Below are 144179 nucleotides of genomic sequence, written 5' to 3'. Positions count from 1 at the left end.
TTGTCATTGCATGTATAGCATAAAGTAGAAGTGCTGCCTTGCTTCCTTTTTTATATATGCTATGAGAGAAGTGGCTCCCTCCCACCTGATGCGTTAACTGCATGTGAAGTGTGACCTGTACATGACACACGCTCCCTCACACTGGTACAGAGGGAACAGTATATGATTAGAGAAGATATGGGAGCCTGAGGTATGGAGATGAGAAAATTGAGGGGGCGAAAAAGCTCGAGTGGGAGTGACAGAACCTGCAATGACACGATGTAGGGGGTTAAACACACCGGGAAATGGAGAGATGACGAGAGAGGGATGGTGGGTGGGCATATGAATATTTGATTTAGTGGTGAGAAGAGGTTGACGGGAAAGGGGGGGCAGGTCCCAGAAGTCCTTGTGATGAGTGGTGCTGTAAAAATATTTACCTTAAACACAGCACAGTGGGACACGAGGAGAGGAAGAGGAGGAGGCTGTGATGTCCTCTTCCTCCTTTTCTTCCATCTTTCTTAGTTGTAGCTTCCTTCTTCCTGTCAACTAAAGTGGGTCAGCATTACACATCAGTACAACACAGCGGAGGAGGGGAAGGGGGAGGATTTAAGCTGGAGCAGATAGATATGGAAGATGAGGAAGAAAGGAGAGGGGGCTGCAGAAAGCAAAAAGTGGATTGTAATGTCTACATAAAGAGGACAAAGAGGAAGAGGTGAGAGAAAGAGTGGGACTGGAGTAGAGGAGTGTGACAGAGTGAAGAAGAACACGGCAGAAAAAGGCAATGATTAATTTATCCTTATGTTTCCTGGCTCTTCAGTAATGCAGGTCTGGCGGCTACAGGCCCTATGAGGCCGCACATGATGGAGAGTCGGCCATTATCATGTTCAGAGAGCGGCCTCCCAGCACTCTCCTCATCATCCTCCCATCGCCTCTTACTCGTTCCTCATTTAGATCCTTGGCTTTGTGCAGTTTTGTTTGGGAGATGATGGAGTGATGAGGAGGGATAGTCAGCAGAGAGAAGAGAGAGGTCGATTGAGAGATCAGGAGCTGGACTGGCTTGGTCATGAGTCAGCTGGTGCCTGTGGGTGTAGTTACCTGGTTTCTGAATGTATCTTAACGCACCTTACAGACATCCTATCCCGACCTTGTCATACTTCTCATTCCCCTCAGCATGCCTCACAGGCTGGAGTGACATCAGAGAGGGCAACACGCTTACCGACTCCTTCTTAGTGTTAGCAGGTGGGTCGTTATACAAAAAATTAGTCACCATGATGTCATCAGTTTGGATTTTAAGTCATCAGTTCAACATTTTAACGTTGACAACACAAGCAATATCACTACCTTCTGCTGGTTACCATTCGACACAGTGTCATCAGATAGAAGACTACAAGATGATACTGTCTAATTGAATATAATATGATAGGATCAGTGTTATGGATGAATCATTATTTTCCAAGATTGAATATTCAATCAATAATGAAAAATTAGCAGCAGGCGGGTGTGCAGAAGAGTGAGTGTTGCATCTTCACAGAGAAGGCGCTGGGAGATGTGGTGATTTTCCCAGCTCTCTGTCCCCTATACAGAATATGCTTGTCTGTGTGTGTGTGTGTGTGTGTGTGTGTGTGTGTGTGTGTGTGTGTGTGTGTGTGTGTGTGTGTGTGTGTGTGTGTGTGTGTGTGTGTGTGTGTGTGTGTGTGTGTGCGCACATGTTGTGGCATTGGGACAGAACTTCACCATGCACGTAAGAACACAAGGAGAAACATGACGTAACGATGTGCAGACATCCCGACATGTAAATCAGATAAAAAACATAAGGCTATTTAGTCTGTTAAAAAAAAAACAAGGTATAAACCTGGTTTATGAGAGAGGTAACTAATATGGAAAATAATATTAACTTGACTTCCAGGGGGGCTGGTGCCACTGTTTGGGGGTGGGGGGTGGGGGGTGCCCCACCCTACTTAATGGTAGGGGAAACACTGGTGATTGTAGGGCATCTAAAAAAGCAGATCAGTTATTTGAATTAAACAGGAAAAACATTGTAAAGCATGTGCATTACTGAGATTCACAATAAAAAAAACATTGAGACTTTTGTAACACCTGGCTCTAGGGGGTATATCTACCAAAATATAAACAAAAAATAAATACATAAAAAAGAAGAAGTTAAGTGGGATAACTATAATTGGTCATATCCTTTTTATGTCTTATGGTGTACTTTCTGAATGTTCAGCAAATAACCAGCAGCAACTTTTATAGAATTATTGCTTGAAATGCAGATCCCTGGTAGGATGTTACATTATACATTCCTGTCTGATTTCAAAGGATACCATACAATATGATTCAAGGCATAACTTACTGATTGAATTAAGTACCAGCTCAAGACCAGACTCTCTGATTCAGTACAAACCATATCATGTCTTTTAATACAATACAAAACTAGATGTTACCTACTGATCTAATATGATGTAATACGACATGATGCTGTCTGATCTAATATGATACAAGGTTATCTGATTTACTATGATGACACAATTTGATGTGATTTAATGTAAAACCAGATGATACTTCCTGTTATGAGACAACAAGATATGAAGCAAGGCTTTGAAATGAAAAAGTCCATTAGAAGATGATATCCATGAATTCAATACAAAATAAAGGGGCAAGATTTTCTGGTTCAAGAAAACACAGAACATTATGGAACACATAACATATGATATAAGACTATTCTATCTGATTTGGTGTTCTTGGTGACTTACTTTAAATATTTTTTGATGGGGGTAGTTTACTCAAAAAAGAACAGTTTTCAGTGAAACTACTTTCACTGATCTAAATAAACCTGAACACCATGTTCTCACTCAGTAACAGGGCCATGTTTTCTTAAAGGAATAAGCTGTCACTGCTAAATTTTTAAAATGTAAGTTTTCACTACAAACATGAACCCACTCACCTCTAGTATCAGGGCTAAGGCTATGGAAGCAAAGGAGAGACATAATTATTTGAATTTAAAAGTCACTGAATGTTCAATACTATAATAAAAATACCACCTGATTCATGGCATTGGATTATTTTGCTGTAAAAATCATGTATCTGAGTTTTATGTGACCTGAATTCACCTATTGAAAATTCAGATCCCAAAAGATCAACTTATTAAAAATTCACATGCAAAGATTAAAGTTTTATAACTTCACAACAAAAAGATTAGGGTTGCTCAAATTCAATTGGTCAAATTCAGTACTAAATTTAACTCAGAAATCATTGGGGCTACCCAAGACAGGAAAGGCAAAGTACCATACGACACGAATATAAGAAATGAGCACACCAACTGGAATGGATGGAATGAATTACTAGACCTGGATTTGATGAGACTGGATATTTAAAGTTAGAAGTTTCTGAGCAACTTTAAATGCTTCTGTAACATTAAGCACCAACAGTTGTCTGGTGTGACAATAGTTTGAATTCACTGTCAGCAGAAAATGGCACACTACAGTTAACGTTTCTCAGTAATGATGTAAACACGTTCAAGGTGTACTTCTGGACACCTGTTTCAAAGTGCACTTAAGATTACAGAGACAGGATTTGTTTTTGTCAGGTCAGTTTGACCTTTTCTTTAAACATAAGAATAAAAGTGAGATCATTTTTATTGAAATATCGACAGGAAACCCTCTCCATTGATGTTCTGATGGCATGAGACGTCCAGATGAAGTCGCCCCAGCCTCTGCAGACTCCAGTTTGTTCCATTTAAAACCCACTTAAAAGTCTGTTTCTAATCAGACTTATTACACCCTAAAAATACCAAAAAGATTCCCGACATGATCTCACTTTTCTTAATGGCAAGAGAAAACACAACGACCCAGAGTTAAACTCACACCAGACTTTAATTCTGCACATATGTAAAAGTATCTACTCATGTCCTGCAGTTATTCCAGGCTGTTTGAATTATTCATCAACTTTCATCAAACCTCAACGTTGATCTGGACAAGTTATGAAAGATTTTAAGATGTTGATTTTTCAAACTAGGCTGCATCCAAGAAACAGGAAGACATTTTGTACTTTCAGCCTGCATCCCCCACCTCCCTGTTTACCACGACATCACCTCTTCCTCTTTCTCTTTAAGCATCTGCCAAGACAAATCCAGCACATCTAAGGCAGCTGAAACTGTGCAAACACTCAGAGAAGTACCTGTGCCTGATGCCATCCAAACCCACCTAGGTCCCCTTTAAGCTTGCCAGCTGAGATGAAAACACCAGGACTTTCCTCCGGCTTCCCAAAAAAAGAAGGGAGGGAAAAAAAACTACAAAGCAAAGAGGTCTTTTTAAGTCTGGCTTTGGGACGCCGTCGAGCGCACGTCGCCGAGCTTCTTCGTCGACATCAAACGGTTGGCAGAGGGTTTGTGAACCAGCTGGTGCAGATGGCCGGACTCAAACGGGACATGCTAATGAGAAGCAGGTAGAGCATTAGTAGTCTGGGCAGGGTGGCAGAGCCCAGGAGATGGCAGCAATGCACACATACATGCAGCTCCAACCAGCGGTATGCAAAGAGGAGGAGAGTGAAATCTTAAAGACGTGAGGAGGGGGGAAAGGAGTCCAAGATGCTCCATTTGACGACTTTATCCTACAGACATGTTAAAATATTCACACGCACATGCATTTATAGATACATTACATCCCTGAGCTCAGTCAGGCAGCATCTCGTGTCAGAGTGAGAGCAGCACAGACAGGCTCAGATCTCTGTTTCAGTGCTGGGAGGTTGAGGATTCTCTGCCTCTGGGGGGAAATGTTGGGGTTAACCGGTTCATCAGATTCAGGCAACAGCAGGATACCACTGCCACCTGGTGGGCTTACCAGGTATAACTCACCCTGCTCAAAAAGGCGCTGAGGACTGTTGGCAGTAGGTAGAGAAAGGATCCTATTTTCCCTCTGGGTGGTCAGGTTGTGGAATATGATGCTAAATCTTAAAAATAACTTAGATAAGGAGCACTAAAGCTGTCATGTTGACAGAAAACTGAAATAAGATATAACATATTTAGTACAGTGCTAAGTGTTCAGGCTTTTTTAAGCCCATATAAAGAGTAATCCATACCTGTTTCTTAATTGAGGAATTACATGAACAGAATACAAAGAAATGTATAATTGTGTCTTTAGATCTATTATTCTGATAAATGCTTTACGGCTGCACCAGACTGGTCTAAACCCATGAATTATAGATTATAGACAGATTCAAAGTATGCAGTCTTTGAAAATATTGTTTATCTATGACGTAAAGGAGTGCAAAATCCAGTCAGTGTCATTGGAGTGTGCAGTTTTCCACAAGAACTATGATTTTTCTCCAGCATCCAGAGATTCCTGGTTTATTTAATAGTATTCCACTTTTCAGCAGCTGTGGTTTGTTTCCTTTTTCTTGTTCTGTATTTGTGAAACTAGTGTCCCCTGCAACTACAAGCTACCTGAGTATTCACGACATACCAGTCTAAAAAGAATCCCCTTAGCCCCCAGTCCTCTGCAGTGCTGACTGGTTTGTAGGCAGTTACCACAGATCAAGCAAAGGCTATGGTTCACTTTTTTTTTTTTTACTATTTTGTTTTATCCATGGGTCTGTGGTGATCCAAACACTAAAGAAAGATTCTGCTGACTTTTGTGATGTAATTACTCGCTGACAAAACTCGGGTTAGCTGCACCTGTATACTTAGCTTATAGCTGAAGCTCTAAATATATGAGTGATATTTGAGATCTGTTTGGCAAATCGTGCTCATCACTGTTACCTTTTTAACTGAGCCACATGGGAATTTTTTAAAGTGAGACATGCCAGTCAAACACACTGGCACATTCCCATCATAGATTAATGATGCTGTGTGAAGAGAGGCAAAATAGTGTTATGTCTCGTCTCATATGTTAACTCACATCCTTAGTTCAGTGTGATATTTTGTTGTCCTGTCTGGTTTTTATGTTGTAGTAATGGCTCTCCTCTTGTTTCAGATTACTTCACTTCCTGTCCTGGTGTGTTTCCCGCTCTTGTGATTGTTGACCCCGCCCTCATTGTCTCCACCTGTGGCTCATTACCTCTTGTATATATAGTCTGCGTCTCCCTTTGTCCTGTGTCTGTTTGTCTTGTCATGCCAGATAACTTTTGCTGTTGTATCAAGTTGAGAATTTTGTTTCCAAGTGTGTTTAGGCCAGGCTCTCCTGTGATTTTCAGTTTTGTGGTTTTCCAGCACCTGCTGAGGTTTTTGTTCATTTTTTTGTAATAAAACCCTTCAAAGCTCATACAAGTCGTGCGCCTCGGTCCTTGTAGATGAGCCTTGTCAAATAGCAATTTAAAAAAATGTAATTCCTCAATTTTCTACAATTCCACAGTTTAATTTAGCAGACGCTTTTGTCCAAAGTGCAACCAAAACAAGCAAGAATTTAGACAGAAGGGAAAATCTTAGTAAGTGCGACAAAGTGCTACAAGTTATTTGGCTGCAGGTGCTGCCATAAAGTGTAAGAAGATTTTTTTTTTTTCTCATGTAGAATAATGTAGCCATAACTAACCACATTTACCGCAACAAAATTATTCAACCTTCAACAGCATTCTGTAATCAGTGCTAAACATTGACTAAGAGCTGGGTCTTAGACCTTTTGACTCATTCAACCCCTGAGGACAAAGAGGAGAAGGGTCAGATTAAGGCCATAAGTGTTCCCTCAACAGATGAGGTTTCAGACATCTCCTTAAGTAGAAAAGGACTCTGTGGATCGTATAGAGTCAGGTAATTCATTCCAATGTTTGGGAACAACAGAGGAGAAGAGTCTGGCTAGAGATTTGGAGCTACGCTGGCAGCAGAGTGTAGTGGGCAAGGAGGAGTGTAGACCTGGATGAGGGACCCCAGGTAGGCAGGGGCCGTTCTTGTCTATGTTTTGTAAGTCAGAAGTAGAGCTTTGATTTTGGTAGGAGCTGCCACTGGAAGCCAGTGAAGTGAGATTAACAGTGAGGTGATGTGCGGTTTTGGGCTGGTTAAAGACCAGATGTGCTGCTGCATTTTAGATCTGAATTGCAAAACAATTTACACATAAATGCTAACATTCTCAACAGCAAGGACAGTCTAACAACAAAAGAAAAAAAATCAAATTTCTCTCTTATAACAGTGAAATCTTTAGGTTGTACGAGTCTTTTTAGTGAATGTTATCCACTGAGACAGGGAGACAATCAACAGTTTTCCAAATACATGAATTACAAGTTCACTTAAATTATCACACCTAACAAGTTAGAATTCTTTAGTGATACTGCGATGTCAAAGAAAAAGTCACAGTTTTTACACTTAAAGAGTAGTTTAATCACTATGGGATACACTTATCACTGTACTACCAACATTTTGATTTGACAAATTTTTCACACCATTTGAGGAACTTACACTGCTCATTTTTTAACATGCCTGGAAAATATATTCCCTTGTTGGACTGGAAGCACGTCATCATTATGGCATGGGTGTTCATTATGAATGGCTTGATGAAAGATACTGAGTCTATTAATGTGACCCAGTGAGTTTATAGAGCCTGACCTGTATATACTGACAGGTTTTGTACAGCTTCTGCCTCAATTCGAAGCAATATGTGTCTATATTATTTGAAAGCAGTATTACGTCACAAATAGCATCCCCTAGCTGGGGATGAGATTTGATCCAAAGTCAGAGGGACATATTTTTCCTTGACTGTATCACATTTTAGCACTTCATCCATACATTAATATGATTTCATGTGCACCATTCACAGGTTAATGGTGTAAAATCTGTTGAATCATGCATTCATCATAAATTAATTATTAGAGGTGGATAACTCCTGTGAATTCAGAGGTTGTTGCATCATTCAGGCAGCAGAGTTCAGTGTTGAGCAGAGAATGTTTTTTAGAGCCACCTCAGCAGGAAACACGGGGCTGTAAATAACGATGCCTTCATGGTCTCAATGTAATTTTTAACTCTAAGGTAAAGGAGAATAATAAATGTTTTTAGTTTAAGGAGTTAAAAAAATTGAAATACACTTTTGAATAAACATTTTGAAGCTTTGGGATTCAAGATGACAAAAATGTACTTAACTGGCATTATATTCCAGTTAAAGTGGAATTAATTGGACATTTCTGCTCTCATCTAGTCTTGTATTACCCTTAATCTTCTTTACTTATGTGGACTATGATTATTATTATTTATGTGGACTATGATTATTAGGATCATTATGTGATAAATTACAACAACAAATATATCACAATGGGTTTTGTAGCTCTCCTTCCAGTCGGTGTAGTGGGAGAGCAATAGTAAAAGTGCATGAATCACTCAAAGCTTAAAGCCCCTGAGTAGTTTTTGATAAGGCATGAAACAGACTGATATCAACAGTGATGAAAATAAGTCCATCATCAACAGTTTTCAATTCCTTTACACTTCATACATTTACAGGACAAAGTCAGTGAAAATGTATGAAGTATTACTTTGTAAACAGGAGGTGCCAAAAATTGTCAAACAGAAAGTTACTCATAGGGGCTTTAAAATGAAAATTAGACACATCAGTATAAAAAATAACTACAGGAGGATAAATGCACTTCTACTTCGAGTTTTATATTGACTCTACCTCACAACAAATATTATTCACACAGTCTTGATTCATTTTGTTGTGTTTCTGTGTGAATAAATTCCTAAATTTTACTTTTCCCAGCTGTACTTGAAGTAAGCACAGGTGTGGAAATCCTTCAGTAAAGACAGAAAGAGATGAGAACTTTAGGATGACTAGTAGCGATGATTTGTATACTTTTTGTTTTTTAAAGGTTTGTTATAATAAAACATATTGTCCAACATGTCTGAGCTGCACTAAAAACTCACTGTTCATCTGTTGATTTCCGGACACTGAACCCAATTCCAATGTTTATGTAGTTTACTGAGCACACACTTAGTTCCAAGATTTTAACTTTAAGTGACTCCACCTCTTCTATCTAAAAGCTTCAATTTCTATTCACTTATAATTAGCATCATCTGCTTCCTCATAACAAGGCTGACTCTTATTGAGCTACATGAGACCACACAATCCAAATCCTGCCAGACATTTGTAGAGCTGTAAATGAGTCAGTGTTTAAAACTGTTGCACACAAAATGTAATGAGCCAGAATCAATGGACTGTGTTATGCAACTTTTGGCGATGTTGTTTTGGTTCATGTCATAAAAGAAAACACAAAGAATGCTTTCAAAACCACCACTGAAAATGACCTAAAATTACCAATTCATCTCTAACATGCATTTCTTATTACTATTTATTATCATCATAGCCTAATCAATGAAACTCGAGTTACCCTTTTCCCTCCTCCAACCCACCATTTTTCCTTTTTTTTTTTTTTGCACAGACAAAACAGTTATGAACTTGTAAAAATAAACATGTATTTAAGTGTGTATATTTTCTAGGAGCAGCACCATCACACACAGCCTGATAATGATCTGAGTCCACACAGTGCGGCTCTCTTCCCTGGGCCCATCTCTAGTGTTGGCTGTAAACTGGGATCATATGGGTTCTCTATGGGCTGAAATCAGTCACAGTCTGTCTAACTTAAGTCAAGCAGACAGGGATGATGGGCTTTAGGAAACCATTCATTGCAGCAGACGTGCACTTTTCAGGCCCCATTGAAACACTGAGCTGCTCAGATGATCTGAGGGCAGAGCCACACCGTGGCTGTTTTTCTTTTTTTTCTCAAGGTTTCTGTCTAGTGCTTTACAAATTGCATCGATACAACAATAAAGTTCTTGTGGGTTAGTCATGAAGTTGTCTTTGACTTATAAATGCAGAAAGATGGTCAAGCAGTCTGAAATAATTGATATCCACTTCTCTGTCTCCACATTGTTTATATCCTCAATTACCAGTCTGAGAGTGAACCAACTTGACATTTATTTACACTTTTTTTTTACCATTTGTTTTGTTGTCACACTGCCCTCACAGGCAGACCACATGAATGTTTGAAATCACACATTTCACTCGCAAAAAGTATGTTCCAGCTGTGCCAACACATAAACATGCATTAAGTTTTTAATCTCATGGATTTAGCTCTCCTGGGGAGGTTTTTTCAAGCATGCTCATCCGGGAGGAGAGCCTGATGTAGACCTAAGACATGATAGAGAGATTATACTATATCATATCTCTCAGCTGGACAGGAAACACCTTTTTTTCCCCCAGAGAAGATGAGGAAGTAGTTGGGGACAGACCACACTGGTTTAATGATGACATTGCTGTCCGTGACCTTGACTTAGATAAGCAGAGGAAGATAGGAAGGTGGATGGATGGATGGATGGATGGATGGATGGATTTAGCTTCATTATGCAAACAATAAATAACAGAGAAATACATTTGAGTTGCTTAGCTTTATCATTTATAACCAGATTAAGGAAAATATAACACATTTGGGTGCTCAATTTAGTTATTTAACTTCCATGGGAAAGCATGATGTCATCAGTTTCTTTGGTCTCTGATAATCTGATTAGGTTAAACACTAGGGCTGAACAATTAATCAAATTTAAACTGACATATCAATATAACAGAGTGCAATTTTCAAATCGCAGAGTCTGCGATTAAAAAAGAAAATTTTTTTTTTAAAGTTTCATTTACACAGAACTGGAAGGGATTTAGTCACTTGTGCTCCTTCTTCCTGAAAACCAGCAAAAGTCAAAATGCTGTTTTTTCTGGGAAAAATATAACACATCTACAAGGCTTGTAGTTAAATCAATCAGTCAATATTCTTCTGTCAACATGATAGTTAAATAAAGATACATTATTTGTATCAATTCATGCTTCAATCTATTTCATTTCATCATAACATGTAGGTCTGGCCTTCATACTATAGAATGATCCGCAATGATTTATTAATTGCTTTTAGTAAATGCAAAAGATCCCCCCCAATAAATAAATAAATAAATAAATAAAATAAAATAAAATAAAATAAATAAATAAAAACTAAATAAAATAAAATAAATTGCATGCTAAATCACAATCGCAGTATTGGTTAAAAAAAATCGCAATTAGATTATTTTTACAAAATCATTCAGCCCTATGATACACACTAAAAACAGCTGGGTTAAAAACAACCCAACCTGGGCAGTTATAAAACCCAACCACTGGGTCATTTTAGCATCAGCTCAGCAGTAATTAATTGGACCCAGCAGGATGGGTTGGTCTGTTTTAACCCAACAGATAAGTTAAATACTCAACCCAAATTCTGGGTCAAATAAATGACAATTCTGGGTTCTTTCAGCTTCATGTTTTTGTTCCGTAAACCATCCAGATGCTTGGTTAAATTAGCCAATACATGAATAGGTTTTTTTTTTTTTTTTTTAAAAAAGGGGTTGGTCCAGCTCATCTTTATTTCAAACATATTTTGTAAAGCTGTGGAGCACCGACCGCCTGTTTTGGAAAATAGACAACCTGAGCACAGACAGTTTGTCTTTGCTGTGGAGCAGACAACAAGTTCGTGCTGTGGTGCACAGATAGTTCATGGCATAAGGGGCACTGACAGTCTGTGATCCCCTGTAAAGCCAGGTCTCATATCCACTAGGCTCCCTTTTCACTCACAGTTACAAAACGTCACAACAAAAATTACTTTGCTAAAGCCATTGTCCTAAGATGTAAAGGAGCAGTTATTTGAAGTTTGGTTACAGTGAATATTGTATTGAACATTGAATGTTGTAAATTGAATTGCGTAAGTGCTCAGTGCATAAAGCCTGGCGGGGTGTCTGGTCGGTGAAGCATGTCTGTCGATGTCACCACATGTAATATTCGAATCTCAAACAACCCAGGTACTGAGTCAACCCATGTATGTTTGGTTGAGGGATTTTTAACTCAGTGCTTGACTTGTACAAAAATATTAAAAATCTAATTTAATAATCCATAAATGGTTAAACGTTTCATAACCCAGCAGCTGAGTTAATGAAACATCCCAGCTGTTTTTAGTGTGTACTGGCCTGTGTGCCATATTTATTAAAATGTGCTTTATTTCCTATTTCCAGACTTGTGTATCTGAAATCTGTGTTGGAGTCAAGTCACTGAGTTCAGTGCTCAGCAGTCAAGATCCAGTTAAGTCCAGGACAACAGAGAATAACTAGAAAAGCAATTTCTGAAGAAATTGCGATGTGAATGCAGAATGCTGAAGCAGCTTGCGCTGAACTGCTAATGCAGAATGCTGAACATGATTGACTGAAGGTATGTCTGAAAATGGCTGAATGAAGTGTTAAAAAGCTTGCACTGAAATGCTAATGCAGAGTACTGAACATGAATGACTGAAGATTTGTCTTGAAATGGTTGAATGAAGTCTTGAAAAGCTTGTGCTCAACTGCTGATGCAGAATGCTGATCATGAATGACTGAGGATATGTCTGAAAATTGTTTAAAGAACTCCTGAAAAGCTTGCGTTCAACTGCTAATGCAGAATGCTGAATTAGCCTGCCATGAACTCTTGGATGAAAGGAAATGAATGGACGAATAAATGGAAAGGATGAATGAATTTAAAGTTGAAATGGTTGCGTCTATTCAAAAATTAAAGGAATGAAATCAAATTTTAAAGAACATTTATGGAAATAATGACCTGACTGAGGGTAAATGTAAGTCTGCTATCTTAAACCCTGTTAAAATGTGATCCTGTGTGTCCTGTGTGTGAGTTTTTTAACCATGTAAGCCTGTAGACTGAGGCCCATCTGAAGCCAGATGTTCCCATGGTGATCATTGTTCACCAACTGCCATCAGAGAGCTGGTGGAGTCTGTTGATTCCCAACACATTCCCTTTGAAATCAGGGTGTAAAGGTGCTTGCAATTCTGACAAAAAGAATGATCATAAAGCATGAATCAGTGTAATCGTAAATTGGATTTAAAAGTTTGAATGGCTGAATCAATTCAAGAATTAAAGGAAGGAATTTAAATTCAAAGAAAAAAATCTAGGAAAATAAAGAGCTGAATTAGGGAAATGGAAGTCAAATGCTGTTAAAATGTGATACTTTCTGCCCTGTGTGTGTGTGTGTGTGTGTGTGTGTGTGTGTGTGTGTGTGTGTGTGTGTGTGTGTGTGTGTGTGTGTGTGTGTGTGTGTGTGTGTGTGTGTGTGTTCAGTCATGTAAACCTGTCTGCTGAGGCTTATCTGAAGCCAGATTTTGCATTGGTGATCAATGATAAATTAACACACACATGCTTGTCTTTGTTCCTGGATGTTTTGATGAGTTACTATAAACAGCTGCATGAGATGAAAGGTTTCCGCGGAGACCAGCTCGTTAAAGGCAGCAGGTGCAGGTGCAGATCTTTGCCCTTGTTACTGTAATCTTCTGAAGATTTTGTGGCAAAGCAAGAGTCCGAATCTCCTGTCACCTTGCCAAAACCGTGAGGGCTAGAATAAAAATGAACACATCGTAGGAATCCTGAGACCCAGAGGAAGCTGTCCGTCTAAATTTCATGCATGAAGGTCAAGAACTGGACCCATGAGAGCGATAGATAGATGAGGGAAATTTGACTGATCTCTGAGAAAACCCCTCAGGAATGAACATGGAGGTATATTGTTTTTTTTTAAATTTCTCATGACAGTTGGCCATTTTGTGAAAAAGTGCTCCATCCTTTTGCTTTAAAAACCACTTTGTCAGAAGCAGGACAAGCCTCCCTACATTTTGACATATAATATGCCTATGTGGGGCAAAAATTATGACCAAGAGAGCAGTTTACCCAGAATTTTTCCAGGTCTTGTTTCCCCCTCTCCCCACTCTAAGCCGAAACATTCCGTCCAATACACACCAATTTTAAACGGCTCTAAGAGCTGAAATGCATCATGACCTTTGAAAGGTCATTGTGAAGAAACTATGAATGCTAGGAAACATTTGAAACCCACTGAATGAAGCCAAAAGATAGCTGAATATTTTGAAGTTTGAATGGAGTTGGTAGCTGAATGAATGACTGAATGAGGAGGGTTTGAAGCAGGCTGAAAAAATGTGCTGAAGAGAGGAAATTTAGAAAATTTCGCATTCATCTCTATGGGACCGAAATTTCGTAAATTGTTGAATATCTCGGAAAGTATTTGTGAAGAGTTTCTGAAGAGTCATAGCCCCCTTGTCCCCACTGAAACATACATTTTGAAGTTTGAACGGTGAAAATCGGTTGAAGTTTGTAGGAGTTTTAGCGGTCCAAAAAAGCGGGCGGAAAAATGAAGAAGAAGAAGAAGAAGAAGAAGAAGAAGAAGAAGAAGAATTTTTTTTGTCACAAAAGAACATATGCTGTGAATGCATTGCTGCATTCACAGTATATGTTCTTCTGTGACAAAAAAAATTCTTTCCTGTGAATGCATTGCTGCATTCACAGCAATAAGAGCTGAGCTGAAATCGTGTGGATGCCATAGTGTTTTTTTTTACTTCACTGTATGAGCCTGGACTGACTGTGTGACATCTTTTAGATGCATAGAAGATGATGCATCTTTTAGATGATAGAAGATTTTGAGCTTGTCCCTGTCTCGATAGTAATCTTGGATATCACTCATTCTGCACTGCTCTTTTTCAAAGTAGCAGGAACATCTTAAAACTGAAATGCAGGATTTGTGTGTTGTTTCTTTGGCTACCCTGGTAGGAACTGTTGCTGAAAACACAGTAGGTGAATGTGCAGACAAACGTGCAAGCAGTGCTTATAACTAAATCAATTATAGCCTACATAATATGACATAGACAAGAAGAAGTGAGTTTTGCTCTCAGTCTACAGTCCTCATACAGTCCATGCCCAAGTGTGAGTAAAACTCTGAGTCATCAGGGTTTGAGTCCTGAGTCAAAGTCCTGGACTGGAGTACTACAACACTGTCTGCAGTGAATGTAAGACCTCGTTTGTTCCCATAGAGCTGCTGCTGTCTGTGTGTGAGAGAGTCTGTGTGTGTGATCCTCCAGCTCGGCCATTTAGAGCCAAGAGCCCATCTGGCTCCTATGAGGGCCGATCTTCACGGTGCCTCAGCCTGATTCATGGGCGCTGGACAGCCTCAGCTGCTATCCCACTTCCATCGTTTTACATCGCATACCTCTCCAGAAAACCCTCAGCATACCTCCCAGCCCTGACGGCTCCACCATCCATCTGAAAGCTCCGCAGAGAAGCTGCACAGTCCTCTGTTTACACCAGTGTCCGTCCAACTGCTGAACAAAATCTCTGATTGTTCTCCATCCGGAAGTTCCTCTGCACGTCCGTCTTCATCTCCTCTTCACCCTCTTTCCTCTCCAAGAGATTATCAGTTTCACCTCAAATGCCACAAACCCTTTATGGAGGAATGTGTGTCTAAATTACAACCGACTTTCCCCTGGGTGTTTTTCCTTCCTTTTCTCAGTAATTAACTCTGATCTTCATCATTCATTCATCCATTCATTCATTTCTGTTCCGTGTCGTTTCAATTTTCACACTCAGCAAAATGACACAACCACACATTCAGGGAAGCTAGTTTGTCCTCAGACTTCTGGCCAAACCTCACTGCTCAGGCTGTAACTCCTGGGTGATTCTGTTGCACAATCTGCAGCCACGAGGAGCAAATAAAGTCCAAAGTATGCAGACATAGGCACTCTCCTGTCAATCACAGAGCAATAGTACTGAGCTGATGAAAAGAAAAAGGCAAATAAAGAACATGGATCATGGATGGATATTGACAACTGCGTCTGATTCATGACATAGAGCGATATAAGAGAACCACAGAGGGCCGGTGCAGAGAGGCCGTATGTGCAATAGCTTTACGATATGTAACGTCTGAATGTTGAAAAAGGATGAAGCAACATCTCATTTTCTCCCCTAAGTTAAGCCAAAGTGTGCTTTTTCTTCTATTTTTTTTCCAGAGTGAACAACTGCCTCATTTTATAATTCAGGAAAAGAGATAACAGTAAATAAGTAATCAAAAAAGTTTTCTTTTTGCAGTTTTCATCAATCAAATCTGTATTTGTCATCAGCAGCAAAGGGATATTTCTTACTTTCTTTTATGTGGGCTTCTACCAAATCTACTTTGAGACCTGACTCCATAATAACTTCATTATAAAGTCCTCCCTGCAGTAAATGACATTAGTTACATCAAATATCATCAAATTATCAAGTTTTTGTAATATGATAAGTTTGCAAGCTCAGTTATACAACTTCAAATGAATTGATGAGAACAACTTATCTCTAATTCATCACTCACTTCTTGTAATATTATCTTCCCAGAATGTATTTGAGATTAAATGAAAGTCATCTTCTTTTCAGAGATGAACATGATGAAAGTTCATTATGAGTCTCAGATGGCTCACATGGTCTTCTCCTACTAAATTACAACAAGACAAACTCTGACGTAGAGTTTGATCCACTTCAAGGACTGCCCCACAGTCTTTCTGCATTAGAGCCATGTTGTCGTGTTTAAAGGGACAGACACTGGTCTGAATCCGCCAGGCAGCAATTCAACAAAAACAGATACTGTTTCAAACTGTAACGCATTAGCCAACTGATTGGTGCTGCTTTAATACCACCCAATACAGCCGGCAGCTGAAAGTGAAACTCATCCAAAATCATGGAAACCAAAAACTCAGAGTGAGGGAAAAAAAGGAAGCTATATCATTAGGACTCAAAGTTTTAAAAGGACCAAATAGAAAAGAAAAGGTTTTCATTTTTTCTTAAAATAATTACAAAATAAGGCAGAAAATACATCAGGTCTAAGTTTATCTCACATCTTCGCAAAAGAGGAGTTGTCCTCCTTAAAGTGATACTCCGGGATGGAACAAGTTGGGTCCTATCACAAGGTTTAGGGCAGAAATTACCCCTACAGCAGTGTTTTTGTACAGCAGAAGTCCAGGGCGCTTAGACCAAACACCCTTTCCCTGCTCGTCTGCCGGTTTCCTCTGCACTCAGACGGGGCCATTTTTTACTTGACCAAAAACACAAATAAACAGACTCCCACCAAAAAATCTGATATTGCTCTGCATTCACACATTATTTAGATCATTTTCAGCACGTTACTTTCACACAAAAACACCGCTAAATAAGGCTTTAGTTCTCATCGTGTCTCTTCGTCCTGGCAGACTACCTGCATTTGTTTATATCTGGCACGCCGCACGCGCGGACTGATACACTAAGCGGCAAGCGTCTCGTAGCCAGCTGTGGCTCTGCAGCAGAGGTAGCGCCGTTTTACGACACGATGAGAACTAGAGCCTTATTTAGCTGTGTTTTTGTGTGAAAGTAACGCGCTGAAAATTCTCTAAATAAAGCGTGAATGCAGACCGATATCAGATTTTAAATTGCACAGCTCCAGTTGCACCTTGTATCCTCTGTTTCTCATTATAATGAATATTATTTTGTTTTTCTGTATATATTTTAAATTCTATTCTTACTTTATTTTATTCTATTTTTTCCTATTATTACTATTTTTCCTATACATATTTTTGTATATTTTGTATCTTTACTTCTTCTTTACTCTATCTTGCATTTCCATTATTTTCTTGTCAGTTGTTAGCGCCAACACACCAAGACAAATTCCTTGTATGTGCAAATGTACTTGGCAATAAAACTTGATTCTGATTCTGATGAGTCATCAGTTACAGATAGAGAGACACAATATTGGGATTAAAGGGTATAAATGAAGCTATTTAATGGGTGTAATACGTATACCATGTATCGAAAGATGGATGGCATAATTGACACTCAAAAGTAAAGTCAAAACCTTAGTGGGTCTCCTTGCTGGCTGCAGGATAGGTCATAAAGTCGCCTATCTCAGTAAAACACATGGGAGATAGTTAAACTTACCAAAATCAAAATACTTGCAAAACACATGGTCTATGTGTTTCTTCAGCAAATTTGTGCCCATGTGTTTTTTTTTTTTTTTTTTAATTAAGCTTTAATTGGTTATTTGATGCTATAACAGGTGTGTACACCATGAATGCAAGCGTTGCAGGCTAATGCAGTTCCAAAGCAGATAACAGAAAGAGCAGGAGAGCAGGAGAGGGACAGAGGAGATGAAACAAAGATTAACGCTATCATCACTGAACTTCTTAATACTGCGAGTGTTCACTCCAAACAGGCTCAAAACAACAACAAAAAATTCTGCTTCAGTCAGTACTGACTTGAGGGCCATTTTTAACGTCATTGGTAGTTACATGTGTTTTAGACAGTGTCGGGCAGATTACTTTTAGTAAGTAACTAGTTGTAGTTACTTCCCCTCAAAAAAAGTAATTGAATCAGTAACTGAATTGCTAAATGTTGTTAGTTCTCAAGGAAAGTTAATTTTTTGAAAAACAGTCAAATATGTATAAGAATTCCAACTTTTGAGCAGGTTTTGCTCTGGGACAAAATGTACATATCATTTTTGTCTTTTATGTCTATAGTATTGATATTGTGCCTGTATGTCCATCCTGAAAACGCCAGGTTTAACCCAATAAACCTTTCAGGACTCGCCAGTAATGCATCTAGTTCTCTTGTGTCACTCTTTGCAGCTCGTTGAGGTTTGTAATAACACCTTTCTGATTGGCTTACCATGAAATTGTACTCAAACTTTCGCCAGTCATCATTACTAATGTGTCTGTCATCTCTCTCACCTCACCAAAGAACTATCTGAAAATAAAAATTAAATTAAAACAAAAAAAATGTTTTAATTTGCAGTTTCTGTCTTGTGCCTGACTGAGCAAGCCACTTCAGATAACAGATGCAGGATATCAGTGTTTAATAATGCACCACATTTCACTGTTGGTAACCATAAAGATAATTGTGCATTGATGTTTTAAATAGTTATCAATTGGATTACCTGTTACTCGAAAACGATATAATGCAGTTATTTCAAATGCTGGTTTTGGACCACAGCTACAGCTGCTATTGCAGAGACTCCAGATATGTCAGTGGTCAAAGACACTGGTAAATGTTGTTTCTTCTTTGAACAATGACAGGCATATCAGACACAGTGTCCATCTTTTTAGGGTTAAAGTACCACTCCTATTAAATTCATCAACAGAAAACATTCAGACATCAGGACTAAAACGGCCAAAACTAACTTTGTCATGTCCAAACAAGCTATCCAACTGATTTCATTATTTCTGTTACGCTAAGCTAACTTCCTGACAGCCCAGCTTATCTTTGAGATTTGAACCTCTCAACATCATGTTTCCAAAAAAAAGTCGGCGTATTCCTTTGACAAACCCTGCAGCAACAGAGCTCATAGGTCTGTAAATTTGATTTTTATTATTTCTCTGAAAACATTTTATACTTTCTGGAAATTCTTAATGTTCGTGGAATCCCAACAAATCCCCAAAAATAGAATTATCATTTCCTGTGGCTAAGAGGATTCTTTTCCAGGAAAAATAAAAACACACTACTGTCTTCAATTGTTATTACTTATGGGAGTAAAGGAGAAAGTCCTGCGAAGGAATCTGTTGTAAGGTTGTCAGTTATTTGCCGTCCATACCTGTGGCATGTCTGTATCATACTTTTAACATTTCTCCTAAAGGTCAAATGTACTGATACCCCCCTGAGGCCCCAAAGTCGCAGTTTTACTGCCACCAAAACACAGACACACACACTTCATACCGTTGATTATTTTAAAACCAGACGTTGTCAATGTTCTGCTGCAAAGCTGTTTTACTCCCATTGATGCAGTCACTTGCTCATCTTGTTTATCGTTTCATAAAAGTTCCTGTCTGATTGAATTCCCACACCCTCCTTCCCCTAATCTGCTTCACTGTTACAAAAAGCTGTAGCTCACATAGATCACCTTCACAGACACACACAGTCACCAATGCCTGCTATACCTCCCTCGCGTCACCTCCCACTCATCTTCTTCTGTTCAGTTTTGCTTGGCCACTCTGCTGTCTTTTGGCTGTACTGGAGGACCTTTTATTTGGATGCATATCCAGTGGAAAATATGTAATTTGAGCATCAAACACTCATTAGTGTTGGCTTGAGCATGGCTGTAAATGGTCTGTAGTTTCCTGTTTTACGTAGAACATCAGCAGTGGCCAGTTTGAACTCGAGTGCAGGCGATTCTTTCCAACAATGACAAGCTTTCATAAAGAAAAAATGGTAACAAAACATCTTCAGAAAATTTCACCCATATTTCAACATCACAAAGTCATTCTGAAGTGGCCAGGCTACCTGATCTCTGTTTCCAAAGTGTATGATTAAAACTTTTTGTCCAGGCTAAAGCGTAACGGAAAGATTCAAGCGTTTTAAACACCGCACGTTCAAGACGGGACTGTTCAGCCTCTGTTACGCTTTGTTGTCGATGTAAAATGAGGAGTTGAAAGGCAGGACAAAGTTGCTGCTTCTATTAGCGTCAAACAAACAAAGCCGGTGCAAAAGTGCAATAAACTGCTGATTCTCAAGTGTCATCGTTGAACAGGCTCTAAAAGCTAAGAAATCCCATTTACACATTTTAGTTACAATTGTTTAAAGCACAAACTGAGGGTTCAGGGGAGGGAGGTGAGCTTTTCTTTCTATTAATTTGGAATACAGGCGTCCTGAAAGTCTGCATTAAAAGCACTAAGGCTGAACTGACACAAGAGCATGTTATCACTGTTCAACAGGAGGCTTAGGGTTTGCCCCAACTTCACCTCTATTGTTATATATTTCTCTGGGTTTAGTCCATTTATTAGTCAGGTTGACATGGCCAGATTTCATAACGCTGCTTTGAAGTGGATGTACTGAGACTACATTAATGTGTCATAGGTCTATGGCACGGTCTATTGAGGAACATTATGGGTCTGATTGTAAGACCAGGATAACCTGATAACTGCCTTTGATCCATCCCGTTTCAACAGCAGACAAACAAAATGAGGATTATCATTTAATGTTAGGGGGGAAATATATAATATTAATTATTATTATTTCAAGGGATAGATCGATTATCTGCTGGGCCAATATTTGGCATTTTGAGGCATATCCGCATCAACCCCTTTTTTAGTCCGACGGCCGAGAAGAAACAAATTTAAAACTGCGTTGTTGCAGCTCTGATGCAACAGCTCCGCCGTCTGCAGTCACTACTCAGTCCCCAGCACTGTCCCACCCACAGTACCATGGCTCGGGTAACAGCCAATCAGCAGTGCAGTTTTAACAGTTATTGCAGTTTCACTGATATTTTGGAAAACTTATACACTGTAGAAAATTTTAGCTATTTATATTAGGTTTTTATTTAACTTTATAAAACGTGCTGCTGAACCTGGGAGCCATTTAATGAACTCATGCTTAAAGGTATTTGAATGAAGTTAAGTGTTGGAGTATGTATTGTTCAAAATTTTGACATTCAATATATTCACTTTGACTGCAAATTAATATTGTCTTCAAATATTGGTTATTGGCCTCCTTGACTACAAATAATTGGTACCAGTATCGGCCCCAAAAAATCCATATCGGTCCATCTCTGATTATTATTATTATTAATCATTTGTTTTTGTTTTTTTTATTTATTTATTTATTTATTTATTTATTTATTTATTTATTTATTTATTCATCTATTTAATGTCAGAAAAATGCCTCAGAATTTAGAGGAAAAAAAATAGCAAAGAGATAAAGTGGAAACATTTGTCCACAGGTGTCATCATAAAACAAACAAATAACCTTTAATATACCCTTTAAGATAAGATAATCCTTAAATTGTCTCACAACGGGGCATTCTACATCATCACAGCAGAAACAATACAAAAGAATATATCAAACACGTGAATCCCATTAACAGTATGAACAGAACCATTAATACAAGAAGAAGTAAGTACAGACTAATAAAACCAAAAAATCATATGTAGAGAACCAAGAAGAAGGGTCAGAGCAGTGCGGGGGATACGGGGGGTCTGGGACCCCTTAATTAACACAAGAAACCCCCTCAGCAGCAAAACTTGTGGGGGTCTCTTGAGAAGTATTTATAATATTTTTTGACTTGCTATTGTTACTGATAAAAAAAAATCTCTGATAAAGCTCATAACACGCGTGTGTGTGTCTGTGAGTGCAGGCCTGCACGAGAGGGAAGCAGGAGTGTCCTGTTTGGTTGCAGAACAGAGTTGTTCCTGTGGCTGTTTGCAGCTTTGTTGATATTGACGATAACCTGGGTGATGTGTGTTTAAAGTGCATATGCATTACTTGTAATCTTGTGTACTGCATGCTGGGTAAGACTTCAGCCTAATACTGGAGCACCTGTTACGGTGGACCCCTCAATTGCAGCTGGGTATTTTGCACACTGGGTAAGAGGTAATATGTATCAAGGACAGATGAACTAAAGGGATAATTACACTAATGAATAAAAATAGTTATTGCACACATAGATTACAGATGCCCTGTACTGTTATCAGCAGCATGGTTGAAAAAAACACACTCCTCACACAGGATTACTGACAGCATAGAAACCATTTGTACCACGGCTGAAAGTTGATATCTGCTGAGTACTGTCAGGTTTGATAGCATGTTAACATGGAAATCTAGCTTTACCTCATCATTACACTGTGGCACAGAGGTGAATAAATTTAACACCTTCAGTCGCTCTTAATTCACCATCCCACACAATTGAAATGACATCTTTAAGACTGCTGCACACAGACGCTCAACACACACCTGCACAGTTATACTTTAGTGTTTGATGGGATGAATTAATCACACGCTATCACAACCTGCTGGCCCAGCAGTATTTTACACAGTCTCCTCATTATGGGGACAGAGAATTATTCATGAATACCTCTGCTGTGGACTGGCATCTTTTGAGACTAAGAGAAAACAGTCTGTTTCTGATAATATCTGTGTACATGTGGACCAGGCCTCAGCCTCAGTCAAGCCGAAAGAAGCCCGGGAAACTGAGACAAAATCCTATTCTTGGAATATTTGGCACATAAGGTTTCAAGTCAATGTACATTTGTGTATCATGTGTAGGCTGTGTTCATTAGTCTCATCCACACACTCTGCCTGTCCCTGTACACTCCTTCTCCTCCTCCTCCTCCTCCTCCTCCTCCTCCTCCTCCCTCCTCCCTCCCCCTCCCAGCTCTGATGTCCTTCCTATCCTCCATCAATGTGTTTTTCCGTCTGGGGGTCCAGAGGTTAAGTTGTCCCCAGCATGTGTTTGTGCTCAGGTCAGCAGCAGCCAGGACCTGTGATGACAGAGTGTGTGAGCACTGGGGAGAGTCAGGGGTAAAGTGTGTGTACAGGGGTTGTATGGCAGAATGGGTATGTGGGAGACACCTCAAAAAAAATAAAAATAAAAAGCTTTCCACCTGGTTTTAGCTCATTGAAAAAAAAGACACATCCTCTTTTAGTTTGCCTTAAAGCTCATGAACTCGGTGTTAAGTTGAAACATCTATTCATTACCTGTTATTAACTGCTTATTTTCTAAGAGCCATGGGAAAAAAAACATTAAAATGAATATGTCAATAAATGTCTCTGATGTTTCTCTTAATATTATTCCTTTTCTGTTCTCTTTTGGGCAGTAAAACAAAACCAGAACATCTGTGGCAGCGGGAGAGCATGCAAACATCCTCCAGCTGCTCCTCACATTCAAACTGAAAACGTTCTGTACAAACCCCCGAGTCCAACAGGTTTCTATCTGACAACACCGTAAGAGTTCAGATTTTCATCCTGTGTGTGCAAACTGAGGACGATAGCACACACGGTAGAGACAGACAATCATGCAAGTGCACACACACTCACAGAAACACATAAAACCCTCACACACACAAAGATTGAACACAGAATGACAGAAGCAGCTGCCGGCGTGATCTGGGGGTCATGTTAGATCACAACACAGAGGAAAAAAACAAATTCTTCAACCTGGGGGGGTGTCCAAGATGTGAGTTACTGGATCACATGAGTGTGTGTGTGTGTGTGTGTGTGTGTGTGTGTGTGTGTGTGTGTGTGTGTGTGTGTGTGTGTGTGTGTGTGTGTGTGTGTGTGTGTGATGACTGTTAACATCAGATATGTTTTGCGCCTTTCTCTTTTTGTGTTAACTCCTCTCTGGAGTGTGAAGGAGAGCAGCAGGAGCATATTTTTCTCAACAGTCTCACACCAAGCTCAACATGAGATGAAGAAACACCTTAAAGATTCATTGTTCTGTAGCACAGAGCCAACAAGCCCACTCCACAGTAAAACATGTAACTATGAACGAAGCCTACAAAGGGAGATGTCACATACTCTATGTTACTTTACAAGAAATTATTCAAAACAAGGAGCATTTAATACAAATTTTCCCTTTACATCCCTGAAACTACGAACAGAACCAGGAAATATGCACCTCTGCAACTGATAAGTCAAGAATAAAAGTGCCCTTTAGGACGAATATGGATGATAATTTGTGTTTGTTACTTTGTTGTGATTGCATTGTATGTCATGTGACTGTTCTTTGTACAAAAATAAATTAAACTACACTCTTTAAGCTTGAAGTTTAAGCTCAGGGCTCCAAACTAACATTTTGCATTGGTTGCACCAGTGTGCCTGACTTTTTTTTATGGTGCACCAGCACAAAATTTAGGTGCACCCAAATTTTTAATTACAACACCCTAAATGTCATCAGTTCATCTTTACATGGCTTTGACCTTCATATAATGTTTACATTTTTTTAAACAAGAATAAGGTGTAAAAAAAAATTTTTTGTCTGTATTTGAACGACAAATATTTTTTTAAAAAAAGGAATAAAGTGCTTCACTGAGCTGAAATTGAACATATTAAACCCAAACATGAAGAAAATTAAAATATTTCCAAAAGAAAGTGCCTGTTCCAAAGTGTTTCACTGAACTGAATTGATATTAATCCATTCCTCTTCATTAGAAGAATTTCTGATTTAAATTTGGTGAACGGCAACTACTCTTTGGTAGTGTTGTAAACAACATCAGTGTTTTCCTGAGGCCTCGCCTATTTTTGATTTAATTTAAAGGTTTATCTTTTTTATCTGGGCTTAGAAACTGCTTTAAATTTATAAGACTGGCTGATGCACATTTATATTTAATACATTATACGCTGAAATCATTATTGAATAAATATCTATAAATTCATATTTACTTTTAGATGTTAAAGTAGAGAGTGAAGTTAGAGAGGAGAAATGGTAATAACATGTATTGTGCACACCCTGGTCACCCCTACCCATGTCACTGTCCTCATTGAGCCCCCCCAGTCTGTAAGCCTGGACACGCCCCTGCACAGAGGCATATAGTGACAGTGGGATGAAGCTAACAGGCTTTCAGGTTTGATCACTAAAAGCTGGAGGAAAACTACTGTTGGTTTTTAAAGAATGAGAGGAAAGAGAATGAAAACTACTGTTTTACTACAAACTACAAACAGGGAGCAGAAAGGTGACTCCTGTATGAGCGCGAGGAGGATTAATGACAAGTTGGTGTACAAGTTAATTCACAGCGCGAGCACCGCACCAATCATCATGACAATCTCCACCAACTGATAAGGATGTAGTTTAAAGTAAATACAAACCACACAGAGTGACAGGGGGTACCTCTGCTGGTGCTGACTTAATATGTGGATATAAACTTGAAAATAGAGACGAAAGTTTTCTGTGTCTCACGGGTTATTTGCTTTGTGACGTGTGCATCATTACAGGGTATAAAACCAAGAGTTAGATGAAAATATGTCTCTAAACACTGGTAAATGATCATAGTAAGAGTGGAATCAATTTTCTCCAGTAGCTGTGTGTCTTATGTGCATTCTACTCCGCTGTGCGCCATGCAGAGCTGGGAAATGTAAATGCACATACAACAAGATAGTGAGTGAACAGGACCACAACTAATCAAAGGAAAAGATACGCCTGAGCTCTGTCTCTCATTGGTTTAGACCACGATATGACCCCTCCTTATGACTGAGCACAGTCACATGGAACATAGAAAGATGATGCACATGTGGGACAAAAACAAAAAACAAAACTTTTACCCAGCAGCATCAGCATCAGTGTAACCAAGAAAAATATTAGTCATACTCAATTTTTGGTCACATATGTTTGCTCGCACACTGGAGCCCTGAAGCTGCTATTACATTGATATGAAAAAATAACCACATGCTTTTTATCAAGAATGACGGTTGAATACAAACAACATAGACAGTGAGATGTCTGGCTGTGTTTATAATTACTACCCGTCTGTTTTTACAGGTCAAAACCCCACTGATATTCTCATTTATTCCCAGCTACAGAAGTGACACTAAGACAACCAGATTACACATAAAAAATCAGAGAGGAAGTCCAGCACCAACCATCTCTGACAAGGAAAAGTGGAGCCTCTACTGTCCTGCAATCCAGGCAGCATCAGTAGAGCTGGTAAGAGCATCTTTGAGCAACTAATTGCTACACTGCAACTACAACCATCATCCAAATTTATGATCAACTCAATGTTAAAAGTTTTGACATTGACCTCATTCATGTTCAAAGATGTTCTTCAGTTTGATATAAGTTACAACAAATAAACAAATAAACAGGCTATTGTTGACATTTGACTATGATTTTTTTAGAGGGTTATTTCACTATTTTAAGTTGGGTTGGATGAGTAATATCGCACCACTATTCCAGTTCACTTTATTGTGAAATTGGAAAAACAGCACAAAAGATAGGCCACAGTTTTCTGCAGAGTATTTTAAAAAGGTAAACACATCCTCTGGACCATGGGATGTATCATAATGATATTTTTTAAAAAAAAACAGGGCCAAACACTTACTTTGAAGACGAACTTCATTCAGCTTCTGTGGTTTCCTGACTGAAGTCCTGAGTACTGGATAAAAGTTGGTGCGTTCTTCTGTGTTCGGTGCATCAGTGGACTCTGGTCGGTAAGCGTCACAAACTGCAGCATTTTGTTGGTTTGTCTTTGATCCTAAATGGCCAGGAATAAAGCTGGTCACACAAATCCATCTTGACAGTAAGTTACGTTCTCGGTTTGTCGACATTAGCTTACAGTTGACACACCTGCACCTTCAGGTAACTTAATTGGGATCCCTCCGGCTCTCCAGCATAGTAAGGGTTCCACTTTCTCCTCCAGTGCCCCGGTCACCTTATCCTCCACAAACTACGGCCACAGAGGTGTTCATATGTCTGCTGAAAACAGAATATCGTTTGCGCTGTTAGAATCACTCTTTTTTTAAGTTTGGGTGTTTTTGTCTCTTTGTGCCCCGCTGAGCCGAACAGCTGATGAGTGTGCGGCGGGCGGAAGAACAAGTTTGCGCTGCGTCCGCAAATAGAGCAAAGAGAAAAGGTCTGTGATGGCAAGGTGAAGTGGTGATTCTGAGCAGGATGCACATTTCAACCAAGATGAGTGTTTTAGTTTTTTGAAATTAGTGAAGTTGTGTGTCAGAATCACTCTGTCTACAGTGACCTTTAGTCTCACTTGAGGCCTATTTTCAAGACGGTATGAGTGGCATGTAAATTATAATCCTGCCTCAAAAAATAAATAAATCAATACAACTAAAATGTCAGTACATCCTGCAGTGATGCCATAATCAGAGGGACTTGTTCTTGTAGCTGTAGAGAAAATTAATACATAGATCCATAAACATGTTTTTGAATAAATAATTTTTCGTTTTCATTTCATTTCATAGGTGGAGTGTCATGTCTTGGTGGCTTTTCAGATGATGGATTGAACAGGGCTCTGTGAGAAATTTATAGCTTGGGAAATGACTTGATAACCTAACCCTGGTTCAAACAGGGATTAACAGGAGTCTACAGGGATTTAGGAATTGATATAAATTGCATTTACCGGGTCATATACAAGTACAAATTTTTTTTCTTTTCTTTATAAGCAGAAAAATTGAATTGAAATGACATTATCAATGACTTTATAGGATTTTTTCCTAATTGAGCCAAACTGTAATGATTGTAGGCATAGCCAGACCATAAAATATATTTACTTTTTGATGAGCATTTGTTTGTGTAATTAAATGTTTCCATTACTTAAAGTTAAACCATACCATCAAATATATTTACCTCAGTGCTATCATCAAACCTTACTTTGACAGAACCTTCAGACTCAGTCGTGGTCCCAGTGGAAATGCTGAAGGCTTGTAAAGAAGTGACTGATGACCAAACGTGCTTGGAAGGGTTTGCACATGATCCATGGTATACAGTTAAATTTGCATTCAGTCATGTTGTTTCAACCAAGATCATTTTGAAAACCGAGAAAAAAAAAATCAGAGCCAAAATTTGCATCAAAGTTAAAAAAAAAATTCAATTTAGATGACTGTAACGGTAAATTTCCCACACCTTTGCACCCCTGGTTTGAACTTTATTCCTGACCTGTCTGCTGTGTTCCTGGGTCTTCAAGATGCTGTTTGTTTGCTAATGTTTTTGAACAGACCTCTGAGGCCTTCACAGCTGTGTTTATACAGAGATTAAAGCACATATGCATGGACTCAATGTACTAAATAAGGTGACCTCTGAAGGCAGCTGGATTTTATTCAGGGGTGACAGAATAAAGGGGGCTAAATACGTGTGCATGTCACACTTTTTAAGTTTTTAAATCCTAAACACCTAACTTCATCATCCTTCCATTTCACAATTACACCTTTCTTTGTGTTGGTCTATTAGATAGAACCACAACAAAATATTTAAGTTTGTAACTGTAACTTAAAAAATGTGGAAAAGTTTAGGGGTATAAATACTTTTGAGATGGCATGCAAAAAAATAATTTAAGTTTGTTTTACATCATTGTAATGGGACGTGTAGATCCTGTATTTTTTAGATAATACAATGAAAAAAGATTCACATTTTTTGGTTGTTAGTGTAGGACTGGGGTCACTTGGCGTGAAATTTTCTGGCTTCCCCGTACGCTCCTTTGATTTGTTATAAGGCTAACGAGGACACATGACCAAAGGCAGTTGTGTGTATTTGTGGTTTTTGGAAAATTTTACCCAATTAGAGAAAAATAATAAATTAGGGACAAAAATCAGCTTATTTTATTTGGATTATTTTGAATGTAGCTTTGTGTGTGGAGCAAAAGAACCTGTTGGCAGTTCTGCTGCCAGCCAAAGCTGTGCGATCCAAAAGTCTGTCATTATCTGGCCGAATGAAATACCATTAAAATAGTTCCTTTAACGACACTCTGGGGCGTATTAAAGAAATAATAGGCTTTTCAGTTCAGGGCAGGGTTCATTAATAAAAGCGATGCTTAAGCTTTACTATTTCACAGGTGTGATTTGTCTTCATCTTTAATGGTATGGACTGATTAAGAAAGCAAACAGTGTGTGTGTGTGAGTGTGTATGCTGAGATTGTGTACTGCAGGTGATTAGAGAGCCACTTCTTGTACTTTTTCCAGAATGTGTGTGTGTGTCTACGTGTCCTGTCATTGGTTGAATTATTCAGGCTTAGCAAACAGAGCTGACAAGACTACGAGTGATCCTTCACGTTGTTATTGACTTAGACTTTATTTATAGAGTGTGTGGTCTCGCTGCACAAGCTGCACACAGCCTCGGCCCTCCGAGGCCCGAGAGCAGACACGATTAATCAGAAGAATGTTATAATTAGGCTCAATACCCTCAGGCTGCATGAACACACACACACACACACACACACACACACAGAAAAACTAAATGTGTGAGCTTGAACATAATGTATGAATGCATGTGGTGCACAAACACAGACTCGGGCCTCTGTGTGTGATAGTGTGTGTGTGTAAGCAGGGTGGATGGGTTGCAGAGTTTTTCGGAGGGGGTGTTTGTCCAAAACGCTTGAAGGCTTGTAGAGGTTGTTAAACAAAAGTCAGTTTGTTACAGTAGCAGAGGCCAGCAAGGGTATTAATACTCACCAATGCAGATGTCCGGGCGTTTACAACCATCCGTGAGAAAGCCTGTTGTGTTTGGTGTCAAATAATGTCTGGTGATCTCCATTTGGCTCGGACTATTTTGGGTGGAGGCTTCACATGAGTGTCTTCAAAAGTACACATTTGTCTCTGAATTGGATTCTTCTCCAGAGTGAATCACAGTCACTCGTTTTCTGTTTCTTCTTGTGTTGTGACAAAAAATAAACACAAAGAGTTCTTTTAAAGATAACCAGCAGCTGAAAGGACACAACACAAACAGCAACTATTTTCAGTTTATTTTATTATAAATAGTAGAGATAATGCGCTCATACACATGACGTTACGTCATATTGCTTCGTCCAATAATACAAAAAATATACCAAAGGAATGAAAAGGACTGCTTTTTCTAACATAAACAGATATACAGAACAGAAGAGCTTCTGATGACTCTCTGTTACGCTAAGACGTGATGGATAAGGTATCCTCACTTGTACACGGAGGGGAATTTAAGAAATGAACCAATGCAGAACATTTGTGACAATAAATATGTCCAAAATGTGTAAAATCATTATTTTCTGCAAACTGGTCCCAAGCAACATAGAAAAATAAAATAAAATCACTTTTGGCTTTATCATTCCTGCTCTCTGTTTACATTGGCATTCCCTCCCTTGATTAATACTTCTCCTCATGACTTGCAAATGTGGTCCCCTCAGTGTCTTGCAGCGATATTAACAATGTTTCTTATTTGTTTTGGACCTGAAAGCCTTCAAAGGCACATGTGTTGCTCCTTTGCAAACCTTCCAATAAGATCCAGAGAGGATCCAGAGCGTTTCATAAGACTTTGAAGAGGCACGTTTCGTTCTTTTATTGTTTTTGAAGGAGGCTCTGAGATATGTGATATTGCACTTCTGGTCAGCTGGGAGAAAGTCTGTCTCTGCTCTCTTGGACTCTTGCTTTCTCGAGTGTCTCTCGGTCGTGACTTGTGACCCAGTGGCTTTTTCTCGCTGGGAGAGGATCTTTAAAGGTTTTTTTAAACCCTGTGATCGATCTTGCCTATCCCGCCCCCACCCCCTCCCTTTTAAAGCCACTTCTCTCCTCGACTACTCTCTCATCTGTCACTTTCCCTAAAGTCACCCTCTGACCTCTTCTGAGTTCCTCTTTAAAAAACTACAAAAGGCCGGGGTCCCTGCCTCTCCTTCCCAAAACATCAATGAGACAGAGAGAGTGAGACGAAGGGAAGGAGACGGGGAGGGGAGGAGGAATGTTTGAAGAGCTCTCTCTGCAGTACAGCTGGGTTGTACATCAGAGTTTTGGATACAATAAAACCCAGAGTTGTTTGTTCGGGTTTGTTTGCTCTGTCTGAGGAATTTCTCTCCAAATAAATGAAAAGAGATCAACGAAGCCCTCTTCTCCTCCTCAGTCTGCAGATACAGTTCAGGGACTCATTTGGAGATTCTACATGTTCTCCTGTGGCCCTTGGATATGTAAACAGGCTGCTTCAAGCACCATCTCAAAGGCTTGAAGTCTGTGACGGCAGATGATGCTGTAGATGATCTAAACTCCTCTGTAGCGACTGCACAAAGCCCCGATATCTCTCATCATCTTCATCACCGATGTTTAATGATCAAAGTCACACAGTTTTTGGTCTGATAGTCCTTCTCCTGGTCCCTTCTTTTTTTCATTTTCATTCCAAAAAGAATTAATAAAATGTCAGTCCACATTGAGAACATTTCCTGGTAAACTGGGGCAAAATTTTGGTCCAAATAATGGAGGATTTCCATGGCTGTACACACTAACATCCCTCTGTGGAGTCTAAGGATCAGGTGATCTCAGGCCTCAGATAAGAAAGGGCACCTGTGCAGAAGAAGAAGAGGAAACATTAAAAACATCGCCTGAAAAAAATGTGGAAGGATGATAAAAGAGATGTATAGCTGTGGTAAATCAAAGGCACATGTTTTAGCCTTGGTCTGCTAACACATGGCTATTGTTAACACAGCATATGCTAACAACGGTTGCAGTATAAAGACAGTGGATGGAGACATGAGTCAAGTGAAGTCCCCAGTTTAGAAAGTTAAGACCATGAAGAAGATTGTTCTGCACTTCCTAAACCTGTTCAGTGTCATCATAAAACTTTTTTGGTGATTTGTAAAAATTAGAACTGGTTGAATCATGGGCTAATCTAATGTGTTTGATAAGTTGCTCCTTTTTGATTGCAAAGTTTAATCCTTTGCTTCATCTACTCAGATTAACAAAAGAGATTCTGAAGACAAGTATTTTTCATCAAGTCGTCCTAGCAGAAGTAAATATTGAACAAATGAAGTCTAAAAAATTGCAGATTAAGCCAATAAAATGTAGACCATGTGATATTTTGAAGTTGTAAAATCAAGCCCTGAAAAACGATCAAAAACAAAAAACAATTTCAGAAATAACATAACAGACGTAATGAAATTTTCTTTTATTAATGTCTCTCAGTTGATTTTTTTCAAGGCATGTTTGTCTTTATCAGCTAAGGGACAGCGTGTCATGGTCTTGAGTAAAACCAGGGTCTGCTGCAATGAGGGGCATGGCCTCTGTTCCACTGAGCTGAACTGTTGCCCCTTTAATGGGAATTTGTTGCATTAATTGACACTTATTGTTGACATTTAGTCTTTCTTTCTAAATTTAATCAAATCATTTGCTATTTTCTCAACTATATTTAATCTCAATTTGTATTTATCAAAACTAAACTAAAACTAATTTTGATTAACTGATTAAGAATTCTGCTTTTGAAAAAGGTAGATCCAGTACCAATCACAGAGAGCAAAAGAGCATAGAATAGAAAACATCTACTGGAAGAAACTTCTTCAACATATCAAAGTCACTTGAATTTACTTAATGTTATGTTTTGGCACTCTCTATTGACCTCTAAGGATTACAGTTTGCTCTTCAACTTATATATTTATTTAGATGAAAATTGTTGGTGTTGAAGAACAAAGTTGACATGAAAGTGCAAAAAGTAATGCAGTCCCTTTAAAAACAAACAAACAAACAAACAAAATCAGTGAAATGACTGCAGCATGGTAATTATTAAAACAATATAATTATAAAAAAAATGAGTTGTGGTTATGTATGATATTAGAGTCATAGGGTTAAATCAAGGGGCAACATCCGGTTAGTAAAACTGAAGCCTATGCTGAAGTGCTAAAAGTCGCTGTTCGTTGAGAATCCGCTTGAGGCTGGCTGCAGAAAGACCAGAAGCCATGTACACACCCAGCCAAAAAAACAGACTTTATGGCATTAAAAACATACTTACAGCCTGGTTAAAAAAACAGCTTGGGTCTAAAACACTGATTTTACTATCAGCACACACTCTACAGTGGGTGAAATTTTTTTCTAACTTGACAGTTTAGAGGTCATTAGGGTCGTTTGATTGTCCAATCAAAGACACAGCTCAGGTCACGTGACTGGTAGGCACCCTATAGCTGTTCCGACAGGGCCTCGCAACAAGCGTCATAACCAATGTGGCTGCGTCCGCAGATTAGCTTCATTTCACTGTTTCAGGAACAGACGGGTGACGTCACAGGCTACGTCCATGTTTTATACAGTCTGTGGTTTTGATTTGACAAAACAGGAGGTGTAGCTGATTTGATTGACAGGTAGGAGCATTTTTGTTGTTCGCCGGATGACATGAGACCCAACTCCACCGCTCTGCCCACCCAGATTGGTTAAAGTCAGCATTTCTAATTTGGCAACTGTCATTATTTGGTCACAGTGCTTCTTCAGAAACTTTTCAGTCGCGTCACTGAAGTTGAATTCATATTTTATACAGTCGATGGTTTTATGCCTCTGGTTCTTGGAAGACTTGTGCTGTCAGTGGAAGTTTTGACTGCAGCCGTGGCTCAAAGACACTCCACAACAGAGTTTCCAAAAGGATTGACAGCACTTGATTGAGAGCTTAACGTACTTGTTGGCAGGTGAGCTCTGTGTATAAACACCTCTGTGACGTGTGCTAAGCAACACAGACATGACCTAAAAAACAAAAGGGTACTTCATGGATTATCAACGTAGTTTCCAGACCTGACGTGTCATCAGCAGAACTTGTAGCTCACCACCTCTTAAACAGGAACCTGGAGCAGCTCTATCCAGCCCTGCTTCCCCAGCTGACCTCAGAGCCAGCACCTGTTTCTAATAGCTGCCCTGCCAGAGGCTATTAGGATCCATCCACCCCCAGAAAGGACCTTTCCTCTGCCGCTCCAAACCCAACCGCACACCGGCTATCCAGTCGCACTGATTAATCACATCAAGATGGACTGCACGGGTCTGTAGCATTATAGAGGTGTGTGTGGGTCCATGTGCTGTCCTTGTGGGTACATTTTTAGCTTGTGTGTATGCACATGCACAAAGTCATATGCCCAAGGTTTTGTGTCTGCACCGCCCTAATTCTTAATTCTGTTCAGTCTGAGATATTTCACCGAGATATTTCATTAGACATTTGCTTCTCTCGCATATTGAGCTGATATTCATTTGATACTTGCCGCTGTCAGACTCACTGGATTGCTGCCATGCTCCTCGAAGGGTTGTCTAGAGGTTGCCACAAGGTCACTGGATGAACCTGATTGGTCAACCCCCTAAAGACCAAAAATTGGAAACGGCGGCCGCTGTAATCATGCGGTGACTGAGAACGACGCTGTTTCCAACGTTTTGTTAGAGGCTTCTTTGATGTTGATTTTAACCCTTAAAGTAACAATAATGTGAAGTGAAAAGAGCCTCTCACTGATACACAGGTAGGTAATCTCTGACAGCACACGGAGGACTAGACGGGCGCTGCTTTCCCCTGATGGAAGCTGACTCTTCAGAGCACCAAACCGCAGATCTCAGTATCAGTTCCCGGCTGATCGCTTCATCGAAGGAATCAGATCTGCACAATTAAACCCAACACTTGAGATGGCATGATTGGACCCAGAAAAAGAAGTCGCACAACTGCTTTTTTTTTCCATTTGTGGAATCAAAGCTAGGAATGTGCGGTCACATGTTAAGCGTGTCAGGGCACTGGACTACCAGAATCGGTTGACTCAGTTCAGATGGTTTCTTCTTTATTCCTCCACTGAAAACAAATGAAAGGTCAGCAGTCAGCGGTTTCTACCAAGAAGCAGGATGGGCCAGCGGGTTGTTTGTGGTCAAAGATTAAAAAGTACAACCAGTGGCTGTGGTGGTTTATGGTCTGAGAATTTTTTTTATTCTGTTGGTCATAACTCTCCTCAGAGAGTTGTTTCAGTCGAGTAAGCAAGTGTGAGAGCCACAAAAGCAATGGAAGGCTTAAGAATAGGTCATTTATATTAAATTCTGGATTAGGTATTAAGTCTTTGTTTTATTTACAAATAAAACTTGATCTAAACATTAATTCTGCCAAGAGCAACGTGACAAATGACAACAGGTGCTGATGAGTGTAAAACTGAGGCGTATGTGTCCTTCACTTTAAACCCTCAGCTGCAGTGTTGTCTGAATGTCTGATTATTTGTAAGGGTGCACGGATCACAGTTTTCTGGCCAATCACAGATCCTTAAAAGTACTGTTATGGGTTGATACAGATTTTTATTTTTTATAACTGACAGCATATACCTTCTATGTTCCAATCTTGTTTTATTGAAAATCATTGAATAATTTCTGTGAAACAATAAAGCCTTTATGTTTTAACTAAAACAACCAATAAAGTGTCCTGAGTTTTGTGTCTCAGAGCAAAAAGTAACAATGGCTGGCTGTCGGACCTTCTCAGAGGTATATAAGATCAGTTTCACATGTAAGGATAGGCCGATCCTTGATCCCCCCAAATTAAGGAAATCAATCTAGTTTTTAATGACAGCAACTCTACAGATTAATGTAGAGGCATGTTGAAAGGCTGCAGAAGCATGTGGCGCTGCAAGCTGCCTGGGATGTTGACAACATGAAGATCTTTAAAACAAGCTCAAGTGCTATTAGTTTAATGAAGCCTGTGATACAGCGTACAGTGAAAATTGTTGGATGCAGGGTTTCTGTTGTGAACACCGTCACAAAAGTTGTGTCATTTTGTTTTTCTGTTTCTCAGATTCCACTGAATCAGAAGTAGTTTGTTTAAAAAAAAAGTTAGTATGAAGAATGATCAATCTGCAGGAGAATACACCGTTATTCTGACACAAAAAGAGTTCAGCTAGAGAAGAGTCACTGTTACTTCCTGATTCACACGTAGGTTTCACTTCTTGCTGAACAAGTGAAGAAATTGAATGTCCACAGGCTAACACAATAAACATCACCTAAAGATAACACATTAGCTCCAGCCATTACTAATGCAGTCATATGATGTATTATGGAAGCTGTGGTATCTAATGGCTCTTTATATTTTAGTTCAGATTTGTAGTTTATTGATATGCGACTTTATGATATTTGATACTTCTGCTCCCCCACACTTTTGGCTCATATACTGAAGCCACCATGTGTATTTACCAGCTACTGTTTTTGTTTCTGTGAAGATTAAGATTTCAATCTCGTAGCTCAAGATAAATGAACAACATTCTTTCTTGGCGGTGTAGATTGAAACACCCAGAGTATGTTTCAGTAAGCTCTACCAGGAGTATACCTGTGTTTACATTAGGAATGAAACGGTAGATCATACGTCCTTATTGTTACCTCAATTTAAGAGTAGGCAATTGTCAAGTGTGGCACTTTTCAGCTTAACAGAGTCTTAAAATAAATATGGATGGAGATTTTTTTTTTGTGATAAGAAAGAACAGATTTAAAAATGTTTATTTACATATTCTTGGAATTATAAACTAAATATTTTTCTCTAAATCTCTTTGTTTTCAACTTACTTGCTTCTTGAGTTCAACCGGCTTTCCCTGTTTTGCAAACTTCCTCTCATGCTGTTTTTTCATGTGTTAGTAACGTAGAGTTATCTGTTATTTCATTATTTGTTATTGTTTTATTTTTTCATGCATGTCTGGTGTGGTGCTTGGATAAAAACGTGAGGTTTATTGACCTTACTTTGTCCGTACTGGCCGTACTGGTAGGACGCCACGTGGTCTACAGTGTACCCCGGCGAGCTGTAGGAAGGGGGGCAGTAGGACTGGGAGCTGGGCAGGGAGGGCAGTGCTGACATGGAGGGAACACTGGTGAGACCCTCCAGGCCCTTGATGTGGTCCATACGCTGGCTGCAGCTGGCGGCCATGCCGGCAGGGGGCTCGAGGCCACCTGTGAGGGGGGAGATGGCGTAGTCGCTTTGGGGCTGATGTGGGACGCCGCCTGGGTTGAGAAGACCCATCACCTGATGGAGTTAATGAAAGAATTCAAAGTTTAATAAGTCTTACACAACAAGTTTTATTTTATCAAAGTGCGGATATTTTTATGTTCTTGAAACTGCATCTGTTTCACACTCATGCAGACTCAGTATAGTTGTGATAAACAGGCAGAAGGTCATCACAGTAATTTGTGATGTTTAATTAAGCTAATCAGACTAAATCTTAAACGTAAACTCAGTTGGTACAAAGTGGGAGTTTTATTCTTTTTTTGTAGCAAGTTTTTTACTGTTACAGTTATGCAATGTCAGGATAAAACCATGACATAAGCGCAACAATTTTTTGTATATTTTAAATCCAGGAGGGTTTAAAATGTTGCCAGACGTCTCCAAAGTGAGACTTTTTGTTGTCTTGTTGTGACGATAAAACAAAACCTCACAAATGCTTTAACTTTAAAGACTTCTCTCAAATAAATTCTTTGAAATGATTAAGAGGGAAGCTAAGGACACTTTGGGCATTCACATATCAGGAAGACACGATGTTAGCACTGAAACAGTTAGCTCCAGGTGAGTGGTGAAAGTTGAAGTAGAAAAAAGGGAAACTCTTTGCTTAGAGCCTTTTACTTTGTAACTATGACCAAAAACAACAAAAACAAAAAATAATAATAAAGAAAACCCCTGCACATTAAACACAGCAGCTGTGTGGAATGAAATACTGATTCTCTGCTAATCTTTTCCAAAGAATTGAAATGTCTTTCAGTGTCTGAGGATCTTAAACTGGAGTCTTTTCAAAGTTTTTTGAGTCTTTAAGTGACAGACATGTTTTCTATTGTGCTTTAAGTTTCCAACAAGGATTAATAACACATTAAGTATCACTTAGTTTAAGTGTACAAGCACAGGGTTGTGTGTAATACGTGAACAAAGACACACTCTCAGACACACATAGGAAATCCCCCTGTCGCGGACATCAAAAGGCTCCCTGCAAGCCGGTCCTAGACAGAGATAGCACCAGAGAGGAAGAATTAAGCAATTTGTCTCAGATCCACGGCTCCACTTATTCTTAAATTCCTTTTTGACACTGCTCCAAAAAACCCATGGCACATGATAAGTTATCTCAGAGAAAGATATGCTGACAAAGATAACACAGAAAGGAAGGTCTGTGTGAGCTGGGCTCTGTTCGACTACAGAATAGATTTGCAGTTTGAGGAAGCCGTTAGCTCTTGACCTGTTCTTTATTAGCGACCAGATAATCAAATTTGGGGGGAGAATATTCTTTGGCCAGCTAAAGGACGGAAAAGAGCCGTGGGGCACTGCGTTTCAACTGGTTTCAAAACAGAGCCGATACCATCGACCCCCTCCTTCAGCGCTGGCTGGATTTACCTGTCCATCATCAAAGTGCTCAGTTAACCATTAACAAGAAATCGAGGCTGCTCTTATCACTTAGAAAAGTAACTCCAACTCGACCTGCTACCTCTAAAATGTATCACATCCCGCCTCCTTCCACACAGAGCAAAGGCCCTTGGGCTCCTCAGTTGTTCTAATAAGAAGCAGGTACGCTGCTCTTTTGGTCCTCTCGGCCCTCTAAGTGACATATTATTCTACATCCACACACACACATGGTCCTGCTTAAATCATTTCCCAAGTAAGGGAGGTGAACGGAGGAGTCCATGTTGATTTGGAGAGGGGAGTTGTGTTTCCTCTCATGCCCGGTAACATTTTCCCTCAGAATTAACCTGCACACAGGGTTTGGTTTGAAAGAGAGTCAGGATACGCTTAAACAAACCACAGAGAGCAGGGAAACATGCTCATGAAACGACCATTTTGAGCTTGTCCACTTTCTTGCTTCTGTTTTTCAGCTTATCTCTCGAACCCAAACTCTACCCATCATCCCTCTCTTTCCCCTGAGCTTCCTGAAATGCCTGCTGGCCAGGACATCCAGAATGTTTCATATCGGAGCGCTGTTGTCGCCAGAGGCCTTAATCGGAGCGTCAAGGAGTTAGCGAGGAAGAATGTCGGGATTTAGAGGAAAACATATGAGACAGAACATTCCTCTGCTGCTGTAAGAAATATACACAAATAAATTAGAAAGTTTGCTTTCAGATGTAGGACTGTTGAAGCAAACATTTGAAGAATGCAATCATGAGGAAACTCCCCTTATGGCTGTAATATAATCAAACAGTGTGTGTGTGTGTGTGTGTGCATGCACATGTGTGTATTTGTGCACTTAAACCTGACCATGAATCTAGCTGCACCTATGGTTGTAAAGTGTGTTCACTTAGTTTGTTCATGTTTTATGCATGCAGCTCAGTGTCTGTGTTTAAAAGCATGTAAAAGAGAAAAGGACACACTTTACGGGCTTCTCTCAGAAAACATGTATTAATACAGCTTAAAGTAAAATAAGTATGAACCTGTTTGCAAATCAGAACTGCTCCTTAGCCCTCTGCAGTGTAAAAAATAAAAGAAAGTGCAGTATTCAATCTTCTAATCTAAACAGAAGGTTGAGAAGTTGACTTAGCTATGCTGCTCAACCATGTCGTGTAATATTTGTGCAAAAGATGTTGCAAAATCCTTAACTGATCCTCCAAACGTCATGCAGTTGATCAATTTTCTACACTTCTATACGTGTGCGTGTCTCTGTAATTATGCTGAGCTACGAGCATTCGTGCAAATGTGTTTCTGTCTTCACACGGCTGCGGCCCGCTCTCTAAGGAGTCCGCCTGCGCCAAGCTGAAATCTCATTTTCTGCCTGTTAGGGTCTCTCTCCCTCTTTCTTTCTTTCCTCCATCTCCTCTCTTGTGTGTCTCTTGTACCCTCCATGTAGGTGCAGAGACCTTGGGACTTCATGCCTGGATAATTGGCTGTAATTGTCTTTTCTCCTCTCATTTGTCACACACTCAATTGTCCTGTGTCCTTGTGGAGTCTCCTCACTTTTCTCCTCCAGCAGTGCACAGGAGTGTGTGACTGCAGAGGGTAGAGCTGGTGGATCGTGAGGATGTAAGTGTGCACATTGTTATACTTCACACCTGAGAGTCTGACTTTGTAAAGCTGCTGATGTATTCATCTGGAGCTGTGTGTCAGACCAGGTAAATATTTTGTATCTAAACTCTTTGAAATTAAGTTGAACTCTGCTTCTTGCCCTGGCTTTGGCATGGCACATTACCGGTGTTATCTAGCGAGTAAAATTATCTTTGTCTCTAGAGGCTTGAACTGTCAAACACACAAGTGTTAAAGCTTTCAAAATAAAACACTGTTTTCAAAAAAATAAAACAGCTTGTAGTTTCATACTTTAAAATCACAGTTAGAAGGATTGCAGATATGTTTCCCCCTTCTCCATCTGATATATTTCACCTTCTTCTTGGAGAAAAATCTTTAAATGAGAGACTTTTATTTTGGCAGAACTATCAGCTGTTTTTTAATGTCTTTTTTCCATCACTGGGTTTCTTTTTTTTTTCACATTGTCTTTAAGCAGCTTAAAAACATCTTTTCCGCAGTCGTCACACCTGTGGGGAGAGTCCGTTTCCGATGGCCGGGTTCATGGGATTGGCGGGTCCTCCGGGGCTCACAAAGCTGTCCGAGTAGCCTGAGAAGGAGTGACGTCCAGAGGCAAGGCAGTAAGCGGAGCCTCCTTCTCCCTGCCCACCTCCACCTGAAGCTTGGTGGCCTGAGGAAGGAGGGAGAGGCTGTGGTCGATGCACTGTGCTGGGGGGGTCCGACACTTTCAAAACATACAGGGAAAAGTTATTAGACAAGAGTGAAAAATGTAACAATTCAATCAAAACAAAATGCACTTACGACTAAATTACTGGCAAAATATATTTCACTTTTTGAAAACCTGTGTGTCAAATTAATTATTCCATACATCATCCTCATGCAATGTTTAAGGTATTTTAAAAACTATCTAAATTGTTAAAGATCAGCCTGAAATGGCGTTTTAATGTTTTTTGTAACACCATTTAATATCCCTCACTTTTCAAACTAAAGTTGCTGCATGTTTTGATTTTTTTAAACTTCATAATTCAGAATCTTAGTTGATTTTTTTAAACCACATTTAGCATTAGTTAAACGAGGGTCCATGGCTATAAAGGTCCATCTTTTTACCTGTATCCATGTAAATTCTTTGTTTACATTCTGGCTATCAATATATTTTCATTAACTGCACAACATTGTTTTTTGTTGTTGTTGTTGTTTTTTTCTTATGCTAGCTGTAGACTGGATCACCAAGTATTTGCCCGTTGCTGGCATCTCTACCTCTCTACACCTCTACCTAACCTGAGAACCTACTGCTGCATAGCAATTTTTCTGCATGATATAAATTAATAATGAGAGAGTGTGTTTTTTTCTGATTTTATTTACAAAAAAGCTGAATAGTTTCAGAAAAGATCTAGCTGCCTTTAACAGAGGTCCTATGCCCAGTTAAGCTACTGTCACTATGAAAACCGCAACAAACAGCCTGAATCACTGCTGAGCCTAGTCAGCACCAGACAGGCCCAATATTTATTTTGTTGTTTTGCGTTCTGGCAGTGAATGTCTGGATGAGGCATGAGTAAACAATACAAGGCTGTTTTGTTCATTTCTGAACATAAATGTACCTTCTTGTCTGACTTTGGAACCCAGTAAAACTCACTCTGGTCTGGTCACTCTGACACACACTGGGCGACTTTAGTAGCAGCAGAAAATTAATGAAGTCCCTGACAAAATTTCATACCCTGTTTCCTTTTCCTGTGCTTATCCAGACCTGCAAATTAGTTAAACCACATTGACTAATTTTCCCTGAGTTACTGCAGTTGTAAAATGTAATCAATGAATATTAGCTAAATGATAATATCTCTCTGTGATAACCACACATAATTGGACCAAGCAAAAATCACGAACCAAACTTCAATCTTATTCTTCTTAAGATATTTATTTGCAATGATGAACAAATCCTAGGCTCACAAAACTGATATTGCAGAATAAAATTTGATCTTTCCTCTGGCTGTTTTTCTCTCTTACCTTGCGCTATAGAAGAGGGCGGATAGGTGGTGTCAGAGAGCTGGTAAGGGGGGATGCTGGACATGGCTGAGGGAGGGAAACCGCCTGGGATCAGGTGATTAAATGCCATCAGTTGATTTGCCCCTGCTTGTTTCCTCCACCTCGCTCGCCTGTTGCTGAACCAAACCTGAGACAGAAACGATGCAGATGGTTAAGACATGTGAACACAGAAATCTCACACGACCTCACTGTTGGATTAGGAGAGTTTTTACCCCAGAGCAACAACTCAAGGATATCTTTTGATTTTGCATGTTTTAACACAAAAACACATTAAAATCAGCTGAAGAGCTCAAAGTCTTGTCACGGTGTGAGGCTGAAGAGGACGGTGAGAGATAATGTGAGAAAAAAAAAGTGTGTCCATGTGTGTGTGAAGTGTATCATGGCTCGTTGCACTGTGTGTGTGTGTGACATGCAGTGTCCATATGGAGGGGCCTCATGCTGGGCTTGCTTCCACTTCCCATATGGAGCCTGTGGAGGAGAATTTACTGGACTCTGGATCAGAAACAGGGAAAGTCCAGATTGTGCCCTTGGGAGTGAGGGTGAGAAGTGTGTATGAGTGTGCCTATGTGTGTTTCAGTGTGTATAGAGCAAGCAGGGATCTACAGGTTGCCTTTAAATGGTCCGGGTGTATAAAGCCACAGGGTGTGAGGGATGTTCACTGTGAGGACGGGTCATCTGTGCACATTCTGTGTGTTAAGTCAAGCAGAGGTGAGAGTGTGAGCAGAGTGTTAAATATTTTCTAGTTTGTACTTCTGTTGAAGGATTTTATTGTTCCCTGTAAGGTCAGAGTAAAATTTACAACCCTGGATCTTATGAAACCCTTTGATGAATCAATCATATGAATTCCAGTGTTTAACAAGCTAAAACCTGTTTTCATCTCTCTACAGTTCCTGGCATTTTCCAGATAGATGATGAGAGATATACAGCATTCACATCTGCACTCTGGTACCTGGACTCTAGCCTCGGTAAGTTTAGCCCTCTGTGCGAGCTCCTCCCGGGTGTAGATGTCTGGGTAGTGGGTCCTCTCAAAGGCCCGCTCCAGCTCCTCCAGCTGCTCTGCTGTGAAGGTGGTCCGACTGCGACGCTGCTTCCTCTTCAGAGGCAGATCAGGTTCTGACTCCACGTCCGATCCCTCGTCAGAGTGACTTGCTGTTGAGACACATAGAGAGGAAAATAAGAATGGTAGGATGATATTTCTTTTTCTACGAACAAATGGTTACAAAACAGTTCCACAGTTTCATTTAGCAGACGCTTTTGTCCACAGCGACGAACAACACAAGCAAGAATTTAGACAGAAGGGTTTGGCTGCAGGTGCTGCCATTAAGTGCAGGAAGATTGTTTTTTTCCCCATGTAGAATAATGCATCCATAACTAACCACAGTTAATCGCTACAACAAAATAGTTCAATCTTCAACAACATTCAATGATCAGGGCTGAGTTGTGTGTTAAATATTGTAAATCAGTGACATGATCCATTTTCTTTCTCAAGCCTGCTCATACACACATCAATCACCAGTAAGCATTGCTCTTCCTCCTGGTCTCCTGGACAAACAGACCTCCATTCAGAAATAAAAATATTCTGAGCCTCTGGAATAATCCCACTAGACCGGATTCCCAGTGCACCACAGGGGGACTGGTGGACTAAAAGCCACACAAAAGGCTAATTTGGATCCAGAGGCCATTCTTTGAGTGTGTGTTGGTGTGTTTGAGTGTGTGTGAGTGAATAGAGATGGTATCCGTGAGGTAAAAGATGAACTGTTTGGCCCTGTGGACGCAGCTATAATTAGTTCTCTGATAATCAGGTATCGTACTGAGTCAGCTTTAAGTCTTCAAACACCAGTTGATGGAGTTTGAAGTCTTAACGGAGCAAAAACATTTTCAGGAGATGATGAAAGATACAATTCAACCAATCAGACCTCACCATTATCCTGATAAATAAAGTTAAATGTCAGCCTGAGAACTACCAGAAGAAAGATCTCACCACTGAGAAATAAAGGGAGGCTGTTCAGGATGGTTTTATGAATACTTCAGTGACTTATGAGGCGCACTGGTTTAGCTTGAGGTTACATTTGAGATCATTACACAGTTTGAGTCATAACTCAAAACCTGTCAGCCATGATGTGTGCAGGACTGAAAAAATAACTTCAAGGCAAAAACAGGGCCCTGAACCAAACTCAGTCTTCCAGAGTGGAAAGTTTTTAAAAATTTTGATTTTTTTATTACATCATTCAGATACTTTTTAATTCCAAATTTGTACATTTTTGTGTGTTTTTTTTTCCAATAATGAAAAAGTCCCCAAAAGGTTTAATGCTATTAAAGTTTTAATTGTTTGACTAAATATTTTGTTGATTGATTTTTAGTATGTTATTTAATGACACTTCTTTTGGCAAACCTAATGATTGTTTTTTCATTGTTGTTGTTTTGTGTTTTATTTGACAAAAATACAAAATACTTATTCTAGAACTATGATCCAAAAAGTTGGAAAGTGATATAAAACATTGATAATTACACATTTATACCGATGTTATATTTGGTTGAGAATGGTGCAAAGACAAAATATAAAATATTTTACTTGAAAATATATAACTGTTTCATGGAAAAATAAGTCTAGTGCAAGCATTATGAAAGTTGATACAGGGCCAAATGAAAAAAGAAAAAAAACAACTGAAAAAATAAAATAAAGTAAAAATTTAAAAAAATGTATACAAACATTAAAAGGGTATATTGTGCTACAAAAATGCCTCAGAGGTCGTCTTTCAATTAATTAGGTTAACTTTCAACAGGTTTTTTACATGACTGGGTAAAAGGTCCTTTCAAACACACTGAGTCTTTTACACCATCCTGTGAGTCACTGTGTGAGCAAATAGTTCAACAACCTCAGATCAATGTTCCCCATCAAAATACAGCTTGTTATTGTTATTTATTATCTACAGTACATAACATCATTGAAAGATGATAAGAATCTAGAGAAATCTCTGTGCTGAAGAGACAAGACTAAAACCAACACTGGATTGCTGGGATTTTTGGGTCATTTGGCAGCACTGCTTTAAAAGACTGACATGGTTCATCCTTTTTATCAGACAAGTGGAGATCACTACATGGACATAAAATCACAACAACTTTTTCATGGAGAGGCTCTGCATGTGTAAGGACGACAATGACAAACTACATTCTGCACATATACAACAGCATGGCGCAGTAGTAGAAGAGTCCAGGTGCTTAAGTGGCTTAACGATAAGCGTCACAACTTTTTTAAACTTGATGCTGGCTTCAAAGTTCTCAAGAATTTGTATTTTCATGAAAAGAAAAAAATAGTGTCAACATTTTATTTGCTGCCTTTGCACTATTTCAATTAAATATCAAGAATTATCAACATTGAAATCTGTCTGTTAACATTCCATACCATGTTCTATCTTTTTTGGAATCAGAGCTGTATATCTATACTTTGATAGATTATTGATTGTAATGTTCAGCCTGAGTGAGCTGCAGTGATGTTAAACGTCCTGACAGCTTTTGTGTCTCTACTCTTCATCTCTGTCTCAGATCAGTTTAATACTATTGTGACTATGTTCAATAAACCAGCAGCTTGGGTTTTAACTCACTGCTTCAAACACTCCATTGGCCCCCTTCTAAGGTTCACCACAGTCAAGGCGCCCACTTTTTGTGTTACACTTAATTAATTCCCCCTCAGTGCTGGGGAAGTTTTGTGTGCAACACTGTATTAGTTCCCCCTCAGAAGCAACAATAAAATACAAGAGAATCCAAATAGCTCAGGGCCCCTCATGTGAAACTGATCCTCTCTGCCCCTTTGGCGATTTTCTACTCGCAACACCAATAGCAGTGGGAGTCAACTTAACATGCATTAGCAGCAAATTGGTAAAGAAACATCCAAGCATGGGGAGGCAATAAGTAAAATATTTTCAAAGGGGGAGCCGGAGAAATGGAGACGTTGCACTAAGCTTTTGCTGAATATACTGCATCGGGCACTGGTAGATAACGAGTGTTCAGCATTTTTTTAAAGAACTGTAGGAATAAAAGTTTGCATAAGTCTTCATGTTTGTAGAGAAATGCTGAATATTTCAATCATACAAACTGTTTTGAGACTTTCTCAAGCGATTTCTTGAAAACAAAAACTAGTTCAGGCCCCTCAACCTATCAACAAACCCAGCAACATGTCAAACGATGTTGGAGTTACAGGATTGGTGAGTGGAAGGAATTTGGGGTGTGGAGTTGTGGAGGCTTTGGAGTTTTGGACAGGATGGGTGAAAAACAAGAGATGAGGCCTTTTGTAGCCTCCCCCTCCAGTTCCTGCATGGAGGAGGGCTGCTAGGAATGCTTTTTCTCTCCCCCCCATCTCAGACTTTAGCAGCATGCACGTTCCTCAGCATTTCACAGGGATTTGTGCCCTGGGAAAGCTGAGGAGGACGGGAAAATCCTTAATCACTTTGGAATTACCTATCGGTTATGACTGCTACCGGGGTCTAGAGAACTTTTCAAAAGAAGCGACAGAGTGGCACCTCTGGACTCTCAGGAGTCTGGTCCTGATACAATCAGATCTTGAAAGTCGTCACGGTTGTTAGTTTGTTGAGTTGTTAGTTTGATAAGTTCCAACACGATAAGCTAATTTGACTAACAGGAGTCATAAATGGACACAATTAAAAATGAAAACAGTGAGAATTAAAATCAGAGCTGCAGATTCTTCGAGCCAAACAACAGCAGACTCTTGACTTGCCCTGAAAATCGCACTTTTTGCACTCCACCCTCCTTAAACAAGTACAACCTTCTCCTCCCTCTCCTCTCTCCCTCCTCCTCACCCTCTCTTTGTCTCCCTTCTCCCCATCACTCTCCTTCTCCCTCTTTTCCAGCCATATTTCTCTCTGTGACTCTCAGGCTCTTTGTTGCTCCACAGAGCCGAAGGTCTTTGCCGGCGATTTCCACGCTCCATCTGTGGAATCCGTCATGGCTCCCTCGGCCCTTCACAGCAGAGGGCTGTCACCTGCCCCACGGGGGAGCTGGAGGGGGGGGACATAAAGAGGCTCTGCAGAGGGCTTTGGCTGAGAATGGGGAGGGGTTGGAGGAGATGGGGGCACAGCCGGGGGCATTCATGCCCTTCCCCCTGAAAAAAATACACCCTCATCCTCCGGCGGGAACAGTAAGAGCACCTGAGGGGGTGAGAGGGGCAGCAGAGAGGCGTACAGAGGCTGTTGTAACTGATGTAAACGTACCCGTGGGGATACACGGTCTGGATCCTGTTGTTGTTGTTAGACACGCAGTAAATACAGCGTTTGTAGTCCCACGACAAGGCAGGAACACTTGTCGAGGTCAGGAGAAGCCCCACCACACAATGTCTCCCAAACGTCTCTCTGTCCTCAATCAAAGAAACTGAAGTCTCCAGTTTCCTACACTATGTCTAGAAAAGTCATCTTTGAGATTATTGTGGAGTCTCTGCAAGTTTTCCTGCAGAACTTTGAGAAGTTGAAAAGATGAACTTATTATGTACTGTTACTAACAACAAAAAGACAAAATCTAAAGAAAAGTTGTCAGAAACTAACAAAAATGATCCTCATCGTAAAGGGGATTTTCTTTGTCATTTCTGAACACAAGTCTAAAACACTCTAACATGCATTTATGAACATAAAGCAACAAAGTGCTCACCAGCTTATCCACACTATAAATAAACTTCTATTGATGTTTTTAGGTGGTACATAGTCTGGAATACAGATTGGCTGTTAGAGATTTTTAACTTTAAATCAAATAAAAACTTTTGTATTCTGTTTCTGGCTTTATCAATCCATGTATTGTGTTTGGCTGTTTGCGACTGTGTATTGTTCATGTTTTAATTTGTGCTCTATAATAACACAAGAGGTCCAAACTCTGCCAGTTTTTCTAACTCCAGGCAAAAACAGACAGAAAACCCATAAAACAACAGGCCTACCAAGACAACAACAGCAACAAATATGATCCAAAATTCCCCCCAGCTGCCCTTTTGACTGGCTAAATGAACTGCCACAGTACAGTATATTTACTTCATTACAACAACAAGATAGTAGCACAGCAGATAAAGTAGAGGCAGAAGACAAGCAAAAAAAGATTACTGACCACACATCTTCACCTCATTCTGAAGGTAAAACAGATTTTTAGAGAACAAAAGTTTGCAACGTTTACTCTCTATTTTTCAGGACTTATGAAAAACATCAGTTCCCTCAGTAAGAAAAAATGACTGACTTCATTTTTAGTGCTGTGCACTTAAAGCTGCAGTGCACAGTTTCTTAAGTGCTGTGCACTTAAAGCTGCAGTGCACAGTTTTTAGCAGCATTTCCCGGCAGACTTGGCAGAAAAGGAACATGGTGTTAATAATTTTTAAATCAAAATTTAATTACCTCAACAAAAATAATCTTGTACTTTCTTTGTTTTTTTTTCTAGAGGAAATTGGCTGTTTTCCAAACCACTTACTACATACTACATGTGAATGTAGTATGTAGTAGGCACTACGTACTACCTATTGCTTTTGCTTGTAGTATGTAGTATGACTGATCTTTTGGGTCTGTTTTGTAGTATACTACTCTGGTTTCCAGTTTCAGAAGCAGAGCTACAGATGATGTTTTTTTGCCTTTATTATAAATGTACAAAACAATCCATGGGCAGATCTCGGCCTTTTAGTTATTTTGTTAATCATATCACAGCAGAATCATCCTTTTTGATTTCTAATCTTACACCAAAAGTTATATCATTTGATGAATTAGTTGTTTATATGGGCAAATGTATTTGTAAAAGCAAAAACCTCTTTTACGACTGGAAGTGAGAAGATTTACCAGTGTTTTTTCGCATCACTTCACCTCTATCTCACAGACTGGCTAACATTAGTGTTGTGTTGTAGTTATAATGCTGACTCATTCCAGTAGATGGCAGTTATTCACCAAAACCTGCCACCTGCATAGACAAACGGCGTTAGCGCAGTGCATTGTGGGAAACAGTATGCCAGGTAAACTGGTCCGTTGCATACTGAGAAATTTTCCTGGATCAGTAGGACATCCGGGGATTTTTAGTATACTGCAGATTTTGCAAGTTTTCGAATACTGACTACTACAGACTGAATTTCAGCCAAAATAGTAGGCACTGCTAGTGAAGTAGGCGGTTTCGAAAACAGCCAGCCACTATCTTCTATAAAGCCACCATTTTGGACTGACATGTTTCTACAGGAGCCCAGAGCAGACAAACTGGTTGTTTTTAAATTTAGTAAGTAAATAACAAAGAGGTGAAGGAGGGGAGTAGTTTGTTCTTGTTGTGAGCTAGCAATATGTATATAGATGCTTTTGTCTTAAAAAAAAAAAAAAAAAAGAAAAAGATCATACTCAGCATTCATCATAGCTGCTTCTTTGTCTAGACAATACAAGTCTTTTATGGAGCTCCCAAAAAAGGGAGGGTTAGCAAAAAAGCATTTCAATAAAGAGTCTGACCGCTAGGCATGGTTCAGTATTAATACACTCTGCGTATGATAAAGAACACAGCCACAGACAAAGCTAGAGGTCTTCTTCACAACATGTATATATGCAAACATCCCCAAAAATGATATTAAGTTTTATTCATTTGATAACTTTATACTTAAACTACTAATACAAGGAAGTTATTAGAATAATTTTAATTTGATGGATGTTTGAGACTGTCTTTTATCTCAGGCCCCTTAAAGCTCATGTATGATAAGCATGCATGAAGCAATAATTGATTTAAAAAAAACTTAACTTGTTGTAAGTGATGTGAATTCACAGGGTGACACATTGGTGTCTTAAAAGGGTGTTTTGGTGGCTGTCTTGTGCCGACATGAAGTGCATCCACCCTTGAAGCTCCTCACAGTTTGGCTCATGAGCTCTTCAACACAAAGAGAGCTGAACTGGGAGCACATGACTTGAACACACAGCGCTGGGCTTCCCCTGATCCTACATGCACTCACAGGCTACATTAATTGAAGTTGTCAGCCCTGAGGCGTCCCCACTTTAGCATCCATTAACTGTGCCGTACCCTCTGTCACATGGTTTGAAGTGTTGTCAAGAATAAACACACACACACACACTCATACACAATGCTTTTCAAACTTATCTTTGCAGTGAGGGAACAGGGAGCTAAATCAGCGCTGGTCTATGTATTTTTGGAGACAAAGAGAAAGACAGGGAGGAGTGAATGTGGAGGGCGAAACCTTTCCCCCTGCTCCCGGATCTTTTCCAACCTTGTGAAAACCTGTGGTTTCAGAGTGCCCCTTTTGCCGTCATCGCCTTGCTATCTTTAAGATCTGATCACATCGATTTGGCACCGTCAAATAGCCTCGGCCAATCAAATTATCCACTCTAACCCTCATATCTTTCCCTGCCGGTACACTTATGCTATATCTTAAAACACTATATTTATAGCTCTAGTAAACACTTGACTGTATACTTTCGCTTCACCTCAGCTTAAAGGAGCCAGGGGTGGCTCTCTTGTCAGTGGATCGAAATATGAGGAAAATAAGAGCCTGGAAAGGGTAAAATTATCTGAGTGGGAGAAGGCCTCGACGAGATTGCCCAGGAGCTGAGGAGCATTAAGCCGCAAAATAAGAGAGGAGCAGTTGGAGGGGTGGAGGAAAGGGGGTTAGTGGAGAAAAGAAAACTGTTTAATTTAACCAAACTGAAACCCCTGAGAGGCGCACAGTGCACGGGACTCTGAGCCAAAACAACCGTCTCCAGAGCCAAGAAAGCCCAAAATGGATCCCGCCGTGCAACGCCATCCCAGGGAAGAGAGAAAAACAAGGAGGAGAGAGGAGGAGAATGGAGGATTTAGCTTAAAAACAGACTGTTGGAAAGATTTGCTGATTTCTTTCAGGGGAGGGGGGTTCGAGTGGGGACACAAAGGCTTAAATATGTCCACAGAGACATTGGACAGTATGTGTTGAGTACGTATGCGTGTGTGTGTGTGTGTGACGGAGATAGAGGGGGAGTGAATGGGGATGTGTCAAACTTGGATTTCAGAGACTTGTGGGAATTGACTGACCATATGTGCACTATTTACACCCCTCCTTGGACATCCCAGTAACTCTTCTGGGGTCTTTGGTTAATAGTGAAGGTTAAATTGAGCCTGTGACATGTAGCCCCCCCTCATTCACTCCACCTACCCCTCTCGAAAAAAAACAAAACAAAAGGCAGAGGAGACAAACGCAGCATTTATTTGGGCGGGCCGACCATGCTGCTCCCATTCAGCAGTCGGGGGACTAAGTGACTGGCCGACTGCATTAAACAGTATATAGAAGTCAAGACAGGCAGATGCTGGGCTGGATAATGGCTTTACTGACAGCTTATGGACCCATCTGTGGCTCTTTCTGCTGTGTTAAGAGGAAAAGATGGTGTGCGAGTGCATGTTGCATGTGTGTGTGCGTGTTAGAGGAGGGGTTTGGAGGGCAAACTCACTTGACATGCTAAGGAGGAGTTTGAACCTTCACAGCTGCTCGTGAGTCCTGCTCAGGTTGTGACTATGCAAAAAAAAAAAATACCATGAGCACTAACAGTCTTTTAATTCAAGAAAACAATAACATGTCTGGGTTTTTAAGCCGTCAGAAAGAATTAGGATTAATGTAGAGTACGTGGGAGGGTTGCAAGGAAATGGTTACCTGTCACTTGTAGCTAAATGTGTTTCTAACCCTGTTTCCTGTGCAGCGCTGGGGGAGAGTGACCTACAGCGGCCCATTGACCCTGCACTTCTTCCCTGTCTTTAAACTCACAGTTTCAGTCAGTGGGGAACTTGTTGGAGTCTAACAAGGTAGGTTATTAGAAGGTTAACTGTCAGTTTCTCTTTTTTTCTCTTTTCCGTGTTTGACAGTTCTGTCTCGCTCTTAAAAGCTTAGTTTATGATTTCTGCCACTAGGGGGCACTTAATCAACGAAGTATCAAAATAAATAGTTTGATGCGGTACTAGAGAAGCTAAATATAATGGGAGTCTTCATACTTATTGACATAACAGCAGCACGTAAAATCTATTAGCCGTGTCTTGTGGAAAGAAACTATATACATGGTAATGGTGAAAATTTTACTGAAGCTTCATTATCTTGTCTTGGAAGCAGGGAGACCCTGTGAGGGCGTAATGTGGGATCTTAAAGTAGTCTCACTTTTATGTATTTTCTTTTTCATAATCCACAATTTGAAATTGATATTATTGTCTCCAAAACATTTTTTTTGTAGATGCTATTTCTTACTATCTGTGGTTGGGTCACACTTTACCAGGTACACAAATCCATTTACAGCATGTAGACTGAAAGTCCCTACGATGACAAAGCCAGAGGCAAAGTTTAGCACTTTGAAGCAAGATCTGTCCTTTTTCTTAATGAAAACAATATCTTAAATTTATTTTGTAGAAACAGTGGACACTGGAGCTGGACTGACAACGAGAAAACAAACCGGAGAGCAGAAGAAAGCTCTAGAAGAGAGTGATATAACTGAAGAGTCTTTCAATAAAATGAAGAGTGGGATTACGTTAGCTCTGCTTGGTGAGGTTTGAGTTGGTAGATGAGCTGTGGTAGGACATAACCAGGGTTCACTAATGTTACACGTTATGGACATGTCTCAGGCCCTGTTTACACAACGTTCACCCAAAAATACAAAAAATACAGTGAGAAAAATCTGTGTTTACAAAAAAACACTGAGGGACTGATGCTGTAGTGTGCATGCCAGGCCTGTAGTTGGCGATATGACTGTAGTGACACAGCCCCCCACAAACTTGAAGAAGTTTAGGTAGCTGCTAATAAACAAAACAGAATAAGTCCAGAAGTGATGCAACAGATGCACATTTTGTTAGAAGGAAGTTAGAAAACTCAGCAGCACAGACATGACACAGTAGTCTGCCTTTGTTACTGTTGTCGTCCGGTTTGCGCATGGCAATTTCAGTTGCCATAATGAAAGTGTAATGCAGAAAGTGAAACATGACGAAAGTGTTACCACCGAAAATTTCAGCTTACTGTTTACACAGCTACAGTGGCGGCAGTGTTTCAGAAAAATTCTGCTCGGGAGTCTGTTTTTGAAAGTTTCAAAACACTTTTTTTTTTTTGTAAACAAGCGGCAATACATTTAAATTTTATCCCAATACTATAAACTGTCTCTCAGGGCACTTTGCTGTGAGTCACAATTAACAGTCAGATACTCTGGACACTAAACTACTCTACAAACTGAGTTTACAAAGTTTGCTTGCTGTCACATTTCAAACAATAGTGATGCATAATAACAAATAAATACATCACCTGGCTGGGTAATAAGTGTTATAATAAGGTGTAACACCTGTGATTTGATGACCCTCATGTTCTCATGTGGTGCCTGTGTAAAACACTTTGTTAGTTGTTTTTTTTTTTTTTTTTAAGTGCTTTATAAAGTTATCATTATAACATAATATTACTGTTGCTGGCACGATGACGTACAGATAACAGCAGCCTCTAATCATTGTATGAACTATTATTACTGTGAAGGAAAAGTAAAGCTGTTGTGAAAAGCACTGACAGCCATTGAGCAGATTCAACTGCAGCTGTGTGTCAGGTATATTCCCCTAATAAAGTATTTCCATCTAAAGAATAAGGATTATGATCTAGTGTAATTTGATTCATGATTTTTTTTGCTCAAATGTAAGTCCTATAAAATCCAGTGAGACATTCAGGGCTGCTGTAATGTTCTGAATAATGCTGCATTCATGAAGTGGGTGGATCTGAGTTTCCTACCTTTCACATGGTAAATATTACCACGAAACTCTGGGTTTGGCAGAGGATTTCTATTTGAACAAGGAAACACCTGTGATCATGTTCTACAAGGCTGTGCATTCATTCAAGAAAGCCTGAAGAAAATTGATTATTTTTATCGCACACTGCGTTTAGCAGCTTTAATGCTGTAAAGCTTAAAGATCAGAGTGATCATGTGTGAAATCAAATCTATCAAAAGCCACAAACCTGCAAGATGTATTCAAGTTGGGTCACTATGGAAGACTTTCTCAGATTAAAACACATTTTTGAGCATCTTTTCCCGACGCAGCACAAAAGCGACTTGGCTAATTAGTTAACAAAGCTGTGAATGAAAGTCAGGCTTCATCAGTCAGGTGATTGACAGCTGCCTGTCCCCCCATCAGCAGCACAGACGCTGCATTTACTGGCCTCTGACTGGCCTCTGCAAACTTTGACACCCAACCCTAACCCTGATACACACACACACACGCACACACGCACACATACACACATGAGAAACAAGCCTGCTCACAAACACAGATAGTTTCATGAGAGGAAAAACACATGCACTCACATTCTTCTTGCTCCTTCAGAAACACACACACAAACACACTCATGCACATTTAAAAAACAACCTCACCCCCTCCCCCTCCTCCCCCCAGCTGTTGTGCCTATAGTGCATACTCAGAGCAGATAAAGAGGGGCCTTATTCTAAGGCGAGCCATTCTACTTGACCTTCGCTGGGCCTTTTCACTCTTTCACTCCCTTCAAACCGTCTTTTGGGGCTCACTCGCTCTCGGCTCAATGTGGCTAGTCCATCACGGGTGAAGGCTGGGTCTTGAAGGGGGAATACCCCAAATACCCCCTGCCCCTTCCCAACCTACACACACACACATACACACACACACACACACGCTCGAGCTCCCCTCCTCTCTCTGAAATCACCCTGACTTCAAAGTTGGTGTGCATTCATTAATTGCCCTTTGAATTGATATCAGAGGGTCACAATAAGAGTGTGAAAGGAAAAAGAGGCTTTAATGAAGCATAGAGCAGCCATTCATTTGCAGATAACTATGTTTTCATGCTTGAATAGTCATCATGCATGGGCTTATTAGAAAAAACTCACGAGAGAGGGAGGAGAGCTGGATGAGGAGAGGGGACAGAGAGCCCCGGGGTAGAGGAGAGTGATTTGGAGCTCGCCACTTGCACCCTGGTGCCCCCCTTTGCCCTCATGCCCAGGGACTCACTGAGTGACACATTCATTCTTCCAGTGGACACACAGAGCCCTCTTCAGCAGACACTTGGCTCAGACCAGTTTTAGCCAATAGCTATTATAAAATCCACTGAGAGCTTGTTGGTTCTGATGACATCTGAAAACAACAGCTGGCATCTTTTTGGATACTTGTCATAATTAAAAATTTGTCAGCCCGTTAAAGTCCTGATGTTTTGGTGAAATCCTGAGCATGAGGAGCTTTTGAAGGGATGTGACACAGTTTTGTACGAAAAATAAAAGCAAACAGATCATTTGCATGACGCTCCTGCTCTAACTGGTTCCCAACAAGCTGCTGCAGCATGCAGACCAAAGAGCCTGTGTTTGCAAATTTCCAGAAAACTTGCATGTGAAAGAAGCAGGAGCAGAGCGTAAAATTTAGAATACTGAGCACAAACATACAGGACAACCAGAGAAACATGATGTACAGTTTTGTCAAAAGTGTTGATTAAGTCAAGAGTTCCTCAAAGCCACAGCCATGATTCAGTTCATACATGTCAGACAATGTTCCTTAATTTTACTGCGTTGTTGTTGTTGGTGTTGTTATTGTTGTTGTTGTCCTTTTTAATGTCAGTTTTCTTTCTTTTCCAGATAAAATAAAAACAGAATCTGAGTTTATGGATCAATATACTACTCAAAACTTAGAGTTATTGTTCCCTTCATGAATCATTATGTTCAAAAGATGCAGACTTCAAGTGGTCACAATCCAACAACTAACTTTTAAAGCCAGACTTTTCTGGTGGATCAGGCCTATTCATGATAAAATAATATTTGTCTAGTGATTGGATACAGAAAGAAAATGTCAAAACTCACTATTTTTTCCTCTCTTGTATGAATGTTTTGCAGTTAACCTTTAAAATCTGTGTGTTTGTCATTAATGTGCCAAATGAAACTTCAAGATGAAGAACAAAAGTTGAAGCAAAAAGTCAGTCTCTGCAAACACACTTGAATGCACCAAACTTATTCTCCACCTCTGCTCTTCCTGTCACCTCTCTCAATTCCTCATTTTTTTCCCTCTCCTCTCCTCTGACCTGGCACTGGTCCAGTGTGTGCCCACATATCACATTTGCAGCACGCCATCCCTCACCCCGAGTGGCAGAGGAGCCCAAGTTCTCCTTTCATTCACATTATTTATACAAACAAAGTCCTACTTGGTTTCTGTGACAAAGCAGGCTAAATCTTTATGGCTCTTTCATGTATTGTCTGCTCGAGGTTCCCCCTTTGTCCCTCGGCCATTGGCCTGGGCCTCGGATACAATGAGCCTGGGGGAATGGAGGCAGATTGAAGGAATGCGCCTCAATAAACCTAATTATGACATGATGACTGCACTCACCATGGTAGGGGTTTTTCAAAGATCCCGGGCTTATTCAATTAGCCCTTTCCAGGATCCCCTTTCACCAAATAAAGTTATCCCTTTGACTGTTTGCATTGCAGAGTGGAATGTGTGTGTATGCATGCGCTGTGTGTATTAGTATGTGTGTACGCACACACTGCCAGCCTAAATGGAAATGTATCAGCCCCCAACAAGGCTCCTCTGTATTATCTGGCTAATTTCACCTAACGAAGTGGGGACTCAGAAAGATACACTGTGAAAATGTGAAGCAGGAGGAGGGAGGAGGCGGGACAGCGTGACTGTTTTAATCATTAACTTTGTCTGCAGGGTTAATGACTGTGATGCTGGGAGTGTGGTATAGCCCAGCAACAGGCCTGCAGGGCAAATGTTACTGCCAAATATGAAAATATTTGATTAAAAAATGAAGAGGGGATTTCTGTGTATGAATTCCTTTCTGTATTAACTTGTTTACTTTTTACAAAAGGGCTTGGAAGAAATTCTAGTTCAATTTAATTTTATGTAACAACCAAGTACAGTTCATGGTGCTATTAGATGTTTAATGAATAGAGAAACAGAATGCACACATGTGTTGGAGAGCTTTTTTGGACACTGAAAACATTAATTATATTCATATTAAAGTTCGGAAGAACTTGCAGTGAAACTTAAGGGTTTTACAGATACTGAGAACAACTGCTCTGTTTGGGGAACAGTTTTCAGTTATTTTTTTTTTTATTTCTGTATTTTTCATTTCTTTAGATGAGCTAATTCGAGCTCCATCTAAAGAAATAGTCTATGTTATCAAAACTTTGTTGCTCTTCTTCTATTGTTAAAACTAGCAATTTTAAAAAATAAAAGTGTCAGAAAAGACAAATGTACGACATGTTTTCAGTCCACAGACTGAAAATGAGGAACTGAACCAGGAACTTGACGAAGCTGCTCTGACTTTGTTTTGTGCGCCCCGGAGGATGGAGCTGAGATATGAAGCGCGCTGTGCGCCGCAGGCTGAGACACACAGAGGAAGAGTAGGAAACAGAGGGAGAGGGGCGGTGTTGCTCTCCAGATGAAAGTGAGATGAAATAAAGGAGTCGATTTAATCTGCTTGAAGAGATTTGGGGAGCAAGTGGCGAAGGAGAAGAAGAAGAGGAGGGAGGAGGAGGTGGTGAAGGGGGGTAGGTTGAGTTTTTCGGAGTTGTGCGCAGCGCTGGACGGGTGGCCGGGCCCCCATTGTGAGGCTGCGCTCCGGGCCAGACCGGGGCTCTCCGGGGAGAACATTAGTCCCCATTCACCGAAAACACTCTTTAATACACTCCCTCCGTCATTAAATGTGACATAGCACAATATCGACATCATTTAGAGGACGTTATTAATGTTCGTGGGGGCAAAGCGGCCACTCATCAAAGAATCAATAATAGATCATGAGTTACAGCCGCTCAGTGTTACAAGCGCAGTGTTTCAGGGCAGAAAACTACATTTTGTTTTGTTGGACAGTAAAAATCTGAATATTATCACAGACAGCAATTAAGATTCACTTAAAGATGCTGGAACTGACAAGGTCTGACTTCTCTGTTTGGAAGAAAAATAAATTGGACAGCAAGAAGGTTATTCAAAGTTTCGACGTCGAAAAATAAGCAAATAAGCTATAACGTTTTTATTTGACAATTCAATAAAGATTGCTTGTAAAGGTTGGAATTTATCTCACTGATCGTTTGAACTTTTTCCTATCATTTTATCCTACATTCTGTGTGCGTGTTCTCAAAAGTTTTACCGGTGCATAGGCTACATGTACCTCAACTTTTTTAATTGCTTTGAATTTTGAGTTAAGTGTTCAGTGGTGCGTATTTGTGCGCGTACACATGTGTGACCGCGTGCTACTCTAGTTTTGGGAGCGAGCACGCATCCTCAGGCAATACGTGAGTGGATTTTAGAGGCCTCAATTGTCCCTCTGAATGGCTGTGAGCTGCTTTAGCCGACCCCAAAAGGAAACATTTTGTAGGTGAAAACGGCCATTTTCTCTCTTTAAACCGTGCCGGAGCTTTCCTGAATAATTCATCCTTCATTGCGGCCTCATAGTGTGTTTAGTCGGGGTTTTTCTGTGGAGGAGTTCTCCTCTCCCCTTTCTTTTTCTTCCCTCTGACTGAATTATAAACAGGTTGCCTTCTTCTTTAGCGCCGGCCCAAAGCTGTTTCCAAGCTGGCCTTTTGTCCGCGCGCAGCCCAAGCGTGAGCCCCAAATAGACTCTCGCGCCTTTGTCTATCAAGTTCATCCGTGAGCGTCCTGTTGTGCGCGCGAGGCGTGTCTTTGTGAAGAGTTGGAAACCGTTGAACAAATGTTTGATCAACTCATCTGGGGGACATTTTGTCTCTTCGGATGGGAGTCCCTTCTCTGCTCTCTTAGTTTTTAACTGATACTGAAACGAAGAACGTGCAAGCAGGAAAATGGAGGATTAAATTCTGACATTTTGCTTCTTTTTCTTTTTTAAAAACACAAACAGAAGGAATGGAAATTATTTAAAAAATATATTAATGAGGTAGCGTTCAGTTTCGGGTGCTGTGAGTGTAAACTGACAGATTATTCTCACCAAATTAGGGTGAAATCATTAAGTAATGTGAGGCACTTTTTAACTTTAGGTCATTATCACCAGCTCAAAAGTTAAACTCGGAGTGAGTTATGACACAAACTTCACCCTCTGTTTTTCCAGGAATTAGCCTTCCCCTTTTTCACTTAAGCTGTCACACTGACCCCGTAAGCTAAAGTGAAAGGAAATCCATTTGGGTTTTCATCGAGTTGGACTACAAACACATTATTCGCATAGTTTCTGCAGAGCGACGGAAAACTGCTAGACAAACTTTTTGAGGCGACACCTGCCCGGCATGGAAAAATTTGGATTTAATTTGAACAAATGGTAAAGTAACGACTTTCCTCAGTAATGATGCAGGTGGGGTTATTAATGCGTGACTGTAAAAAAAGGCTATATGAATTCACATGTGCAAAGCAGAGATGATTTAACACGATAAAGTCTTGCAATGCTGTGAAATGAGTTAATGGGGAAACTTGTTATACCCTACCTTCAATTTTACATAAAAAATATTTGATATACGAAGGGAAAAAAACAACCTTGATCTGCACTGTATGTGGTTGATGTTATAATGTGTACAATTTCAGGGTGCTAAGCGCTATGGAGGGGTGAGACTCTTGTTTTATGCATTAAAAAAAACTTGTGTTTTTTTTCCAAGCGCATTTTAAGCCCGAAGTCAAAGCCCAATCTTGGAAATGAAACAATTTGATTATTCAATTGGAATTATAATAAAAAACATTTTCCTCTGATTGTAGTTTACAGGTAGTCACTTTTTTACAGCGGATGCAGCCGTTTGAAACACTAATAAAAATCGATTTGTTGCATAAAATAAATAAATAAACATCCTCTTGAGCTCTAGCCAAGAGAAATGCGATCTATGTTTCCATAATTTATTAAGTAAAATACTTTAAAGTGAGGAGGAAATTAAAGCGTAATGCTGCGGACAGCTTCATCCGTTCAAGCCTTATCAATCCACAGGTTGAATTCGTAAAATTTGCAGTATGCAGACTTACTGTAACATAGCTATTCATCCTCAATGCTTTTAAACCAAGGCTAAACACACACACACACACACACACACACACACACACACACACACACACACACACACACACACACACACACACACACACACACACACTTTTCCCGCACAGAGCCATCACCTGCTGTTTGATTTACGGTATGGCCTCATGGGAAAAACATTAGCCGGAGAGATATGGTCGATAAAGAATTCCTAACAAAGGAAGACACACACTCTCCACCCCCAGGTAACAACTTTACAGCATGCTAAAATTTCACATGGAGCCCAGTTTCACATAAAAAAGTTTATCTTTTGCCCACAGCTCAAAGTGATCAACAGGTTGAGAGCAATTATTTCACACTTTCAGAAGACATGTTCCTACAAGATGGATTTTTGATTTTAATATGCTATGGAGATTATTCCAAAGAAAGTTAAATTTCATCTACTATTTTCATCTACAGTACAGCCAAATAAAAAAAAGTTTACCACACACAAGATAGTATCTGATCTAACCAAACTGATCCAAGTGTGTGCAGCCACTTACATGAAAAAAAGATAACAGCAGTTATACTTTGAGCGCCAACTCAATTTTCCCACACCTTTATCAGAATATCACAGGAACAGTTTACTCACATCTGTCTCCTAAGATGCCTTCAATGCTGTGTTTGGCCCTCCGGTCGCTCTCCTCCAGCTCCTTCTTTTCTAGCTCATCCTCATCATCATCTTCGTCGCCTTTGCCCCCAAATTTACTCCGCATGATGCGACTGATGGAGCTCACTGTAAGAAAAGTCACCCAAAGAGGGAAAATTGAGACATTTGAAGAAAAAAGGTAAAACTATGGAGATTAGAGTAGTTACAAAGACGAAACACAGTAAAGTTAGTAATGTTTTTCAAACAAAGGGAGAGTTAAGAAATCAAATTTATTAAATTTTCAGAGATTTTAGCTACACAAAAGCCGATTGACTTGTCAGATATTTTATGGGTAATTGGTTAAACTTTATAATTTGATTTAGATATCTAACTGGATGTTCCTCTGTTGATTAAGAGAGCTATAATTTATCTTAAAATGGATGACGTCCGTTTGGAGGGAAAATCAAATGAAATGAAGCCTGTTAAAGTGTAATTTAAGTTTATTTCTGCCCTTTTTACCTGTAGGGACGTTGTTGCGGTCACAAATCCCATCCTTCAGTAATTTATCCCGAATCTCCCAGCTAAACATACCCGGGTTTTCCCGCTTGTATTCTTCTATTCTCTTCTCCACATCCGGCGTTGTTCCCTGCTTCAAAAGCCAGAAAAGTCACAGAGTTTACTCACTTTGCTTTTGCCACTCGGGCGCTTATACAAACTTTGATTTTATAACAAAACTTTTAATTTGAAAAGCCACATAACAATTGACTTGTTTGATCTGCTCTCCGTGGTCCATACCTTAGGTTTGCTGCCACCGATGGCTCCGGGTCTGATGGAGCCTGTCTCCTGGTACCGGCACAGGATCTTGGACACGCAGCCGTGGGACACCCGGAGCTGCCGGGAGATGACGCACGGCCTGATGCCGTGGTGGGCCATCTCCACGATTTTATGTCGAATGTGGTTGGGTAAAGGTCTCCCGTTTATGAAAACCCCTCCGAGCTGATTCACCCGGCCTTGACCCAACGGGGTGGACACTGCGTTCAATGAAAATACGAGGGGAACTAGTAAATAAAGTTATCCCAGTGCATACTGTAATGGCTACATGGCGACACGGGAAAAATGCACTTAAACTGACCCTAAAAGCAAATATAAAGAACAAAATACTATCTTATAAACTTCAGCTACAGGTAACAAACTTTTACTAATTTGCTTATAATTATCCAAACAAAAAATGTATTGACATTTAAAAAGTTTAAAGGGTGGCCTGCTATAAAGTAAGCAGGCAGTATTGAAAGTTATGGCGAAATATGTGAGACACCAAAGAAGGAAAAACATGGCCAAAAGTTAGACTGCATATGGGCTATAAAACTGTTTCTCTTCAGCTTTTAGGTCAAAATAGCTTCGTATTTTCAGAACAAGTTCAGTAAAAGAGCAGTGCCTTGAATATAAACGCAGCGAGCTTTAAACAGCAAAATACAGGCTTTGTATTAAACACATATGGCTGTTAACTTGTAACTTCTTGGTCTTGTGATGCCATACCTTCCAGTGGGAAGCCACTGCGGGGATAGTTTTGAGCCAGCGTGGGTCGCATCATCCTGGGTATTGACCCCGCCAACGCCGTCATACCTCCACCACCCCAGAGACTGCAGATACCCCCTCCTAACGGGGAGGCTACTGCTGCTGCTCCAACACCGAGTTTGAAGCTTGAGGACACCGTCAAAAACCCGTCCCTTAGGCCTGCGAATAAACGTCCGAGTTGGGCTTCACACTAGCACCAGGGTCCCAGGACAGCCGTTACCCTCCGAGGAGTTAAATGTGACGACAAAAAACGACGACTCGACTTTTTGGGCGTGAAAAACTCTCCGTATCCTCAGTTTAATTCGCCCTTAGTAAACCTACTGGGAATGTGTTTGTAATAGCGGCGTAGCCACGGCGTAATAATTGTTGTTGTTGTTTGTTGACACCGGCACAAAGTGAGAGCAGACAGTCAAAAGTGGCAGAGCTCTTCTCGCTCCCTGTCGGCGCATCCCTGTTGTGATTGGTCGAACTGGTACACCCGGTACGCAGCACGGTGCGATGATTGGCTGAGGCTGAAAACTTTCCTCCAATTAGATACGCTGTCACAACGCTGCTCGGATGGGACAGGGGCGTCAAAAGAAAAAAAAAAAAAAGATGCTACGGTGGACTCTGCGTGTACTGTTCGAACCACGAAAAGTTTCGTGATCTGTGTTGTTGGTTGAAATAACGCTTTGAAAGACTGGTTAAGATTGCTCAACGAGTTTGTTGATGTAATTAAATGGTTGCACTTCTCTGAACTATTTTGCATAAATTTATGCCTACTGGTCCTGATGTGTGCGTTTTCTTGCAAATTATATTTAGAAATTTTTCGTCCATGTCCTTTTTGCTGAAAAAAAAAAAATGCTGATTTAACACTTGTACACTGTAGGCATGCTGTCTGTATGTAGAGCTCTCTAATATACAATGAGCCTAAAAATCAATAGATGGTTCATTGTTTCGATACATTGCTTCAAAATGTGCAAAAATGTGGACAAAAATGGGACCAAAACTTCAAGTCAAATACAGGATAGCTTTAAATTAAGGGGAAATGATCTATAATAAATAAGTAAAGTTAAACTGTAGCCTTTATATAGATGTGTAATATATTCCCTTTCAAATTGAAGATTTTGTTATATTTTATAATCTTAACTAACAACTGTGTCCCTCTATTAATCTTTTATTTGACACCAAATTCATCAAGTTACTCGAATAAATATGTTGCCAGAGAGTCTCTTTGTATTGGTTTGATGTGTTTATGTATATACACGCTAAAATGTTGATCATATATGGTATCACTTCAGCATTAAAATGTATGGGAAAACTTCAAAACATGGGTATTTGATTCGTTCAAGAATATAAAAGATATTCAGATTCCATATATAACAGGACTTCAGAAAACAATTTCAATACCAGCATTGTGTCACTATTCCGTGCGCAAAATTATCTCTAACCTGTTAAACCCTTGCTATCACACATGACCCCTAATTTGTTTTCACCCCATGACCTCATATATGACACAAATGGTGCTAAAGTGTGTGCACCTCAAGGAATTTATTGTGGTTTTCAGACTGCGCAACAGCCAGCCGAGAACAGTCTGAAGGGGGACGTGCGCCACAGCAGGATACGACGCCAGGGCGGCCGTAAAGGCAGTCTCGCTCTGGTAAAGAACAAGGTACATCCCAAAATGTCTGAAAATCAATAATTGAACCGACCTATATTAAACAAGGACGGAGTGATACGTATGTGTGTTTTGTAGTGGTGGTTTCTAAAAGTCTTTCATAAGGTGTGTATCGTGGGTCACAGCATCCTTTAGTCCGTAATCAATCAGGGAAGCAAAGGTTCCGCTCCAGAGCTTTGAAAAAGACAGCACCAGTGTTTGTCTTTTTCACCGTTTATCACATGGCATCATTTATTTCACAGCCGTAGTGAAATTTAATTTGCATGGAGTGGTGTTCTGGGGCACATTGAGTACCTGTTTTCCCGATCCTTCCTCATCTCGGTCGAGGTGTATCTCATGCAGGCCTGTAAGAAATTAAGTTTAAGTTAAACTTCGAGGACACATTTTTAAATATCCATTTGTGATAATAGGGACCCAGGTTCGTGTCTAAAAAAAAGTATTCCACTGGAAAAACTTTTCTGTTCATCAGTCCTGAACCCCCGCGTGACTCGTGCAACACTCGGGCTGAAAATCACCCCCCAGCACCTGATCAGCTCTTTCATGTCTCAGCCCACTCACCTATGGTCCACGGAGCAATAACGGGTACCCAGCAGGGGACCCACCTTAGTCCCTGTCATTCACCTTAATTTACGCATAGAGAAGAGATGTCCCACAGGCTAAGTAGGTTTCAATTAACATTCGCCTCTTTTAGCTGCTTTGGGGAAAAAGCGCACTTCAAATGTTGGCTTGACTCAAAAACGCACGGGGACAATGGATGGATGCTGGGTTTAAAATAAGCAGGGCTAACAGGGGGTCTTTCACCTGCTGGGGAAGATGTGATTATCCTCACAGAAGATTATTATCATGACTAAATGAATGATCATGACAAAAAGAGGGGAAACGTAAGTTTGTTTTTTGACTGGTTTAACATCCAATAAAACAGAAGAACGGCTTGTTTACCTTTCCGCGATTAATAATTTGAGTCTTCGAGGGGCAACACTAATACATACTGTCTTATATTAGCATTAATTAATGTATGCAGTTTTAAAAGTAAATTCAGGGCTAAACTTTCGAAGCAAATTTTAGTGACACTTAACTGTTTCTTTTTTTCTTTGCAGAGTTATTCCTCAAAGAAAGAGATCATCAGTCTTTGCGCAGACGAACGTGACGATTTAGGAGTGTCAATGATCTATTTGAAATTGGATATTGGAAAAAAGTGAAGAAAGAAAAACAGAAAGGGTAAATGGAAAACAGAGAGTCATGATGCATACCTCGGCCCTCTCTTTAAAGCGACACTGAATCCCCGTGTCCAATCCATTACCGGAGGATGAAATTCAAAGTCAGAAATCTCGCTTGATGAGAAATAAATTAGTAACCTCGCATGCTCTGAGAAGAAGACATTCACAAACACATATCTGTCCAAATCAATTAGTTTTCATTTCACACTAATATGGGAATAATTCGCACGGAGACAAATCAGATAGGGTATTTACATATTAAATAATTCCTTTTGACTAGCATTAAGGGAGGACAGGACAAGCTGGGGAGGTTAAAGTGCAAACTGACCAAGTTGTATGTTCACTTTTTATCCGTTTCACATTTTTTTTATTATTCTAAATGCCTACTTTTTATACTTAAATAATAACGACCTGTGTGTTTTTGGTTACCCAGATTACCTCCTGGTTTGTAGAGCAATTGAAGTAGCCTACAGTTGATCTACATTTATGTAGCTGAAAAACCAAACGTTCCCGCAGGTAAAACTTGGCACATGGGCCTACATCCAGGTGCCGCGTGTTGTGTTTTATTTCTATTTGCGTAACTGTAGAAACTGAGTCCTTCATTGCATCTCAAATTAAAATCCATGGTTATAAAACGAAAGGCAAACTCATGTCAGCTTCAGCTGAAGTAGCTTATGAGTGTTTTCTGAAACTATCCTTTCAGAAGTTGACAATCCATTCATATCTTAGCATTTTAGAAACTGGGGTTTCTTTATCAAAACTTTCCAGCAACCGCTGCGTTGTTTAGAAAAACATGGGCATGTCACTCCTGGATCTAAAGAACAAACTTTAAGGCACTGGAAAAATGTGAGTAAAAATATAAGATTTGTTCTCTAAATTGTATAGCCTATTTGTCTTCAGAAGACCTGGGTAATCCAATTACAATATGGGTCATTTAAAAATATTTAGCGCATTTAAATGCCAAAATGTGTTTAAATAGTACAATTAAACTGTTTAGAACTTGTATTTCAATTTAAGTTTTAAGCTCAACTATATGTTTTTGTTTCTACACTGCGGTGTTTTTGTTCCTGTTGACTGGCAGCGTCACGCTTGATCCGGGAGAACAGTGAATGGAAACTTCTGGTCAAAGGTCAACAGAATTACTGTACAGCTTCACAGAACAAAATGTTGATTGAGAGGCATTAAAATTCATTTGCCTGGCCTCCTTACAAAAACATGTTGTCTGGATCTGTTTGTTGTCACGGCTAATCTGTAAACACACATTTGCCTTAAACTATTTTCCATTAATCAGTGAAACCTCTGATGATTGAAAAATACAGAAAAGCTGTAGTGTAGTGCTGTAGAAACAAAGTGACCAATCATTAAACAGATATGTGTTTACGTGGGGCGGGGAATATTTTTAAGAAGAGACTAAATCTGTAAGTCACATGGTGTAAAACTTTTGGTTAACACATGCAAAGTAGCCTTTATCTGTCAAGTAGCCACAGTGACCAACTCACATGCTGATTGGTCAACACTGGGTTCATCTGTTCTGTTCTCTTGTTAGGAAAAAAATGTTGCTGAATGGCTTAGTGCACATCATCTGAAAGGAAAGCCTTGTATGATCAAGAAAACTCATACAGGAAATCTCAGGCTCTAGTATTAATGATGCATCATTTAACAGCCCATATCACAAATATTTGTTTACTTTTAATCAAGTTCAAGCCACCAAAAGTGTACACAAACAGACCAAGATGACAAATGAATTTAAAGGAAGGGTGGGTGTTCCTTTATATTTTTTTTATTAGCATGCAGTATCTTTTATCTGCCAGCAGGGGGAGTGTTTGGTGCACAGCAGGGAACCTTTAGAGAACTTTGTGGATAGATAGATAGATAGATAGATAGATAGATAGATAGATAGATAGATAGATAGATAGATAGATAGATAGATAGATAGATAGATAGATAGACAGACAGACAGACAGACAGACAGACAGACAGACAGACAGACAGACAGACAGACAGACAGATAGACAGATAGATAGATAGATAGGAGACTATTGTCCCACCATCACACGTAGGTGATGCCTTCATGTTATGTTATGTTATGTTATGTTATGTTATGTTATGTATGTTATGTTATGCTATGTTATGTTATGTTATGTTATGTTATGTTATGTTATGTTATGTTATGTTATGTTATGTTATGTTATGTTATGTTATGTTATGTTGCCTCATATAATTTCCCCTCTGAGTCATCCCCATATACTGCAATAATTATCCTCCAACATAAACACTTTTGAAAATCATTTAAGCTTATCTGACTTTAAAAGGATAAGTGGTAATGCACACCTCTACTGACACATGATGGATTCAGCCATTCTAATTTCTACATTCAGACTTGCTGTACATGTGACAGGCCTTTGAACCAGGACTATTGGTAATACTAGAAAAGCACTCAGAAAGCACAGACCTCCACCAAGCATATTGTGATTTTCACCAACACTTTAGTCCTACTTTAATGTTATACTCCCTTTCAGCAGACTGTCTGCGACAATTTGGTGTTAGTTGCAGGTTTGTACCATAGTTTGTTACCTGACAGTGTTGAAAATTATGATGACCCAGTTCATATTTTATATTCTGGATCTTAGTATCCAGAATATTGCCAGGATCTGGATCATACTTTTACATCTGTCAGAAATTATGGTGACCTTGTCTTGTATTGTTTTTCAAAGCAATCCGACCATTGATCATGGAGTTATATACACATATGGTGAAAACAGCCCTATCTCACAATGATAAAGAATCCTTTTGAGAAATCCAGGATCCAGACGGTGATCCAGATCACTTCTTCCTCATCCCATTTTGAACATTTCCTGAAAATTTCATGAAGATCCATTTATAACTTTTCGAGTTATGTTGTTCACAAACAAACACTCCCAAAAATATACCCTCCCTCTTTGGCAGAAGTATTAACAAAGAATGAATATCAGTTTGGCTTCCACCAAAGCCAATAGCCAATAAAAAGCAGGAAATTTGAATTGGCATCTGGTTTGGCCAATCAGATTTCAAGGGAGGCCAGTGCCACCCCTCTGGGCATGCTCCTGGAGATGTACATCTCTGATACCATACCCAGGTGCCATGCTAACCTTTTAGCTTTTGTAAAACAATGAATGAAGGCCATTGGTAGTCATGTTTCCTTTATTACTGAAATGTGTTTATGTATGCAAAACAGCACATAAAGAACATTTCTCTGTGCAAATACGTTTGGTACTTCAACAACAACCACAGATTCTCATAAAAACCAACAACATCTTCTAGGTCCTCTGAAATAAATACAATATGCTCACATAAGTCAAAGGTAGACCCCATTACTCGTGTCAAATAAGAGGGTGAAAGTGCATCATCTGACAGCTGGGGAAAAGGTCAAGCGGGATGATTGAAGCAAGCATGGGATTCAAGTAGGGGAGGCATATGATGTTTTTTCCCTGGTGCAGTGAGGTAGGAACACTGCCAGTGTGCAAGGACAAGAAGTGCTAAAACCACTTTGTTGTCCAAATTATCTTTGAATTCTCAATGAAATGCTGACTAAAAGGTCAGAGAGGGAGGAGGTCCATTTGTCAGTATTCAGGTTTTCATAACACCCCACATTAGGAGTCACTTCTTTGCCATATCTTGGAGTCATAAATAAATAGCTTAGATTGTAGAATTACCTTAAGAACACTGCATTATTCCTTTGATTGACAGTTATCACTTTAATGAGAAAAGAGCTTTTTTGAAAAATCTCTTTTGTCTCAAGCCGATTTATATCACTGTATCTCTTTGTTTCCATGTTTTATACAGATCAACATTACATTTCTGAAGTGCATTTCCTACTACATTTCAAAAATGTTAAATTTAGGGAAATCCAATATTTGGATTCTTTTATAGTGCAGGGATTAACACCATCTTCCTCAGTCTGTGCAGCAGTAGTCAAATCTTGTTTTATACCTCTTGGTATTTCCAGCCCCTCAGCTCATGTAACTATGAACATTTCCAGAGGTAATTATGACTCCTGATGTTCTCTAAAGAGCCAAAAGGACACTGCATATCTCCTCTGATGGGTTGAAAATGATACTTTCAGTTTCTCCAGTGTGTATTTGAAAGAATAAGAGCGGTGATATTGCACCATGGCAGCAGCTGATGTTGGACTTGGAGCCTGAATTGGACCTATTTAACACACTTTTCCTCCTTGTTTCTCTACTGACCTATTTTCTCAGCCTGATCTAAAGACCCACATTTTTCATAAATAAAAAGAAGGTGCCAATGTGGGAGGGGGAGCAGCTCCAGCTGATGGAAAACCCTGTTTTTCGACTTCCTATGTGTGAATGATGTGACAGAGAGAGGAAATCCCTGCCGACACTCCAGCTGGATGCCGTCTGGGTGTCTGCAGGAGACCCGTGCACGGATTTATTTTGATTACAGTGAAGTTCTGCTTCATTCAACAACAAAGTGAGGCACACGGCTCAGGAAACACCATGTCCCTTTTGTTGAAAAGAAAAGGGTAAAAACAGAAAGCCTTGACCTTACCAGGGCCTCACATGCACAAACAGCTAACACAGGGTCAAAAGCAAAAGCTATCTTCTTGAAAAACCCTGCAGAAGGTGCAACTTTTGTCATCAAAAAGGAAACAGTGCCATCCTGGAGGATAAGTTAAAGCGCAAAGGTTAGATCGCTCCTATCCAGAAACACTCACATCTTCCCTGTGGACTATTTACAGTTTGGATTGTGGGTACGACTTCTTTGTTGCAGAATTACACTTCAGTGGCTTCTCATACAAACAAAACGCCTCCTTACGAACCAAAAGCCATCACCTGGAAACTCAGCTGTGAACATTGCCAAAGATTTGTACAATACAACAGTGCTTTGTTGAGATATAAGAGTGACTCATAATGGACCGTTATCATACAGTGAGTGGCATTGTGGGATATGCATATTATCTATCAGGTTAGTGTGGGAAGGGTATCAAACCCCAGAAATAAGCACTTCACATTCAGTCATCAAACCAACCTCAGCTCACATCAACACCACCGTCCAAGTCTTAGACCAGCTCACCCATCGAGACAGCCCCCCACCCAGTCGCCGCGCCTGCTGTGCATTCAAGTGCATAAGTTAAGGAGAAGAATACCAAGGATCATGTCGGCCTATTGCTCCAAACAACATGAAGGCCTTTGGGTGTTTGCTATACTGATAAAAGGCCATTTTGGACGAGATTTGTTCCTAGAAAAAGTAAAGGGAGCAGGAGTTTTAGGTGTCAGTATTATGTACATGATCTCACAGCCACAGCTCAACATCTCCATCACTCCAGCCAGCAGCCTGTCAGGCGTTTCTCCGGGAGTTACTGGTGGCGGAGGAGCGGCCTGTCTCATGGTCAGGTCTATATTTGAGCCAGCAGATGAGCCATGTGACGACCACCGAGAACATGGCCAGGATGCTGGCAACCGACAAGCAAATGGGTCCCGCCGGCGAGGGAGGAATGCTGTGACTGTGCACAAAGATCAGGCCCATGAACAGCAGGACCAGCATGGACAGGAAGGAGAAGATCACGCACACGCAGCCGGTGGTCAGAGCAACTCTCTTGCAGCTCTGACAGCTGTCGTAGCGCACCGAGTCCTGGGAGAGGGTCGTGGCTGTGGACACTGTAGTGGACGGGGTCGCCTGGCTGGCGCTGGACGTCCCCGACGCCTCCTCCCGGCGGAGGGCGACAAGGGCTGGGTGCAGCGGGGGAGGGTACGGAGGTAAAGCGTCCTGAGGCAGGGGGTCCGAGTCGATGTAGAGCGGAAAATCCTCCGTCACCTTGGTGTTGTTGGGCAGGTTTTGTATCCGATAATCCGGCACCGGAGTCCGATGGCGGCAGATGGGGCAGCTGATGCGCCATGGCCGCTCCTCCCGGAGGTGCAGCGTGTTCAGGCACTCCTCGCAAAACGTGTGCAGGCACTCGAGGATCTTAGGAGCCCGGCGGTCAAGGTCGAAATAATTGTAGCAGATTTTGCATTCGTACTCCTCGTAGGGGAACGCCGAGGAGGCCTCGCCGGGGGGTTCCGCTCCGTTTGATGCCAAATCTACCTCTGCCATGTCATCTTTCGCCATTCACATTCTCCGGTGAACACAAAGGGAGCTGGCGGACAGATGCTGATGACGGTGCACGTCTCTCCTCCTCTCCCCCCTCCTCTCCCCCGCGCTCATTGAAACGCCATCATCCCCGTAGACATCTGATGTGTTGTTGTTATTATAATCCCCTCCGCGTCCGTTCTGCGGGGCGACGCGTGCGTCTGTCTGCTGCTCGGTCTGAACGATCGGGATCCCGGTTAAATATTAAAACGCTTCTCATTTGGTGCTCGGCTGTGTGGGAATAGATGATGTAATGGTGGTGACTCCAGTGCGAGAGCTCATCCGAACATCCCACAACCCAGAGAGGGAGAGAGAGAATGTGTGTGTGTGTGTGTGTGTGTGTGTGTGTGTGTGTGTGTGTGTGTGTGTGTGTGTGTGTGTGTGTGTGTGTGTGTGTGTGTGTATTTGTTGTCTGTGCTCTGTGGGAGCAGCTTTGACAGTCATGCTCCATCCCATTTACGCAGACCCTGCCAGACCACAGGATGCGCTAATTTGGTCAACTGGGGGCGTCAATTCACTGTTTCCTGTAACAAAGAGCTGAACTCACACAATGTGCCGGACAAAGTTCCACAAAAACAAAGGCCTGGATTGTCTTACATTACATATTGAACTGGGAGGTGACAGCTGACTACATTGCTCAGTAATTTAGATAAAAGGAAGCAGCCTGGAAGTTCTGCATTTCTTTAATAAATCATTGCAGGATCATGTGGAGTGTGGATGCTTCAGGCTTTTTGGCATGAAGCTGGAAAAAAAATCCCAAATAGACACCAAAAGAGCTCAGTTCAGAAAGCAGATTTGCTCTTAAGTGTGCATATAACCTTTCCAAATGTCCTTAGGGCCTGTTGTGTATGCAGCAGAAGCTCTGAAACACAAAACATTGAAAGCTTGTTTTCAGAGATTCCGATGAGATAATAAGTTGGGTCATATGATTTTTTTTTCAAACTGAAACAAGTTTTTATAGTTACAATTTGGTTGAAGTTGCATAACCAGTGATGAACTATCACGTAGGACCAGATTTGTCCTGGATTCACCTCGTGAGAGGAGGTTAAAAGCTGAGAGCCTGCCATGGACACATTTCAAGCATTCATGTTTTGTGCTTCTTTCCTGTAAAAGTGATAACACCTGTCTTTCTCTGCTGTTGATGAAAGAAAGCTGCAAATAAAATTTAATATCAGGATGTGCTTGATGTTTTTAAACATCTGTTTTGTATAATCGATGATGAATATGAATAAATTGTCTTTTCCCCTGGGATTTGAAAACAAGGCCCTAATCAAACATGCATCCATATTTTTTTGTGTCATTCTGTGGTAACAAAATATTTCACAATTTTTTTCTCCAGATTTCCTTGCAGTTGGATTCCTTGTTGTTCAAACAAATATGTAATATCTTACTAGCAGATAAGTCTACTGGTGATGGTGAAACACTCAGGTGAAAGCCAAGTTTATGCCTTATTTACTTAACAAAGCTAAAAAAAATATATCACATATTGTGCTAGCAAACACTGTCAAATTGGTGTGCTTCAGTGTGGCTAACAATAGCAGAGCTAGCACTGCCAGCTTTCAGCCCTCTCTGCAGGTTTAAGCCTGCATTTATGTGCTTGTAATGGATTGTAGAGTTAACCAGACACAGCCTATACAACAATATCTCTATTTTATAAATCAAAATTCTGACAAATGTTAAAAGCTATGAGATGTCACTCACCATCTTTTTTGTACGTTGCTTTGGACAAAAGCGTGTGCTCCGTAAAATTGTAGATTTGTAGAATCTGGAAATATTTACATTGGGGTAGTAGAGCATTGGCATAATGGTGTTTACTAGCAACCAGAACTACAGCCCTGGTTTATGGCAAGGTGGCTGGATTATATAGACACAACATGTAATTGACACTACAGAAAAAATACTGATGAAACAACCAGAAATGACTCCAGTCACAAGCACATAAAGCAAATCAAATGTATGGACATGTCTGCTTCAGGCTTCCATAACAAAGCTCAAGCTTCATCACTGTATACCTGCCAAATCAAAGCCAGATTTTACAAATGCAAAAAGGTCCATATAACCAAAGCTGTAACACAAAAAGTACAAAATCCAACTGATATTCTACCTCTGTTTCTGACTCTGCACACATCCCAAGCCAAACTATTTTGGTCACAAATTATAGTCCATCATTTGGGACTAGGATAGTCTGAGGGCTTTGAGATAAACAAGAACTGTGACCTTTCATACGCTGTCATATGTCTCCTTGAACGACCAGCATACAGAAAAGCTTCTGGCTAGTTAGCTGACATCTATTTCTATTTTGGGCTTATCTCATGTTCAACAAATCTGCATATTTGACACAGAACTGGTAGCCCTTCCCCCTGTGACTGTTGGACTTCTGCTTTGTGCTGGTTGAAGAGGAAAGACGATGTTTATTCTGATAAACACAAAGCATAAACGCCATACTGCACTATATGAAGGGCCTAAGGTGACGTGTATTCACAGTTTATGGACTCTTTTCTCCTTTCAAAACATTATTGGCTATTGGCATTATTGCCATTACTGGCTGTTGTCTCAACTAAGATCTCATTTTACTTAACCTGTTAACTCAGAGAAACAAAACTAGTCTTCCTCAGATACTGAACTGACTACAGGTGTTTGGTTGAGACATTTATTTATTTTTGTTACTTTGTGAAAAAAAAAAACTGCATTTCTCATTCAAATAAATGTATTACCTCCGCCAAGGAGGTTATGTTTTTGGGAGAGTTTGTCTGTCTGTGAACAACATAACTAAAAAGTAACGTATGGATCTTGATGAAATTTTCAGGAAATGTTCTAAATGGGATAAGGAAGAAGTGATTGAATTTTGGAGGTGATCTTGATCACTGTCTGGATCCAGGACTTTTTTAAAGGACTCTTTATAATTGTGAGATTGGGCCGTTTTCACCATACGTTTATACAACTCCACGATAAATGGTCTAATTGCTTTGCAAAACAATACAAGACAAGGTCACCATAATTTCTGACAGATGTAAAAGTACGATCCAGATCCTGGCAATATTCTGGATACTAAGATCCTGAATATAAAATACGTACTGGGTCACCATAGTTTTCAACACTGTTAGGTAAAAAATTATCGTACAAATCTGCAACTAACACCAAACTGTAGCAGCTAGTCTGCTGAAAGGAAGTATAACATTAAAGTAGGACTTAAGTGTTGCGTAAAACAGTGAGCCCTGTTTCTGAACAGTGAGTCTGGTTTTCTTGGGCATATGCAATCACAATCGGATGCAGGACAAAAAAAGCAGGGATCGCCAAAATAAAGTGGTCTCAGGTCGCTTCCATTTGAACCCTGTAGTGTTTCCTTTGCAGTGAGAACACAAAAACCTCAGCAACTGGCACAACTGACTCATAACAACTGTGGTTCACTGTAGTAATGGGGGGCAGTAATGCATCTGATTGCCAACTGTTCAGTCAAAACAAAAGGAGAAGAAGAAGTAGAGCCCATCTTCATCTTTGGCTCTGTGAGGCAGCATGTCTTCATTTCAACTGGTGCATCATCACATTATTTTCCAGATACAGTCTGGACTCGAAAAAAATGCACATTTTGATAAAACAGCAAATAAGGGTACTAGCCAGATGAACGCTATAAAACAAACTAGCCCCACACACTGCTGATGCTACATGGCTGTTTTTCTTCCCCATGATAGAGGTTAAGACCATGAATGCATATAATGAAACTCCTCTGCCTTCTGGGTAAGACTTCTGACCAGTGACAGAAAAACGTGATCATATCTGGCATTTGTTTCCAACTTCAAACTGCTAGAGACTTTTGCTGTGTTAACACTTAAGACTGAATAATTAATGGACATAGTCTCCCCGACATCACTCATCTGTTTCAAAACAGATTTTTGAAGCAAATCAGCTATCGTGGCCATATTGGCAGTGCGGGCGCTATAAGGCGCCTGTCAGTCATTTGAGCTGAGCTATATAGTTATATTAGCAATTCAGACAGGAGAGGTTTTTTTGAACCAGGCTGTAAATAGGTTAATTTCTGCTTTGTAAACAGCTTTTTTTTGGTCTTGGTTTGTATCTGACTTCCAGTAGTTCTGGAGCCAGCCTCAAGTGCACACTGGAGAAACAGCAGATTTTAGCACTTCCACATTGTCTCATATTTTTAGACCGGAGATTGCTGCTTGGTTAACACAAACGAACCAAGTGACGACTGCAGCTATTGCAGCAGAAGCAGGTGTGACTACACCCTTAGACAACAAAACAATAGTGACAGACTAGGCTACATACCATGCTGCCATTTCTCACACCGAGTATAGTAAGGGCCATGTGTTCTTAATTTGTGTGTGTGCTTTGTTAATCTGGCAATGGGTGTTTTAATTATCTGATAAAAAACTAAAACTAATTTGTCGTCGCAAGGCCACATAGTAAATTTAACATGGGCTATTGATGTGTGTCCACTTCAGGCTACCATATACTTCAGATGTGACACAAATTGAAATAGAAACACATAAGGCCATGATGCACTTTAACAAGTTGTGTATTTCTGAGGTAGAGAAACCATCCTTTAAAGACCAATGGTGCCTTTTGTTACAGTTTAGTGAAATCAATCGGTAGAAAAAGACTGTGAAAGAAAACACAACACTGCGGGGGGAAAAAACTATTCACAACATGGCATGTTATACGTCATGGTATACGATGTAATAATCACCTGACCTGATGACCTAATGACCTAAATAAAGCTGAGAGGGAAAATGACCTATAGGTTAAGAAACACAAAATGGAGGGGCTCTGCACTTCATAACTTGAACACCAAAGGCTATAGATAATTCAGATAATCAAAAAATGACGTCATGAGTAAAAGGTAGGTACGTCACTGATGCATTTAGGCCAACATATTTACGCAAATGAAGCTGGGCAGAATTCCAGAAAATGCTCCTATCGTGAAAAGTCAATAAATCTTTCATCTGCTTGCTAAACACTCCCAGTCCACATGTCGGACAAGGGCGGCACATTACTCAAGACTACCCTTTCCGAGCCCCGCCCCTCTACGCACACCTGTCGTGCACAGCAGCCGCACCTGCACGGTGCTCCTCGTCCTGCTTCCTTTACCTCACCCGCTCAGAAACACAGCAGCCCGCTCCCACCTACACTACCATCACACCTGTGTCTCTTCCACCTGAAATGCTCGAGCTCCTGGCTTACCTGCACGATTCGGAGCTCGTGGCCCGGTTCCAGAGACGATGCGGACTCTTCCTCATCGAAGCCACGAATCACACCAAAGGCAGCACGCGCGCCCAGATCGGAACCCCCGGTGCACGTGGGCAGGTGGAGGGACGCTGGGACCACCAGGATAAGAACTGCAACTTCACACACAAGGAGAACGGGCACGCAATCGTAGTAAGTCTTTAACAGAAGTAAAATCAGGTGCATCCTCCTGCATTTAATACATTTTTCTCCAGAAATAGTAACCAACATCTCACCTGTTTTCGCTCGATTCTCTCAAAGTCTGAGACCAATACAGAAGAACAGATAAACCGACTAAGTCTGGGTGAAAAACTTTGGTTAGCTTTATTTTGATGCTCTGCACTGGAAACCTTTGAACAGAGTTTAAAGCATTATAGTAACATGGAAACTGTTAAAATAAACGTTTCCATTTATTTAGAGAGTATGCAAACCAAACAGTGACAGGCTTTTCTCGTTTGTCTGGGTGTCTCTATCATCACTAGGTTTCATCTGCACAACGACTTGCTGTGAGGGATGTTTACATACTTGTCTGTCTCCCTTTCCTTTGACAAACACTTTATTTAGTCTAGTAAAATGTGGAACAAATATATCCAAGTTATAGGTTTAGGGTGTTCCTTCTTTGATATGGTAACTGCATTTTTTTTTTGATGGGGTATAGTGTGTGCATGATGATCAAATTATATAGAGTTGTATTATTTTTCCACTATTAACAGAACCACATTAGTTTCAATTCTTAAATGAGCTGTGCACTGAAATATTTCAGTCTCTTCGATTGGTCCAACCCTGACTTTTAGCCTATTGTTCAGCTGTCCTAAGGTCAGGACCTTTAAATCAGTCCAGTGATTGTGCGGCCCCAGCTTGACATGAAACAGTCTTTACTCTGGTCAAACAAACACTAATCCAGTTAGTATCTCAGGCCAGACTGCCTCTGGTCTCATGCTTTATCAGGCTGTATGACAGAATAAAGTAGGAGCAGAAAAAATGGAAGGCTAAGAAATGCTTGTTTTTTCAGTATGTTCAGGTTTCAAGTTATGTAATGTGTATGCAAACATCCTGATATAAGGAGCATGGTTAAACCACATTCCTGATTCGGAGAAACCCGGATATTATATCTGTCATACGTAAATATACAGTACTTCTCAACATTTATTGTCAGAACTAAAAAAGTAAAGAAATTAAGACATAACTGCTTTAGATGATCAGAAACCTGGATAAGAGAGCTATCTTTGAAAAAAAGGAACATGAGAAATCAGGTTTCACCAGTTCTGCTATCGTTTCATTCTGACTTAGCTTAAAACCAAGATACTAACAAGACTGTGCATGCTTTCATAGAAGAAAAGGTTCTTAATATTTCCCGTCATCATGTCCCTTAATCAGTAATGTTAACACTCTTAAGACTCCCTGCGATAACACAAAATAAGCATGGCTGAAAACAAACAAAATAAAGCAACTTAAGTTGTCTTAAGTGCGATTAAGGCATATCTTGTGGTCTCCGGTGGTGGTGAATACAAATCAACCCCTCCTACAGAGAGTAAAAAGATAACAATGAATATAATTTCAGGCTAAATAAGGAAACTTTTAACAAGCTGGTGGCAACAAATCAACGACAAATCTCAGACAACAAGAGGAGCACTGCTTGGCCTGAAGAAGCCGTCAGATAGGAGCTCCAATGGCTCAGCAAGGACTGTACAGTCCAACAAAGCAACAAAGATAATGTCACAGTGTTGTCACTATAGTTAGCTTAAGGCTAAAACAGGTGGTGTTTGAAAGATGTGGCATTGGGGTCTGGTGAAAGATGCATCCTTGCTTAATTGCTGATGAAGGATGTAACATTTTTGATGTTTTGGCCTCTGCTGTCATGGTTTTTAAATCACTTTATATAATTTCCATTCTAATGAGTCCCACAATTAAGTTGAGCTTGTTATTTGAGCATGTGGAACTAAACTAATTATATTTATTCAGACCTACTGGGTGAAATAAAATTTTCAAGTAGATCAAAACATTCTGATTGTGCTGGTCCAACATGGTTGTGATAAAAACAAAAATAATGATCATAATTTCTTGACCCTTTCTGCCTCCACCAATCATATTTATACATTTTCTACCAATATTTAAGTGCCTTGAAGGCACTATTTTCCTGGAATGGAGAGTGGTGATTTAAAAATCTTCCAAGCAGTATTCTAAGGATTTGAAAATATGTACTGCCAAATGCAAAATTAAAAATATTGAATGATAATTTGGAACATTGAAGAGCCAAAAAAGCGCCACCAAACTGTAAAAACACAGCCCAGATTTTTAATTGTTGGGCTGTCAATTTACATTCACTTACTCATGGTGTTACTCCAGGGATGTTCACACATCAATTCTTCATTTTTGACCCAAAGTATTCATGAATCATAATAATAATGACTCATTTTAATTTCCTGATTTATTTCCAAATCAACACAGAGCCTCATTCCCTTTAACCAGCGTTTAAAATTCATCAAATTCATTAAATAATTAGAACAAGCAATGATTCAGACTGCCGGCAGCTCAGAGGGAGTGAGTCTTGTGTTCATTTGGGCATGTCATGTGATGACACAGTATAAAACTTTAAGAATTACACCACAGTCGCTCTCAACAGTGAAAAAATAAAGATCTGAAGTAATAACTCACAGGACTTGTCTCCTCACCACATGCTTTATCATAAACCAGCCTGTCACATTTTCTGACTGAGCCCTTTCACAGCAGTTTATGTGTAGCTCATGCATAAATGATGAGGCAATCTAACTTCAAAACTGTCGATTTCATTTTCATCTATACCGGCAGGAAAAAGAGGCACTTTCTGTTGCATTAGTCAGGTCAGTGACTGTAGTAATAGAAATATTGGCTGTGCTCTGATGTACTCAAGCTGGGGCGTGTGCCACATTTAGCTAAGTGCAAATGTAGTATTTAAAGCATTTGATTAATACGTTTGTTTATGAATTAAAAGCCCTCGCTTTAATCTAAGTCCTGCCTCTGAAAAGGCTAATAGGATTTGGGGATTGGATGGGGTGGGAGGAGGCATATCTGGATGTGCCTGTGGTAAAATGTCGGCTGTAAAAAGTGAAAAAGAGGTCAGATCAGGTCAGCCATTAAAGGGTGTGATTGCTATACTTTTTATTGCTCATGGATCTCGCCTCTGATATTGTTCCAGCAGCCACTTGTTGTAAAAGTGCTCATATTTACTGTTAATCTGTTTTCGTTATCGACAGAACGGCAGCCAGCCACAGTATAAAGTGAGGAACTGGCTTCTGCACTTCCTCTTCCTGCTCTCGGCAGGCCTGGGGCATGAAATCTTTTACATCACCTGTCTGCCCTGCATACACTGGAGCCTGGACCCATTCCTGTGCCGACGCCTGGTCAACATGTGGACAGTAAGTCACACCTACAGAGAAAATGTGTGTGTGAGACAGTAAGACCACCACAGGGTACACAGACGTTTTAAGTCACATGTCCGTCTCTTCCACAATGACACCTCTCTTCTTTGCCCTTAGTCTCCCTCTTGTCACCTTTCACCCTCCTTTCATCCATGACCTGTCTCTGACACCATGTTCACATATCCCCGGGCATTAGGGGGAACAGGGGCCAGCCTGACCGCGGCCCCTGACATGGCGAGAGGCCACACATGAGGACACATCAGTGAGGATTGAGCGCTAAGATCTCCTCTTCAGATGTTTAATCTGACAGGAGCCAGAACACTGCGACGAGAGATCCTGAAAACATGTCAACTGTGATCCCAGAAGGAATGTATCTGACAGAAACAAACAGGCCAAGTCACACAGCCACACACTCCCTAAATTGTGTAAGTGTGTATGTGTGTTTTTGTACCCTTTGTGTCTCTGCCCTGAGAGCTTGGTGGGTGCCCTGTGCTTGAACCCCGTCTTCGGCCCCCCAGGGCAAGAGATACCATTCTTTTGGCATCCTGGCTGAACCAGGCCCCTGTGTGAACTCCTTCAAACACACATAAACACCAACACACACACATGGTTGCACTCCCACCTCGCCTACTAAACACACTCATTGCCCTCCCTTTAGTTAGACATTACCAGCTCCTCTCTGTGTTCTCCTCCCCCTGGCCGACCAGCAGAGTGCTTTATTGGCCTCATCAACGCCCTGAGCTTTCTCTCTCTTTGGACCCAACATTTGGTCTGTCAACCCTCGGGGGGCTTCACCCCACACTTGTAACTTCTAACAGCACCCTGCCATTGTGTGGGCGGAGTTATCTAAGGTTCACCCGGGGCTGTGCACTCATTCTCCTCATGCAAAACTGGCAACTCACGCCAGCCACTGAAGCGCAGCCATGCAAAGTAAGACTTGTGTGCATGAGAAAAGATGGTGCAGGCCAAATCAATGACAGACACACACACATCTTACACACACACTTCCCTTTGTGCCCTTAACTACTCTCTGTTGCTTTTACTTTGAAGGGTGACTTTGGTTGACTTCGTGAACAACTGTCTTTAAGCATATGGTCATGAATTACTTGCAGTGTTGTATGGTATTCTTGTAGCATAGTGTTATGCAAATCCTGTGCTGTTAGGAATATTAAAAAAATCCACAGATGTTCTTTTAATGACATACAGGTCATGGTGACGTGGATTATTCAGGAGTGTTTAAAGAGAAACCTCATGGAAATGTTTAATTAGTGACGTCAGATTATTGTTATTAATAAAAAAACATCTTCTTTCCACAAAACAACACATTTTAAAGTTATATGACCATTTTAGTCCTGGTCTAATCCCTTGGAGAAGATGGTTCATTAACACATGACTGACATAACAGTGAAGATTTTTGCTGGTTGAAATATTCAGTCCAATTACTAACTCCAACATTTTAAACACAGACTGTCAAAGAGATGAACATAGTAAGGTCATGAGGCCATGTTCAAAACGCTGACTCCAGCTAACTTTCAGCTAACTTTCAGCTCATCCGGAAACTGAGGTGAAGTTGAGTGCATATGGTAAACAGGAAAGCACCCACCTGTCATTCAAATCAGGCAAACCTCCATTTACATCTAACTCAGCTTAGCTCTAAGCCACAACACCACGAGTCAGCACCAGAGTTTCTACTTGGAGTGACAGGGCTCAAAGAAGCTGAGGAGGATCTGCCTAAATTTGACTGCTGAGCCACCTTTTGGCCAGGAGTCTTACACACACTGTTTTGGAGACGTGACTTTTAACAGAAGTGTGTTTGTTTTGGAAACGAATGGAGATTGGATTGGAACTTTTTACCCAATACAACATGACCAGGTAAGGTAATTATCAGCAGTTACATAGCATGTTCGAAACGTGACAAGAAGCAGACTTTGTAAGTTCATACCGTAGTTTAGTAGCTGGCTATATGTAGCGCTACTGGCAGCCCGGTGCTATGTAACGTTAGTAAATCCTGGTTGTGTCCTGCCAGTCATCTACAAAGCAGAGCCAGCATAACCTCACTCTTCATTATATTGATAGACTCTCAAGTTTGAACAGACCACTAGCCATTAGCTTGTGTTTTAGCGTTTAGCTCATGCTCTGTCTCTCTCCAGTTTATCTTTTTTCTGCTCTTCTGTCCTTTTTCTGCCTGACTGTTAGGCTCCAGTGTCCACCATCACTACACAATTAATGACAGATTTTTTTTTTTTTTTTTTAGCAGAGGAAAACCCAGATCTCTCCCCTCACTACAAAACTTTGTCAACCAACGTGGTGTTGTCATAGAAACCTAGACCGTAAATTGATCCGGTCCTGCTTTACCTGATTGGAAAGCTAAGATGTAGCCTTTCAAAATAACCTGAAAATCTCATTTTAAAGTTGGGATTACAATCATGCATATATCTAGAAAGGACATTTTTTCAAGATCACTTAGAAACTCCTCACAGCCCCTTTAACAAATTTATTTGACCACCTGTCATAAAAACAGAGAAAACCATCCAGCATCATGAAGTGCTTTTATTGTTCCCAAATGTAAAACAACTGAAACATGTTTTTTTTCTGTTTAGTAATTACAGTAACTAACTGTACAAATAATAATGTGTATCGCTATTTATCTCCTGCTTTTTGTAAAACAGTACATTTGAAACACATTGCTTACTGTGACTGATCATCTTGCCGTTGCACTTTCTCCTGGCAAGTGTTAGAGGTTTTTCTTCCTCGCTTCATTTTCTATTTATTGTTTCCGGCCCAAGTAACCAATACATGAGGATTTTGCCTTAAAGCTTGTTAATGGGCCAATGTTAGCCTGGCTGTTTCCTCGGAGGGTGACGACTCTGTATTCATATTTTTTGGAGCAGGACTGTGAACACAGTCACGTGTTGTGTCTGTTGTGGTTACCTGCAGCTAGCAGGGCTGTAAATGGAGTTAATGGCCACTGCTATAATGTGATAATGCTCAACCAACTGGATGTAAACAAACATAGATGACAGATAGCATCTGTGCCTCATAGCAGTGGTCATGTGACACAATGTTGTGGTGGTATTTTGTTCTGAAAGTGTAGATTCAGCGAAGTAACAGTTGTATCTGGTTAATCTTTCATATTAGGATCTGACCAGAGCAATGTGTAACCAGTACAGGCATGTGGGCATTAACCTGCAAAGAAGGCTGCAAAGAAGGCTGAAGGCTTGTAGTGCTGGCTCTGCTAATGTTAGTCATTAACATCAAAAAGTGTTTACCTTCGCACTCTGTGATCCTAAGACTGTATAATTAATAGACATAGTCTCCTTGATGTCTGTTTCTGAAATAAATTTTTGAAGCAAATCTGCTGTTGCGGCCATATTGGAAGTGACACAGGCTTCAAGTCTCCACACTAACGGCTATATGGCACCTGTCAGTCATGTGAGCTGAGCTGTGCCTCTGATTGGAGGAACCCAGGATCTTAATATCTTCTAAACTGCTCTCCGATGGTTAAAAATTCATTCCCTTACGGTCTGTGCAGATAGTATAACTAGTGATTCAGATGGGAGATGTTTTTTGTACCAGGCTGTAAAAAGGTTAATTTCTGCTGTAAAAACAGATTCTTTTTTGGGTTGGTATGTATGTGACTTCCAGTACTTTTGGGGCCAGCCTCAAGTGGACGCTCAAGAAACAGCAGATTTAAGCACTTTGCATTGTCTCATACTCTTAGACTGGAGGTTGCTGCTTGTTGTGATCACATATTGAGCTGTGCTAAATAACTTCTCAGGCTCGTTGACTGGTCAGTTAGTTGGGAAAACTAGACATTTTGATTCATCCCTCGTGGCTGTGCTTTGAGATATTTATCACCCATATTGTTGAAAAAATAAATATGATCTATAGAAAAAGTTTGCAGTTCAAAAAGCAGCAATTAGGACAATTTCTAAGAAAGCCACTGTGCAGATAAACCAAGTTTTACAGTTAGTTAAACTCTAAACTTTAACAGACTATAATCTTTATACTGTAAAGTGTCAGTGTCAGATATTTTACTGTTTTATGTGGCCTGACCCTGACAGTGGAGTTTATAGTCCCAATGCTGGTGAGCAGCTTTCAAAAATGTTGCTCTTTGAGTGTAGATTTAGATTTTATCCAAAGACAAGCATCTTGTGTGTTTTCTTCTGGCCTGCAAAGCAGCCTCTTTTTCACCACACACACACTGACTCTGATCTACATGTTGACAGATCAAAGTCCAAAGGAAACAGACTTAGGCCAATCTATCCTTGTGAGTGTTTGTGTCTTGACCTGCCTTTAACTCTTCTCTTAATGACACCAGAACGTTCTTTGATGTGACAAAGACACCAGTGACACTCTGACTTTACTGGAGCCAGCTGAATATGATGTTTGTGTTGACGGTGAGAGTAGGGGGCGAGGCGAGGGTATCATATCATGCAAGCGCTTGAACTGGTAGGCAGATTCATTGTGTGAGGGCTGCAGGGGATGGTGTGCTCACAGAATGGCTTGTTGTGTAGTGAATGGACGGGGTCAGACATGCTAAATGGCTGTACTATTGTGCTGTTCTCTGTTTATTGTCCACTTCATGGTACCAATTATTCTGTCTGGGTGTGTGTGGATACAGAGTAGAAGCAGAAATGTTAAGTGAGCTTTACATTCAGGCACAACTGTAGAGAAGTGGGAGGTGGAGGAGAAGAATTTAGCCTCTGGAAAGAACAAGATGTTTGTTATCTGAGAGTGCTTTTTAAAAAGAGCTACTATTATCTGTCATGAGTTAGCAAATGACAGCAGCAAGTAAGAAAATCGTATTTTTAACAGAAGGAAACCTCAAACCGAAGCAGACTCATTAGTAGACAACAATTCACCACAGCTGGCCAAGAGAATGGAATGAAGGTTTAAGAGTTTGGTTGTGCTCAATGCTGTAAATGCATTTAGACCCACTGTGACACAAAGTACATGGTTGCTTTATGTATTTTTTGTTTGGGGTTGTTTCATCGACTATTCAACAGCTGTTATCCAAAGTTGAAGCCATATCGTTTAGAGCTCCCTCTGGTGACGTGTGATTGTCATGCATTTTTGTGGTTTCATTAAACAGACAGCCTAAATGTGACCTCATCTCCATTTTCTACTTCCAATATTTCCAAACCACGCAGAGCTACAAGAGTCCATCCACTTTTGTGCATGAAAGCATGATGTTACTTGTGCCATCAGCACAGACGTATGAAATCAAAACTCTCCTGTCCCTCAATTGACCTGTGACTAAGTCCCGCCCTCAAACATGATGAGCCAATCACGGTGCGTATAGCGGTTCCCATACACTCAGATATTCTCTATCTGGACGTCCATTGAAATGCATTGCAGACAGTCAAGTTTTCATTCGGTTTTGAGTTTGAGTTTTTAACGGTGTTCATGGGGTACATGCATCTCCATCCCATCTCCATCACAAGGTGTCCTAAGAGGTTGGAGGACGGGGTTGGGGCTAAACAATTAATCGAATTGAAACTGACATCGCAATATGATAGAATGCAATTTTCAAATCGCAATGGCTGTGGTTAAAAATAAGTGTAATGTACACAGACCTGGAGGGGATACAGCTGAACTTGTTCTACCTCAAAATTGCAAAAGTCAATATGCTGGGGTTTTTTTTTGGCAGAAACACTGTGAGCTTTAGAGATCAGCAATAGATGAAAAGAATTTTATAGCAAAAGAATGATTGTGGCTGGCAGAGCCACACCCCTTGTTCACTTTATTCTATATGGTTTGTTACTCTCACAACTGGAGGTCGGTTAAATTTCAGAGTTCCTTTTTTTCTTTTTCCATTAAAAAGTGAAGGAAATAATTATTTTTATGCTGAAAGTATCCTTTGTTGTGTTGTGATGTGTTGTGTGGAGGGGAGGCGTGGCTTAGCCATAAGTCCCTTGTCTCTTGATACCAGATGTTAAGTGGTCAGTTTTCTGCAGTGTGTTGTTGCTATGTAAACTTTAGCAAACTCTGCTTCCTCAAGAAAAATTTTCTCTGTTAAACGGCAATATGGGGGAAAAGGATCAAGATTTTTTAAGGCAGAAAGAGGATTTGGATTTTATCAGGACAGTTATTCAGACTACTTTGACCTGCAAACATTTTTAGCATACATATTTCTTACCCTGCTGTCTGAACTATCTTTTGCACCACTTTTTGCCTTTTCTGCACCATTTCTTATCTTTCAAACTCTCGCATTTGATACATCACATAATAAATACAGTCATCTAAAGACATCAGTGGTAAGAGTTGTTGAGTTTCTGCTAAATATAAAGAGCTTTAACTTTATACAAGCAGCCTATGTACATTCCATATGTGGTTTAGTGAGCTGTTACTGGATAGACTTTGGTTTTGTTTGTGCTGTTGGCAGAAAATGTAAATGTACACACAATTAACAGCATGACTAATGTAAGAGCCATCATTTAAACATTTTATGTTGAAAGCTGGAGGCTGTATGAAAATAGACCTCAGGCCAAGATTGCAAGCTGAGGTGAGTATTTAGCTGGGCTCAAAACACAGAAGATTCAAACCAGCCACAGTGTAATAATGAGCTGTAGATGTCCTGTTGGGTGTATTTTTAGGAGAGCCAGGCCAGCTGTTTTCCTAAACTTCCATCTCATCCCCTCTCATTTTCCCTCGCTCTTTATCTCCATGACTATCTGTCACGACAAATTGCCACACTAACAGCAGGTCAGAAGATGTACTTTTACATCTCACTTGCCATGGTAACTAGCATCTCCTTATTACGGTGTCAGTAGAGACGGTAATAACAAGCTCTCCATTCTCTGCCTTAAACACACACATTAGTGTCCTGCTCGCTCCCAGCGCCCTGCCTCCCTGCTCTGCGCTAAGACAGCCATTCATTAAATATACAAGGCAGAGCTTTAAATAAACCTGGAGCTGAAGCAGGCTGCCCCTCTTCAAGCCGCTGGGGATCTCATGAAAGAGAATAGGCAGCAGATTTGGCAGGAAACTCACATACACATACATACACCATCACCACACACACGCACACACACACACACACATGCACACAGACACCTTGCACCAAGTGTATCATTGTGTCAAGAGCCCTCTGTCTGACCCAGCCAGCTTAAGACGCTGCGTCAGCAAACCCCCTCACCCCCTTCATTTCTCAGTTTCTTACAATAGATTTTGCTTTCGTGCAACTGCAGCATCTGCACTTCGCACAAGGGTGGGTCGCTATCACTGTGCACTTTTTCATTTTCTTTTAATTTTTGTGGGGATTGTGAGAATTTAAACGCCTGTGTGCTCAGTTTAACAACACAGTTTAATCAAAATTTTAGCTCTTCTAGTCATAATTATATAGTCACCTTCATCTGTTATTTCTTGTTTTGTGTCTGGTACACAGCAGTACTCTGATGAAATCCTTTATTATCAGATATTACATTTAACCTGTAGAAGTAATCTTGTATGAATCCAACAACTTGTTTTAAATTCATTGTGTTCATTAATCATGGTGATACTTCTTAATACCAGAAACTACAAAAAAAAAAATTTTCTTCTATGTTATTGTGATGAAAAAAAATTGGCATCAAAATTAAGACAGATTGTCTCCAATGATAGATTAATTCACTTACATACTAAAAGCCAAAATGTGACCAAATGACAGCTACATCTTTAAGACGATCCCTCATATAATCAAACACCAAACATAATATCTTCAAAAGTGCTCACTTCTGGAGCCACCCTCTAGGGGCCACTGTAAGAACTGCAGAAGTATTTGTGGTTATTACCTCTGCCAAGGAGGTGTTTTGTTTGGGGAGAGTTTGTCTGTGAACAACATAACTCAGAAGTTACAAACGGAGTGATGGAGTTTTCAGGAAATGTTCAAAATGGGAAAGGAAGAACTGATTGAATTTTGGAGGTGATCTGGATCACCGTCTGGATCCAGGACTTTTTAAAGGATTCTTTATCATTGTGAGATTGGGCCGTTTTCACCATACGTTTATACAACTCCAGGATAAATGGTCAGATTGCTTTGCAAAACAATACAAGACAAGGTCACCATAATTTCTGACAGATGTAAAAGTTCGATCCAGATCCTGGCAATATTCTGGATACTAAGATCCTGAATATAAAATATGTACTGGGTTACCATCATTTTCAACACTGTCAGGAAACACTTTATCATCCAAACCTGCAATTAACACCAAGTTGTAGCAGACAGTCTGCTGAAAGGGAGTAGAACATTAAAGTAGGACTAAAGTGTTGGTGAAAATCACAGTATGCTTGATAGAGGTCTGCACTCTCTGAGTGCTTTTCTATTTTGTTTTGTTTTTTTAAGATTTTTTTTTATTTATGCCTCAATTAACAAGATGTGTCAAGGAAAGAGAGAGTGAGTAGTGACTGCACCAAATCATGCTGAGACTGGAAATTAGTCTCTAATGACTGTGGCCTCTGTACATTGGGCGCCTGCTATACCTGTTTAGGAAAACAGGCCTCCCTGTGGGACTTTTTGCAGTTGCACTTGAGGTTATCACCTAGTGGTTCATGGCAGCAACTTGCAGAGGGTAAAGGTTGGCAAATGAGAAAAGTGCGGGAAAAAATCTGTTCCTTAAGTATCCACTAAAGGCTGGCCACAGAAGCCAAGGAATCCTTTTAGAGCTCAGACTAGAATACCCATTATATGATATAATTGCAGACTTCAGTTCAGCCAATTTTCAAAACAAATGTCCTCTTCTTAAAAAAAAAAAGATCTGCTGGTTGAGAACAAAAAAATCTACATTAACAGTTTCCTGAGATATGAATAATGTCAAAATCAAGAAACTTTTATTCATTACTTAAATAGCATCCTCTTACTCTATTGGTAGGTTTTTTTTTAATGAATACAGGCAGTTTTTACTTAATTTTGGCTTGACGTTGACCAGCATTTAACAGCTATAGTGGATTTGTTTTGTATCCATTCCATTAGATTTGTCTTTTAATAGGCATATGGCATAAACTGTCACTTATTTTTGAGTTTTTGCAGTACATGCTTTTTATGGCAGTAATCAGAGGTATCTCTAGTTTTTAGATTTGTTGTCACCATTTCTAAAATGGGCAGTCCCATCTTTGGGCTCTGCACTGCCTGTTCATAAGCCAGTATGCCTGTCACTGTGACTACATGCATGATTCAAACCATCTATGATTGGTACCCTTTCAAACAGACGCGTGTCTTCTTACCTCTCCTAGGTGGTAATGTACGTGGGCCAGGTGATGAAAGACATACTGAAGCTGCCTCGTCCTCTTTCTCCTCCTGTGGTCAAGCTGGAGACCAGAGTCGATGCCGAATACGGGCTGCCCTCCACCCACGCCATGGCTGCCACTGCCATCTCATTTACACTTTTACTGAGTGCTCCCTCCAGGTTACAGGTGAGACTCACCAACAGCTGTGATGAAATGACAGAAGACCAGAAATCAATCACAAAGGTGACTGACAAACAGTATGTGATCTTTCTTCGTGTTGAAAATAATTCATGCAGTGTGAGATGGTTTTATTGGTCACTAGGAAATGGACCTGGCTCGGCATCAAACAGGTAACTGCATCAACCAAGAAGGAGACAGTGCATATGATCATAGTTTATGACCAATTTACACTGGACTCTAAAACTCATCTTGAACCCAGACAGGTATTTCTCTTTAAATACAACCATCTAAAAAGACCCAGCCTTGGTTTAGATCAGGGGTGGCCAACCAGTCAGGGACCAAGAGCTACAGAAACGACCATGGTACTACAGAGAGCAACGTCACATGCAGGGTCTTACAAACACACTTCCTCTCATGCATAAACGAAATGACATAAAATGAAAACCAAAACATTTCCAATTTTAAAACGAAATTTACTGTGTTTGTCAGTGTGTTTAAATTTCGTACTAGAGAAGATAAACTGAAACTTAAGTATCAACCTGTACACCCAAACATTGATCAATACTGAACCCAACACTGGCATCAGTATATCAATATTTTAGATTGATCAGCACATCACTACTCATAGCTTTATATATATATAAACATATTTATGAATGGATCAAAAAGCCACACACTGAAAAGCAAAGAGCCACATGCAGCTCGTGAGCCACAGGTTGGCCACCCCTGGTGTAGATAGTGGAAGACACTGGAGCTAGTTTCGTTTAAAGGGTTTTGTTCTAGTCTGTTTGTACCCCCCAAAAGAATAACAAGAAAAAACAAACACACAAAAAATTAACACATCAGAACAAGTGGACCACTTGGTAAAAATATATCTACCATGCTAGCATTGTCTTTGCTAGTGATGGGACCATGCTTTCATGCTTTACAGGGAATGGAGCCATAAGACTGTGGTTCATGTCTTTTCCTTTAAAGGGAAATAAAAAACAAGATTTTGATCTTAATTGGTTTGCCAAGAACAGACATTCCTGTGCCCTGAAAGTTTGTATAAACAATAAACCTTAAGTTTATGAGGTGCAAATTTGGCCTAGTGGTTTAGGTCATGCCCCATGAGGATACCCTTCCAGCTGGTTGCCTGGATTTAAATCCATCTTCCATCCCATGTCACTCCCCACTCTCACCCTGTAAAGAAGCCAAAAAACTAATTTTATTGTAGCAAAACTTTTATACAACCCTTTATTTTCCCAAACAGACCTATCAGGTTCCTAACATTAGCATTTAGCTCATAGCACCGCTCTTCCAAAATACAGCTTTACAGAGCTGTTAGCATGGGGATTAAATCTTTTAAATGGACACACTTAAAATGTTTTAAATTTTTTCCCTATAATCTTTTTTCAGCTTTTTTTTTTTTTTTTAAAGACCTCAACTTTTGTCCCCGGTGACATAAAGCCATCTGTTTTCTGTATGTCACTGTCGTAGAAAATAAACCTACACTGATGTATATTTTCCCATAATTCATATAATAGAATTATATTGAATCCTGACTGCTGAATAACTACAGCACCAGTCCCCCTAAGAGACAGCGTTAATGATGATGTACATTGATTACAGCTGTCATTATAATGACACATGATGTTTCCAGCATTGCTGACTGCAAATGATGTACTTAAACTTCATTAGAGTAAGGAAGCTAAGGATAGCGGAGGCTGAACGGTAATTATGAACAAAGGTATCACATAAGTTATCCTGTTGAATTAATGCTGAGTTATAGATAATTAAAAAACTGGTGAAACACAAGCCAGATCAGGTCTCAATGAGCAGCTTCAGCAGAAAAACAAAACAAAACAAAACAAAACAAAAAACATAAACTCCAGTCATGAAGGACATGATTATTATTTTTTGGGGCTATTGATGTGAGATGTGCATTTGCATCTTGGTATGCTTAGTCTAGTTTTGGAGAGGGGAAAGGGATGGGTACTGAATTAGGTCCTTTTTAGGTACCAACCAAATTCTGTCAAAATTACTGGGTACGAGTCACGTAAAATCAAAAGGACCATGTTTAGGTACCTAAATACATCCTTACACTCCTGACTGTGAGGGAGTGGAAGAGTCGATGATTTTCAATTCTGAACATAAATACAGCATTACAAGGTTGTATACTGAAGAATAAATATATCAAATAAAAAAATATGTTTAATTATTAAATAAATTGATATTGTTTGCCACATAAACACAAAAAAGTACCAAAAGTTGGTACCGCTAAGTACTGGTACTGATTGCCATGTACCAAGCATCGGTACCATTTTGTTTCAAATGTGAAAGGTACCCATCCCTGTGGTGGTTGGGTGGAGCATGCAGGAGTACGGGTTCAGTTTGTACGAGGACGCTTCCACAAGTTGAAAACACTGAACATCCCAAATTCACATGGACCTTTTCCTGGATTCACAATGAACTGAGGGAGGGCAACTCATGTGATGGGGCTGAAGTGTGGAATCCAGTACAGGGATCAAGTGGATGGCAGCCAGTCCTCCAGTATCTGAGTGGGATGAAGGGAGTGGCCCCGCTGTCCATCACTGAGTCCTGACTGAGCTGTTGGACAATGGGCAGGGAGGGGTGGGGCCAGCAGTCACCATCAGTCACCATCAGCCACACCCGTCGAGCTCTGTTTGGTCCTCTGATAGACTCGACTGAGTCAATGACTGTCAGTCCACGTCTCCACCTCCCTCCCCTGACTCATCCCCTCTTTATCTCTACGACTCTGCTGCCAAGTCAATAAAACACTCAGTGGCTCAATCATAGGCAGTCTTAATGTGGCACTGAGTTTTAAAGAAGGACTGTGAGAGTCATGAGTAGTTTACGGCCTCACTGCCTCTCAGCTGTCACATCAGATTCTGAAGTAGTTTCTTAAGGCCACAGAAATCAACCCCGGGACACTTCATGTACAGTAAAAGACTCAGCCGCCTAACATTCCTCGAGGATTCCCCTGAAAGAAAAGAGCACGCGAAGCTTTAAATGAGTCACCGGCTGTTACAGAGGCTCCTGAATAACTGCAAGGCCCGGGGCGACTCGGCCAGTTCCCGGAGCAGGTCGGAGGTCGCGACAGTCAATCACGGAGTGACCCCCCTCCTGTCCCTGGCATCCTTTGTGACCATTCAAAATAAGCCCTCTCTTCATGAACTACCACTGAATGGGCTTCCAGCTGCAAAAGACAGGAAAAGACACAGGAAAAAAGGCAAGAGAGGAGGAGGAGGAGGAGGAGGGTGTAGGGGGAGGGTGGAGGAGGTGAATGAATACACAAGGCCTCTCTTCTCACTGTTATTGAAATGGAAGGGGGAACAAAACCTGCCGCCGTAGGTAAAAGAAGGAGGGCAGAGAGGATGGAGGGACAGTAGAAGGACAAAAGGAGCGGTGACTTGATGGCAGGCGGTATGTCAACGCAGCAGAATGGAAAGCTGGCGGCGAGAGAAGCTACACGTCGCCGTTAAGAGGATTGACGAATGGATTTTATGATCACAGAGTAACAGGAGAAGAAAGAGGAAACCCTAAATGTCAAATGCATTGGTGTTTCCACAAAAGTATGAGAGGAATTTAAGTCACGTGAAACTTCAACAGATTTCATCTTATATCAGCCTCATCAGGGAGCAGGGTGTATCAATCTGTGTGTGTTATCCTCATATCTGTGCTGGTCAGTGATACAGTTGTGTGTTTCTGTGTCTCAGTTCCAGTTCGAGGTGGGTCTGCTGATCGCTGTGACGCTGTCGTCCTTGGTGTGTCTCAGTCGCCTCTACACTGGCATGCACTCAGTTTTGGTGAGGATAAGCCTTTTTCCACACACACGCACACACAGCTACCACAGCATAAAACATTCAAGCCCAACACTGGATTCATTATTTATATCTGTGTCTGGCTAACTGTCTGTCTGAGGCTTTGATCCAAGACTCTTAATGCAGCGTTCACTTCCTGTTGCCATCCTCATGTAGAAAATCTTGATGCCATTTCATGCAGTTATATAATTAATTAGATCAGGTAGCTTTAAGGACAAGCTCATCAGTAAAAGCTGCTTCATGAATCACACTGTGAGACGATGTAATTGATGTTAAGAGAAATGGGTTGGGAGCTGTAAGTTAGTGTAGCACCCAAGGACAAAGCTAACACATCACCTCTCAGTGTTTGATTTTAATTGATATCAATAATGTTCAGTGACCAGCCAGCCTGTTTTTTTCTGCTTTTGTCCCAGTTTCAAGCTGGGTGTCCCAAATCCCAAAATATCAGTAAAGCTCATAAACAGCCAGAATCTGTCACTTGTCCCAGTTTGGACCAGTACTAAAATATTTTATTAGAAATTATTTCTTCTATTAAAACCACAAGTTAAAAAAAAAAATCCACATATTATAAATCTGCTAAAAACATCAGCCAATAGGGATGCGTACTGAATTAGTTTTTTTTATAGGTACCAACCAAATTCTGTCAAAAGTACCAGGTACGAGTCACATTAAATCAAAAGTTACCATTTTTAGGTACCTAAATGCATCCTTGTGACTGTGAGGGAGTGGAAGAGTAGGTGGTTTTCCATGCTGGACATGAACACAGCATTACAAGGTAACATCTACTGAAAAAAAAAAATTAAATAAAAAAAAAACATTTTATCATTAAACAAATTGATATTTTTTGCCACATTAACACAAAAAGTACCGAAAATTGGTACCGTTGAGAACCGGTACCGTTTGCCAGGTACTGGGCATGGGTACCGTATCGTTTGAGATGCGAAAGGTACCCATCCCTATCAGCCAATGACCAACATGCTCTTTAATCATCGGCTATTTACATATTTTGAGTTTCCTAGACAAAGCTAAGCTAAAATGCTGGCTTTACTCATCTCACAGAATAAGAGTGGTATCAATCTTCAAATTCATCTCTCTAAGAAAAATCTTAAGAAATAATCAAAACAAAAATTATTGGAATGAACTGAGGGCTTGTACTTTGTGCTTGACTGTAAAAATTGGAGGTAGTAGAGAAGCTTGTATTATCATTCCAGCATTGAGAACATTTGTTAACCCCATTTGTCACTTTATTTACTTGTAGATTTGTTTTAATATTGTCATTATTTTGCTTTCAGGATGTGATCTGTGGAGCTCTGATTTCATTAGTCCTCACGTTCGTCTCCTACCCTCACTGGGAAACCTTTGACCACTTCCAGCTCACCAGCCCCATCTCTCCAGCCGTAGCGTTGTTGTTGCCCCTCCTCCTCAGCTACACATACCCAGAGCTGGACCATTACAGCACCACACGAGGAGACACCACCACCATCCTCGGAGTGGGCGCTGGGTGTTCCATCGGATATTGGGTGAACATGCAGGTGGGGCAAACTTTTGAGCCCCAGGGGGAGCTACCTGTTCCTCTGCCCACCCTGACAGCAGCTTCTCTGGCTCTGGGCTTTGCACGCTTCCTCCTGGGAGCCTCAGCTTTAGTGGGAACTCGGCAGGTTGTAAAAACGCTGTGCCTGCGGGTGTTGTACTCATGGTACAGTGTGCCAAAAAGTGACGACAACGCCAGGAGGAGGAGGGAGATTGAAGTGCCATCTAAGTTTGTCACATACATGGCTGTCGGACTTGTTAATTCAATACTGGTCAATAGATTATTTCTTCTCCTGGGGCTGCTATGACCCACTACAAAACTTTAAAATTAGACTGATGTACAGTATTGTGAAATGATCTTGCGATATTTATTTCATTGTGAATCATGTTGTTTTTAACATGTTACTTTCTTACACATGGAGCTTTTGGTTGCAGTGATTTACAGAAGTGTATCTGAGCTGACTGAAAGCAAATTAAAGATTTTGCTTAAAGAAGTCCAAACTCTTTCATAAGTTTGTTTGGTGGTAACTGTTGTAAAAGCTGTTTTCACACTTGCACAACTTGTATCTGTGGCTGTACATATCAACAATCCCACTTCGCCCAGTGGGAGAACCCCACCTTCAATCAGACAAGCTGGCACCAGTCTGGAGACTCCTTTCCAAACCAGTTAAACTGAAACTTAGAAACTTCATTTCAATGGCACCTGCAAGTATCTGTCCTTTAGGTGATATCCCTGCAGGTCTGAACAGGCCATTTTCTGCACTGTCTCTAGGAAGCAGCACTGAAAGAGTTAACCCCCTTTTGCTACAGTAGATGTTGAAGGAATGCCGCAGCACCTGTCAGACTGAATTTACAAGACTGCTTGTTATCTGCACACTTCACTGTCATATGGAAGGCTCAGAGCCGTTTGAACTGACGCTGCAGCATCAGCAGGAGCACAGAAAGTGTGTTGTGAACTTGTTACCTCATAAAGACGAACACGACACGAAAACAAGATTCAAAGTACTTGTTCAAAAGTTAGAATGGCTTTATTTGATCTTTGAATGCAAGAGCTCCACTAAAAGGATGAACAGTCTTTTCCAATGAAGAACCTGAGTTTGGGTTATTATATTATAGGAACGTAGGACGTTTTGCTTCATACATCACCTTACACCAAGACCAGCAATCAGATGGTACCATTCAGTGGGTCTATATCTGTGCTTCAGATCTTATTGAAGGCAGCCACATCCACAGACTGAACATATTCTTCGAAGGCGGTGATGGCTTCCTCCAGCAGGTCTGTTCCCACTTTGTCGTCCTCCACCACGCAGCCTATCTGGAGCTTCTTGATGCCGTAGCCCACCGGGACCAGCTTGGATTGCCCCCACAGCAACCCGTCCATGCTGACGCTTCGGACGCATTCCTCCAGCTTGCTCATGTCCGTCTCGTCGTCCCAGGGCTTGACGTCAAGCAGGATGGAGGACTTGGCGATGAGAGCTGGTTTCTTGGACTTTTTGGCGGCATACTCAGCCAGACGCTGCTCCTTGATTCGAGCCGCCTCTGCGTTCTCTTCTTCGTCGTCTGAGCCAAATAGGTCGATGTCGTCCTCATCGCTGATGTCGTTTGTTGAAGCTTGAGCAGGAGCTGGGAGTACAAACTGACTCTTAGCTGAAGGAAGGCTTGTTCGTTCCCTTTGGAAGGATCTGATGTGGTTGTACCAGCGCACGAGGTGGCAGAGGGTTGGCGCAGGAGCAGAAGGAATGGCGTCAAACACCACTGTGTCTGCCTGGGACGCCACAAAACCCTCTATGTAGCTCTTGTCTGCCAGAAAGTCATTAAGGGCTTTAAGGCCAGCGGGTGTGCTCAAGTCACCAAACACAGTTTTTGTGGTGGTGGGGCGGGAGGACGGAGCTTGCAGGGAATCATCTTGCGTGGGGAAGTTGTGCTTGATGACTTCCTGCATGGGGACGTCGTGTGTGAGGGTGGTTTCTGCAGTGTGGCCACTGGAAGAACCAAGGCAACAAAGCAACAGGTAATGAGTCACTGAGTTTAATTACCATACTTCAACCCCAAGGCACAAGAAAGCTAAATTAAGAACAGGCATGCATGTACAAGCCCACACACAGATGCACACCACACATCAAGAACACAATGGAGTCTTGTTAATTTTTAATTATTCTAACTTTGGTAAAAACAGCCTTTCTTCTGTTATAAAAAACACAAAAACCACTCATAATGCTGCAGTTTGGCCATTTAGGTGTTGCATGATCTTGCAAACAAATGAGCATAAAAGCCACTCATGCTCCAACAGTTTTTAGCCTTAAATATTCTAAAATAGACTTCTCTGCCTCACATTTTGATCTGAGAATGTAAACTGTGTTTCAGAGTTAGACTTTAGGTTTAAGAAGGTGAAATCACAGGAAAGGATCGATGTCAATCTCCAGCGCTGAGCATGGCATGGTCAGCTCGAAGCGGTTGATGACATCTGGATGGAGAACCCCAAGATGGCCCACGCTCTTTCCATGGACCAAGATCTCTGCGCAGCGCCCGGGGAAAAAGGTGGAATCTAAAAGGCGAAACAAGTATGAGTGTTGTTAAAGATTCCTGAAACTCTAGTAACAGTCACATCTTTGAGATCTCAGAACTTACACCTGATCAAGAATCATTATGTTGTCATAAATTAACTCAAACATGAGCAGACACTGTTAATATCATAAATTGTAAAAAAAAAAAAAAAAATCCCCCATGATTATTAGTTAAAGACAGTTATGTTCAATCTGCTTATTCTTTAAAAAACTATTCTTGGAAAATGTGTCTGTCCCCTACACTACATCCAAAGTCCAAACAACTAGTTCCTGCCCTGTAGGTTTTTGTATTATGACCCACAGTAAAAAAAAAAAAAAAAAAAAAAAAAAAAAGTCAAAACTCCATGTCTGGAAACTTGCCAACAGATTTGGTTTTGGATACTTTTTGCTGGGATACCTTAAGACTACTGATGCATGATTGACTAAATGAGGACTAATACAGAATTCTGATGTCAAAATAATAAAGCAGCTGATAGCAGATGTAACAGTTGTTGGTATTTAAGCTCTAGTTTTCAGATCACCCAAAGTGCTTTTACTCTTCACCTTCACACCACATGCAAACATAGGGTACCATGATACGGGTGCATCAGACTGATCTCATTCATGAACCAATGGCAGAGCACCAGGGACACTTTGGGGTTTAGTGTCTCTGGCCTAAGGATGCCTTGACATGTGTACAACAGGACCTGGAATCAAACCTGTGACCTTCCAACTGAAACTACCATCTCTACCACTGAACCACAGCCCACCAGGGTAGATGAAAATAAAAGTTAATCCCTTTTTTAGTGCACTATTTAAATTATTGGGTTTAAAAATAACTGTTAATTGAACCTAAACACTAAAGAAAAATGTTTTTTCTTCTATCATTTCGTGATTCAAATTGTTAAATATACATCACCAAGGCAAGTGTATGTAGGCCAATATCAAAAGTACCTGTGAGATCTTACAAAAGGGAGTGACATGGGATTTGACCATCAGAGTCAAAACAACAAAGATTCATTCAAGATAGCAAAAACACCACCACAGATAACCAGAGCCCATGTGCACATCCAGTCATTAAAAAAACAGGACCATTAGTCAGAACCTACCGTTATGGAACAGCCCATTTGGCCGAAGTTTTCGTCACATGCAAGACTGCCAGAAAGTTTCCAGGGGACTTCCTGGAAAACCTCTATCCAACAAATTTGAATTGCGCATGCCTACTCAATATAAAAACTGAAAAAAGGTATCTCCTTATCTAAATTTGCTGGTGATCTTGACATCATCATACTTCTCTGGCAGATTCATTCATCCTTAAAGATCTGTCCCCTCCACATGAGTATGACACCCACCATCTTTGAAACAGCCTAACAGGTGACGTAATCTTGCCCAGGTGATGGTGGGGTCTGACTGGCATTAAATTTAATGCTCTGTTGAGGGCGTTAACCTGGCTCATGCATACCACTAGCCTTTTTTTTTAACGTTAGTGCAAATGGTCCATTTTCATCGCTAACGGCTAATTGTGCATAATGGCCCAGGTTGCAAACATCAGATCAACCTTTGGTAATAAGTGAAGCAATTTGCATCTCTGTCTGTTTTAACTGTGACACCATTTATAACCAGCAGATCAAACACCTCCACTTTGAGCCATGGTCCTGCTCACTCTATCATGGTTCTAATTTGCATGACCACCTGTTCACCATACATTAAGCTGTACACAGCTCTGGTATCTGAAGGGGAAAGAAGTGAGTAGGTTGAAATAGAATGAGAGCAGATATAGAGGATTTCAGAGTTATATTATGTAGAGGATAAACAATCCACCTGGCACACGCTTCTCCTCCTTGCCAAAGCAAACACTTTTAAGGCTTTGTGCATTTGTTGCTCTTTTGTCATCACTACTATCACCTCCACTTGTTTTTTAGCAACCTGTAACTGACTGGTTACAAACAGTTTGTCATAGAGCAAACAAACTATCTGTCTGCCACATTTGAGAAGGACAAACAAATGCTTCTGCAAATCAAGTATTTATGATATTCCAGCTGTGAGCATTGTGAGGAACTGTTTTTTTGCACATTGTACCACAGAACATGATTAAATCATGTTGTGGGGGCAGTGCTGTGCTGCCTCTCATTACAACCCTTCATGTAACCACGTTGGAATAAACTGATTTATTTACTAAACTAAACCAAAGCCTCATAAGGATTCATGTCCTGTGAACACAAATATTTTTAAGAGGAAGTAAAAAACTAAAGATTTGATAGGCTGGGATTTTACTGTTGTTTAGTATCAATCAGGGAAAGAGCAGCGAGGTTTATGTGAAAATGTCACAGGTCATTACTCTTGAGCAACTACCTCTGCAGGCCATTTGGTTATAATTAGATTCTATGTATCCATCAATTTCAGACACACACTTCCTCTTCTGATTAAAATCTGATGCTCCAGTGAGAGTAAGAGTGTGCGTCAGTGTCAGATAGAGTGAAGGTCACTATGGTCCAGAGGGGAGAAAAGCCATCCATCCACAGAGAGATGACAACGATGACACACTTGTCATCGTATGGGGCGTTTTTTCCCACTATGTAAGAAAAAAAAACAAAAAAAAACACTGACACTCAAACGGGTAGGGAGACACGCTGTCAGAGATTTAACAAGACACAGGGGTTGCCGTGACAACAACCCCACACACATGGAGACATGGCATTCTCCCATGATGCACTGCTTCTTCCCACGCTGCCTCACTAATGGCTTCCAGAGCCCACCGCTTAGATGTTCTCTCACCATGTTGAACAAAGAATTACACACATATGGGCTGCACTTTATAGTGTGTGTGTGTGTGTGTGTGTGTGTGTGTGTGTGTGTGTGTGTCTGTGTGAGCAGAGATATTCTGCCTCTTATTTCATTTGCCCGTTCAGTCTCTGTTGGGTGAATTAAATCGGCCGAACATCTTGCGTCTGCACACGTCATCTACTTGTACCAGAGCTATTTATATGGTTGCCATGGCACTGCACTCATGGTACATCTTAAATAACCAATCAGTCAATGAAAATCCTACACTTGAGCCAGGCCACTCTCGCCCACTCTCCTCCAACTTTCAGCAGAGCTTTCAGAGCAGTTTGAGAGGGAGACGGTTGTATCAGGTGACCCATTAAGCTGCCTCAAGCTGCCACAGCAGCCGAGTGGACGGGAGAGACGCTGGAAGACACGACAATTCACAAAGACAAAGTAATGCTGCTAAAACAAGGTTATCAATTCAACATTAGCTGTAACTAAACTTCCTCATTATGGAGTTTTGTCTTCCATAACTGGATTGACTTCAATCTATTGTGCTCCTACACAGATGGCAAAAAAGCTGCTGCAGCATCATAATTTGATTTACTTCGAAAAAAGCTTTAAAACAGTCCAATCTATGAAAAAACAGAAGTAAAAACTCTTTATTGAAACAATATCTTGGGTTTGTAATAAAAACAGGCAGCCTCACTGCCTCACTCACACCTGCTCAGAGCTGCACAGTGTGAAATGAGAGTGAGAGACACTCTGCTGCTGCTGCTGAATCCACTCCAAGCAGCCAGCACGGGAAGAAATGACAAATGACAATGTCCCGATTATACAGTTGGATAGCACAAATGGTTTTTATGGGGACATAATTATGGAGGTACAGAGCTCATTACTCGCTGTTCCCCTCATAACGGAGGCAGACAGGAAGAGGAAAATCATCCAACTCAGCTCATAGTTTCTCCATAGCTGTAGGACTGTGTCACAAGCTGATGGCTGACAGAAGGTAATCCTGTAGAGGTTGAATCATGATTTTTTTTTTTCCAGAGGGCTGATATATGGTATCGATACCGATTTACTGTACAAATAATGATCTATTATTCCAAAACCTAAAACTCCAAAATTAGAAGGACATTAAGTGATAAAGTGGTGAGTAAAAACAGAAAGAAAGACAACCTAAATCAAAGCCAATAATTGGCGGTCAACAAATGTAATCTGGCTACAAATAATCAATGACATGCAGAATATCTGATGCAGATATTCTGGGAAACTGATGATCATCTGACCTCAGCTGTAGAGTCTGGATAAATCTGTAAATTGCTTTAAAGTAAAACAGACAGCTCCCTGCTGTCCTTTATGATCACAGTGGATGAAAACAAGCAGCCTCAAAGATATCTGAATTCAGAAGTTACACTTTGAGGTCTCAAAACCCCAGAACCAAAGAACTGTTATTTTTGCTATTTTTAATAGCATGAGGTAGTTTACCCTCATCAAAACCCAACATACACTTCAGGTTAAGCACTACTACAACACTAATACCTCAATTACAATTTTTCAGTAGTTTCTGTGTAAGACTTCCTGTTCTGCTAGATCTTCCCTACACTGAAATTTTACATCACAGCTCCAGTGTCAAACAAAAATAAGATAGCTGTGTATTACCTGCAACCTGCCAGACCAGACAGGCAGCAGGACCGGAGACGCATCGGATGTATTTCAGCCATAACAGCTGGTAAAGCTTTCAATCAGAAGCTGGTGGAGACCAAAAACTGAACAATACAGTGGTAAGTTATGAAATGACTCAGCTTTTAATTTTTTTTTTCTCTAAGTCTCATTTCAATAGACAACTGGTGCAACTGGTGTCCATACATCTGTATATATATGTGTATATATATGTATATGTATGTGTGTGTATATGTGTGTATATATATATATATATATATATATATATATATATATATATATATATATATATATATATATATATATATATACACAGTGCTGCTCAAAAGTTTGTGAACCCCCTCAACATTTTGGAATTTTCTATTATTTCAACCTGATTTCCTAATTTAATCAGAACTGTTATTTTTTATATGAAATAACAGGTATAGCTTAATCAATTCAGTAGTTTTTTTTGTTTTTTTAACAGTTGTGTTGTCGAGACTAAATTAAAAAGAGTTTTTCATCAACTGATGTAGGTGCAAAAGTTAGTGAACCCTGAGCTGCATTGCTTAGAACAAGCAGCAGGTGGGACAAATTGGTGGCTAAATTAACCGCTGAAATGGACCAATGAAGTGAGAGATGTTTAGGGAAGAAATTGCGCATCACTGATTGAAACAGAGATAAAACCAGGTCACTTCAGTCTTACCAGGTGAACCCATACAGGTCAATCATGCCAAGAGGAAGAGAGATCTCAGAGGACCTCAAGAAGAGGGTAGTGACAGCACATTTGTCTGGGGAAAGCTATAAAGTCATCTCAAACAAACTTGAGCTTCATCGTTCCACCGTGAGGCAGATCATCTACAAATGGAGAGCCCTGAAAAAGACTACAACCCTGCCTAGAAGTGGACGACCGTCTAAAATATCAGAAAGAGCCATAAGAAAAATGAAGATTCAGGTAAAAGCCAACCCAAACATAACATCTTGGGATTTGCAAACCTCTCTTGCTGCATCTGGGACACATGTGCTTCCACAATAAGAAGAAAACTCAATCAACATGGCTTTCATGGAAGGGTTGCTAGGAAGAAGCCTCTGCTCATAAAAAAGAACAAAGCTGCCCGTCTCAACTTTGCCAGAGAGCACCTAGAGAAACTTGAAGCTTTCTGGAAGTCCATTCTGTGGACAGATGAGTCCAAAATTGAACTGTTTGGTCACAACCAAAACCGCCATGTCTGGCGAAAAGTCAACACTGCATACCACCAAAAGAACCTTCTCCCAACAGTGAAGCATGGAGGTGGGAATGTCAAGATCTGGGCTTGCTTTTCATCCTCAGGACCTGGACAACTCCACATAGTCCAGGGAATCATGAATTCTGAGGAATATTGTCAAATCCTAGAACATAACCTGACGCCATCTGTTTTGAAGTTAAAGCTTGGCAGAAGGTGGATCATGCAACATGATAATGATCCAAAGCATTCCAGCAATACAACCAAGGAATGGCTGAAAAAGAAGAAGATTCGTGTTCTGGACTGGCCCAGTCAAAGTCCTGACCTAAATCCCATTGAAATGCTGTGGCGGGACCTGAAGCGAGCAGTTCATGCCAGACGCCCATCAAACCTCTCTCAACTGACTGCGTTCTGCAAGGAAGAATGGGCAAAAATCCCCCAAAGTAGATGTGAGAGGCTGATTAGTCACTACAGAAACCGTTTGGTTGAGGTAATCTCTGCAAAAGGAGGCGCAATATCCTATTAACTGAAGGGGTTCACATACTTTTGCACACATGATATCTGAGTTTTTCTTAAATCAACCACTTTTGTTAAATAAAGAATGACAATATAACTATTTCTTTTGTTTCAGTCCATTATTTGGAATGTCAGTATTGTGGATTTGGGTATAACTTAACATTTAATAAGGTTATTTTAGTTTTTTTTACAAAAAATCTGACCATCGCTGTGGGGTTCACAAACTTTCGAGCAGCACTGTATATATATATATATATATATATATATATATATATATATATATATATATATATATATATATATATATATATATATATAAAAGAAAGTGCTTTACTTTACAGATAGACAGAAACCTGACAGACACTAAGCCATGGGGGAGAGGATAATTCTGTCTGTGTGTAGTGTCAAAGTGATGGAGACAACCTGAATGTGTGTAATGTTTGACCTTATTGCAGCAGGACAAATCACTTCACACTCAACATAGGCAACTGAAATCATAGAAAAGGTCAACCACAAAATCAACCACAAAAGGTAATTTTAGTATATTTATATGTTTTTTTTCCTTGAGGCAGTTTGTGGACAAAAATATTTGAAGGGCGCAGTTTTGCAGGGGCTTTGTATATCACAAAAATTCCCCCAGAAATAGAGGGAAGTCCATTTGACACACCAGCAGTAAACACTGGTGGAAACCGTCCACGTTAGGACTATTATCCCTCCACTAGGCCACAATGAAAAAGTCTCACAGCTGTGATGTAAGACAGAGCTGTTACACCACTGAATAAGTTTTAGATGTAGTAAAAAACTTAGGCCAAATGACATCAGTGTAAATACAAATAGCTCAAAGTGTGTTTACTGCGTTTACCCAACTTTGATATGTCAGTCAGTAACAAGGCTCTGACATCACTACACTTTTGTGCTCATACTAAATTCACAAACACTGAAATGTTAGCATCCCAGTGTGTGGTTTTATTTATATTTCATGTGACAGCATTGCTGAAGCACAAGAGGCGTGATGTGTGAAACAGAAAGCAGGAGCTTCATATACCCACACAGCACAGCTCTGGTCTGCTGGCTCCAGTTTACTTTCTGTCTCTACTTAAGTAGCAAAACTTTGGCCACTGAAGTATCGTATAAGTTTTCATCAGGCTTAGAAGTCACGTCAAAATAAAAAGGATGATGGTTTAAGAGTGTAGATGTGTGTGTGCTTCTGCAATGAAAAATGCAGTGTATAAAATCACACCGGGATTACTTTGCTGGGCTTCAGTGTAAAAGTACAAAAATGGAGGCAGAGCTTTATGAAGGCGCTGGGATTTTGTCTTTTTAACTGCAGGGTTTTAAGATAAAGAAATGCCAGCTCACACATTTGTCATATAAACTTTTGGGTCCAAGTTGATAAATGTCAATACTGTTTACCTTTAAAGGTACCAGATGAAAAAACATGAGAAGGTTGGAGCAAACATCACTAGTGCTAACCTTTTAGGGAACACGTCTGGTCAATTATTGAACAAAAGGACTCGTATGAACTCCTGGTCTCTATAGTAACAAAGGGTATCCAGGCCAAGACTTTGCATTGGACACAGTTGTTAAGTGAAACGCAGGCATCTGTCTCCTAAGTGGTTTCTTCCTCCACTTTTGATCCCCTGACTCGTTATTTCATCCTCTCTTCCCGCTGAGTGGAGGAAACTTGTCTGACGTCTATTCCCTCAGCTGTTCTGCCCGGTCTGTAACATTGAGTTAGCCGTAACGCTGATGGACACATCCTGGAGTGTGTGTCTGTGTCAGGTGAGCTCTCACTCTCGGGGTCAGGACCTTGTAATGGGGTAAAGGACACGCTGACATATGTGTGTGTGTGTGGAGGGAGTTATGCTAATGGTGCATAAAGTGTGGAAAAAATAGAAGATGTCGACAGAGTGGGAGAGTGTGTTCACTGTGTTGTGCATTACCGCAGACTGTGAGTCCATTTGAGCTCTGTTAAGTGTGTGCATGTGTGCCTGTCAGATGGACAGTCTAAGCACCCGTGGGTGGGTGTTGTATGTGCCAGGCTGTCCTGCTGCTCAGCACTGCAGAGGGTGACGTGACTCCCATGCACTCTTCCACACTGCAGGCTTTACACGCTCTTGTAGCCCTTTTTTGTGCTCCTCCAGTCAGCGGGCTGTCTCTCCTGTCACCCCCCAGCCCTTCCCCTACTTCCTCTCCAGTCCCATCCCCTCTTCCTCTCCCCCATCTGTCTCCCCCTCTCCTCACTGTCCTCATCCACTGATACTTGAGCCCATTGATTTGCAGTCAGAGTGGGTATCCTGCTGCGTGACCTTGGAGCGTGTTAGCCAAGGAGAGAGGAGGGGGGAGTGGAAAGTGGAAGGACCAAGCAAAAATCCAAGCCCCTGAGTGATGTGTGAAAGTCTCTCTGGGAGTAAGGGATCCGAGCACATACAGATCAGCTTGTGCTGTTCCTCAGAGACATTTCCAAACTTCACAGAAGTGGATCAGACGGATGATACTAAACTGAGTTATCTGTTAAATGACAGGTGTTAGTGCCAGTCACATATCAAAGCAAGTTCATTTTACTTTGCCGGATTTATGAAGGTTTAATATCTTTTTCTCTGAATCAATCAGCTGTCTGATGATGGTATTATCTCCATGCATCCATTTTCTGCCGCTTATCTGGGGTCGGGTCGCGGGGGCAGCAGCCTAAGCAGGGAAGCCCAGACTTCCCTCTCCCCAGCTACTTCGTCCAGCTCTTCCCGGAGGATCCCGAGATGTTCCCAGGCCAGCTGAGAGACGTAGTCTCCCCAGAGTGTCCTGGGTCTGCCCACGGGTCTCCTCCTGGTGGGACGTGCCCTGAACACCTCACCAGGGAGGCGTTCAGGAGGCATCCTCATCAGATGCCCAAGCCACCTTATCTGGCCCCTCTCAACGCGGAGGAGCAGCGGCTCTACTCTGAGCTCCTCCCGGATAGCCGAGCTTCTCACCCTATCTCTAAGGGAGAGCCCGGCCACCCTATGGAGGAAGCTCATTTCAGCCACTTGTACCCGCGATCTAGTTCTTTCGGTCACTACCCAAAGCTCATGACCATAGGTGAGGGTGGGAACGAAGATCTTTGCCGTCCGGCTCAGCTCACTCTTCACCACGACAGACCTGTGCAGAGTCTGCATTTCTGCAGACGCAGCACCAATCCGCCTGCCGATCTCTCGCTCCATCCTTCCTTCACTCGTGAACAAGACCCAAAGATACTTAAACTCCTCCTTGGGGAAATATCTCATCCCCAACCCGGAGAGGGCATACCACCCTTTTCCGGCTGAGGACTATGGACTCGGATTTGGAGGTGCTGATTCTTATCCCGGCCGCTTCACTCTTATTATTATCTCTCGGAAAAAAATAAATGGCGAATTCTCTGTACAAAGCTTGTTGTCATAGACTACTTCCAGCCAAGACTTTCTTTTCAGTGGATTTTTTAGAGTCTAATCAGCAACCTAAGAGCGGACCATGTTTACTGATTAAAAGCACAGCAGGACTCGCCCGTCCATATAGCTCTACAAAATAAACTAGGACTGGAACGATGTGCTTTTCTCGCAATTTGATTTTATTACGATTTCTGGGGTGCCGATTCATATTAAGAGTCCCATAAAATGCACATCACGTGGGTCAGTGAGAAACATTTCACCCTCTGCTGGAGAAAAATGGTAACTTTTTTGCAATCCCGCTCATAAAGAAAGACTTGGATGAAGAATTTGAATAAAAACAAAAATGACAAAGAATCCAAATTTTGATTTTGTCAAACAAAAATCATTATATATCAAATGATGATCTTTTCTCCCACCCCTAACATAAACCCAGTCATTTCCTGGTCCATTAAACCCACAGGAAGACCACCTGTTCATCTCTAATGAGTCTCAGTTTTACAGTAAACAGCAAGTAACACACTGACTTCACTTTCGATTGTGTTTGTCTAAACAACATCAAGATGCAGATTTGTAAAACCAAAAATCACCAAGTTTTGTTAGGTCTGTTATAAAGAAGATTGATTTTTTTTTTTTTTGATTGATTATTAGTTGACAGGAAGTTGAAGACGTCTGATGCATTCAAGAAAGTTAGGAAATCTAAACACGTGACACAGCATAAAGCAGATTCGGCACTTGGGCTGGACTTTTCAATCTTGAGTGGATCATTACCTGAAATCACATTGCACAAAGGTTTTTAGAGAGATTTATGAGTTGTCATCAGATTACAGTGGATAGGACCTGCATTTGCTCTTCATACCGATGTTTCCCCTAACATACCCAAAATCCTCCCTGATTTGTGAAACTAAAAGATGTACTGTCCTGATGTCCTGGACGGACATTCCTGTCTGTGAGCTTGACCAATGCTCAAGCTGCATCATAGTACAAAGCAGTGTCCTGAAATGTTGTAATCTCTTTTAATTCTGACCTGACAACCAGCTCTCTCTACACGACTTGTCACTTAAAAACTTGTGATGATGTGGTGAACCAACTTTTTCTACCCAATACACATTCTGATTCTTACACACGAGTACTGACAGATTCAGAGAAATCCTTTGAAGCCTCAGTGTAACACGAACACTGCACAGGGGCTTTGGTGGTACCAAACATTATTTATCTGTTATTGCTAAATAATTAAAAAGAACTCTACCCAAAACTTCATAATCACAAGTAACAGTATGCATACTTCAAGTGCTAGTCATGATACAATCAAAGGCTAACCATGAGGGAAGCATAATGCTGATTGTTGCACAGGATGTCACAACAACTGGTACATCACTGGCTGGGCTCTCTAAGCCATAGTGTTACCCTAATAGGGATCCAAAGTAACTATAAATAGACAATATGGGGCTAGAGTCCATGATAGAACTGCCCAGTTTGAAGTAAAAGTCATCTGAAGAACCAAAGCCTCAGAGTTTGTAGAAACAGGTCCCACTGAGCTGCCTTTAAAAATCTGCACTGCCCTGAAGACAAAGTGAAGTTATTTTGTCAAACTGTTTTCTGGCTTCTCATTTATAAACAATCTGGGCTGGTAACACCTCTGATTTTCATTACACAAAACAAAGCCAGAACACTGCTTTTCAAGCTCTTTGCCTCATTTCAAAGACTTCACACAGTTATTCTGATTTATAAGGTTGAGATGATGACTTTGCAGATGACTCTGTCTCATCAGGAAAAAGACCTCTTAGATCTCTGTAACTTTAAAGGGATGTTTTGCAGCTGTGTTATGGCCGTGTGGAACATTAAGAGCAGCAGCGATGGCATTAAAGTTAATGGAAAAAACATTACATGGAAGTGGCATTGTGCAATTTCTATTTTAGGGCACAAACTCTGATCTGATGTCTTTTAAGAGCAGGCTTCCTGCTTGTGATGCATACACTCTGACTGCTCTTATTTGAGCTGACACCAAATCTTTTAAGTGTAGAATCAGGGGAATTAGAGGCTTTAGTTTGAAACAGCCCAAACAAATACAGTGCATGGCAGGTCATCTGACCCCCGTTTCTTTAAATCAACTTTCTTCAAACCAGACCAACAGAAACAGAGCTGACTCATTCTGTACAGTTATTTCCAACACTTGACACAGCACACACTGGGTCAGATTCCAATATTAGTGATAAAACGCTTTCACAGCATTTGTTTGTTTACATTTTCAAATATCACTGAGAGTAGTGTTTCAGAAAGGTACAAATATAGAAACTTTTCCCTTGGATAATACTATACAGCCATCAATATGAGAGAATAAGCAAAGACTCCAACATGGAGGCCAAAACTGAGGATTAATTTAAGCTCATTTTGATTATTGAGTTTGATTAAGACTGTTTCAAAACTTTTTGGTAACCTTAGTCAAGCAGAGAACAATGTTGAAGTTACATTTCCTCTGTCCATGTAATGGGATATACTTTTGGTGGATCATGACTTGAAAACAAATCTTACGCCATTTTCATTTTAGAAAACTTAAATGTTTAAGTAAATAATATAACCTGAAAAAATTGTGTTTGCAGTTACTTCTTAGGTAAGTTTGGCATCAATACCATAATTAGTAGGGATGAGTACCTTTCACATTTGAAACGATACGGTACCTGGTACCCGGCAATCTGTATCGGTACCCAACAATTTTCGGTACTGTTTCATGTTTATGTGGTAAAAAATATAAATTAGTTTGACAATAAAATCTCAGTTTTTTTTTTATTTAACATATTTACTCTTCAGTATATAACCTTGCATTGCTGTGTTCATGTCCAGCATGGAAAATCACCCATTCTTCCACTCCCTCACAGTCACAAGGATGTCTTTAGGTACCTAAACATGGTACCTATTGATTTTACATCAATCGGTACCTGGTATTTTTGGCTGAATTTGGTCAATACCTGTAAAAGTGCCTAATTTGGTACCCATCCATAATGATTAGCCAGTAACATAAGATAACAGCACCTGCACACAGTGCCAAAACTTTGGCTAAATGGTTTGCAGCAGAAACTTACAAAAAAATATAAAGAAACGAAAAAGCCATGTCACTGAAAAAGCCTGTAGTGAAGCTGTGTATTATTTTTTCTTCTCCACTTTTATTTATCTATTTATTTGTTTATTTGTTTATTTATTTAGTGTCTAACGTGTTTTTTCTGGTTCCTCTTGTTGATCTGACGTAATCTTGCCATCCGTGCTGCACACTAAATAGGAGCTGAAGCTAAATTTTGCATGTCAGACAGTCAACAAGACAGGCTACACGATGCTGTGTGAAGAACACAACAGTGCAATCCCTGCTAGTCATAGACAGGATTTACATAATCTCAACTAAACCTTCCTGTCAACCTCACGTGACCCAGATTCATTGGTTTCACCAGCTTGGCATGAACATTAAGAGGCTGTGGGTTAAATCTGTCACTAGGATTGTATCCTCCCAGCATTATTTTAATCCTTTCGATATTTGCATGCAAAGCAAGCTGGAGGATTCATCCCTATTGATGTGTTTGGAGGTTTTCACAGCCTTTACCTTCTGCAGCCTGGATGTGGTATCCGTCCCCACGGGCTGGCTTCACCTCCAGCAGTTGCATGGTTCGGTCCAGCAAACCGTGGATCACCTCAAAGCCTGGACTCTTGTTGTAGTAGACGGCACAGAAACGCCGGCTGTTCCTCGCACCAACATCTGGTTGGTGGGATGGAGGAGGAGGGAGTGTTAGAGATGTTAGAAACAAGAATACATCAGACACTAACAAATGAATCATGGCTACAGTCCCTGTTTGTATTGTAATAATTTTAACTAGAGACCTGATTGGATCAAAATAAGAAATTTAGCAAATAGTTCTTTAAAAATGAGGCTTGGAAAGAAAATATTTTCAGTATGTTTTATGATAAAAGTTACATTTTTTTTAACTGAATTGTTGTAAAACAGACAATCACATGATCTGGCAGAACTTAAATGCAACAGACTCCCTTGTGCAGATTAGAAATGAAAGATTTTTAACAAATTATTCTCAAATTTTGCAGATCACTTTAACTCAAACTTTTACATTTTTTACAAGAATAGCATTAATATTAGCATTAGCCAAAAACCAGTGTTCCTTTAACACTAAACGCTTTCACTAACTGTTCATTGTTGGTTTTAATTACAAGGTTAATTTGTTTGTTTTGAAAAGAGGAGACCTCTGCTAACATTTATACCCTTGGTAAAACATTCTGAATGAATACCAAAGAAATCGAAAAAACAGCAAATGTTAAGGCAGCAGCTCAGCTTGCAGCCCCTCCTGACACCCTGCTCCTGTTAAAGAGCATCACATAAATCTATTTTTTAAAGAAAAATCTCATATATTTATTAATCAGTGGTCTCTTTACACTGATTTATGTAATTTTTTATCAAAAGAAGGAATAAAGTTATAAAAATGATTTTATGCTGAGAAACAGCCTTTATTCTAAAGTTACACAAATAGATTATCTGTCTGTTTTCATTGTCTTGCTTCATTATGGGGAGACTCATTTGGCTGAATCATCATCTAATTATTATGAAAAGTATCAATATGGAGAGAATAAATGGAAAAGAGTGTTTTACATTCATTATTTCAAGCCCTACAGTAAAACACTTAGACCACGTGCCTCACAGTTTTGTTCAGTTAGTAACTCAAGCTGACCTAACTCATTAATGTTACTCTGCAATATTACCCAGTTGTTTTCTTTAACCATTATCATCAGCTGTCCAAATCTTAAAGCAGCAGCAGGATTGTAGAATCAGTTTCCGAGGTTCTGTTGGGCACGGCATGTTTCTGTTACATAAGCATAAATAATTTCTTCCTTCTATTCACACATACTGACGCCTACCTTTGCTCTCATCCTTCAGCACCACATCAGATATCTCAAACAGTTTGAGGGGAAGGGGCATCTTTCTGTTGGCAGCGATGGTTTTCAGCAGGCCTGGTAACAGGGTAGTGCGCGCCACCTGGTGGTGAGGGATGGTGAGAGAAAGGATTCACAGATATTATCCTTTAGAAAGTAGAACAGTGCCCTCTACAGGGGAAAATAAAACAATCATTTCTATGGGTTTTGGAGCCATTAAAAACATCATTTACATGTCTTTCATCCAAAATAAGTACTTTCAATGTTTTCTAAATATCTCAGAGTAGATTAACTATTTCTTTTGTAAAGTAAAACAACATTATACAAAGATAAACTTTGAGACTCAGCACTTCTTGAACAGCTGTGAATTGATTTCCAATGAAAACAAAAACAGTGCAGGTTGTTAAAATCCATCTTCTTTCTGTCTTAGCATTGATGCAGATCACAGACTTCTGGAACAATTTAAGCATTGGCATGTCTCCATAAAATTAAACTGATTCAACCAGCAGTTGTAATGTTGACTGAATTATTAAATTTGTTTGCGATTAAAAGGACTAATGTGTGCTCTCTGACTCTATGAATACCTGTTCTTTAATGTTTTTGGATTGGTTCATAGTGCAGCTTTAACTTTCAGGTTTAAATTTTCCTTCAAGGCAAGAAGATGTAATATAAAAACACTAAAGAGTTTCATTTCCACAGTTTGTCCTAGAGTCTTCTTTACCTGGAATTCGGCAGTCTTGGGGTTTGCGATATGAACAGCCCTGGTTTCTGAGATCTTCTTCCCCAGCTTGTCTGCAATATCTTCTTTAGAACACTGCAGGAAAAAAGCAGACAGTAGTTTGAGAAAATTTTGACAAGGATCGTGCACATTCTAGCCAAAAGAGATGGCAACTAACAGAGCTGTGAATGTTGGCAAGTAAAACCCTTTGACAAAAGCAATCACAATGATGTGATCAAACACTCTGGACATATGGGGAAAACTGTGAAAGACTTTAATTTGGGATGGGATGTAAAAAAAAGTTGATCACCCTCCTCTTTAACCTAACTCTCAACCTGGAAGCAGTGCAAGGTTAGGCAAGGGTATTACAAATACAGCCATGTGACAATGAGACATGTAGCGGAAAGTGCGGCGCTGATCAATAGTCAATGGCAGGCTTCGTCATCCAAGAAGTAAGTCTGATGATCAATGTGCAGGGTAAGCAACAGTCTGGTCCCTCTTTGTCAAAGTGTAATAATGGCTGACAGGTATGTAGGTGTAGGTCTCGCGATTTGATTCCAAAACGATTTATGGGGTGCCGATTTAATTTAAACTACTGTTCTTCCATATTTTCATTTTTGCAATTTTTGTTTACTTTTTTAACATCAGACCATGTGAAAAAGTTAAATGATGATGATAATGTCTACAAAGTATATCAGGAGCCATATTTTCCCATGAAATGCACGTCATGTGAGTCAGGGAGAAACATTTCACCCTCTGCTGGTGAAAAGTGGTAACTTTTTTCTAATCCAGTTTATAAACAAAGACTGAAATGAAGAATTTGAATTTGATAAAAAATAAATGAAATTTTTTGACAAAGAATCCTGCTAAATCAAATGACCTTTTTTTCTCACCCCCCTTGTTAAAAGCGAATATCAAGTAGCTCTTTTGCTTGAAATGCCGATCCCTTTAAAGTAACGGTGATAATCTGAAACACCTAGCAAACAGATACAATAATGCTGTTGGAGATCTAATGCTGAATACTGGATAACTTAATTCTTCAAAAATACAGCTTTTCTTTTTCAAGAAATGATTTCGTTTTCTTCAAAGGATGAAAAATCCACTGTATGAGGTAAAACATGACAAATCAACGCATCCTTTACCAAGGCAAAGTTGAGGGCTTCAGTGAATCCAGCAGCAGCCAGGTCTTGTCTCAGCAGCTCTGTCAGTTTATTCAGAGGAAACTGTGACAAACAAAAACAAAGTTGAATGATACTTTATCATATGTGATGATAACTGTATGTCATGCAAACATCAAACGTGCACAAAGACCAACTCACCTGGTTGGCTACTGTGTAAGTGCGCGGTGTGGTGCGGGTGATGTTGTTAAAGCCATACGCCATGGCAGCATCCTCCATGATGTCACAGGCATGGATGACGTCTGAGCGTGTGGGAGGGATCTCAACCTCGATCTCATCGCCAACACCAGTGGGCTGGGAGAGCAGGCACATCCTGGTCAGGAGCTGGGCGATTTTCTCTGTGGATTCACTGTTTGGAGAAACGAAACAGTGAGCGCTTCATTAATGAGACAGATCAAATCAAGTGACTTTCTTTGTGTGAACACAGATCCTGACAAACTTTCCAGCTCTAACATTGTGCAGAAACAAGGCAAACAAGTATAATCACAAACAACAATAACCAAACTGTAACACAGAATCTGAAACTCTGAAATGTGAAAGGGGACATAAGAAAACTTGTATGGCCTCTGACCCTGAAAACAGACTCAGCAGTTTTCTTGGTTTAAAGCAGTAGAGGGTTAAAGATGTCACAGAATCACTGATCTTTAAAAACTGACACTCAGGGCATAAAGCATTATTTTGTGCAATTCTCCTTTTTTTAAATAATCTTTTTTAATCAATTGTTGCCTTTTCAAGGTTGAAACAGTCAATGTTTAGTGGATATTTAAAGCGTTCCTTTTGCCAGTGCAATTTCTAATGAGCAATAGTTTTAGTAAGGGAAGAGATAAACATTTATTTAAAAAAGGTTTAGAATACTGAATAAATGTTAAACACTTCGAGCAGCTATTGGATTCAAAATTTTTAAAAAAATTTGCAAAATTTTGTCTAAAATTATGAAGCCATCCAACATGGCAGGTCAACAAAAAAATTGGATTTTTATATAATTCATTTCTATTGACACTTTCTGGAATTTTGATGCAATGGTTAAACAGTTTTTGCGGCTTTAATGAAATGAAAAATACTTTATTTATCCCAAAGGGAAATTCAGATTCAATAAGATAATACAATAAGATTCAATAAGAGGCTGTGAGGAGGATCTGTTTGAATTTAACTACAACACAGCCTTTTTAACGCTACTTTTCTTTGTTCATGACAACTTTTTACTGAATACAACGCAACAGCGTAAGGTATTTATCAACAGCTTTTTGATGCTGGTGTTTGAAACATGACAACAGGCAAACATGACTTTATACTGTAGTTTAGCAGCTGGCTTTTGTAGCGCTACTGGCAGCCCAGTGATCTGAAATATGTCCATAATGTGTAATGTCAGTGAATCCTGGTTAAGTCCTGCCAGTCATCTACCAAGCAGAGCTAACGTAACCTCACTCTTCATTTTATTGACAGACTCTCAAGTTTGAACAGACCACTGCAGAATAACTGCTGACTGTGGGTTGGAATGAACATCAGCACAAACAGTTTAGCCCCTTTTAGCCTTTAGCTTTGGCTGTATTACTCTCCTGTTTAGCTTTCTTCTGCTGTTCTGACAGTATTTTTTTCTGTCTGACAGTCAGGCTGCAGTGTCTTCTATCACTACAAAATTAATCACAGAAATCTTTTCAGCAGAGAAAAACAGATCTATCTTATCACTTTTAAACTTTGTCCACTAGTGTGGTTTTGTCATAGAGACCATAGAGACCCCAATAGGGAAACTAAGAAGTAGCATCTAGAAGTAGCATATATTTGCAATGATAATCTCATTTTTCAATTGCAGATTACGATCAGACATATATTTAGAAGGGAGACTTTTCAAAGATCACTTGAAAAGTCCACACAGTCCCTTTGAGTAGGCAGTGTCAGGGCCTTGTGTGGCATCCTAATACCGCACCTGATGTGAAATAAACCTTAGATTTCCTCTTATTTAAGTAACGCCACAGGACCAAAGTACCAAACTACAAAGGCAAGTTTGTGCATTTGCTAAGACATTTGCCCGATTTTTGACACATGAACAGTAAACTGCATAAGGACATTTCTGCACTAGTGTTTTATTGTTCTCTTAATCTACTGTAGATAAAATGTTACAAAGAAAGCTCCAAAGCACTTACTTGATGCCAACTTTTTTGTTGATGAACTCACTTGACAACCTCTCCTTTCTGTAAGCCAGCTCCTGGAGAGCAAAATGACAACAGCAGATGATTAGAAGGAAGAAGAAAAAGTTCACAAGACTGACAAAAGCACAACTTTCTTGTGTCAAATTAACGTCATCTCCTTTTCCCCTTTGCACTGCCGCTGAACAATTCTGGACATTAGCCGGAAGGTTGCGTGTTAGAGCGCAAGTGGCTCTAACTATTGGGCCTAATTTTTTTCTGTCAGCTGCTCAGTTAAATATCTGCAGAGTCAAATGAACTGATGTGTAAACGCAGCTAGTTAAAGTCTGGAAGAATCACCACAAATCAATGATCAGAGTGACTACCTCATTCTACATGAAGCTTTTCAAACTGGAAGGATTTTTCATCGCAAACCATCTGCTGGAAATTGCTGTAAATATCTCAACTGGATATCCTGAAAATGTGCCGAAAATGTCCAAACGTTGAAACTTCTGGCTCAAGACTTGCAGCGTTAATGACTTTCCTGTCAGTGGATTTCTGGCAGCATTTAGAGAGCAGTGGAGCAACAAGTGGTCGGACTTTCTCTGGCACAGCATCAAAAAAGACTTGAAAATTTCTGGCACAGTTCACAGTCAGCTGGCAACCCCAGAGCACTTTTAATCATCTCAAGAACTGCTCGATAAAATGGAGCAGTTCGACTCTTTGTTCAATAAGCATTAAATGGACGTCACACTCATAACTGCAGCAAACAAGTGCTGAGGCGTGAACTGTGTGGGGGAGCAAATTTTTACATCTTTCAATAAAACTTTTTATGTTTGATGTTGGAAATAGGTCGTCTGTATATTGGATGGATTGTCGACACAAATATAAAGAAGTACATATATTTATAAATGAGTGTTAGAGAAAGGCAGTGAAGACAGTACCGGGTATTTGTGGATTGTACCGTCAGGGTAAACCACCTCAGCTTCTTCAACCCTGAAAGAGAAGAAGACATAAGAAATATAACACTCTCTGTGAAACAGGCCTCTGCCAAAAAACTGCACAGCTCCTTCATAACATTTGTTAAAACAGATACAGTTCACATATTCTGTAATATACCCCTCAGTATTTTAATGTTTCATCTTATCTGATTCACGTTTATTTCAAGAAGGTGTACTGGTTTTATTTCTATTTCAGATTTAATTCTTTATCACCTTATTTGAGGACAAAAATTCTCAGAATTGAATCATATGTTAGATCCCATCATTAATATTATCATCCTTTTCATTTTAGCTGCCTTGATACATCTAAGTGACTACTGGTCTTATTTCGCTCTGTTTTACAGAAATTGTGATGGACACATTCTTAACCAGCCATGTCAGAGCATAACCAGAATCAGACACTGGTTGTGAGAGACAACGGAAGGTTTTTAAGTAAATAAGCAAATCTTTGAATCTAAAGGATGAAGCAAACTGAAGTCCATCCCATGACAGATGATGGAAAACAGCTCTCTGGGACGTCTTCCAACCACAGGGATAAGTGAACAGCACGCTGAGATTTACTGCTCGACAGATTCAATGATGTCGTACTTTAAATGTTTGACATTGACGAGTCTTTTCTTCAAGTCGTGGTCAGACTGTGTAATTACCTATGACACTTTCAACCCTGTTAATGCTGAAACCTTCTATTATCTAAATGTGCAATAACATGTTTGGATTACTAGTGTATTACCTTGCTACTGTGTTATAGTTCTGTATATAGTTTATACCTTGTTATGTTATCAGTCTGTGCACAATTGCACAATTCATACTTTGTTTTGATTGTACATGTTTCTTGTAGTTCAATTTCTCTGTGCATATTTTTCTAGTTACGTTTATATTATTCTACCTCAAAGTGATACTCCGTGATGGAACAAGTTGGGTCCTATCACAAGGTTTAGGGCAGAAATTACCCCTACAGCAGTGTTTTTGTGCAGCTTTATTTAGAGAATTTTCAGCACGTTACTTTCACACAAAACACAGCTAAATAAGTCTCTAGTTCTCATCGTGTCTCTTCGTCCTGGCAGACTACCTGCGTTTGTTTATATCTGGCACGCCGCGCGCGCGGACTGATACACTAAGCGGCGAGCGCCTCGTAGCCAGCTATGGCTCTGCAGCAGAGGTAGCGCCGTTTTACGACACGATGAGAACTAGAGCCTTATTTAGCGGTGTTTTTGTGTGAAAGTTACGCGCTGAAAATTCTCTAAATTAAGCGTGAATGCAGACCGATATCAGATTTTTTCGGTGGGAGTCCGTTTATTTGTGTTTTTGGTCAAGTAAAAAATGGCCCCGTCTGAGTGCAGAGGAAACCGGCAGAGGAGCAGGGAGGGGGTGTTTGGTGTGTGCGCCCTGGGCTTCTGCTGCACAAAAACACTGCTGTAGGGGTAATTTCTGCCGTTAACCTTGTGATAGGACCCAACTTGTTCCATCCCGGAGTATCACTTAAATATACTGACATTTTGTTTGCACATTATACGACCTGTTTGCTACTGTAATTCTAAATTTCCCTGTTGGGGGACAAATTAAAGGAATATCTTATCAGCCCAGGACACAGATTCCGTCTCAACATGCTCTCAGTCGGTCTCGTGGAAGTGTAAAGCCAGTATTTTAGATAGATACATGACTCACGTGAAGGGCTGTGAGCAGTACTCGCTGAACATCGTCACCATCATGTCCAACACAATCTTTGCCTGAAGAAACAAACAGTGTGTTCAGTTTTCCCTCATTCAAACTCGATGTTTAAATTATGATGTTAGCCTCTCTGCGTTACCTTGGTCAGGTCTGTGGCTGTGCATTCAATGAAGACATTCTTTGTGTGGATGGTGATTTTTGTGTGGTCACCTGGAGAAAACAAACAAAACGTTTTACTAAATATAAGACAGACAGTTAAGTTATAATCTTTAAATTCTCTTAATTAAGATGAAACAACTAAACTGTTGATTTCTACAGAAGAAATGAACATATTCACAGCCTGGTACAAGACATGTTTGGTCTCTACCTGTTGTTCTTTGCATAGCTGGTAGGCCACACTTTGATACGCTGTCCCATTTAGAGCACAGGTAATCTGGGTATAGTAATCTTGAAAACTGTGTATCTGGATCAGGGTGATCCAATCCAATGTTGCTTTGAAAAAACGGCATAAAGCTAAGACAGATTACCTGATCCTGGGTAGCCAAAAATGTGATTTCCAAATCTGGATCATTTTGATCCAGATTAAATCTTTGAACAACTGGCCCCAGTAGATTAACGGTTGTGGTCTTGGGGTTGAAGTCTCTCTTAAGGCAGTATTTTGCAGTTGCTTTTATTTTTATCCTTGAATATCTTTGAAATGTTTTGTCCTTTTTACCAACGGCATTGGGAACCTTTCCAAGCGATAAAACATTGAAAGATAAAGTCAAGTGCCATATCCAGACTTCCCGACATCAAGTGCCCCGTTTTTTTTTAGCCACATGGACAAGACCAAGAAGATTTATGACCCTGCATCTTCCGTCTCCCCCCCAGCAGGAACACTGTGAATCCCTTAACTTGGTCCACAAGAACAAAGAAAACAACTTTTTTTCCAACAGAAATCTGGCAAAACAAAAAAAAAATTATCATTTTTATTTTTATTTATATTTTTTTCATCAGTGGCTTATGAAACGTGTTTCTGCCCTCATGCATTCTGCCAATGACGCCTTTTATCTCTATGGATTCTTGATTTATTTGATTTACTTTTTTATTGTTACTATTGTTTTTCTATTTAGTTTTTTTGATTGTTACTTTGTTGGGAACTGTTCAGTATTTGGTATATTTGGAATAAAAGGGCCTCACAGGGATCCTAATAAAACAGATACTCGTCACTCATGACTGCTGGCTCACACTGTGAGGAGGACAGCAGAACTATGGTGGAGAACAAGGCCAAAAACTACACCTGGCACTATGAGAAGAGAAGTAGAACTCACCATTGATGATTGGAGGCATGGACAAGACAACACCGTTGCTGTCGTAGATGATGGGGTACACTGGCTTGTCTTCAATAATGTGAAGGTAATGCCTCAGGTGGCTGTCTGTCTGTGCGAAGGGAAACAACAACATCAGGTTAAGCTTTGCTTTAAATGGACAAACTGCTCTCTTTGTCACCATTAAAGACTGTTAGCAGTTCCTTACTTTGTACAAGCTCATGAGCTGCGTGGCTGTGTACTCCTTGGTCTGATTGAGGGGTTTGAAGCAGATGTCTCCAGGAGGTTTGGCTGTGTATGTGAAAGGACCACTGATGGTGTCCAAGTCGTGGGTCCCGATGGCAACAAGGCTCCTCTTTCTGCACAAAAATAGCAGAAAGATGAATCTTTATACAACAAAACTTCTTAAAAGTTAAACAGCATGACACAAATAGTTAAAGAAACAGGACTGCTGTGTTCCCTGACAAAAAGCTATGGCCTCATCCTGTCATCAGACCCCCAAAGGCTGTAGTGGCTCTTGTCTTTTATGCATTTTGGAGCCCGTTATTTTTAACTTTCATCTTGGTAAAGAAGCTAAGGAAGTAATTTCACCCTTCATGAGTCTTATTTTATATAAATATCTGCCTCTTTTTTTCTTGAATGAGGTTTGTCTGTACTTCTCAGATCCACATTCTGCACAGGCTGAGTGTGGGTAGAAAGCCGGGTTGACAAGCAGACCAGGCAGTAAGGATTACTTCCTATTAGAGCTGAAACGATTCCTCGAATCATGCGAGGTACTCGATTACAAAAAATGATCAAGGAATTTTATCCGCCTCTAGGAATCGTTTAATTTTAAAAAAAGCTCAAAGAGTGGCACTTCAAATAGAGCTGACGGCATATTTAGGGAGTTTTCAGAACCCTCAAGCCACCTCTTTTTCAAAATAGCAACTAGCAACAAATCTGGTTTCTTTTCTGGAGTTTAGAGACTGATATGAAAGCATGTATTAATCTGCATCAGCTGCTTATATCTCATATCTCATCAGATTGCATGGAACTTATCACCCAAAGTCACTTGATTTTACACTTGCTTGAAACAAATTTTCATTTGAAAAATAACTGCTCTTTAACATAACAAAAATGTGTTTTATCCAATTACTCGATTAATCAATGGAATTTTCAGTAGAAAACTCAAATACTAAAATATTCGATAGCTGCAGCCCTACTTCCTATATCAGCAATCCATAAAAGTAATTTAAGCAGCTAGTAATCTTGGTAAATTAAACAACAACAGGGGCAATAAACCCCCCTTGAGTAAGGGGATCACTCTGAAACTCAAGTGCCATGGCTGCAAACTTTCATTTCATTTTTTTAGAATGATATCCCCTTGAGATGGACCATCTTATTTCCAAGGAAGTCCTAACAAGACATAGAACACACACCAAAATACAAACAAAAAATATAGTACACAACAACATAACAGAGCATAATGTTTTTAAAACAGATGAAAGTAAATAAACAAGTAGACAAGTAGGACAATGGTAACAACATAATGGGCAAAATCAAAACAGGAGCAGGGAATTTGTAGATAAGTAAATAAAAATAAACAAGTAATCTTGCAAAAACCAATACTCTGTTGGGTTTTCATAGAAATTCACCACCACTATGATACGACTATGACTAAAAGTTAATCAAGGTTTCTGACGGCTTGCATACCTAACAAAGCCACAATGGTGGCTTGACTACATTTCCTGCTTTCTATGGTTACCACTCAGTCAATGGAGGATTACTGAAGTTAATCCTTGTTTATTTTTGTAATTTCAGTAAAAAAAAGAAAAAAACATTTATTCTGACCTGCAGATGTTTTGGTGGAGTTTCTCCTGCAGCTCAATGAAGCTGTCATAGCGCTCCTGGGTGAAGGTCATGTTCCTCAACACAGCTGCCACAGCAAAGGGTCGCACTGCTGCTGTCTGCAAAGAACAAACACTTTATATCAATGGACTTAAAGTTTTACTATGTCAATACTCATTTTAATACTGTTTTTTTTTACCCTTTTATGATGTTTAAATTGCAATGGTTACAGCTTATTTTCCTATTTAGTATGATATTCTCAGGAAACTATCACACTAATATTTTGTAGTCATATTTAATTTCACATGCACTTACGCTTCCAATTTTTTCAGTTTCTTACATTTTTATACTTTTAATTTCTTATATCTTAATTTCTGACATCTCAGAATTCCTTATTTTGTACTTGCTATCGTTAACTTTTTGAAGGAGTAGCAGTAACAAAAAAGCAATTTCCCCTCAGGGATTAATTGAGTATTTCTGATTCTGAACCACAGGTTTATCTAATTGATACATTTAAAAAAAAGTATGATATGCAAAGACATGACTTAGTTTTTCTAAAAAAAAAGATAAATATTATAGATAAACACAGGCGCTCTCAATGCCGGCAAAATAATTAAATCATACTTCTTATCAGTGATCTTCGTCTGGCACAGTGATAGGCTGAATATCTCAACAGTTGTAGCTGAGGTCAAATTTAACCACAAGACAAACACTGGGCAAATGTGTTCTGGATTATGTTTAACTTCTTGTAATGGGTTTTTAATTGTCCTCCCATAAGTGATGTTTACACACCCACTCTTCTTTCTTATCCAAAAGTAACTGTAAATATTACAACCCACCTCCTTGGTTATGATCAGCTTTTGAGGCTCCCCGCTGGCCGGGCTAACACGTTTGTAGCGAGGTGCCTCCAACCTGCAACACAAATTCAAGCTCAGTGGAAAATTTGGAGCAGAGCCAAAACAGAGGAGAATCATGCATTTAAAGTTATACATACCATTTAAACATAGTTATACCTGTTTAACTGCAAAATAACACAACAATGTCTTATTCACATGTCTCTGCTGCCTCTGCATACTGTTAACAGAGATCCTTCACTTTGATTGTTGTATCAGAGCAGTGTGCCAGCTCTATCAATGGGGGTGACACTCACTTGTTCTTAAAGACCTGCAACCCACGCACCAGCCCCTCCAGACAGAGCAGGTCATAGCGATTAGCTGGCACATCAATCTTATACAGGATGATGTCAGATGCTCCAGATGCCTTGGAGTCACCCTGTTCTCGGCTGATTATCTCCTTCTCCGAGGTCTGCAATGAAGTCAAGACTAAGTTCAACTGTAATATCTTGTTCTGGTGTGTTGGTAAATCATATTTTAAATTATCTTTACAGTATTCCTATGGAGTATTCACAATTACAGTAAGGTATAACTATTATGTAAGGAAAAAACAGTGGCTGTAACACAAGAGTTCAGTCATCAGTCCCAAGACTTGTCTTTACAACCAGTTTTCAAATTTGTTGTTTGCTTTACTAGAAACAAGTTGCGATGACTTAGAACATGAGAAAAGTGTGACATAGAAAAAGGCACAAACAGGATATGCTGCTCTTTGATGGATTTCATTTTGGTTACTTACAATTTCATCCAGCTCCAGGCCAAATTCAAAGCACAGCTCATCAAACTCCTCATCAGCTGAAACGAGAGGAAGAGAGTTGATCTTGAAAAGGGCTTTGGCTGGTTTGCGAATGAACAACAGACCTTCACATTATGGATAAACTTTTATAACGTCTCTGACAGTAATACAGAACTGAAGGTATGATCCCTTGTACCAGGGAGGGAGAGAGTGAACCTTAGGGGGAGGTACATAAAGAGAATAAGTGGTTTAAACATTTATAACATTTACAATTACTCCCAAAGGCTTTGGGGTTTGAAGAGCACTGAACAGTTAAAAAAAAAAATTGTTTGTGTTCTTGAAAATTTTGGAAAAGTTTTCTGTTACAGAATGTTCTTCTATGACAGTGAACTTTTGCCCATACAGACAAAAGACCTGAAGGTTTTTTTGTATTTAATGTTATTATCTGCTTTGCACACATTCTGGTTTATGTGCACTGTTGCAAACTGCTACAATGCTAAACAATCTGAACAGCCCCAACTCAATACAATCCACAAAAAATGATTAACAAACTGAGTTTGTTCTGTGCTGCAGATTTCATGAAACAGAACAGAATATCTTTGTGTACAGAAACGTTACCTCTGAATAAATAAAGTCTCTTCAAACAAACTGCAGTTAAGAGCCAGCCCTAAAAGGGCGTATAGATGTTTCAGAGACACTGATGGTGAACCATGACACAGACTTCTTTCTGGACAGTGTAAGTACAGGTATTCTGAGGAAATACTGACTACATCTGTTATTTGTCAAACACTGAATTGAACAATTCAAATGAATGAATGAATGAATGAATGAATGAATGACACTTTTCAGGTTGTGTGTGTGATATCAAGTATCTGAGAAATTCCACACTTTTCCTATTAAAGGGTTCTCCTGTACCTTATAAAAACAGGATCTCATCTTAGTATTACTGGCAGAAGAATTAGGAAACCAACAGATTTCACAGTTTGCTGTTATTCAGTGTTAATGTACATGGTGAGATGAGACAAAAGCATGATAGGTGGTCAATTCTTCAATAATTCTTTAAAAGCCATTGCACTAACTCGGGACTATTGTTTACTTGGTTAATTCGCAAAAGTGATTACTTGACTATTATTGCTGTCTAAACAGCCGCGTGGTCACTTTTAAATGACAGGAGGAAATGATGCAACACAGCTGACAGCCTAGTTGGAGCATGCAATGCGACTACTTTTACTATTAAAATAAGCGGTTAAACTATAATTTGATGACATGAAAATGTATTTTTCGTAAACTATGTTTGAAATATCTGTATTAATCATTTAAAACTCTTACAGTTAAGTTTTTAAAAATAAATAAAGCCCCTCGTGAGAGATGCTAACTGGTTGCTAACCGTTAAGCTAGTCACCTCAGGCACTTCTCTGATCTATGACCGTACTTTACAGCCAAAAGAAGAGCTTTACACCTGACAGACAACACAACTTTTACTGTATTTTCTAGAACATTGACTTACTGTATGTTCTGCCCAAAGCTTTGAAAAGGAGATCCCTCTTTACTCCAACAGTCGGCATGTTGGCTGCTAATCCTCCTCAGCCCACTGAAAGGACCCCAGAAGCCGACTCTAGCTGTCTCAAGCAAAGCCTGACTGAAAATGTCCTCCCCTTTGCTTGGATTTATAGAAGTAATACGTATTTTATTTGAAGAACACGTATACTTGAAGACTGGCTACAACAACAGATATGGGTTGATATCACGTGTACAATTTGAGACTGAGCATTAGTGATGGCTAATTGAGGCTTTGTTGAAGTTTCGACACTTTATTTAAAACATATTTCATTCAGAGCTGACAGGAGAGGTGAACAAGTATTAGCATACCAAAGAAGGCTATTTTTCTTACTCATAGCTTTACGGTATTATTTAAAATGGAAAAGAAAAAGTTAACATGATATGAAAACAACCTGCTATGTGCTGTAGCCTGTTACCTAAACTTCTTATAAAATATATGTTGCCCCTTGGGTCTAGGTCAAGCTCCCTGAGGTTCACCTTGGAGCAGGCAGCCTGGGTGTAAATCCAGTCTGTGGCCACTTTCCTGCATGCCACTTCTTGCTCTTGCCCTGTTTCCTGCCCCATCCATTGTCCACTTAAAGTCATAAAAGCTTTAAAAAATAACTTTTTATAAAGAACAATGTTGAGCTTTAGTTTCACCAGCAAAAAAACAGCCAGCCACGAACGTTAATCTCTGACCAAGGACACGGTTGCCATCCAAACCAGACCGTGCTTAAGCATGACCCCCCTGGATGTTTTGTCCACACATTTTCGAGAAGGCCTGTCATAGCATTAAATATGCCAAAGCAAAGAAAGCAACTCCTGCTACATGCAACAGGTTGTACCAGGTGACTGTTCTGAGGAGAGTCGTCCCATCTCCAGGCAACTTGGCATAGTGAAGGTGTAGGATAGACAACAAGGCAGTAAGTGCAGTCATGGTGACATTAAGGGCCAATCCTAATTAACTAAATCTTCAGCAAGGTCCTGTCCATGCTCAGAAGGGGCCTCTATTAACACAGGCCTTGTACACATGTAGCCGGGTAAATATCCCCCCTTATTTGTTTCTAGAAATACATTCGTCCACACGGTGAATGTGTCGATAAGTACAGCTCAAACTATGCCAAACCCATATTTGGCAGCGTTGTTCGGATGTGAAATCCACTCTGTCATTTAGCTGTGTTTGAAAACCAAAAAACTCACTTTACCAGCATGTACATGAAACCATTGGACCAGAGTTTTTCAAAATTTTCACTTTGGCAAGGATTTTCAGAAAACATTGTTCTTATAATAATAATAATAAATTTTATTTATAGAGTACTTTTCCACAACTCAAAGTCGCTTTACATTAAAAAGTTAAAAGTGCAGGTAAAAATAAGTGTCTAATAGAAAACAGATAAAAGCAAAAAGGTCACAGTGCAAGGTAAAAACATAGTGCATTGAAAAGGGATGTAGACAGGATTATTGGTTGAACGCAGTGCGGAAGAGGTGTGTTTTTAATCTGGTTTTGAAGGTGGTGAGGTCAATGGAGTCACGGATGTCTTGAGGGAGTGAGTTCCAGAGAGAGGGGGCGGCAACTGAAAAGGCTCTGTCCCCCCAGGTTCGGTGCTTGGTCCTAGGGACGGTGAGGAGGTTAGAATCCGAGGAGCGAAGGGGACGGGGAGGGATGTAGGGGTGGAGCATGTTGGTGAGGTATGGGGGGGCCTGGTTATGGAGGGCTTTGTAGGTAAAAAGAAGGATTTTGTTTTTAGTGATGTAAACTGTGGTTTCGTGTGGATGACAGGCCTAAACGTACAAAAATATATGCAGTATATGTGTATGTACAGTTAGTACATCATTCATATGATGGTGATCATGTCCAAGATGGAGTTGGGCGATGATTTCTTACAGCAAACCAGAGACGAATTTTACTGACTTGCATCTCAGATTGGATTTGAAGGAATGTATTCAGAGCAGTATTTGCTGTATTTACAGGGATCTGCAGAAATAGAGGTTACCTGTAGAAAAAAATAAATAAAAGATTAGCATGTTAAAAAACTATCTAAAGTGTCTTTTCTTATCCAAGCCCAACACAACAGCTATTATGATGTTACCCCTACCAACATAACTTAAATGGTGCAAAAAGCTGGGTCCATCAAGACACGCACATAAAGACCAATGACGTTTTTTTTATGGAGGCCAAGGGAAGCCAGGTTTAGTAAATAAACAAATAATATACACATGCACACACACACACACACACACACACACACACACACACACACACACACACACACACACACACACACACACACACACATTTTTATGTATATATATTGTCAAGCACTCATCGTGTATTACACTGCGCATGTCATGCCCTCCGCCCTGTCTGTCAGTTAGGAGGCCAGCTTTACTTTGCTCACACAGCTGAGTGTTTTAAGAGAAAATCCCTGATTTGCTCAAAAGAAGTACAGTTGTAAAAATAGCACCTTGTACATCAAACTTCCTGATCAGGAACTAGCTGCTCCTATGCCAGTACCATGAATAACCAGGAGGGGGCAGCATGATATAAAAATTCTGAATGGTGTAAAGCGTTACAGACAATAGAGACTGTTTCAAAAAACCTTTTAAAAATAGTTTTCTCTTTCTCTCTCTCTCTCTCTGCATTCTCTGACTTTAATGGTAGTTTCTGCATGCCTCAACCCAATAATGCCACCCTTAATCTGAGTGATGGTTATGTTGTGGTAACCTTTTTGTCTATGAGACGATACAGAATAGAATATGACTTTGCTTAAGCAGATAAATGTCGCACTAAGTGTTCACACACTCGAGCTCTGTGCTGTCCATGACTATTTAAAGTTTGTTTTTTTTCTTTCTCTGCAGCACCAACAAAGTGGACTCTAGCTACAGAGAGATTGCTCCGTGGGTGGGTCAACAGCCCACAGAGTCTCAGGTGACAGCAAGTCAGCTGGCTAGGGTGAGTAAATCTGAAGTACCTGAATTAAGAACATCAGTCCAAGCAGCTACAGTTTTATAAAATCAGTCCCAGTTTGAGTTTTTTTGGAAAACATGATGTTGATGTGTGATGCTGTTTGTGTTTCAGCCTCCAGAGCCAGCTCACACCCCCTAAGTTTGTGGGAGACATCTACAGCCAGGAGGAGGAATAGAGTCTGATTCCAGAGGCTGAGCTGATGAGGTATAGCAGCAACAACACACTCACGCTGCTACCCTCTGTGCTGACTGGCAGAGAGAAAAATAGGTTGGAAACAAAAGTTTCACAGAAGAGCACTGCTTGTTTACCTTTTTATGAAAGATTGACTAAAGTGACTGATTAGGGTTTTTTTAAGTGGGGTTGAATTATTATTTATAATAAAGTCATGAAAAAGTGAATAAGAAGCAAAAGGAAACACAAGAGGATCAGAGCTGGATGAGACAGGCCTTGTTGGTTAAAAATATCTTTTTTTTGTCCTGACTTTGAAGTATTTCTGCAGACCAATGTGAAATTTACACCCACTTGTTCCTTCATCCTCAGCTGCTATTTTACGAACCCGTGAGTCTTCATTACATAGAGGATGCCCACCACAAACATGTTCAAGAGGACCCATGCCAACCATGCCCCAGAGTTTGTGGACAACCTCCAGAGAGTTATCAGCTTGTTTCTACAGTCAAATTTGTCTCTGAGTGCTCATTTCCACCTCATGTACTTATCTAATATAATCTACGCACAGGATGCTCATTCATTTCTGACTACTGTCCTGACTTGGATGAAGAGCCTGCTCCACTGTGGGGCGTTGCAGCCTTCATCAGGAAAACCTACAGGAGAGGAACCTGATGTTAACAGTAGGACAAGCAAAGAGTAAAACGCACAGCAGCAAACCTTCAACTGATTCTCACCTTTCTCATCTTCTGTCTAAATTCTTGCTTGTGTTGTACGTCCCTTTGGACAAAAGCGTCTGTTAAATGAAACTGTAAACTTTGTCCACGCTATTTATCACGCACAGTTTTAGGAATGTATCAAGGTAGCCCATGGTTCTGACAAGCAGGAACTGTTTTCTCCACATCACTTTTTGTTTCATGTTGTCCTTTTGATGTGCCGGTGGTCTTAGATCGGTGAGAAGAGCGGAGTAGGGTCACCTTTCACTAGATCTGCTGGATCTTTGGATCTCACTGGATCTACTTCTACTTCCAAGGTTTGATGCAGCAGATGCTTCAGACACACCAGATGGCAAAAGAAGCTTGAATTCTTGTTTAATAAACACCAAGACTATGAAGCTGCCTGAACATTTTCACTCAGTCTTTTGCTGGTTTGATACACGGTATATAACCCACCACAATTTTTTCACCATAGGAGACAAAGGTGGAATTTAACTAAATGTGGCTGCTCCACTTTCTTGATTCTCCTCAGATGTCTGTTTCACAAAAGTCTGGTTCTGTCTGAGGTTTCTGCCCATTAAAGGGACGTTTTTCCTCCCCATTGTAACTTGCTAAATGCTGCAAAGTGCTGTACTCATGGTGGGTTAAGATGGGATCAGACTCCTTATCTTGTCTTGATGTTGGGTTTTTCCTAATAAAATTACATTATGTTTTTGAAAAGTGTCTTGAGATCTACAGTTCTACAGTTTCATGTAGCAGACACTTTTGTTCAAAGCGACGTACAACCCAAGCAAGAATTTAGACAGAAGGGAAAACCTTAGTCAGTTCGACAAAGTGCTACAAGTTATTTGGCTGCAGATGCTGCCATTAAGTGCAAGAGGTTTTTTTGTCATGTAGAATAATCTAGCCAACTAACCACAATCAGCTGCAACAATATACTTCAACCTTCAAAAACATTCAATAATTAGTGCTGAAAATTTATTAAGAGCTGGATCCGAGACCTTCTGACTCATTCTACCCCTGAGGACAAAGAAGAGAAGGGTCAGATTAAGGTCCTAAGTGTTCCCTGAACAGATGAGATTTCAGACATCTTTTTAAGTAGAAAGGGACTCTGCAGATCGTATAGAGTTAGGTAATTCAATCCACCATTTGGGCACAACAGAGGATAAAAGTCTGGCTTGAGATTTAGAGCCACACTGAGCTGGGAGCACCAGGCGTCTTTCACAAGCAGAGCGTAGAGGGCCAGAAGGGGTGGAAACCTGGATGATGGACCTCAGGTAGGAAGGAGCTGTTCTTGTTAATGTTTTGTAAGCCAGAAGAAGAGTCTTGAAGCTGCCACTGGAAGCCAGTGAAGAGAGATCCATCGTCGGGCAGAACCAGCCGTCAGCGGACCGGCAGCACCAGCCGTTCTCAACTTCTACAGAGCATCCAGATGGCCGTACCTGCCCACCGAGGCAGTGGCCCACCGGGAAACCTCCCGGTGCTCCCGTTAGCCAGTCAGCCCTTGAAGGTGAGTCTAACATGAGTCTGGTTATGCTCTGTTAACAAAACAAAAACAAAGAACTTCAAATATTATTTGTTGTGATTTGGCGCTCTATAACCAAAGATTGATTTTCTTTGAGTTTACATCAAAGCTCCATTGGGTAGATTTATGGTTGAAAGGCGACCCAGAGAGTTCCTCCAGTAAAGCCAAATCTTTATACAGCTCTCTGGACTGTGCTCTAATTTATGTCTGTCTCTGTTGATCTGCTGGTTTTTCCTGCTTCTGCCACCATGATGATCAATTATAACTTCCCTGCAGACTTTGTTCATCACAGAGTGTAAAACACACATCAGAGTTTCATACACCTTGTTCCAGATTTGGAGAAGGTCTTTGATGGAAGTCATACCACTAATAATATAAAGAAGAAAAAAACAGGTGAAAGTAAAGACACAAAAGACAGAACAAAAAAAAGTGCAACAAAAATAGAATAATTGTTACACAACAGCTCAGCAGCTGTTAGGTAATCAGCCGACGTTTGTGCTCTTTCCAGGTGAGTGCTGGGACTCAAAGTAATTCAGAAACAACAGGGGAGAGCAGAGACAGGCTGAACAACAGACACATCCTGTTGGACAAAAATGAAAGTAAAGATGAAGAGGGTGAGCCTGATGGCAAAAAGAGGGAGGTTTTTGGAGGGGCTGCTCGCCTGCCAGGAATTAATTCAGTGTAACCTGCGTCAGGAAAACATACTGCCCAGTAGGCTCAGAGAGCAGAGGAGAGGAAAGAGTCTTTGTACGAGGAATAACTCAATCAGCAAAAGATTCTGGTGGTGAAACGGTCAGCAGTGATCAAAGGTTCAAACACACATTCTCTTGTCTGTCAATGCTGTGTGCAGCCTGTAAACATTAAGCCAGCATTTTCAGTAGAAACACTGATGTCACACTCTATTTCATGCATCATGCAAACAACAGTCTAACAGTACCGGTGTTGCAATCGTCACAAACTACCGTGTTGTGCTTGTGCTGCTCAATCTGCTGTATCTACTGACTGTCTATCAAAGGTCCCATATTATGCAAAAATCACTTAATTAAGTCTTTTAGTGAAATTTGTGGGCATTTGGCTTTCCTCCCAGCCCACAAAATTTGATATTTAATGAAAAATCCTGTACTTAGTAGTGCTTGTGAATGTAAAATCCTGACCTAAAACGAGCTGTTTGGACTTTGGGGATTTGTCGACATCAGTGATATCCTTTTTTGACCAATCAGGGGCAAGTCTGATGTGATTGGTCCAACAGAGCAAATACCCCGGAACCCCCTCCCCGCCCACTCCCCTCATTAAGACATGAATGATCCATAGTAAACTGCAGAAAAGGAGCATAATATGGGACCTTTCAACATAATGTGAATCTATTGCTCCACTTTTGAACTTACTATTCCCCAAAACACCGGATGATCAGCTCAACTCTACTTCGGCGGAGATCTCCTAAAAGTGGCTTCTGGACGGTTATAGCGCCAATTACAGGCCTGGCATGCTTACTTAAGCGTTTTCAGTCCCTCTGCGTTTCCGTGTAAACGCAGATTTTTTTCACTGCGTTTTAGCGTTTTCAGATGAAACGTTGTCATATTAACTGGTCTTATTTTGTAGTGATGGTGGACTAAACTGAAAAAAAAGGATGGAAGAGCAGAAGAAAGCCAAACTCTGGTACTAAACCACGTAACCTGAGTTCACAAAGTTTGTTATGTTTCAAACAAAAGCGCTACGTACCTACAAATGAATACATTACCTCGTCACTTTGTATCCTGCAAAAAGTTGTCCTGAACAAAGAAATGGAGGGTTAAATAGAAGATCTGCTCCATTTACTTCAAAACAAATGCATGTTGCAAGAGTCACATCCTCGTGACAGCTAAAGTACACCAGATACGTCTTTAGTGCAACTCCGTTTCGTTACAGCAAACAGATCAAATAGGTTTCATTCAAATCAATCTGTCAACTTACACAGGATCCGTTCTGTTGCAGCATGTTTATGTGGCTGCTCCATCATGTCACAGGTAGTATGTAGCCATCCTGTTTTAAGGGACACAGAGCTGTGACCATAGACTGTGTATAGATTGGACAGTGTGACTCTGCCATTTATTGTTGTACAGTTTTGAAGCCAAAATACCCCCGTCACAGGCACAGGCATTGGTAGCAGTTGTGCAGCCAGAGTCTGGGCAGTAGCGACTGTGAGGAATTCTGGGAGAATCTGAGTGGAGCTGGGTGACAAAACCAATATGTATGTTTTTTTCTATTTAGGGTCTAATCAATTCTTGACACTACCTCCCAACATATTTTACGATCCACGAAAAAAATACACAAAAACCTCAGCTGTAAATCACCGTTAAACGTGACACAGAATCTCATTTTAACCTCCTATAACTAATGGCAATGAAACTCTTCAGAAAAAAGAGGACTTGAATACAAGGCAGTCAAATGATAACGTCAAACACAACAATCGGATGTGAGAAACATTTCTACGAGGTGTATTAATTTTGAAAGTTTGACCACAGCCCATCTGGAATGACTGGAGAGCTGGATTTTTCTACCTATTCTGCAGCCAGCCATCAGTGGGAGCAGTTTTTGTGGAATTGGTTTGTAATTAGCTTGACCACATCAACTAATAGACATAATGAGCCGAGTAAGTTAACAACGCAATCAAGAAGCAGCGTAATGGAGTCTCACTACAGATGTATTTGGTGTATTTCAGGCTGACATTGGGTGCAAATGCTCATGAGAAATTGAGTCTTTATCCAAGAAAAATACTAGCTCCAGGTTATCCTCACAGCACCTTTAACATTGACATTACAAGGTGTTTTACTGTATTTCTGAATTTTTTTTTTGTCTAATTTGAACTGACACACAATGAATCTTGAAAGTTACTGGGCCATCCTTCATGGCCAGAGGAAGGGACTCATTTGTCAGCTGCATGTGAAGAAGCCCTTAAATGGGACGGCACAGCTGTGGGACAGCTGCTGAATTGGGACAATGCTTGTGTCTGTAAAAGTTTAACACAAACCTGTCGTAGTCTAGATGTAGGAGGAGCAGGCGTATTCATAAAGTGATGATTCCAGATTATTTTCTGTTGGTGCAGAAAAACATCTTGCACATACTGAATCAATAACCTGAGGCTATACGCCTCCAGCCATGGCCTGCTGCACACATGTTGTTTTAGAGCTCCAGGATGAACGTGCTTGTTTATCCAATTTTCCTCCAAGATTTCTGAACATTTTCTCCTCATTGCCATGGAGGAACAAGACAGCTTGAAACGTACCTCGTCTGACAGATGTGCCACTGGAAAACAAACACCAACACTGCTCCCACTTTTACAAACACACACGTATAGACTTCCTCTCACCCCTCCTCCAGAAGGTCTCAGAGAGGAGGATGTGACAGACGGCTCACACCTGCTGGAAAAAAAACAATCTGCAAATGAGATCATGGCTCACACTTCTCCCGTGAGTTTGCAGAGGGAAGGTGGTGAGATGAAGAAACTGCAGAAGATGGAGCTTCAATGCAAATGAAACAACGCATTCTGTGGAAAAAAAATAGAAATGTTTCGCAATGCTGCCAAGAAAGACATTCTCTATGTTTTTAAGTGGACTTAAGGAAATTTAAGAAGAGAAAAACTGTTTGAAAGCCACCGCTGCATTGGTTTGAGTTGATAAGATTAAAAGGGGTTGAAAAGAAAAGATACAACAGTGAATGCCTGTGTGTTTACTGTGCAAATCACATTACTGGAGGGCTGCTTGAATGAACATATGGACCAATAAGCAAAGAGTGATTGGCGGAGGGAATTAGAGAATTGATTGGGGAGTGGATGCAGGAATAGATAGATTGCTTACTTGACCAGAATTTTAATGCTTCCAACAGAACCAACACACCACTGCTGTGGTGCAAGGAGGGAACAAAACACTCCGCGTGTGTGTGTGTGTGTGTGTGTGTGTGTGTGTGTGTGTGTGTGTGTGTGTGTGTGTGTGTGTGTGTGTGTGTGTGTGTGTGTGCTGTTGGGCGCATGGGTGTTCATGTGCATCTTTCTCTTGAGATTGATATTTATTGATTCTGATCCGCTCAGCGTTTAAATTGTACACTTTGCATGCAGCTCTGGCTGGACAAAAAAAAAAAAAGATCGATGTTTTCTGGCCTGAATATCAACTCATTTTCACAGAACCCTCCAGAATATTCATGTATTCAAATCAAAAGCACTTTTCTTTGAACTTCACCTCACTGTGTTGTTGATGGGATTATTATTCATCTCGTTTAAGTTTGGTTCCGTGCACCAAATTCATGCCCCCAAATGTTTGTTTATGCTCATGAATTTTTCATTTCGCCTTAATGGACTTTGAAAAGCGAACCGTGCAGCAGCTCAAAGTTTGAGGTCAACAGAGCACAGTCCACAAACAGACAGGCAATGTTCTGAGCATGGATGGAAAGTCAGGTCTCAAGTACAGTTTTATTAGCTTGTGAAAAGTGAAAGACAGAAAATATGGTGTACAGAAACCCTGGGTCCTCACAATGGCTGTAGGAGAAAAAGGGGATTTTGTGCACATTCAAAAAGCTGTAATCAGGTACTCTAATGATCTCCAATTATTAGAACACAGGACTGTGCTTTTCCTGCTCCACTTTTCTCCACAATGTGGAGAAAAGGAATCGTCAGGAATCAGATCAAAGTTAATGAGGACGACGTGCCAAGACCGTGTTCTTTTTTATTGAAAAAAAAAAATGTTTTTGGTGGTAGCAGAGCTGAAATGATTGGTTCTGTTCTAATCTTCATAGTCCCAAAAGAGTAAAATCTTTTTGAAGAAGAAATCCCAATATCCCATGCTTAACAAACTTCTTAAAGGGGCTGTGAAGAGTTCTGAACAGATTCGATATTCACATCCTGGAGTGTTTCTGTTGAGAACTGCAGGTTAACCTTGGAAGTAAGGAATGAATCAGCAAGCAGGAATATGTTTTTTGGGATCATTTTCTTTTTACATCAAGTTTGAACTTGTTGCTGATGATGGAGCAGAATTAGCAGAAAAAAATACATTATGTCTTTAAAGCAATCTTGTGGATGAAAAAAGTCATCAACCAGGTTATGTGTGCACGTCCAGTCATTAGTGATGAAAATGGACCATTTGTACCAATGGTAAAAAAAAAAATAAATAAATAAAATTAGCAGTATACTGAGTCAAGTTAATACCCCAACAGAGCATTGTCACCAACAGCAAGATTACCTGTTTCACCTGTTTGGCCTGTATAGGCTGGTGGATTTCATGCTTGTGTGTTATCATTGAAGACAAAATTTGTCCACTGGGAAAGAATAACGATAGGACGATGTACAGCAAATGTATATTTCAAAGACACAACATATTCCAGTTCACAGATAAGACAAGGGCGGTGAATTGGCCAGTACTTGTATAGTGCTTTTCTTTTCTCTCAGACCAATCAAAGCGCTTTATGCTGGTAGTTTCATTCCCCCATCCACAATTCAGGATTTCCTATTAGGAACCATCAGTTTTATCTAATACATTCACACCTATCCACACACCACTGACCAACAGTGGGAGTATTCAGGGGTTTAATATCTTGCTAAAAGACACTTCAGCATGTGACTGGAATCGAACCTCCAACTGTCCGACCGAGAGGCGACTGCTCTACCACTGAGCCACAGCCACCCAAGGGAGGTAATCGAAGTCTGAAATCAGTAAGGTTTGCTGCTGCCAGTTTGAATGGCTCTTCGCTTTTGTGTGTCCAGTTCTTCCCAAGACGTGTGAGGTGAAATGATACGTGTTCACCAAACAGATGAGGAGTAGAGTCGATGTAAAATTAATTGTCGTGTTACCGGGGCATTGCTGTGGTGCTTGTTCCACAAAGCAGCTTTCACATAAGGTCTTCTACTGTATGCCCATAATCATCACACACATTTAAGCTAGCCTGTTCAAGATCTTAAGCTAAACATTCCCTTTTTCTTTGTTATCTTTGATTACTGACTGGCTGTTAACAGCTGTTTGTTTATACTATATTCTTGTAATACAATGTCCATTTCTTCCACTGAAAAGTTATTATTATTTTGATCTTCTCTCAGTGACACTGTTACCACTCATCATGTTTATTGCTGGTACATCAGTGGGATACGTATGCACAGTTCAAATTTGTTGGGTAGAGATTTTCCAGGAGGTTTTATGGTGCAACCAGGGAACTGGCCGATCATTTCAGTCTTGCATGTGGTTAAAGCTACAGCCAAAAGGACCGTTTCATTACAGTATGTTAAGACTAATGGTTTGAAACATTTGTGTAATGACTGGACATGAACACGGGCCCTGCATACCTTTATTCAGTAGTTTAACCGTGCCTTCTCATCCACCTTCTCCCTCCTCTCCTTGTATAAGCGCTGGAGTGTCATAGTGTCCATGGCAGAGATACACTGACAGCATCAGACCACATTGGTATAAATGGTTCAACATTTATGAGCAGATCATTTTGTCTGCTTTGCCCATCATTAGAGCTATTTTATTTCTTATGAGCAGGAAAAAGCAGAACTGCTTCCCCGGGCTTGTTAGGAGATGAAGTCTGAGGTTTCCTAATAGCTGCTCTCTTGCGGCTTCCCACGTTTTACTCTGAGTTGGAAGTGATGGCCCTGTGGGGAAGCCATTAGCCACTGGCTGTCTCTCTCATTCTTCCTCTACCACCACCTCTTCCCTCTCTTTCTTTCTGCAGGGACACACGCTTACAAGAACACATTACGTTCACATACTCACATTCGCTGTAGCTTTCCGGGGACCGTTAGCGGCTGTCAGGGTTGTTTTGTTTTGACCTGCTCCCACCAGGCCGACGGAGTCCATAAATCTCTACAGTCCTGGCAGGAGAGCCATTAGTGGGCGGTCATACTGGGCCGGCTGCTTAAGGTTCATATTGATGGACAGTCACTGGGAGGGCAACTGGAGGGCACAAAGAATAAAACCAGTAAATTAATTATTAATGCCCAAGAATTCAAACACATGCAAACTTTTAGTTCTTATATCCACTTCGTGTTGCTGCCTTAAAATTAGCCAGCACCCTCAGGATTTTACAGGTTTTCGGTTATTATTTCAGCCTGATTTTGTGGCAGCTAATTTGAAAAGTGTGTTGACAAATTAACCTCCACAACCTTCTTATATCTCATCGGAAGTAAGTGTAACTCATCTATTAATGCATGAAACGGGACAGCAGCTTGACAGCTGGTGTCAATGAGTACATGAAATAGCCACGACAAAGACAAACTTTTTAACTCCTGGGGCTCTAATTTCGTGGCGCAGCGCAGGGGGCGCTGCCAATTTGACAATTTGGTAGACTGTCTGCGCAGAGATGGGTGTGACGGCGCGCCAGGGGGAGTTGACAGCAGACCAGGGGGAGGTGTCAGCAGATTCATGTTGGCGCAATGACAATTTTGAGCCAAAAAAGTGCGCTGAAAGCTCGCCAACTCCAACCTGGTCTATCCTCAGTGCAAGGCGGAGCGCACGATCCGCAGCTGTAATTTGGTGACAGGCGCACATGTGCGCACATGTCATCAAAGCCTCAGAGGCAGGTTTCCAGAGTGTCAGGCACATTTTAATGCAGTAAACAATCACAGAAATCGCTATTTAATATAACAGTCTGAACCAGCATATACATTTGTATCTATATTAATTTTCCTGTCGCATCTGATGTCAGATGAAAGCCGTTTGTCATTATTGAAAGTTAATCTGACGGCAGCTGCAAGTTTGATGCACATCTTACAATTAAACAAATAGCTTTAACATCTGATACTGAGTATATATCTGGTTCTCTCATTTCATTTAATTCAAAGAAAATAGGGAGAGAAAAGACAAAGAAAAAAACAGACAAAATAATTGTGTGTCACTCAGGATTTATCCGTGATTTCCCATATTTCTCCGTTTTAGTCTGTATTTTTAACGTGATCTAAAAAGATGGAGTACATTATTGTAAGGAGGATGAGGTGGAGACACCAGGAGAGTATACAGTGTATCACAAAAGGTTCTGCTATTTGGCGATGACAAACCAGGAGTGCAGGTGGATCAAAAGTATTCTGAATGGATAAGTCAGCTGTGTAACTGTCTCTTCATTTTGTTCTCCTATTAATGACAAAGGAACAGATTAAATCTGTCCCAGGAGCTGGTGACGCGCTTCGTGTCCTCCGATGCGCCCCGCTGTCCATTGTCCTGCTGCAGGCACAGCGGCTCTGACCGTCTCCGCTACCAGCAGTCTCTTCGCGGTGCTGTGGATCAGTAAGACCAATCAGACGCTGCGCCTCAGCCGCAGGGCATTTAAAGGTGAGGAGAGGTGATCATTTGATTGGTGAAAACGGCGCTCGGCTGTGTTAAACCCACTCACGGCTTTTCTCCTCCCTCTCTACCATTTGCGCAGAGGGAGGCGTGGACGTGCAGCTCTGCGCTCCTCTGCGCTCCTCTGCGCCTTGACTGCGCCTCTCTTGGCACTGGAGGAAACTTGCAAAGTGCGCTGGTCACGCCCTGCGCGCACGTCAAAGGCCGGCGCAGGGCAGGAGCGCCTGCGCCTGCCCCTGCGCCTGCCCCTGCGCCTGCCCCTGCGCCTGCGCCTGCGCCTGCCCCTGCGCCTGCGCCTGCGCCTGCGCCTGGTCTAGGAAAATTAGAGCCCCTGGTCAGGCACAAGAATCTTTGGCCATTTACTTTGTCCCAGTAGCAAGGGAACTTAACTAAACTTTTAAATATTTATCCTTTGATTATTTTAACACAACTTACTGATTAAATAACACTGGAGCAGTAAAATTATCTAAAATTCATGAAAAAAGAGCTCTTGATCACAAAAAGGAAGATTACTTTTTTAGAACACTCAATCAGATCATCAGCAGGAACTCCAATGTGCAGCAGACCAGATAAGTGGGGAGGTATGAACACAGCCTGTGATTGGTCAGTAAATTTCAACACAGACTTATTGATTGGAAAAAATCACATTGAGCATTGGATTTATTACCTGGGATTTACTATTTAGAGTGTCCACACTTTGACTTTGTAGTTTCTGAAGAAGGTGCAGGGATCTGTTGTACTGTAAGGGAAACAAAAGAAAGAGATACATCTGCTTTAAAGGTGCAGTGTGTAGAAATCAGCATTAATTATATTGATAATTATAACATTGAATGCTAATTTTTTTATAATGAGCCCAACTGTTGCCAAAGCATCATCAATGAAGCATCAATTGTTCTGATCATCATGTTGATGGACATTAATGCTGTGGGACACGTCTCATTGCTTGAGAAACAACAGGTGGAAAGCTCCATGACAGCCACATAGCCCTCTAATAGCTCAGGTTTCATTTTACAGCTGGCCTTCAACAACCAACGAAAAATACACGTCTGACTGTCAAATATGAAAGAAAACTCTTATACATGGAAACGGTTGCATTTGTTAGACTATACCAAAAACAATGAACAGTTTAGAACAAATGAACATTGCTGCGCTCTTACCGGTCCAACAGAAAACAATTAACTTTGCCATTATCCTTTAGATCTAACTTTTTCATTGATGACTCCCAGCTTGAAAACTCTAAGCTGATGTTTTCTCTCCTCTAAATTGTTGTCTGTCCTGGGTTCGCTTCATTCCTTTGCAAACTTTCTTGACAAAAATGTGATGGATTTACACTCATATGATGCATTTTTGTGAATCCCCATCATAAAACACAATCAATTCTAATTCTTTCGTGCAAACTGACGACAATACTCTCTCTGCTTCTTTAACAAAAACAACTGCTGTCTTTGTCTACTGTAAAATTATAAAAAAAATTTTTTTACCCCTTTCTTCTTGTTCGCTTTCTTTCAGATAGCAGGATTGGCTAGGTTTGTTTTGAAAACCACATTTTGCTCTTTCTGTCCCCCAAAATCTGCCGTAGACAAGCACAGCCATTCCTTGAGTCTACGTCTGTGACAGGACCCAATGTAATATAATTATAAGAAAGATTTTTTCTAACTCAATAAAAAGAAAACAAAAGTTTTATGAGAAATACACTTATTTTGAGATCCTTAGCAAACATATATAAACATAACACCTCATTTCCACCGTTTTTGTTCAACAAAATGCTGCCAACTTCTACACATTGCACTAGGGATTGGTACCCAATTAGGTACTTTCATAGGTACTGACCGAATTCTGCCAAAAGTACCAGGTACCGATTCATGTAAAATCAAAAGGTACCATATTTAGGTACCTTAATTTATCCTTGTAAATGTGAGGGAATGAAAGAGTAGGCGATTTTCCATGCTGGACTTGAACACAGCATTTCAAGGTTACATATTGAAGAATAGATATGTTAGATTGAAAAAAATACATATTTTATTATTAGAGAAATTGATTTTTTTTTACCACATGAACACAAAAAAGTACCGAAAGTTGGTACCGTTGAGTACTGGTACCGATTGCCAGGTACTGGGCATCGGTACCGTATCGTTTCAAATGGGAAAGTTACCCATCCCTACACTGCACCTTCAAGCTTTTCAGCAGTCCTGCAGGCACTGTAAAACAGACTCTCAAGGTATTTTTGGAAAAATATTTCAGACAAATATGGAGATATATATTTCAAAATTTAAAGTGAATCTGGTGTCACAGAGAGATAGACTGATTGGTCAAATTTGTGGAAAAAGTCATGATGACTGGCCAAAATTACCTGAAGAAAAAGTCAGCAGGGATTGATTGAAGTTGAATGACAGAACCAGCTTCTCAGGTTCCTGGAAAAACTGATTAAGTGAGTGGACAACGTGGTGTCAAGCTCTTCATCTCCAGGGTTAATTGGCACAGAATTGTCAAAGATAAACCAATTTTCTTCTGCTGAAGCCAAATTTAATTATAAAGCTTAATTTGTCTTACATACACACACACACACACACACACACACACACACACACACACACACACACACACACACACACACACACACACACACACACACTCAAACATCTTTAAAAGTGCGTGCAGTAACTGGGCTTTTAATGTCATTTCTTATCTTCTGCACATTCACTCATTATTCAGACACCTTTGGAAGACAAGTCTGTGCATGTGTGTCTGTGTGTGCGTGTACCTTGTTATCTCTCCTTTTCACACCTCTGTGCTAATTTCCATTGTCAGCGTTGGTTAGCATTTTGATGAACAGCACTCCGACATCACCCATCGTTACACACAGAGAGCCATTATACAGCAACCGTTATTTGGTTGTCACTCAGAATAGCACTTCAGCCAAAAATAGCACAAGCTGGCAGGGGAAGCTTTTAGATAGAGACTGTGGCAGACTAGGAAATGCTGATACACCTGGAAATCAGTGCTTCTCATCATAATCTTTATGTTGCATTCAACACAGCAGCGTGTGCACACAGACAGAGAGGAATGAACAAATGAGAAGCAACAGTTCAGACATCCTGAAAGAGAAGTGCCAGGTCAGGTTACAGGTTTCCTCTGAGACTTCAAACCAAAATTAAGTCACTCTTGGCTTTTTGGTATATTTTGAGCAGTCTGACAAAACATCTTGTCCCCAAATAAAACTGTAAATTACGTATCAGTTTGTGAATAAGACAAATGTCAGTCAACGCCCTTTTAAGTTAACCTAAAACCACTCCTTCCATAATATAAAGCCAAAACATATGTTTCACTTTGTTTTTGTTTTCTCATGCTGAACAAAGAATCTGTCAAAATAAAATGCAGTGATACACTAAAGCTCTGTTGTGGGTTAAAGTTCTCACAATTTAAATACCTTTTTAAAAAAAAAAAAAAAATCTTCATTGGTGATTTTTCCTGTTGTATGTCACTGGCAAAGCTACAACCATCGACTGGGTGACGGCCACTTATCATTTGCCTTTTTTTAAAGCTTAACCTGCATAAAGCTCAATTTAAAAGCCTCTGTTTTTTTTTTTATTTACTCTATTTGTTCTTAAATACTTGTTATTTTAATGGTGATTCATCAGACAGCATGATTAGCAACACCACAAAAATTCAAAAAAGGAAACATTGACCTTCTAAGTTTCTTGAATTCAGAAATTATTCTTACATTTTAACTCTCAAGAAACTTGCTATCTCATTTTGTGTTATTTCATTAAGATATTTTCATTACTCAGAGCAAGCAACTCAGGTCTAATTTTTGAAACATAATCTCTGAAAATACTTACAGGGACAAAACTTCAACAATAATAAATACACAAATAATAAAGAACGGCACCATTCCTTCACCAGAATTGAAATGATAGACATCATTTGAACAGGGTAGTTTTGAGATCAAGCGGAAACCTGTGGCAGTAAGATGTAGCCCATAAAGAAGTACTAAAAACTTCAAGTTTCTATTTTCTAGTCTATTTTTATAAAAACATTGAACATGTTGACAGCCTGGTGAACATAGCTTGTGTCTTCATATATAATTTCTCTATCAACACAAACTGTATGGGGTGAATTTTGAAATTATTTAACTCACAAATTTTGCTCATATAAAGGATTGGCTGACTTGTCTGACAAATCAAATTTAATTCATCCTAACTTGAATAAAGCTATGTTCAGTTTATCATTACAAATATGGCCCTATGTAGACGATGTGCTTTAAAATTCTAGATCAGAAACAGATACGTGACATCACAGAGATTATGCATATAAACGGTCCATGTTCAAGACAGAAAACCCAAAACATCCAATCATGTCCATCCCCATACATGTCAACCAGTGGAGCTGCTATGAAGGTGGGCTGGGTACATGCTCAGCTTTAGGGAAATTATTTTCTCACATTGATTGTCCAATGAGGATCCTGGGTAGTGTTGAGTCCAAAAATGGCGTTGGCACCATTTTTAAAAAATGTGATCTTAAAAAAGTGTGTTTAGTATGAAGTTTTTGCAGTGTAAGATGTTTTGTAGCTTTGATTTTTTTTGTAATTATCAAATATGGAGGTTTACATCAGGGTGAGAAACTATACTACAAAGGGCATAACAGCCCAAAATACGATCAAACTAGTTGGTGTGTTAATGAAAACTGGTAAATTGTGCTAGATATCAGAGACACGTGAACCACTAATGTTAACCCTACAACTCCAGTCCTGAAGCTGAAAGAGCTTCTGAATCTTCCATCTCCTTGTTTCTCTCTCTGAGACAGCTACTGTACACACTGTAAGAGTATTCCCTTTAGGTTGGAGAGAGTTTTCAGAGTGTCAGCTACATAGCAGCAGATGAATAATGCAGCAGAAATAAAAGGCTTTTTTCTGCACGGCAGCTACATGGGCTATGATACACCAGATGTAAGTTGTAAACTGATGCTAACCTCAAAATGTCTGCCTGGCATGTCTTCTCTGTGTGACTTCTGAGCGACTCCTTGCATGGATGATACTGTGTTTACTGTTGGTTGTATTAATGAGGCGGTGGAGGTAAATATAGAAAGTGCACGACAGAGAGAATGAAAATAGTTCTGTGGCTCATTATGCTGAAAATGAATGGCTATATTTTACATTAAAGCTATAAAAAGATGTAAAATTAGGGTTTATATATTATACATTTGAGTCATTCTATATCCTGTCACTTTTTTTCTTTCCTTTACCATTTTCTCTCTCATTCTCTGGCTCTTCTGTCTCTCACACTCCCTCCCTCCACCATTTATGTGTGTACTCTATAACCTCCACTAACAGCACATGCGAGTCAGGTCGTTTAATGTATGAATTCAGCACTCACGCTATCATTTCCGTTCACGTTTTCCACTAATCTCTCCCCCCTGTGTCTTTGTCAGCAGAATACTGAGTTGAGTCCGTGGTGCGTATTAAGTATTAAGCACACACGCAGCTCGACTACACACCGACACACACATCTAAATACATGTCACAAAGGCAAATGAGAGAGCGCAAGAAAAAAAGAGACAGATGATTGAAAATGACTCCGAGATCGAGCCGTAAATCGTGAATAACTAATGGCGTGTTCATATTCTGGCTGTTCACTCACGTTGTCATCAATCATGACTGTGTCTTTTTCCTACGCTGTAGCTTCATTAAACTGATAATGGACTCTGTGCTGCATGTCAACCAGGCAATATCTGATGCTATTCATACTGTGATTCAATAACCTCTCAGAGTAAACCCACTCCACGGTGTTTGCTCTCATAGAAACTATCTGATAAATGCTTTTCATTGATGCTGTTGAGTCTAAACCCTGAATACACGTGACTCACAGTTGTAAACAACATGTAGCTACGTAGTATTTTAGCCTTTTTTCTTACCTTTAATGTCAGTGTCTTGGACATAATCAGAATTGACAGATTCTAAATCAAACTGCACAGTGTATTTAAACAGGAACGAGGATTTGTGGTAAAAAGCATTCCAGTCTGAGTAACACTCACCGCCCACTTTATTAGGTACGCCTTGCTAGTACCGGGTTGGACCCCCT

At 40.3% G+C, this 144179-nt stretch overlaps 4 protein-coding genes across 7 annotated transcripts; 1 reads left to right on the top strand and 3 right to left on the bottom strand.

Annotated features, from left to right (window-relative positions):
* Nucleotides 1–29962: 29962 nt before the first annotated feature.
* Nucleotides 29963–62958, bottom strand: pax3b (paired box 3b). Of its 4 annotated transcripts, none has more exons than XM_074680317.1 (9): nt 61998–62958; nt 61257–61492; nt 60981–61110; nt 60465–60608; nt 42866–43065; nt 41878–42043; nt 40386–40600; nt 36631–36915; nt 29963–31496 (listed from the first exon to the last, which is right to left on the bottom strand). In XM_074680317.1, the coding sequence occupies exons 1-9, from the start codon at nt 62080–62082 to the stop codon at nt 31479–31481; spliced, it is 1479 nt and encodes a 492-aa protein (XP_074536418.1). In that variant the 5' UTR covers nt 62083–62958; the 3' UTR covers nt 29963–31478. The 4 variants fall into 4 exon arrangements, with proteins under 4 accessions (XP_074536418.1, XP_074536417.1, XP_074536420.1 ...); XM_074680316.1 differs by having other exon boundaries at nt 36636–36915; XM_074680319.1 differs by having other exon boundaries at nt 61053–61110.
* A 5122-nt stretch (nt 62959–68080) lies between these two features.
* Nucleotides 68081–71475, bottom strand: rnf228 (ring finger protein 228). Its single transcript, XM_074680326.1, has one exon. It carries the CDS (start codon nt 71016–71018, stop codon nt 70248–70250), a length of 771 nt encoding a protein of 256 aa, XP_074536427.1. The 5' UTR covers nt 71019–71475; the 3' UTR covers nt 68081–70247.
* A 4739-nt stretch (nt 71476–76214) lies between these two features.
* sgpp2 (sphingosine-1-phosphate phosphatase 2) lies at nt 76215–94906 on the top strand. The gene is made up of 5 exons (XM_074680322.1): nt 76215–76430; nt 79511–79672; nt 88889–89068; nt 92782–92871; nt 94179–94906. Exons 1-5 carry the CDS (start codon nt 76215–76217, stop codon nt 94722–94724), a joined length of 1194 nt encoding a protein of 397 aa, XP_074536423.1. The 3' UTR covers nt 94725–94906.
* Nucleotides 94907–95444: 538 nt separating this feature from the next.
* On the bottom strand, nt 95445–124544 carry farsb (phenylalanyl-tRNA synthetase subunit beta). Its single transcript, XM_074680315.1, has 18 exons — nt 124403–124544; nt 122899–122954; nt 122420–122574; nt 122109–122181; nt 121273–121388; nt 119651–119801; nt 119446–119554; nt 118275–118345; nt 118133–118194; nt 116411–116462; nt 115485–115546; nt 113485–113692; nt 113308–113388; nt 112169–112261; nt 111433–111550; nt 110114–110266; nt 96814–96961; nt 95445–96398 (listed from the first exon to the last, which is right to left on the bottom strand). The coding sequence occupies exons 1-18, from the start codon at nt 124458–124460 to the stop codon at nt 95618–95620; spliced, it is 2547 nt and encodes an 848-aa protein (XP_074536416.1). The 5' UTR covers nt 124461–124544; the 3' UTR covers nt 95445–95617.
* Between the last annotated feature and the right edge of the window lie 19635 nt (nt 124545–144179).

This window comes from Halichoeres trimaculatus, unplaced genomic scaffold (genome assembly GCF_033239565.1).
Source record: "Halichoeres trimaculatus isolate MK-OKI-2021-1 unplaced genomic scaffold, fHalTri1.1 fHalTri1_scaffold_9, whole genome shotgun sequence".
In the NCBI taxonomy this organism is placed as follows: domain Eukaryota; kingdom Metazoa; phylum Chordata; class Actinopteri; order Labriformes; family Labridae; genus Halichoeres; species Halichoeres trimaculatus.
Note: the sequence above shows the minus strand (reverse complement) of the source record. Positions and strands in the feature narration are given on the sequence as shown.

What these genes read in the sequence shown, in the direction of transcription:
- pax3b (XM_074680316.1), bottom strand. Translation starts at nt 62,082, where the DNA reads ATGACGGCGTTGGCGGGGTCAATACCCAGGATGATGCGACCCACGCTG. An exon ending in GAAACGGACTCTCCCCACAG is followed by an intron (nt 36,916 to 40,385) that starts GTGTGACGACTG and finishes TAACTCCATCAG; the next exon opens with GTGATGGGTCTTCTCAACCC. An exon ending in GTACGGCCAGTACGGACAAA is followed by an intron (nt 31,497 to 36,635) that starts GTAAGGTCAATA and finishes TCTTCTGCACAG; the next exon opens with GTGCCCTTTCTTATCTGAGG.
- rnf228 (XM_074680326.1), bottom strand. Translation starts at nt 71,018, where the DNA reads ATGGCGAAAGATGACATGGCAGAGGTAGATTTGGCATCAAACGGAGCG.
- sgpp2 (XM_074680322.1), top strand. Translation starts at nt 76,215, where the DNA reads ATGCTCGAGCTCCTGGCTTACCTGCACGATTCGGAGCTCGTGGCCCGG. An exon ending in GCCTGGTCAACATGTGGACA is followed by an intron (nt 79,673 to 88,888) that starts GTAAGTCACACC and finishes TACCTCTCCTAG; the next exon opens with GTGGTAATGTACGTGGGCCA. An exon ending in CTGGCATGCACTCAGTTTTG is followed by an intron (nt 92,872 to 94,178) that starts GTGAGGATAAGC and finishes TTTTGCTTTCAG; the next exon opens with GATGTGATCTGTGGAGCTCT.
- farsb (XM_074680315.1), bottom strand. Translation starts at nt 124,460, where the DNA reads ATGCCGACTGTTGGAGTAAAGAGGGATCTCCTTTTCAAAGCTTTGGGC. An exon ending in GCCTGGAGCTGGATGAAATT is followed by an intron (nt 122,575 to 122,898) that starts GTAAGTAACCAA and finishes ACTTCATTGCAG; the next exon opens with ACCTCGGAGAAGGAGATAAT. An exon ending in CCAAGACTGCCGAATTCCAG is followed by an intron (nt 111,551 to 112,168) that starts GTAAAGAAGACT and finishes CCTCACCACCAG; the next exon opens with GTGGCGCGCACTACCCTGTT.